The sequence below is a fragment of the Triturus cristatus genome, chromosome 1_2 (assembly GCF_964204655.1).
Source record: "Triturus cristatus chromosome 1_2, aTriCri1.1, whole genome shotgun sequence".
NCBI classification, from domain to species: Eukaryota; Metazoa; Chordata; class Amphibia; order Caudata; family Salamandridae; genus Triturus; species Triturus cristatus.
In genome coordinates this window covers 502,330,043-502,474,221 of record NC_140580.1, presented here as the reverse complement: position 1 = coordinate 502,474,221, position 144,179 = coordinate 502,330,043, and positions in this window count along the sequence as shown.

The window sequence follows — 144,179 nt, the reverse complement described above, 5'->3', positions numbered from 1 at the left end:
CGGTCATACATTCATGTGCAGTTTGTATGTTCTCCACTCAGGCTGCATTACAGCCTGGGTGGAGAACTTGCCTAGGCTCCCATTCCCCGTCTGAACGACGAACCACAACGCTCAGACCAATCAAAATGCTGCATTGCAGCATTGTGATTGGTTTAGGGGAGCCTGGGAGCCGGGGTGCTTCCTGCTGCCGGACTCCAGACAGCAAGAAGATGAGAAGAGGAGAGAGGAGAGGCTGCAGCTGGCCATAGCCAGGTAAGTATTTTTTTTTCTTTTTCATCCCCCCGCCTTACCACCGATGTCCGGTAAGAGCCGCTCCTGATATCTCATCTCCTCACAGTTTAATCATGACCAAAACACAACAATAATGGCACTGCAGAAACCCAACATCTTAGTAGGCACGGCCACCACGGTACAAGTTCATCTTACATTTATATTGCAGGATGATAATTTGAGGATATGTTGGCACCACTGTCTTTCACCTGAGGGTGCATTAAAAAGAGATGTATCTGCTGTAAAAAAATAACTTTGTCAAACTCCTATTTATGAGACGCGTTCAAATGTGCCTTTTTTTGTAAGAGGGTTTGAAACAGCTATCGAAAGAATTAAAGCAAGATTTGTGTCAAAGCCAATGCATTGCACTCATCATTACTCATTAACTATGTGCTGAGTAATTTTCGTGCCTTTTTATATAGCAGTGTGTTTCGAAATGAACGATTGTTCCATGGATTGACTTACACTGATCTTCTGAACCCTGTGCAGTTAAAACACACCAAAGTTCCCTGATGGGCCGTGATCTTTGGCAGAAAATATTTCAGACTAATGTTAAATGCTGAAAAAACATTATTTTAAAAACAGGATGCCAAGGAAATCATCTGCGTTGGCAGCAATAGTATGGAATGTGATGAATAACTCAATAAAAACTCGATTTGAGTAATAAATTAAGTGTTCTTGGAGACTAGGACGTTCGGAACATCAAAGGGAGAAACCTGATATAAACCCCCAAAGTATGAGGTAAAAGTACAGGTGGCTACGCTGCGAGCAAGCTTTCCCACATAGATTACATACTTGGCCTGGCTACTTTCTGATGAGGTATTTCATTCTTACAAGCCGTCCATTTTTTAAACTGACATAAGAGTTGCAGATTGTGGTAATTTTCTCATGAATACATTCATGTCTGGAATTAGCATTGGCAAGAGGAATTCATTGTGCTCTGAGAGTGATTTATTGAAGGGGAAATAAGTAGAGCAATCCACATTTGTTGTGGGAATGTCTGTATCATTCCAATATTTGCTGTTTGCGTGTGCGGGGCTGAGCGTTTGGGCTGCCTGACACGTAGGTGGTTGTACATGCTGTGTATTTTAAACAGTTCTATTGCTATGACTTGAACCTCTTGTGAATCATTAAGTTGTGTCTATCTCTGGATTGCCGTGGAACTTGTCTGTTTGGGTAAAAGTGTTTTTAGCATGTAGGGTAGAAGAGTTTTACAAATATCAAGAAAGTAAATATACAAATAAATAAATATGTAACTGCAGTGATAGAGATAACAAACATAAGCAGTATGTCTTCACTCCTGCTAAAAAAACAAGGGCTTTATGGGCTTTCCTGGAACTCAGGTTGCTCACATTTAAACCCAATGAGGAGAGTTCTTGTGAGAGTCAGGGAGCTAATTAAATCAACAAGAATGCATACGCTTTAAAGGATGCATGCAAACAGTGCCAATTAGTGCGAGTCAATAAGCACAAAGATTTCATGAAATAGACAAATGCAGTGTCACAGATAATCACGAAGCACTTACTATAATGTATCTTTAAAGGAAAGATGCTTGATATTTAATTGTTTTGCATAATGTATGCAACACTTTTAGCTTGAAAGGGTACTGTTTCTTCGTGTGTGTGTGTGTGTGTGTGTGTGTGTAGTTGCCACTGTGTATTTATTGTTAGGTCAGACTTTCTATAGGAAGAGCATTTCTGTTTTGCTAATAACTTTTGTGGCATTTGACGAATCTTCACAAAACTTTCCCCAAAAAGTTAATCCACCTCACTTCTTTCCTGGAAAGTTTCGGGATATGTCAAGTGGGAGCATGGGGGAAAAGGGCTGCGGCAGCAAACTAGCCATCCAGGTCTGGAGTGAGGAGCATGGGCCTGGACGAGGAACAATGGTGGACTGAGGGAAAGGGACAGAGGGAGGGACAACAAGCTACCTACACAGGGCAAACGGAAGGGGCAGTGGCAGCACATTGAACCATGTGTGCAGGAGCATAGATTCAGATGGCAGAGGGCACTGGGAAGGTAGGTAGAAGCAGCAAACAAAGCATTGAGGGCAAGCGGGAGGTACAGTGGCAGCACAAAACATCACACAAGGCAGGAGGGAGGTGGCAGGGCACAGGCTCAAACAGTGGAGCGCTGACAGTAGAGTAGCAGCAGTTCATTTGTAGAGGCTGATGGGCTATGCCCCCCATCATTTTCCTGGCAAGAAGAGTGTCTGTCAGGCTGAACAAGTGTCAGCCTGGCAGACAGGGACAGGGACTGGCAGAAAGGGACAGAGGGAGGGAAAACAAGCTACCTACACAGGGCAAACGGAAGGGGCAGTGGCAGCACATCGAACCATGTGTGCAGGAGCATAGATTCAGATCGCAGAGGGCACTGGGAAGGTAGGTAGAAGCAGCAAACAAAGCATTGAGGGCAAGCGGGAGGTACAGTGGCAGCACAAAACATCACACAAGGCAGGAGGGAGGCGGCATGGCACAGACTCAAACAGTAGAGGGCTGACAGTAGAGTAGCAGCAGTTTATTTGTAGAGGCTGAGGGACTATGCCCCCCATAATTTTCCTGACAAGAAGAGTGTCTGTCGGGCTGAACAAGTGTCAGCCTGGCAGACACTGTTCTTGTTCAGGTCAGGCAGCCAGGAACAAGAATTGTGCTTAATGCACATGCTCCAGACTGCCTGGGCTGAACTTTGCCATGCTTAGGATTTCACAGCCCTGTGGGCGTGACCACCTCAGCCTGGTAAAAGCGCCTTAAGGCACTCCCCTCATGACGAGAGGGAGCGTCACTGATTGCCTCGGACTTGGGCGCTTCTGTTTAAACCCTGAAGTGACACCTAGTTACAGACTGGGGTGGGGTCAGCGGTCTTTCTGACACCATCCCACTCTGTGACAAGTGAGGGACTGCTGCCTTCCCTCAGCCAACGAGAGAAGGCAGCAGTCTCAACTCTCCTGGGACCCCCAAGGCTTTTCTCTCTGGGAGCTACAGGGCAGGTAAGTTTTATGTTTTTGAATGTTTGGTGAGTGTGTGCGGATGTGTATGTATTAATGTATAAATTTGTCGTGAGTGAGTGTTGTGAATAGGTATGTGTGGGTGCGTGTGTGAATGCATGGGTGTGAGTGAGTGTGTACTTGTGCCCCCAGCTCTACTCCCTGTGAAAATTACTGGTAGCTCCTGTAGGAAGGGGAGGGGGACAGCAAGCTGACCACAGACTGCCCTAAAGTAACTATAACTGGTGACGGCACCATTCACAGTGATGTTATCAATGATGTCATTTTAGATGCCATTAGGAATTATATCAATGCAGTCGTTGAACATGTCATGAGTGATGTACTATGTGAGTATAGAAGCAGAGGATGGCAAGAGCACGAGTTATGGTTACTTTAGGGCCTGAGTTATATTTACTTGAGATAACTATAACTGGTAAATTTCTGTTGGCTTATCAATTTAAAAGAGTATGTTTGAACTGACATTTTCACCTAATTAGACACCCTTTTAACCTTGTTTTTTTATTGTATATTTAGGGCCTTTTAATATTATAAAGTAAAATAATATTACAAATTCTAACTATAACGTCACTTTAGCCTTTGTTTTTTTTTCAGTGAATGCCATGTATCCAACCCACTGCAGGCACCCAACACCCCACAGATGCACAACCACATTTTTCTTTTTTGCGGGGGTTCTGTTGATCCGCAGATCCACCCTCACACCTAATGTGATGCGTCTGGGGAATCCCCAGAGTTTCTACTTTGGGCATCGCAGTGCATGTGCGGATCCACAGCAGGCCCCCCCCCCCCAATTAATATTTTTACGTTTAACTGCTGTGGGCCCTGTGGGACTAGCCTCCCACAAGACCCAGGGGGTCAGAGTGCCCTTAACCTACACCTTATATCTTATTTTGTTTATTCTTTTAGGACTCTGTGACGCAGTCTGGTAGATACTGTGAAACTTAAAGGCTTTTATCTACTGCTGTGATGTCAGAGCAGCACAATTAAAGGTGCAGCAGTCAAAAATGACTTTCTTGTCCTGCACTCTGAATTGGGTCTGAAGTCAGTGTTCAGACTAGAGCTGCCAAATGTATTCCTACTTGAAACTTGTTCTTGGTTAGATGTACTGGTTGCTTCCACATGAGCAATTTGTCTACCCTGTTAATTTTATAAAGTAGCAAGTTGTATAGATTAGTATCACAGTCTAAGAAACACATGTTCAGCAAGTTTCAGAGAATGCACAGTATGTTATGACCAGGTACATTTGTTTATTCCAAATGTGAATTTCCAGCATTGAAGATTTTTTTTAAAATATAAGAGCGACTGACACATTTCACTATAGCACAAAGCACCATAGATTTCTCTACGCTGTATCATTGTAGTTGGCCCTGTAGTTAGGCAGGAAATGAAAGTAAAACTCTAAGAGCCCTCTTCACAAAGGTAAACATAGATGGTTGGTCTAAACATAGACCAGGGGTGTAGTGAACACCCCGCTACAGTAGGGGTGGGGCTTTTTATGGGTCTCTTCTGTCTGCAACTCGGCAGCCCAAATCTTGTAAATAACTATATGAAGGAATACAGCTGTCAACAGAAGAGCAAGCAGGCGCAAGGAAACAAAAAAACACGGGTAAATAGAAAAGGGAAGGAAGTAATATTGAATGAAAATGAAGGGTGAAAAGAATGTGGGATGAGTAGGGGGATGGTAGGGTGATTGGATGAATGAGTGCGTAGATGGATGAATGGGTGAAAGAATGATGAGTGAATGGATAGGTGGATAGACAGGTGAAAGGATGGTCCAGTAGATGGATGGATGGATGAATGAATGGATAGGTGAATGGACATGTGAAAGGATGGTAAAGGGATGGATGGATGAGTGGGGTAAAAGGATGAGCAAATGGGTGTTAGAGTGGACGAATGAGTGACAGGATGCATGTCAGATGGAAGGATTGTGGCTGTGTGGCAGGGTGAATGAATGGATGGATGCATGGATAGATGGCAGAGTGGATGGATGGCAGATTGAATGTATTGATGGAATGGGAAACAATTGAATGATGTATGAAAAAATAAATAGATGTAAGAACGTACAGGTGAAATAGTGGATATCAGCAGCTGGATGGAAGGATGAAAGGATGAATAGGTAGATGTGTGGAAAGAAGAGACAGGAGTGCTCTTCTAGGGAACAATCAGCTCACTTGCTTCCCTTGCTTTGTGCCATCAGAGCTTTCATTTAAAAGTGGGGAGTACTTTTAATTTTCTGACTACACCCTTGACTTAGACCAAACGTCGAACAGAATCTTGATGTCCATACTCGGAGCGGGGATCCAGCCTGAGTGTGGACATCAAGATACTACTTGCAAATTACCTTTGTGAATTCCCAAAGTCCTAAACTTAGATGTTTGGTATAAGTTTAGACCAAACATCTAAGTTTACCTTTGTGAATCAGGCCTTAAGTGTATATTAGTTCATAATCAGGTTGCTTGTTTTTGTCAGTCCCTGCGTGAAATCAGAATTGTTCATTTGTTCTCCTTCCAACCTTTCTGCAACGTCAGTGTTAAAACATAAATGATGATTGACCTTGAGAATGGTATTTATGGCACCTTGCTGGTGACCCCAATGTCAGAATTAACAACAGTCACAAATATTCTGAGTTACCTCATCTATTTCTAAAGCATTTCTACTCCCATACTCATATACCAGCCTCTTTGCTTTCTTTTGCTTTTTCACAAAGAGTCTACTCTTTGGGAAAGGTTAAACACTTTGATGAATTGAAGTAGACTATTTCTTTAAATGCCTCTTGAAGCGCAGTGCAAAATAAACAGTTTCAGGGAACTGCCGAATTAGGAAAATAATACCAAACCAACCAAATTTTCTTAAGTCAATTATACTTTTTTTTACCTCTCCAGTCAGTTTTCTCTTTTGGCCCAGTGATAAGAATAACAGTTTAGAAGCTGGATTAGCAAGGACACACCTGACACATCAAAAGTGAAGAATAGCTTGAATGGCTACATATGCATTCCTCTAAGGCGTAAAAATGGCATAAACAAGACTGCCTACTTGCCGCAGCCTTCCACAATTTTAAGACCAACGCAATCTCTCAGACAATGGTTGCAGCAACTGAGGCTGTCACAAGAATTAAAAAAAAAAAAATTATATACTATTGTATGCAGGGGACTGAGTGCTTTTGACCAGCAACCCAGAAACTGTGAAGGTAGCAGATCGATACTGTTCAAGGAATACTTTTATCACCAACAAAACCCAATATAATGATGGTAATGACATATAAATAGAGTCCTTGTGGAATATGTTTTTATTCACATAAGAAAACACTGGAAAGTGTATTTTCTTCTCTTTATAATACCTTGAAAATAATCAGCACCAGTCGTTGGAGCAGACATTTAAATAAAATTCTCCCAAAAACAAAGGATACTGTGAGAAGAATAAAGACTTTAGCAAATTAGTTTGGCCACAGCATAGTAAATCAGCTGAACAAGGTTATGAGTGCCAAAGTAGGAAGTATAGCCTTCTACGGAATAGAGATTGGTAAACCAACATGGTGAAAGAATGACTAGAGAAAGCGGAAAGAAGAATCTAGAAGACTTTGAACCTGCAAGTGGCCCCTTTACTTGCTGCCCTGCTTCAACATATGTTATGCATGTGCTTAGCTCCCAAAAATAACTCCATAAAAAGAGTATTGAGCCTTACCCAAATTCCAATTGAGGAGTGTTGGAAGAAAGGATCTCTGGACAATGCCTTGACAATTGTGATGAAAGACTCTCACAAAAAAGCTGAAAAATGTGGTATTCGAGGAGACTGCCTGCACATCATTGAGGTGTCATTTCGTATTACTAAATTGTGCCAAATCAAATTTTGTAGGTTGATCATAACAAGCATGCAGAAATAATTGGCAATGTTGATGAGGATCCCATATAAATAATAATGTTATTATAATGATCGCACCAGACCTTAAATGGCAGGCAGGTCTTGGAAAGATGGGGGTCTGCTCATGGCGGCAACACACAGCATATTACAAACATCACAGGATAAAAGTGGGATTTTAGCTAGGGGGGTGTGTCTGCCTCCTGTAAGGCAAGAACTCTCTGGAGCATATAAAGCTCTTATGAGGCAAAAAGTAATGCCAACCAAAACACACTCAGGCATTGTGAGGCAAGATGAAATGATGTTCTTTAACTCTTTGAACAGAACACTTTCATCACAGAAACAGTCAGTGCCTAGCTGACACATTGCTCCAAAATAAACTCATCACTAATTAACCATTCAGTGTATAACAAGAAGACTCAGTTATAGCATAAGGGGCTTGGAGGAAAAAAGAGAGCACCTCTTCATCAGTGGGGCCTTGGGTGGGTCAGAATAGAACTCTGTCTTTCAAGGACTGTATGGAACAAGCTGGGTCATGAGGTAATGACACCAACTTTGGACAATCCGACTTAATAGCGCATATATGCAATCAAAATGTTTCAATGCACAACTCACTTTATAATCCAGAGAAGGTTTAGAAGACTATGACACTGTCGATTATCAGGACACCCATAACTGATGAACTTGGTATAGCATGAATCCCACAAATGGGAAGTTTTTTTGTGGAAAGGCAATATTGTTTTCGCATCCAGTTCATTGACAGGTGAATGCCAGAGGGTTTGATCACAATAAATGGGTAGCTCTGGGATGGCTTGACGAACTATAGGTCGGAATAGCAAAAGACACTGGTTAAATTAATTATGAAGGTACATGACAACACAAATACATTGGGGTTGCTCCCAGTAGTGATGGGCGGATGATATTATCTACAGAAGCAAACAATGCTTTTATGTGGGTGTTAACAAGGCCTGCTAATGGAGTGAGATAGGCAATGCTTGGTGATGTCCAGCTTAGAGTTATTTTCTTCATTTTGCCAAATGAGAAATCCAAGGTAGGCAGATCAATATGTTTAGTTTTCATCTTTCCATTCTAATAAATGTTACTAGTAATATGGATGCAGTGACATTTGAGAAAGTTGTTTCGAGTATGTGGCTACCAGACATGCATATATGTTGTACTTGTATAGTGCAAAGCTCGGCAAAAGGCTATGCAGCATGTGGGTTTTGTCCTCAAGAATAGATGAGGCAATGTGTCCCTAAAGATAAGATTCAAACAGTATTTCAAAATACAGTCAGCAATAAAGAACGTACTCGAAAAGTACACCTTGGAAAGCAATAGAAAATGCAATGTGCAAGCAAAAGTATCAACATGACAACAAATCACTTTTCAGAATTATAAAACGTCGGGTAACCCCACTATCCTAGCACTATCCCACTACATGAATGTTGATTCACCCCTTCGGACCTAATGTCATACAAGGTGCTAGAAAAAACTAGTTACATAAACAATGACCAAACTACTTACATTACATGAACAATGAAAAGACTCCTGAATAAATGCAATGCAGTGTGCAAGCAGGAAGAGCCTTGAAAGGATCTAAAGGCTTCTTCTTGAGTTCTTTGAGAAAAACGTGTCATTACAAAATAAACAGTGCGTTGTCAATGAGAAATATAAAGAGAAAATGAATATTATAAAACTACAATCATTAAATTTCAAGATGGAATCGAGGCCTAGTAATCCTAAGCCCAGAAAACAACATTCTAAACATCAATGCTTTTTAATTTTAATTACAAATGACTCACATTATTATGCACATCCAATTCTCATCAGATAATAACTTCTACAAAATCTATAAAGAGCAAAACAGAAAGATAGACACAAAGTGATTGGAGTGGTAAAGGAGTTTTAATAGATTGTGTAGACTATTACTGCATCATGATTTAGTGTTCTTTAAGAAGTGTGCCTGTTGCTTTTTCTTAAATTGCAGCAGGGTTGAGGGGGTTCATATGAATACAGGGGTGCCATTCAAAATCCTCGTTGCATAGATGGATGTTTTGCACTTCTTCATTTCTAGTCTTGTATTATCCTGACTGCAGATGGCCAAGCCACCAGAGAAAGTGAACTTGTCAGACAAACAGGATGTAGTCCTGGCTTTGAAATGATGCTGCTGGCATTGAAGATGATGCAGTACGTTGAGGAGAGACAGTGGAGTTCTATCAAGTAGGAGGTTATTAGGTCAGGAGGTTATTTAGACCCTAGATGAGGTGAACTACAGCATGTAGCGTGCCCCTAAGGTGGCTCAGTATGTAGTTTGGGTGTGTCCGAAGCAGGGTGATGCCACCATCCAGATGGGAGGGCACAAGGGTTTTAAAGGCAATTCTGAAGTTGCTTTCTGAGAGGAATAGTTTCGCTTTCATTACCAGGGATATCTGTACCCAGGCCATCTTGATTTTCTTGGCCGTATCTTGAGGTTGAGGGCAGTAGCTAGAGTGAACCAGTGTGTCTAAGTGTTGGAGGAAAATTGGCATTCAAATCAATCTATGTTCATGTTTGTTGGATTTGGCCCTTCTGGCAAGTTCCCCCCTAGAACTTTTTGCATTATCCTAGCCTTTTCCCTATGGTGTATTAGTGGATTTAGGCCTCTAGGCGCTTTCACACTGTGTCCCAGTGGAAAGTGCGTGCACTCTGGGTTACATTGAATGAGACTGACCTGCCCTCCCATAGGAATGCATGGGGAATGTGTGTGTCCATGGTAGTTCCTGATGCGTGGGGAGTGCAGGGTCGAGTTTGGTATGTGCAAACTCGTGAGATTAAATGCTGCGCGATGATGTGTGCGGCGTTACTGTGGCTAGTGTAGAAGTGCCACTTCTAGACGCTGGCATAAATGTGCAGTGACTGTCTGGCTTGTGATTGGCTGGTGTGTCTGTCTCCAGGAGTCAAGATGGGTCTGCACCGGTGGTGGGTGGGGAGATCTGCATGTTGATGGCAGGGAGGAGTACACCTGGGACCTGAATAGGGCTGGGCTTTCCCCACACAATGCTGGCTCCACCCCCTCTGGTGCGTCTAATGTCCCTGGCCTGTCCTGTGAATAGGGAGAGGGGCTGAGCAAAACAAAGTGCTCAGGAACCAGTTGCATCTGGTCTGCCCCTTCCCTGCACCTTTGGAAACAAAGGATTTGGTGTATAAAAGAGGGGCTGTGACCCCATGAAAATGTTCTTGTGCTTGACTTGAAACAACCAGGGGCGTGCTGCTGCTGGGGCCCAGGGGAAGGCTTGCCTCCCTGGGCCCTGCCCAGCCCCTGGATGCCTGATGGACTTTTGGGACCTTTTTGCTGTTTCCTTGATCTACCAAGGACTTTGTGCTGGTCCTGAACATAGCGCCTGGGGAGCACTTTATTCTAATTCCCCCAGAGAGAGGAGCTGGGGCTGTGCAGCGTCGCGCCCACCCCGCATACTGGCGCCTTTATTTTGCTTACGGGTGCCCACCACGCTTGTTTCTTTATTTTAAAGGCGGGTGCTTTGCCGGTGCATTGCTGGCAAGATTTCACCGCCGCGGCCCGAGCCGCATTCAAAAATCGCCGCCGAGTCCGCGGCCTGCCTGGTAAATAAATTAGTCAGGGGGTTGGAAGGGGAGTGTTAGTGAAACTAAGCCACACCAGTGGCTTGACTTATCCAGATCTAACCCCAAAGGAGAGTCTTTCGCCTTGTTGGATTTTGAGAGATTAGTGTTTTCTGGGACAAGAATATGCAACACTTTGGAGGAAGTGGCCATATGCCTGGGTGGCACCCTGCATCCCATTGGTCAGGGGTGCCCAACTGCTTGACTCCCAGAAACTGTGAATAAATATGGGAGAGCTGCTTAGCTCCTCAGATCTACTGCTTGATGTGACAAGGGGAAGAAGGACTGCCCTGCTTGAATCTGGATCTGCAGAGTACTTCACTCTGGAGGATTGCACCTGTTGCACAATCCGGTACTACTGCCCTATTGACTTTGCCTTGCTTCAACAAGGATTGAGAAGGGGATACCCTGCAAGCTACAGGTTAACAGAGCCCACCTGCATCATCTCCACCAAGAGTCCCCATCCTGGAGTGTGACCAGTGGACTTTTAAAGATTTGGCAAGGTACACTGAGGGAATTGTAGTCCAGACAGCTGAAAGACCATCAAGGAGATTCCAGACCCAAAGATTTGTATTTAAAACACTTTAAACCCTCAAGGAGACCTTCTGGAAGAAGATCCAGAATTTTGATGAAGTTTGGGAACTTGTTGTCAAATTTCTCCATGAGGTGACTAACTCGATGTTGAGAGTGAGGCCGGCTACCTTCAACCGAGACCCGGCTTGGATTTCACACTCCTCCCATTGAAAGATCTGGAGCTTCAGACTTCCAGGACCTGACCGAGGCCTCAACTAGAAGAAATCATTTGAGATTGTATAGAAATCGGGCTGCTGGAAGGGACCGCTCTACGTAGAGAAAAGAATCATCAAGAAAAGTTTCTAAGACCTAAGGTAACATTTTGACAGTGGCCTCCCGCTTAGTGTATACAACCACAGCTTCATCACGGTTGGCCTCAAACTTTGACTTTGTCCCGGTCTAGCGCGACCAGGTGTGCCAAAGTGGTGCTATAGCTTTTTACGCACTAGAAAGTGTTTATTCTTTAAAAACGTATATCTCCGGTTCCCTACATTAGATTGTTGTCATTTTGGTGTCTATTTGTTCATACAAATATTATTTATTGTTATAAATTGGAGTTGGATTTTTATTGTGTGTTTTGTCTTACTAATTTAATGTATTGGTGTTTTTAAATGCATTACACAACTGTCTCTGAAGTTAAGCCTGCCTACTCGTTGCCAGCTACCAAGGGTTGAACAAAGGGATAATTTATTGAGATCCTAACTGAACCTTTAATTGTGTTTGTGGCCTTACTACTAGTGGTAAGTCACTACTTATCACTACCAATAATCCACGTTCCAACAGAGACAAGGGGGCCGATTACAATCCCGTAGTAAACAGTTCCTATGGCATTATAATCAGCTGTTCGGATTAATTTCTGACCGACCCATTTGAATGGAGTCAGTCGGAAAGGAATCCAAATTGGATTTCCGAATGGCTTCCGAAGGGCTCGGAAACCCCGTCTGCCATTTGTAAAGCCTCCAGTAATCCCAAGGGCGGCTCTTTCCGCCGACGGATTACAATTTCAGATTCTGACAGCCTTTCTGTGCCGGCCTTCCTGACACAGAAAGGCTGTCGGAAGTCAACATTGGGGGCCCCAGCTGGGCCCCCATGGATGCACAGCTTCCGGTTGGAGGCCGAGGGGGCACCAATGGTGCCCCCTGTTGATCCTTGCACCCCGTGGCAGGCACCTTGAGGTGCCTGCCACGGGATGCATGGATGAACTTCAACTCTTCTCTTTACAATGAGAGCATGCATTTCGTTTGGAATGCATGCTCCCATAGTAAAGGATAGGAGTGCGACCGAACAGTGTTTGGTCGCATCCTAATCGCTGGGTTGGGACTGCCAACAGGAGGTCGGTCGGTCCCAGTACTGAATCAGTGTTGGACGGTCTAAGGTCCATCCGACATCGAAATCGGGCCCAAGATGAAAACTTTGGGGAATCCACAGATGACAGGGAGCTTCTGGGCCTTCAGGAGGCCAAGTGAACAAATTGGTGGCCACTGGATAGGTAGGAAAAAAAAATGAGGGATGTGGCAAGTAAGTCTCAAATAAATCTTCATGGTGTGAATGAGCGTGGGATGGTCAAGGGTGTTGAAAAGAGGTGAAATGTCTAGCATGTCAATTTCACAAGTTGATATTGGTAAAGTAAGATAGACAAATGTGAGCATCCTTTTCTGATCATTGCTATCTGTGCAAATGCAGCCTTTTATAGGATGAAATAATTTGCCTACCATTATATGCCTATATGAACCAAGAAACAGAATCAAACTCTTTTGCCATGGTTTAATGACTCATTTAAATGATAGTTTATTTTCTTTAAAGAGATATCTTATTGATTTGAGTGGGGTCATTGTGAAAGGGGGATAGAAAGAGATGTATGGACTGCATTACCAGAGATATAGCGTGCCACAATGTGTTAAAAGGCATCAGACAGTAACCATGAATTTAAACAAGTTGTGAATGTATGTGAGGAAGTATTATAAATCTAATTGCTGTTTAAAATATCAGGGATCTTGGTTGACTCCTGGCCTACTCAGGGACTACCAGTCATTAATTTTGATTAATATTATTAACCATTATAGAGAGTGCTAAATGAAATGCCCTTTTTTATTTGTGTCTGACAGTCAGCAGAGCAGTATCAAAAGGGTAGTTGCCACTTGCAATATCAGTCACACAGAAAGGTTGTGAGTTATGATATGGAACAGAACACTGTTCCTGAATCTCAAACATATCTAACATCACTGGCACCAAACATAATGGTAGATTGTGCCTTGGTTCTCAATTCCAGGCTTATGATTATAAACATACAGCTTCAGTGTTAGTTGTGATTGGGCTGTTCACATCTGTTCAGCTGCTGCCATATTATTTTATAAGACAAAAGGGCTGGACACTCTTAAAGCAATGGGGTTAAAGAAGATGTCACTGCCTACTGCACAGTGAATCTTTAATTTCCTGGCTCATATCAAAATGAGACTACAGGGGAAATAGTCTTCATGACAATTTAGCACCCTCATTCAGATCTACCTGATCTTCTCCGCTTGGATTACAGATCAGGAGATTCACTTCTATGTCGCTCAACTGTACCTGGTGCATCACTAGTTGGCTGCTGTAACAAGAATTTTGGAACTAGGATGTGATGACTTACCAGAAACTGTCGGATGCTGGGAGTGCTGTGCCCTTATGGTCAAAGTGAAGAGACTCCTTAAGTTCCATATTTGACAAGTGGAAAGCACGATCCCACATGCTCTTCACTGCTCACAGATGGGAAAATATAATGGATTGAATTATTATTATTATTATTATTATTATATATGAATTTGTTAAGCGCGCAGCTACCCATGGGTTTCCCGGCGCTAGAGACACAGAAGTAGGGAGAAGGAGGTCAAACAGGAGTGAATGATCCCACATAACATAATAGAACGCTACCGTGTAGACTTCACTCCAATGAACATATTTTTATGGGCTCAATAGCGAAAGCAGTAGATTCATAAAGTAGAGGATGAGAGAACAGAATTTGGAAGAAACAATTGTGACTTGAAGCTTCACAAGTAAAGCAATTTTGATCAGGCTGGCCATCTGCAAATTTGCTGACAAATCAAGAAAGCATAATCAGCTTTATTCATAGCTGGAGTAACTACATATCCAGGATGAGTAGGGCAACATATGGTGGGGGTTAGGCTTTCCCCGCAGCCAGAAATATTTCCCTTTGTATTTGCACAGTGGGCTCCATTTCCACGATGCTGAAATAGATGTTATGGAGATTTCCACACAGGAGGAATAGTAACCCACAGGAATGCTTGTGAATTGAAAAATAGGAAAAACTGAGAAAGTGCATTCAGCCAGAGTGTAAATCTCCACCCGTACTTATCCCTTAATGTGTATCTGGCCCATTATTAATTGCATTGAAATTATCTTAAATCTCCTGTTCAACCCTTGAATAACGAGGATAGAAAAACCCATAGGTCTGTCATTTTTTAGGAACTTGTTCTTTGTCCTATTTTGTTGTGACAAATGCATGTTATGTGATACGTTTAGATGCACAAACAGATAGCACACGATCAGGCACCTATTACACATAGACAATAAACACAGGGCCAAAAGCACACAACAGGAACACAACAAGAATACATGAATAAAGACACATGGAGATTGCCTTGATGTGTGGATGGACTAATGGCTATGTGGGTGTCTACATGGTTCCATGGACTGCTGGATGGCTGTAGTGTGCATGTGATGGTGGATGGGGAGGTAGATGGCTGTGTGTGGGTACATACCTGCCTAGTTGAATATGGGTATGGGTGTTTTTGTGAATGAGAAGCGAAATGCATGTATAATGCTGAGTGGGATAGATGAATATGAGAATGGGTGGCACTATTACATTAGCAAGGGAGGATTGCTCCATAGTTGTAGGAACATAGTTACATAGGTGTGGGTATCTATATGGGTAGATGGATTGGTGTCTGTGAGTGGACAGATAACTAGTTGAATACAAGGGTGATTAATTGTAAGTAGATGGTGATGGATGGATAAGTGTGACTTGGTCAACATATACATACATGCTTGTGGTTGGAAGGGTGCATAGATGTGACTATCTAGAATTGTCACAATTGAGATAATGCAGAAGGATTCACTCAAGGTGAAAACCTTTGAAAGAATGCAAACACTGCTGACAAATGGCACTGATAGACATTGGTATTGAAAGTTATAGCTACATGTATTCATTGGCACCTGTATGAGCTTTTGCTGAGGCATGTTGAGTTATGAACGGATGCTGAATGGCTCGTTGCTATGGTGTCTTCCACTATGGGCCCTTCCCTGGATAATCAATTTTGCTTACATATTAATACCCCACAGAAAAAAATCATTAAAGACATCCCATACCACATTAACCTTTTCAGAATTTAAATTTCCTTCAGATAATTCTCTGGTCTGTTACTTAGAGCTTATTGATTTGGTTAGGAAAACAATGAGAGGTCAGCCCATCATTCGTCCTTCTGCAAATTTCAAAATCTCTTACATTAAATATAAAATCACAGAGATGAAATCAGATAGGAATTCTAGGAGGATTTCTCCCACATCACTGACCAGTGTTTTTGAACAAAGAACAGAATGCAGTTTTGATTGACTTTGGTGTTTCCCACTGAAATTAGTGCTTCTCCTGTCCCCGAGGAAGCCATAGTGTTTCATACGAGTACCTGAGAGGAGGGGTGTTTCGCTGAAATTGTTATTCTTCTGAGTCACTTTAAATCTCCCAACCATAATTCAAATAAAGCTAAAAAGCTGGCAGCAGCAAGTTTGGGGATCATTGAGAATTGAGTGTAATAGCTACTGTCTGTAAACATCTATTGTTATTTAGAAAGAGTCAGTATTAGCTACCGGCCGGTCATACCTCTTTGCTCTCTTACTATAGTTCTCCTAATTAAATTTGTGAAACCCCAAAAAAACAGCCGAATCACAAAACTGTCCAACATCCTGCAGCTATTCGGATTTGGAAAGGAGTTTCTTGTTGCTGATCCAGTGAGACTTTTCTTGTTATTAGGCAAGACAATTTTCAAAAAGAGGCTGTGTGATAAATGGAAGATAGAAATGGAAATGCAGCATCTGCTGTTGCCAATAAAGCGTGGTGGGCAGCACAGGGGGAAATAATAATAATGATAAAAAAAGCATTTACCTGCCGCTGACGGCTACCACACAGCTCCTTCACAGCTTCTTGGTTTCTGCACAGGCTCCAAACCCAATCCACACACGGCTCTCATGCTATACCAAGCATGTGAGAAGTTCCAGGATTGGCCTAGGTCGGCTGGTCTGATGCACACACAGGCATAGGGAGACTGTGCCTTTTCTCCACCCGGCTGTGCAACACAGCTGGGTTGTAGAAATCTAAGTGCGCATGTCAGTTTGGCACCCTAAGATGGCCGGCCAAACCAACATGCGCACTTACAGTGCCCACCTCTCCTCCTCCCTTCTGCTCTCCATTGAGGATGGCCATGCCCCACCCTAACCTTGCGTGACTCAGGGGACTAAGCTCACAGTGAAAAATAAAATGATAATAAAATTGTTTTATTATCATTTTATTTTTGCATTTGCTGGCTCTGACCAGTTGTGTGATGCTCTGCCGCCATTACGGAGGACCCAACGCTGCGGAAATAAAAAATCAGGACTAGTTATGGAAACAAGAATGTTTTAAAATTATTTCAATGAATTGATAACAAGAACAATTTGGAGCAATTTTTTCTGTGCGTGCTACCCAAACTCCCATGGGCACTTAAAATGTAAAAAACGGAATAAGACAAAAACAATAGAAAAACGTATAAGAAACGTAATAACTTTTATTGGTGATGCCTCTTCCAGAAATATTCTATTTTTGAGGGCATTCAGTACATTATCAGTGCCAACTATCAAGTACTCAAATGCGAATATCCAGAATGTATTATTGAATTTACATAAGGCACTGGTGTGATTTCATGGATGAATGTTTCTTTTTCCCACTAGTGCTTGGTTTGATAACATTTTTAAATCATAGGCTGTTCTAATTAAAAATGATGATTTCACATATTCAACAGAAATGAAATGATGACGCCAGGCAGAGAGCTGCAAAGAAAAAGTCATAACATGCAAGAGTCTAGCAAGAAATGATGTGCCCTCATTCACCAGCAACATTAAGTAAGAGTCATTTGATAATAATTGTGCAAGGAAAGGGAAATATTAGGTGAATAAAAGTCATGCTACAAAAATGGCACAATTTATTAATTAGCACTAACAGATGCTAAATTAAGACGAAGTACATTTTATTAAAGGGCAAAATGACTATGTTTTAAGCAGTTGTCCACTTAATAAATCTCTAATTAGGTCATGAAAGCAAGTGACCAGGACTGTGCACTAAAAATGACAAATTATAATTACTTAAATGCTGCACATATATTAGCGAATTAGCTAAAATGATAAAACAGTTACACTGTATTCTTCAAGCAGATATAACAGTCAAATATTTGTCCTCATTCTCTGAGGCTCTGATTGACCACATATTATTGCCCAAGTTTCTTAATTGTTCTGGAGTCCTCTACTGCATCCGGCACTGCAGACTGAGGAAAAAGTCACCAGCTGTGTGGGTGCACATTGTAGAATATTTCATTTGCTGCTCTCCATCCATGGGTTAGGGTGTACATCCTGTAGCACTTTTTTCTTCTTCTGGTGTGCTGCAGCTGTGTCACTGTTAGTTTGCTGCCTTTCCTGTGACCTTGAATTCAGGTATAGGTAGTCTTGGGGCTTCTGTGTAGATAGGGTACTTCACTTTGGCCAATGCCAATATCCGCTGAGGCGGCTTCACTTTGGATTGAAATGAGGATCTGTATGGGTAGGTCCTAATCATCTTTGTGATTGTAGGGCTTTATTCTATTACGTCTGATACTTGATGCTGAGGCTTATTGTTAGTGTATTTTCTTGTCCAATATCCTGGGGTGCAGTAAAGCATTCCAGTAAGCCAAAGAAGTCAAAGTCCTCCTGGCACTGGTCCTGCTCGCTGGTTCATTCTTGCAACTACCTTCCTCAGCTCGTGCTATCTCCTGGCCTGCTGTCAGGAATGCAAGATTTTTGGCGACTTGATACCATACAAAGATATTTCCTGCTTCAAAGATATTCCATGCGACTTGGCATTCTCCATGTTTCCTGTTTCTTCAAAGATTTATACACAAGAAAAGTGAGTGGCAATTGCGGGAGAAATGTTCAGCAACTTTCAAGGAAGTCGCTGAGGTGAATAAACTTTTTTTTTGCAATGTTTTATGAAGATTTGTCAAACAGTATCAAAGTTATTAGTAATGTTATTAGTAAAGCAAATAATGCTCTTTCTATAGTAACTGTGACCTAATGTATAACTACACATAAACACAGACCCACAGACACACACACACGTTAACTAGTGGCGGTTGCAACTAGGTAGTTATAATTATGTCTGCTTCTCCATAGAAAGATGGTTTTTTGGTCTGCTAATAACTTTGGCCCCATTTGACGAATCCTCACAAAACGTTGCCATAAAATTATTTAGCCACCTCAGCTCCTTCCTGGAAAGTTTCAGGGTGATCCATCAGGCAGAGGCGAGAAAAAACAGAGGAGACCCAAAACGCAAAATCCCCATGCATTTTCAATAGACTTCTTTAGACAAGACTGAAGCACAACCTGCTGAATGGAATTACACCAAATCTGGCAGGAAGCTAGATTTTGGTCTGCAGATTGTGCTTTTTTTGATTTGGTGTAGATCCGTTCAGTAGTTTTTGAGAAATTAAGGGGGAAAATAATTGTGTATTTGGATGGGTCCAGTGAGACTCTCGTGCGAGCACCAATTTAAAAACAGAGTGTTCTGATTGGCCCAGAGACCTTTACTTCCCTTGGGCCACAGGAGTCACACTCACTCGGGAGTGAGCGTTTTGTTTGGCTTCCAGCAACATGAGAAAAATGTTGCTGCCAGCCATTACTGAGCTCGGAGGCTTAGTTCCCTGTCCTGAAGTAAAAACAATATATATATAAGGGAGCGGTGTAGGGATACCCTGACCCCTAAGCAAAAAATGCTGCGATCAAAAAGACCCTCACAAGATCAAAAAGCAAAAGAAAAACAATTTAGTATTTAGTAACCTTATGCTCTGACCAGGGGAAGAGAGCCACATGTACCTGCCTCCCCATTATTTAAAAGAATGGCCCTGGAAGATGGGTCCCCAGGGCCTAACAAGGCTTCGGGATGAAGCACATGGCCGACCTTCTATTTTTTAAAATAAGTGGCCAGTGGATAGGGTTTATGGGGTGCATAACAGCTTGGGAGGGGGATCATGCACCCCCCCTCCTTTAACAAAATACACAGCCCTAGGGGATGGGGACCCCAGGGCTTAAAGAGGCTCAGTGAGTGGTGCTATATGGTCCCCTCCCCTTTTCTATATATATATGTACATCCCCGGGGGGTGGGGTCCCCCATACTAAAAAAGTGTGGGCTGGGAGCTGCATGCCCCCTCCCCTTTATTTAAATGAGTGGATCCAAATCATGGGGTCACTTGGGTTGATAATGGCTTTATTTTTAGAAATGGCCCTGGGGCCTGATCTTCAGGGCCTACCAAACTTTGGGGAGGGGAGCTGCACAACGCCACCCCTTTAACTTTGGGGAGGGGGGCACGTGGCCACCTCATCTTTTAACTGATATTGATGGTCCTGGAGGATGGGATCCCCAGGGCGTAAATAAGCTTAGGTAGGAGGGCCTTGCAGTCCCGCTCTCCTTTAATTAAAAAAAGGGCCCTGGGTGATGGTGTCCATAGGGACAGGCCTTATGACCAACCACAAATGACTTAAGGCTGTATGCAGTGTGGGGCTGGCTACCTTTGGGTGAGTGGGCCACTGGCCAAGGCCAGGCCATGTGGACAACCCCTGATGCACATAGCTAAAGGATGGGGTTAGCTGCATGTGAAGGTTTGGTTGCAGGGCATTTTTACATTAAAAAAACTTAGAAACTCAACAAAAAAAGTGGTTAAAGTAACATTATTGTTAAGTGTGATATAAAGATCTGTTTTGTTTAAAAAAAATCCTTAGAGATGCACTAAAAAAACCAACAGTTAAAGTAACATTCTAGAAGGTTAATTTGTCAGTGACAACATTAACGTTTTGAACAAAAAAAACTCAGAAATTCATCAGTAATTGTTAGTAGAGCTTATTATAGCTTACGCCCCAACCATGCACTGCTTATGACCTCAAATATGACATCACTCATTACATGTTCTATGAAATTATTTATGACTTCACTGATGATATCTCAAATGACATCATTGATGATATCACTGATGACTTCACTGATGACATCATGCAAGCTTCTTTTGTCCACATTACTTGGTAAATGTGGCAAATGGAGTTTTGCAGCGTTTCCTCAAGTGGGTGCAAGGAAAAAAGGGGGTCCCAAAACAGGCGTAAATTCAGTGCATTTTCCATAGACTTTGTATTTCACATAGCTCTAAAACCGTTGTCGATATTTCACAAAATTAGGAAAGATTATATATTATGGTGCACAGATGATTCTGTGGGAGTATAGCAGGTAAGTATTTCATATGTTTAACTGTTTTCAATTTACTTATAACTGTGGCCACTGTAGTACCGTGGTACTAACAAGGTATATAGAGATGACAAGTCATTAGCTGATTGGCTCATGACTACCTTTAGAAAAGTTAAAGGCAAACATCTTGTTTTCACCTGGAGTTTCCCTGTGTTCTTCATTAGGCTATTCAATGTAGGTAAGTAAAGTGGTAATAAGTATGGACAAATATTAAAAAGGTTATGTATATGTTGAATAAAAAAGAGTTTTGTGGGAGTACAGTGGTACTACGGTACCCAAAACAAAAAATTGAAAATACATTGTAAGACACTATGGGGCATATGTATCAAAACCCGAATTTGCGAATCTCAAATAGCGATTTTTTGAGAATCGCTATTTGAGAATCGCAAAATGGGATGTATTTAAAATATCGCTAATATTTAGCGATTTCTTAAAATTCCTTAATTGCGATTAGCAAATTGCGAAATCGCAATTAAGGAATACCTGCCCATTCATTTCTATGGGCCAGGAGACCCATAGGAATGAATGGGAAGTAATTCTCAAATTGCGATTCGCAATTTGCTAATCGCAATTTGAGAATAATTTCAAAGGTGCAAGGGTGTCAAGATGACACCCTGATGCACCCCTGAAATCAGCATGTGTGGACATATGGCGCACATACATGCCCTAAGGGCATGTATGTGCGCCACGTGGCACTTATTAAAATTTAAAATAGTGCATTTTTAAAAGAATTCGCAAATTACCACCAACTAGAAGTTGGTGGTAATTTGCGATTTCTTACGGATTTTTCGCAAAACTTTGTTGCCTGTTACATTTCATTTAAGAAATCGCAATTTGCGATTTCTTAAATGCTTGCGAAAAGTTAGGAAATCGCAAAATTAGCAATTCCTTAAATTTGCGCTGAAAAATGGCTCATACATACTGTTTAGCGATTTTTTATTCGCAAACGCTGTTTTTTGCGAATCGCAGCGTTTGCGAGTAAAAAATCGCTTGATACATATGCCCCTTAATTTTATTAATAATGTGTGTTAAAGTGGTTTTTCATTTATTTAATTTTAAATATGCACATATAAGTGTATGCATTAGCGTGGTAATTACAAAATTACTGCTCTACTTAAAAAAAACACACTTCACCTTACAGTGGCATAAAAATGTAGAAAAAATGATAGTCAAGAATGTGAACCTTTGAAAATGTTACTACATTCTGCGCCACTTCGGTGTATGTTACTGGGTTCTATTCTTCTATAATTAACTCTATTTAATTCTGCAACACTCTACTGTATGCTACTCCACTAAATGCCACTGAGATCTATGTCTCAAGACTTAACACTGGCAAACTCTACGGGCCCAATTCACAAAGGCAAAGTTAGACGAAAGTCTAACTTTATGACTTTTGGTATTAACAAAGGGCATTTACTACTCACAAATGCCCTTTGTAAATACCTAAAGTAAAACTCTATGACTTTCTGTATTGACAAACGGCATTTACGAGTAGTAAATTCCTTTTGTGAATACCAAAAGTCGTAAAGTTAGACTTTCATTTTACTTTACCTTTTTGAATGGGGTCCCACGTTATTACAGTAAAAACTTCTTAAATGTATGCTTCTCAACTGTACAGCACTACACTTTATGGTACTCCACTATACAGCATTGCACTGAACTCTATTACACTGTACCCCACTGTAGTGTACGCTATTCCACTCTGCACTACTGCACATTACGACACTGCAATATATGCCACCGCACTTTACACAATTTTAATTTACAATACAATACTATACCACACGCAAGCCCACTGTATGACACTCCACCACCTGGCACTCCACTGTACCCCACTCCAGTGTACACTATTCCAGTTTCTGGCACTCCACTCTATCACACTCCACTGTAGGCCAATCAACTGTATGCTATCTTACTACATGATATTCCAATAAATGCCCCTACATTTTATAACAATCCACTCTATACCACTCCACTGTACTTCTCGATAATGTACGCTAATACACTTTACAATATTTACAAAACGTAATTCCACTTCACAACACTCAATTTTATGCTATCCCACTGTATACCACTACACGATACAGTACTAAGCTTCCTGCCACTGCAATATATGGCACTCTACTGTATCCAACTTCAGTATAGGCCACTGCACTGTATGCAACTCCACTCTACGTTACTTGGCTGTATACCATTCCAGTGTACGCCTCTCCAATCAACCTCATTCCATTCAAATCCAGTCCAGTATACCAAAATATACTGCACCACAGTAGACGTTACAACACTGTTCACCAATATTTTGTGCCACACTACACTTTATAACACTCTACTCCAAAACAGTAAACTGTACTGTTGGACTTGGCCCTTTTTGCAGGGTCATCCCTGAACCTTTTGCCTTCCTCCTGTATTTTTTCTGACCTGATGTTGGTGGTTTTATGACTCTGGGTACTTTTTCACTGCTGATCAGTGCTAAAGTGCATATGCTCTTTATTTTAAATTGTTGTAAAGGATTAGTGACTACATGATTGCTTATTTGATTTACTTGTCAGACCCTAGTACAGTGCACCGTGTGTGCCAAGGGCCTGTAGATCAGCTGCTGCTGGTGGGATTTCAGCACTGGTTGTGCCACCCACAGAAGCAGCTTGTAAAATATGGCTCAGGCCTGCCATTGCAGAGCCTGTGTGCAGTCTGGGACTGCCATGTCGACTTGGCAAGTGCACTCACTTGCCAGTCCCTAATCCTCCCCTTTTCTACATGTAAGTCACCCCTAAGGAAGGCCCAAGGTACCCCCATGGGCAGGGTACATTGTATGTGAAAGGTAGGACATGCCCTGATGTGTGTGGCATGTCCTGATAGTGAATTACAGCCACATTTGTTTTTCACTATTCCAAGGCTACCTGTTCCCATAGGCCAGAATGGGCAGTTTGATTATAACATCTTATAATCCTAACTGACCCAGGGAACAAGATAGAAATTCAAGTTTAGTATGCCTGAACTCAGAATGTTAAAATACATCTATAGCGAGGGTGATTTTGACATTCTGTGTTTGAAAATACCACTTTTAGAAAGTAGGTATTTTCTTGCCTAACCATCCAGTTGTCTCTACTGGGTTTGTGTATTCCATGTCTGGTTTGTGAGTGACAGGGTGCTGGAGGGGGCCTTGGCTCCAGCAGTCTGATGGGTCAGGGCTGGGCTGAATAGGACCTGCATTGAAAAGAGAGTAGGGGGAGGAGATTTCCTTTCACTGACCTGAGCCCTCATAGAATAGAGAGTAGGGGGAGGAGTTTTCCTTTCAGCTACCTGGGCCATATCTGCTCTCAAACAATGATGTCCCCACCTCCTGCCCAGAAGCTGCACCCAGGAGGACAGAACTGGTTTTGACTAGGTGCAGACACTCTCGGCCTTCCGAGAACAAAGGATTTTGTAGTATAAATATTGGGGCCCAGACCCCAGAACTTTAGATCACTTCTGGGAATCAAGACAAACCTTTGCCAAGGAGAAGAACCAAGGAAACTGAAGGAGGAGACTGCCCCTGCTAAAGGTCCTTCTTAGCGGTTGGCCTGCATTGGTTACTTTATTGCCAAGGAAAGGAGAAAAGGAACTTTGTGTGTACTTTTACTATCTTGAGGAAGATCTCCAAGGGCTTGAAGCTGAGCTTGCCTCCTGTTCTGAAGTCTCAGGGACACAAAGACTTCACCACCAGCTCCCCCTGAATCCCCTGGCTGGGAATTCTACCTGCAGTGAGGTACCTGCTGTTGTTTGAGCCCTCTGAGAGACTGCGTGTCGCTGGGAGCTGGAAGCGGGACGCTACGAGGAGAAGCGTGTCCCTGCCACAGCAGTTGCAGTCGCATACCTGAAAAAGCATGCCACCGCCGCTGTTCGCCATCGCATCGCAGACGAAGCGTGTCGCATCACTGGAGAAGCGTGCCGCTGCTGCAGAGGTCTCTGTTGCATCACCGGGGAAGCGTGTAGCAGGGCCTGTCACAGCTCCAAAGTACATCAATTTTGCCGCACGGCCGTCGGGCATGCATGCATCACATCCACATTGTCGCATAGCATCCATGATGCCATTTTATCGCACCGGATCATCACATCGCAGCGAGGCGCAACCTTGTTGCATCGCACCGGATCACAGTAAGAAACTGACGCATCACCTCCTCTCTGGTAAGGAACCAACGCATCACCTCCCCTGCGCTGCAGTAAGGAACCAACGCATCACCTCCCCTGAAACAAGGAACCGACACATCACCTTCCCTGCAACACTTTTGTTTGTTTTGAATGACGCATCCAAGGTACTTTGAGAGTAAAGTGTTGCATTTACCATCTACATTGAACTAAGCTATATCTACCATTTTAAAGACTTATTTTTGATTATAGTATTGTGGATTTTTGTCGTTTGGTCTTGTGTTAAGTCTAGTAAAGATTACTTATTTTTCTAAACTGGTGTGGTGTCCATTTGTAGTGTTTTCACTGTATTACTATATTTGTTCACAAATGCTTTACACACTGCCTCTGAGATAAGCCATCTGCTCGTGTCAAGCTACCAAGGGGGTGAGCAGGGGTTATCTAGGAGTGTATCCCCCTTATCCTGACTAGAAGCAAGGGTCCCTATTTTGGAAAAAGGTGCAAGCCATTGCCAACTAGAGACCCTCATTTCTAACATGTACCAATATTACACATTTGTTACTAACATTACAAAAACCATTGAAATTCACATACAAAACAATGATTAAACATAAGTTATAGTTAGGTAAGATTTATTTCTGTTTACTACACAAGCCCAACTTAAATTACACACACATTAGAAATTGCACTTTTATAGCTATATATTAAATTTATCATTTAAACACTACTTTCACCCTAATGTAAGCGATACTTATAACTCACATTTCAATTAACATGCACCTTAAAATTCACATAACTTGCGCAACTCTGTACACAGTCTTCCCACCTGACTCGCCACACTACATTAACTATAATTCCCCACTGTACCATGCAGTGTGTTCAGGCAAATTATGTCATTTGACATGTTGTAAGTGTTGTTATTAATGCAGTGATTTCACATGCTCTAAGTTCTATAATATGCAAGGGTATCGGTACTGCATGGAGAACAGGCGAGATATACTATGGCTATTGCATAGGGAAAAGAATTTTTGGACCCCCATATTTTCTTGGACCTTCGCCTGACAGATCACCTCAAAACTTTCCGGGAAACAGCTGAGGTGGATGACATTTTTTGGGTGAATGTTTTGGGAAGACTTGCCAAATCGTGACAAAATTCACATGACTCGCGCACCTCTGTACACAGTCTTCCCACCTGACTCGCCACACTACATTAACTATGATTCGCCAGTGTGCCATGCAATGTATTCATGCAGATCATGTAAATTGACATGTCATAAGTGTTGTTATTAATGCAGTGATTTCACAAGCTCTAACTTTTGTAATATGCATAGGTATAAGTACTGCATGGAGACGGGGCGAGTTATAGTATGGCAATTGCATAGGGAAAAGAGTTTTTAGACCCCCACATTTTCTTGGCTCCCGCCTGACAGATCACCTCAAAACTTTCCAAGAAACAGCTGAGGTGGATGACATTTTTGTGGGGAAAGTTTTGTGAAGACTCGTCAAACCATGCCAAAATTATTGGCAAAACAAAAATGCTTTTACTATAGAGAGCCTGACCTAACTATGGGCCTCATTATGATGCCTGTCGGACTGGCTTCTGTGCTCCTGATGGAGGTGGTTGGACTGCCGTTGTCTTGTCAGAATCGGTTGGTCTGACTGCTGGATTATGATTCATGCATCGTGTACTCCATCCGATCTCTGACAGACCGCAGTTTTTTTCTCAGTTTAGGAGTAGTAAAGTTAGGACTCCTAACTTTAGGACTCCTAAGTGCCTTCTGTGAATACCGAAAGCCTTAAAGTTAGGATTTTTCTCAGTTTAGGAGTAGTAATGTTAGAACTCCTAACGTTACTACTCCTAAACTGAGAAAAATCCTAACTTTAAGACTTTCGGTATTCACAGAAGGCATTTAGGAGTCCTAAAGTTAGGACTACTAACTTTTGTGAATACCGAAATGAGTAAGTGCCTTCTGCGAATACCAAAATGAGTAAGTGCCTTCTGTGAATACCAAAATGGCAGTAAGTTTAGGATTTTGTCTTAAGTTAGTTCTATGAATCGGGCCCCATATCCTTAGGCTTCTAGATGCAAAATGTAGTAATTCTCTTTCAATATAATTAAGACACCTCTGGATTTATCATTGCCTTCAGAAATCTGATGATTTATACTTTTCACCCAGTTCTAAATCACACCATTTTCTTTCTTATCACTGTTTACCCAACTGATTCATTGCTGCATCTGTCCTACAGTACATCATTTCACTATTCACCATTGTTCAAGGTAGGTTGTACATTTTACATGTTCGGTTACTTAATGCACATGCTGGGTTCCTTGGAATCAACCTATTCCATCTCTGAACAATTTTGAATTTGTAGCAGGTTTTGGATGTTCGATGTTTTTCTGATTCTTCTACATCTGGGCCACCTAGGTCCCGAAGAGAGCCACAGACCCATAAAGGTGGCAATCAAGAGCTGGGTCATGTAGACTAAACTATGCCATGAAGCTTTATGGGGTCCCAATAGCCTTCATCTTCACTCTTCATGTTTTTAATCTTGTGTCCAGGGTAGATCAATACAATAACAACTGGCTACCTTTGACCCCCCCCCCATCATTTCTCATATCGTAGGCAACGACTGCTCAAAGACGTCAATGTGAACCCATTTTCAAACACCTGTAGCAGGTGATTATAGATAGATGATGGTGAAACACGCCACCTAGTGTGATTGAGGGGCTTGTGTATTTTAAACAATACATATATGATACCTGACATTTAAAAATAGATTTGAGTAAAACCCTACCAGATAGTACGTCTAGCACATAAGAGGACTATATCCCAAAGTGAGTACTTTAAAATATTATATCAGGACAGTCCAAGAACAAATAGGTTAAGGGAAATAAAAGATGTCAGTAAGAACTAGAGACTATGTAGCTGCAGACGGCAACTCCAGCACTCCCCGATGTTCCATTCAGTATCTATAATATATGTTTTTAAAACCCAGGAATAGTGAAAGCTGACATTAGGGCAGGCCACAAGTAGGAATTAAATGATATCTATCAATAAACCTGACACTATAATGAGGTGGGAAGAAATATATAATGAAACAGAGCGAAACGATAATCGTTGGATAAACCTGGCATCTATAAATACATGCATAGTGCCTTCCCAACCATTTACTCAGTTTTCGGTTGTTTCGGAATCATAAATGCATAAACTAGATTTCCTATACAAATAATTTCACGAAAGTAACAAAAAGTTGTGCACTTTAAATCATTCTTTTAACACAAATATGTTTCCATCCTTGGAAGTAGCCACACGAATGTTATAAGGAAACAAAAACACCGCTTTAGTCTTTGATCAGAAGTTTCGAGTGTCTTCTGGGACACTTCGTTCACTCCAGCCATCTACAAGCATATTAAAGTATGACGGCAGAAGATGCATAATCGCATTGTTTGGTTAGTAAAAAAAACTCTGCAGTTTAGGCCCCTGAAGTCACAAGTTTCACATGAAATATTTTTTAGAGGAGTTGCTTGCCTTTAAATAATGAATAATGTGCCCAGTTTCACTCTGGCTGTGGCCATGAGCCTGCAGGAGATTTTGGAAGCAATTTGTAGTCTAACATACAGGTCTGTTCTCTTTAAAATGTTATCTACGAGCTTGTCAGTCCAAGCCCTAACCTTCTTTGTTGTTTCCATCCTCTCTCCTGTCAGATGGCTCCGCTCCTCCTCGTGGCCCCAGAAGACCAGCAACAGGATGTCGTACACCTGTTTTGCTTAAGGCTGGGACTCGGAGCCCAGTGCGATCTTGTGTAGGCATTGGCTCGCTTGCTGCTTTGCTCAACGTATATGTCAGAATGTCAGATGATAGTTGTTCTATCTGCAGCTGTTGCATAAGAAGAGTGCCAGGGGCACAAGTTTCCTGCAGTGAGCTTTAATTTTCTCTCCCCTCCCTGAAGAGCTACCTCGCTTCACCTTGCTGATGCTGAGGCAGCTGCAGACAAGCTTTGGTGCGCGTGCAACCGAAGCACGTGACAGAGAAGGGCACAGGAAGAGGACGTTTGTTTGCGACCAGGACAACGTGGTATTCAAATTAGACGAGCACGGGCTCGATGGAAATAAACAGTTGTGTTTAAACTCCGTGTACAGGAATAAAGGAGCTGTTTTGCTGTAAACTACCTTGTTTAGCTTTCTTTAAGATAGGCAATTAACATTTTTAGCTGTAATAGAACACCATTCCAAGAGGCGCACTTGTCATCTATGAATAAATAGGCTTTAACATGCCAACATGTCTATGAGTAATATGGATGGGGTTTTGACTGGTTTGCGAATTAGGTTGACAATCACAACAGATGCAGGTTGAGATTGCAACTGGATTGCCAAAGGCAAAGAACTGCTGCCACATTCTTCACTGGAGCGAGCTGAACAAAGCCCAGCAACAATACCTCAGATCAATGTATCCAGCTCTAAGAACCAGACAGACGACGAGTGTAAATGTGCTTGCAGAATGTATTATTGACAAAATTCGCTGCAAAATTAGAGAAACAACGCCTCTTATGAGGCCCACAGTACAATTTTGGATGTAATCTGGATTAACGGCACAACACTTGAATGCACCGTGAAGCAACATGGATTATTCTTCATTTCTCAAGTTTTCTTAGGGCGTTGTTCTAACCAGGACATGCTTCCGCCCTGCTCTAGGCCCTGCTCTGTCTATGAAAGCGGCCGCAGTTCATCAGTGTATGATGGAGTCATTGTTTCCCCTTCGTTCAAACTTTCCAAAGATCTTCTAGGATAACCAGAGGCATCCCTAAAACATCATTCCATTCCACAGTTAATTGGTCCCTATTTGTCATTGTACTTATTACATATCATCTATTTCTAATATGTTTTATGACTGAGTTACACTTTCATGTACAAAATGGGAGTTGGGTGACTTCATTATTCCATCTTTTGTTTGGTGAAAGCCGGGATGGCTCTATTTCTAGTTCTGTTGTACACTGGTCGTGCTCTAATGTGCTAAACTGTGCGGCACTATGTTAGGGTATTTTGTTGATGTAGCTCATATGGAATGGGTTTTCTTGGGCTGAGCTGAAGGTTTCTCTTTCCATGGATCCTCAACAAGATATATCAAATAACAATAATAGCAATGTTCGCTAATTATTGTGATCAAGAGACCTTATGGACCTAGAATCAGCAGAAGTCTCTTGTCTCATCCAAACCAGCACAGGAAATAAAGATATATGTTTGATTAAAAAAATACGAAGCATAAACAAGTGTTACATGGTAACATTTTGTTATGCACAGTTTTCTCATTAATAATTTTACAGCACATGTTGCAGAGATACTGTCAATGATGTCATAGAAGATGTTATGAGTGATGTAATATGAGGGGTAATTAGCAGTGCATGGCGAGGGCACGGGTTATAGTTACCTTAGGGCATAAGTTATAGTTACTTGAAATAACTCTAGCTAAAACTGCTGAATTTCTAAGGCTTTGTGTGTGTACAATCTGAACCTAAATATAACGTCCCTGTAATCCTTGGTTTTGTAGTGAATTTCCAAGGTTTTTTAAAATCTATTCCCTAATCATAACGTCCCTGTAACCTTTGTTTTTTTCAGTAAATTTCTAAATTTTTTAAATGCTATTTCCTAATTATAACGTCCCTGTAACCTTTGTTTTTTTCACTGAATTTGGGTCTGTTAACGTAAACGTAAGTAATATTTAATATTTAATTACCATAGGTTAATCCACCGGCCACCATGAATGGCCGGGGATTGGCTGCAGGGCCTGGCCTGTGGCCAGACCCTGTGGCCAACCCCCTACATGTAACCAACATGCCAGACCCACTATATGTGGCCAACCCCCATCCATGCATGGCCTTTTGCCATGCGAGCTGGGGTTTGGCCACAAGGCCTTACCTGTGACCAGGCTCTGTGGCCAACCCCCAAAGGCAGCCAACCCGAGTGGTGGACACATGGTCCCAGGGACCCTGTCCCAAAGGTCAGGTACGTTTTGTGAGGAGGCATGTGTCCTCCTCACTGGGCCAATTTTGGCCACTGGGGGCCAAATTTGAAATGGACCCGTAATTTTCTTTTAGGGGAGGGGGTATGTGCCCCCCCACCTGGGCCATTCTTTGCCCCAGCTAACACAGCCCTCAGGGCCTGGCCAACAAAGGGTGGATGCCCTCGTGCCCACCCTAGGCACCTACCTTATCTTGGTTGGGGGCCATGGAGGGGAGCCCCAAGGCTCCCACAGCCACAGCCGGCTTCCCGCATGCAGCAGGAATCTGCATTGCTCCTGCCTGCAGGGTGCAGCTAAAAATGCTGCTCCTTGTGGGCGGGAGCAATATTCAGATCTGTTTCCCTGCCCACTTCACTGCAGGCAGGGAAACAAACTTGAAGTCTGCACCCAGCTGGAGGGAGCATTTTAGAAGCTTGCACCAGCTGGGAGCGGACTTTGTGTTTGCTCTCACTTCGTGGGAGTTTTGTAATTTCTCCCGCCAAGCAAGAGCAAACACAGATTTCCCTGCCTGTGGGGGCAGGAAAACCACTATATCCTGGGCATGGGTGCCCCAGGACATAGCAGGAACAGACCTTGGTGGATCGGACCCCCAGGGCCATTAATCTCTCTGGGAGAGGGTTCCGCGCAGCCCCCTCTCCTTTGGTATTGTTGCTGGGCCCCAGGCATGGGGTCCCTGTGGCCCACATCAGCCCAAGGAGAGAGGCTGTGCAGCCCTCCTCCCCATTACTAATACTGTCAAGACCCGGTGGATGGGGTACCTAGGGCTGACATTGGCCCAGGAGGGGGGCTGCGTGTCCCCTCCCTGTTTTTACCTATGGCCTAGCCCTGGGGGATGGGCTCCCAGGGCCAAAATCCACTTAGGGAGGGGGCCTCAAGAGCCCTCTCCCCTAAATTAATATAAACAATTCCCCCCAGTACCTGGCCTACCTGAGGGCTAAGAAAACAAGAACACAAAATCTTGCTTGTTTTAAATAAAACTGTTGCTGCAGATCCTCTGCGAATTCACTGAAAAAAAACACGTTTTGGGCCCCTGTTGGGGTCCCTGTGACCCCCCCTCACCAAGCTTAGGGAGTCATGGTATTCCTACCCTGCTTGTGTTTATTTTTGCATTTTTCTTAGGACTCGGGCCAAGTGCCAAGTCCCAAGATGGCTGCCACCACTTCCTGGTTGAAGATCCGAGTACACTCCGTGTCTCTAAATTTGCATAAATCTTTCTTTTTGATTACTTAGAAACTACTGAACGGATTTACAACGCATTACCAAAAGAGATCTTTCTGGACCAATATCCAGCTTTCTGCCAAATTTGGTGTAATTCCGGTTAAGGCTGTGTTGGTGTCTAAAATCTCTATGAAAATTGCATGGGGAAAATGCATTTTGGGACCCCCCACTTTTTCTTGGCCCGAGCTTGACGAATCACCATGAAACTTTCCAGTAAGCAGCTGAAGTGACTATCACACTAGTTTTGAAAATTTTGTGAAGATTCATCAAACTGCCCCAACATTATAAACAGCAAAAAAAGGCTTTTGCTATGGACCGCCACATATATATATCTCTGGTCCATATGACAAGTTTCCATAGTAAAAGCATTTTTTTGCAACATACATATATATATATATATCTAAAATACAGTTCGCTGGTCTCCCTGCCGCTTTTGCGGTGGCGGGCTCGAGCGAGGTAGCGATCCTCCTACAAAATTATCAACAAGCCGGTCATATTCCGTGACCAAGGTGCGGCTGCACCGAAGCGCGTCGGGCGTTTGTTTGCTATTTTCTAAATAAAAAATCACGCTTATGGAGCTGGGCTCGAGATTGCTTTTTGAATACGAAAAGAATTGTTGATAATATATATAGGCCCTAAGACAACTGAATGATGGTAAGACATATATTAGTGCAACACGGGTGGAATATAACAACAGTATCTCTAATGGGTGGGAACTACTCAATGAATGGAAGGATAAAGGTCTGCTGGAGTGGGAGGAGTTTTGTTTCTTGAAAATGGATTATCCCATTTTACCAGTAATGTACTTGCTCCCTAAGATCCATAAAAACAAGGAAAATCCCCCAGGCAGACCGATTATTTCATCAAGAGGTAGTGCCCTAGAAAATATTTCACGATATGCAGACCATTTTTTAAGAGAATTTGTATTTACTCTTCCCTCCTACGTAAGAGACACAAAAGATTTCCTGAACAAAATTGCGAATCTAGTATGGCAAGAGGATTACATCCTTATAACTTTGGATGTTAATTCACTTTACACTATAATAGATCATGAACAAGGGATTCAAGCTTGTGCAAAATTTCTAAAACACAGAAACATTGGCCTGTTAGAGCATACAGACATGATCTTGGAGATGATTAGGTTTTGTCTTATGAACAACTATTTTATGTTTAATGGCCTAATATACAAACAAGAACACGGTACCGCCCAGTTTTGCGAATTTGTTTATGGGGGCGTGGGAGGAGGACATCCAAGCGAAGACTGATTTACAGGAATCATTTACCAAGGTCAAATTATGGCTTAGGTATATCGATGATATTTTTGTAGTATGGCAAGGAGAAGAAAGAGAGGCAGTACACTTCATTGACAAACTAAACCATAACAACAAGAATCTCACGTTAACAAGTACAATTAGTAAAAATCAGGTAGAATACCTAGACACGTGTGTCCAGGTAAAAAACAACATTGTACATACGATTCTCTACCGTAAATGCACTGCTGGCAATACTCTGCTTCATGCCCTAAGTAGTCACCCAGATAATTTGAAATGGAGTATTCCATTTGGGGAACTACTTAGGGCAAAAAGAAACTGCAGTTCAACACCTGACTATCAGAAAGAAGAAATAACCATGATAGAAAGATTCAGGGCAAGAGGATATCCATCATGGGTCCTCAGGAAAGCAGTTGAAAGAGTTAAGTCGGTTGACAGATCTATTACTTTAATGACTCCAGATACGATGACTACAAAAAGTGATGAGGAAAACACAACTAGGATGATCATGACATATAGTGGACACTCTGCCCAGATACGCAAAATTGTACATCGTCACTGGGAAATTTTAAGAAATGACGCCACAATAGGAAAGACCTTACCAGCACAACCGAATATAACATATCGAAAAGGACGAAGTTTCAGGGACACCCTGGTACACAGTGATTTAACCTCTAACATAGAAACAAGAGGTATAAATTTACAAGGCTTCTTTCCATGTGGCCATTGTAAAGCCTGTGGAAGTAGCAAAATGGTTAAAGAATATTGGAATACCAGCAGGAATACCATGATTAACATCTCTCAATTCCTGACATGCACTAGCTCATTTGTCATCTATGTGTTAGAGTGCCCATGCAAACTACGGTATGTGGGCAGTACCACACATATGGCAAAGAAACGCGTGTTAGAGCATATGAGGGCAATCACAAATAATGACAAACAGTATCCGATAGCCCGTCACCACTTTTCAGATTACACGAAACTTACGTATTTTGCCATTGAACAGATCTTACCTAGAGCCAGAGGTGGGAATAGAGTTTTGAGACTCAGACAGAGAGAATCAAGGCACATAATAGGCATGTGCACACTCTTCCCCAATGGCCATAATCTTGATGAAGAAATGGCGATACACCTACAAAATGAATGATAATGTTCTATTTCTGGAATTGTGTCAGAAGTGCTAATGTAAATATGTATCATTATTTTTCCAACAGGAAGAAAAGGAAGGGAATATGTCGCTGACCCAAACGAGATCCCAACCCTTTTCTTCAGATCATCCGACGTCTTTGTGTGAGATAAGATTTAATTGATATTTGTTCATTATAATTATGCATACACATTGAGGTGAGGTATGGGGGCAAAAAGAGACACCATATTGTGTGAACTTTATGATATTATGAGATGAGTTTGACTTTCTAAGGTTGTCATCACCCACTAACAAGGGTAATATTTACGATACGAACACCGTTATCTAATACATAGACCAGTAGTCTCTGACTATCGTATCCGATAGACAATGCCTAAATAATCCCTCAAACATGTATAACAAGTATTAATTTGTGCTACAATGGCAACGAAGGGGTGACTACTAGGCAACACTGTAAAACCGCTACGGTGTATATAACAAGTGGAATACACGGCATGTGAGCTATTGTTTTATTATATTTAACGATTAACTTTCGTTTGAGCCAAATTGTGATATTATCAACTTGCGAAAGAGACATATAAGAGAAATATGTATGTAAGTTTGAAAACGAACAAGGCTGAGGTGTTGCAAGTATCAACCTTTGCATATGCTAAGATGGCGCTTGATGTTTACCAACCGTATTCACTATCCATGTACGATGAAATGAAAGTCCTTTCTCTGTGATTATGACATGCAACAATATGTAATGGTGTCTCATGTTTTACAAACGCTGTGTGAACAAGCCACCACGGTGGCGAAACGCGTCACGGCGGGTTCATGACTAAAATAAACCCCCAGATTTATTTGGAATAAAGTCCGGTGTTCCTGTGTCAATTACTTTCTGAGAGCGCGAGTGGTATTTTGTTTTTGGGACATGTTGACTACCGGTTATGCTCCGCCGGTCTCGCGCCACCCCTAAATAGATTGAGGACACGGAAGGAGGACCTTGGATATATATATATATATATATATATATATATATATATATATATATATATATATATATATATATATATATATATATTATCTACTGGCGGTCGCCAGTAGATAGTTATAGTTAGGAAATCTGAAAATTCTATTTTGAATAACTTTGGCGCCGGTTGACGAATCCTTGCGAAATTTTCAAAACTAATGGGGCGCTCCGCTCAGCTCCTACCCTGAAAGTCTCGTGGTGATTTGTCAAGCGGGGGCCGAGAAAAAGGGGGGGTCCCAAAACGCGTTTTCCCCATGCATTTTTACATAGGACCTTTAGTCGCAGCTACAGCCCGAACGGCTGAACAGAATTACGTGAAATTTGGCAGAGAGGTAGCCATAAGGTCAAGGAAGTGCCTTTTGCAAGTCTGGTGTAAATCTGTTCAGTATTTCCTGAGAAAATAGCAATTAAAACCATATCAATATCTATACGCGCGCACCGTGCGCGCAGTGTGCGCGCACCCTGCCGTGCGCTAGCGCAATTCTGATTGGTTGTTAGATGTCGGTAAACATTCGAATCGGTCGAAACCAGGAAGTGTCAGCCGCCATTTTGTCTCTCGCAGTCTGAGGGGGTGAAAAACAAAGGTGGAAAATGTGAAAAGGGGGCAGGGTGGACAGTTCCTGACCCCCTAACCTTTGTCAGGGAGTCACAGAAGGACCCCCTAGGGTGAAAAAACATTTTTATATTTTTTTAAAATTTCGCGGGGTGCGCGCACGGTGCGCGCACGCCGGACAGTGGGTGCTCGGTGCGTGAAGCGCACCGAGTGCCCACAGAGCGCGCACGGTGCTCGAAGCGCACCGTGAGCGCACCGTGCGCGCACGGTGTAAACCCTAAAAAAAAAAAATTATTATAAATACATAACTTAGCATTTAAAAAAACGTACAAATTCACTTAAAAAACCATAGGTTTCACACACGTTATAGTTAGGAATTAGCATTTAAAAAACCTTGCAAATTCACTTAAAAAACCATAGGTTTCACACATGTTATAGTTAGCTGGACATTTCACTCGTAAAAAACCAATGAAATTCCCCCGTTATAGTTAGTGCAGGCAACTATAACTAACGCGACCGCAATCCTCTGCTGATGACGTCAGATATTACATCACTGATGACATATGTGTCTTTCTGAAAAATAAATATTTGTAATATATGTATAGCTAAAGAATAATGGAAGAAGACATGGGTAAATAAGTGTCTAAATACAGTGATGTAATATCTGACGTCATCAGCAGAGGACTGCGGTCGCGTGAGTTATAGTTGCCTGCACTAACTATAACGGGGGAATTTCATTGGTTTTTTACGAGTGAAATGTCCAGCTAACTATAACATGTGTGAAACCTATGGTTTTTTAAGTGAAAATATATATATATATATATATATATATATATATATATATATATTCAGTAGAAAACCTAATTTATCATTATTACTTGTGGGGTTCCCTTTTAAGTCCTTGACTACATTTTATATTATGGCAGGATGTTGCAGTGTCAGTGGTTGGACATGTGTGGTGCTGGACTTACTACTGCTCCATTGCTCCATTTTATCTTTAGTTATTTACACTTGTAAATTTGGCTCCACCCTCTTTTCAAGGGTGTTGAAACCTGAAAGTCTACACTATTGAGTAACTTGGCACCTGTAAATTGTGGGTATCCAAAAGCATTAAAGTAGGGTAAACTTATATGTGTAACTTACGTACAACAGTAAGTTATCTTTGTGAGTCTATGACTTGAACTGCTGTGCCTTGCAAGTGCTCTGTAAATTATTTAATTCAGCTGTTTCACTGCAACAGGAATGAGTTTAAAAACTACTTTCAAAAGAAGTAGTTCCCACTAAAATAATATGTTGATCAGGCTGACATTCGCCTCCAAAAAATTGTTGCCATTGACGGTCCAAGTAGTATGGTGATAAGGCTTGTAGACTCCTTTACTTCCTTGATGGTAGTTGTTAGAACTGGGGGTCTCAAGTTGGCAGAGGTAGGTACCTTTGACCAAATAGGAACCCTTGCTTCTAGTCAGGGTAAGGGGGTACACTCCTAAAATAACCCCTGCTCACCCCCTTGGTAGCTTGGCACGAGCAGACAGACTTATCTCAGAGGCAGTGTGTAAAGCATTTATGAACACATACAGTAACCCAGTGACAACACTAGATGGACACCACACAAGTTGTAGTATAAAAATAAGTATTTTTATATAGACTTAACACAAGACCACAAACGATAAAAATCCACAATACTGTACTTTAAAAAAATGGTAGAATTATCTTAGTTCTCTTAAGATGTAAAATGCGCCACTTTGAGTTCAATGTACCTTAGGATACGTAACGCTATAAAACGAAAGTGTTGCAGGGAAGGTGATGCGTTGGTTCCTTACACGCAAAAACGGTGATGTGTTGGGTCCCTACTGATGCGTAGGGATACATCGGTTCTTCTCTGTGTGGGGAGGTGATGCGTCGGTTTCTTACTGCGCTTCCGTGGCGATGCGGCCCGCAACGCCGTGATGCGATGAAGATCCGGTGCAATGAAACAAAAATGGCATCTTCTCCTTGATGCTACACAATGCGTGCGTGCCTGAAGGCTGTGCGGCGACTCAACGATTCTTCTGAGCCGCGACAGGCCCTGCGACACGCTTCCCGGTGATGCGGTGGCATCTGATGGGATGTCAATCCTCTTCTCCGGCGATGCGAGGCGCTTCGGCAACGATGTGACAACTGCAGTGGCGACACGCTTTCCCAGCGATGCGACGACAGCGGCTGCGGCTGCGATACGCTTCTCCGATGATGCGGCGGCATCTGATGCGACGTCGATCCTCTTCTCCGGTGATGCGGGGTGCTTTCGCGCTGTGAAGCGACAGCGGCAGTTTGGTGACACGCTTCTTCTTCGTGCGTTGTGCTTTCAGCTCCTTGCGACACGCAGTCCCTCAGAAAGCCACAACTGCAGGCACTTCCAAAGAACTCTTGGGGAGCTGGTGGGTGAAGTCTGTTGTCCCTAAGACTTCAGCAAGAGGCAAGCTCTTTCTCAAGCCCTTGGAGATCCTTCACAAGTTGAATGAAGTACACACACATTTCCTTTCTCCTCTCTTTGGCAGTCAGGCAACCACTGCAGGCCAATCCCTCAAGCTTAGGGATAGTCTCTCCTCAGGCTCTCTGGTTCCTCTCCTCAGCAAAGGTTTCTTCTTGTTTTCCAAAAGTAATCTAAAGTTCTGGGGTCTGGGTTCCCCTTTTTATACACAGTTTCTCTTTGTTCTCTGAAGGCAGAGAGGCCTTTGCCTAGTCCAAACCAGTTCTGGTCAGTCCTGGAGCACTTTGTTGACAAGACTCCTTCTTTCCTTTCACAGTGGAGGCCAGGGACATCAGATGCAAACAGGAAGTGGACCCAGCATTGTGGAGGGAAGGCACAGCCCTATTCAGGTCCCAGGTGCAACTCCTCCCACCCATCTACATGCAGATCTTTCTATTCAGCCCTGTGTTGACTCACCTTGTCTCCTGGAATCCCCCTGCCCCTGTCACTCAAACTCCAGACAAGGAATACACAACCTAGCAGAGGCAGGCTTGGATGGTTAGACAAGAAAATACCTACTTTCTAAAAGTGGTATTTTCAAACACAGAATGTTAAAACCAACTTCACTAAAAGATGCATTTTATCATTTTGAGTTCAGGCATACTAAACTCGAATTTCTACCATGTTGCCTGGGTCAGTTAGGATTATAAGATGTAATAATCAAACTGCCCATTCTGGCCTATGGGGAACAGGTAGCCTTGCATTAGTGAAAAACGAAAATGGCTGTTATTCACTATTAGGACATGCCACACACACCAGGGCATGTCCTACATTATACTTACAACGCACCCTGCCCTTGAGCCTACCATAGGGGTGACTAATATGCAGAAAAGGGAAGGTTTAGGGATTGACAAGTGGGTGCACTTGCCCAGGCAACATGGCAGTACCAGACTGCCCACAGGCTCTGCAATGGCAAACCTGAGACACACTTTTACAGGCTGCTTCTGTGGGTGGCACAACCAGTGCTGCAAGCCCACCAGCAGCATTTGGTTTACAAGCCCTGGGCACACTCAGTTTACCATAGGGAGCACTTGCACTGTGGCACTGGACAGCAGTGGTACAGTCCCCAAAGCATCTATAACCAGCAAAAACACATGAGGCAACAGCAAAATATGGAAGGGAGACCCACGCCAAGGTGCCAGGTCTAACACTAGGGAACATGAGAGTAGAATAATCCCCTCAGTTTGTGACTCTATGGGGATCTTGAAAGTATCCTCTGTAAAGATCACAGAAACTTTTGCTGCATTTTATAAACAATTTTACTCCCATGTTGATCTTTCACATGCTTAAAAAGAAAACCCCATCATATGAGACCTCCTGGCGTGGACATTGTCTCTGGCAGACAATTCTACCCTTGATATTCGGATTACTGAGAAGGAGATCAAAACAGCTATAATGGTGATACCTTCTTTGAAAACCTTTAGACAGAATGGTCCTTGTTAGAAATGGGATTTCTGTTTGGGTAGGGCAAGCGTCTTAGCCAGGCAGAAACCATCACTCTAGTCAGGGCAAGGGAGTTACACCCTGAAGATAACCCTTGCTCACCAGTCAGGCTTATCCCAGGCAATGTGTAAAGCATTTGCGCAACACACTCATCCAGCAGGGACACACTAGGCACCCCACAAAAGAAACTCCACACAAGGATATATAAAAATAGCCCTTGTATTACTCATAACAACACATTAGAACACAATCACATGTATACACTGTGCTACCTGGCACTAGGTATGACTTTACAGGGGATTATATACATTACAGGGCCAATCGGGCCACTGTCATCATCATTAGAACATCCAAGTAGTAAAACAACCAGTAACTACTGGTAACAGTACACTCAGCATAAACCCATTATGTATAGACATATTATGTAACACATAATCACCAGTAGTGTAGTACATCACCACATCCCATCCTTGCCACCATCGTCAGCAGTACAAGTTATTCGCTTACTAGGTGCACACATTACCACCATGGCCTAAGCACATTATGCATACACATCACTAGTAGTGCAACATAGTAGCTACTAACAGTGGGCACACCATACAGTAGAATCACTGCTAGGAAAGGATCACCACATACCATTTCAATCAGGGTAAAAGCTGTAAACATTCTGTAAAAGTACTCATTACACCAGGATGGCAGTAACTCCCCATTCAACATAGAGTGCAGGAATCTCCTTTCTCCCTCTTTTGGAAAATGTGTTACAGCGCTTAGGGCCCTTGTCCTGGGCTTGCCCAGCACAGCCCCTTTTCAAAAGTGAGGGCTGGGGCCAAGGGGGGCCAGGCCTGCCCCTAGACCAGCAAGGCCGTATTTCCCTTGGTACAATTGCTCCTGAGGGCGGGTAGGACACACACTGTCCTCTCAGGCGGGTCGACCTCCTTCGGCCACCTTGCCGACACCAGAAATGCAATAAAAAGAGAGAAGAAAAGCCACAGGGCTCCCCAGCATGGTGTCCTCGATCTTGGGGCCGCTGGCAACTTCTCAACTGGCAACTTCTCTTGCTGTGAGGTTTGTGGCAGCCCCCCCTTTGGGGCCCTTCTCCCCATGGTTGCCCACAACCAGGGTGCAGCTACTCTGTTCGGCGACCGCAGTTCCCTACCAGGCGGAAGCAGGGTCCAAAGTGAAGCCTCTGGCAGTGTTGTTTCTCGGAGGGCCGCCACACCCACAACCAGGCTTCGCCTCTGCCTGGCTTCTGGGTAGGCAGCCTCTCTTCCGAAGTTAGGTTCCGGGTTCTGGGTGCGGGGACACCTGTGCCCTCTCTACAGCCCGGGAGGCGTGCTGGAACCACCGGTCAACCAGCCTTCACCACGGACGACTGCAAATAGCTGGGAGGAGCGTTGCACTCTCTCAGCTCTCTGTTTTCGTTTTCCTCTGCTGATCCACGGGGCTCTCTGGTACTTCGTGTTAGGTCCCGCCCACAACCAGGACCAAACCTGACTTCCTGTGGCTCCTTCGTCGGTCCGTGTTGCTCGTTTACGAGCAGAGTTGAAGCCCCCTCCTTAGGCTCTGGAAAACCAAGTGAAGGAATGCCCTCCACGCACTTCTCATCGGCGGACACTGCACTCTGCAGGGTTTGGTGGCCCGGGCCACGTAGCAGCGCTTCGGCTGCCACAAATTGAAAATGGAGCCTGAAACAATCAAGGGAGAGGGAGAGCTCCTCTGTTACTGTGTCTCTCCCCTCCTGGTGCTCAACTCTCGCGGGGAAATGTACCGCCCTGCACACGCTCCATCAGAGAACCACCAGGGGCAACAACCTAACAAGTCCCAGGGCTCCTCCAAAGTGGAGGGTCCCCTTGTAGTTAAAAACAAGCTCCCCAAGGAGAGTACAGTGCTTCACCATGCGCTGAGCCCCAAAGTCGCAAGGGGCATAGCTGGGCCTAGGTAGGCCAGCTCACAGGGTCCTCCAGCAGAGAGGGGGCCTTTGTGGCAGTTCCTCCTGTCGCCCAGCGGTCCTCTCCTCACAGCTCCTAGCAGGTCCACAAACATGGGGTCACATCTCCAATACTTATACTGCAAGGGTCTTTTTTCTCCCCCTGCACGGGGATCTGCGCCCGGTTCAAACCAGTTCTGGGTGCACCTACACATGTGCACAACACCCTCCTTTGTCAGTGTAGGTCCTGGCCCAGACACACCAGAGGGGTGTGGAGCCAGCATTGTGTGAGGTAGGCTCTGTCCTATTCAGGCCCAGGTGATCCTCCTCCCACTCCTCCAAATCCAGATCAGGCCCATTCAGCCTAGCGCTGACTCACCCAACCCCTCTGAAGCCACTGCACCTCACCAGACCCTGTCACTCCAGAGCCAGACATGCAATACACATCAGGTAGACACAAAGACACATAGCACACAGAAATGCCCACTTCTAAAAGTGGCATTTCTAAAATAGTGATAATAAATCTGCGAACACCATTTTGCAGCATTTATTGCCACTATTCCAAACTTTACCAAAGTTGACCACTCTACTCCTCTCAAGTCAGGAATTACCACTGAAGCACATATCAGGGAATCCGCAATGCATTCCTATGAGAGGGCAGCCTCACAGCAGTGCGAAAACAAAATGGCTGTTTGTCACTACCAGGACATGCCACACAGTTAAGGCACATATCCTACCTTTTACCTACAGCGCACCTTGCCCATAGGGCTAGCTAGGGCCTAACTTAGGGGTGCCTGATATGCAGTAAAAGGGGAGTCGCAGACGTGGCACCCACTTTATGTGCCACGTCACAGCAGCTGTAAACTGCGCACATAGGCCCTGCAATGGCAGAGCCTGAGACAGGTTTGAAAGGCTACTTTGGTGGGTGGCGCAATCAGCGCTGCAAGCCCACCAGTAGCATTTTAATTTACTGGCCCCAGGTATATGAGGTACCACTTTACTGGGGACTGATAGGTACATTAAATACGCCAAACCAGTGTAGATCAATTTTGCCATGTTTACCATAGAGAGCACATGCACTTTACTCTGGACAGCAGTGATAAAGTGCTAAGAGTCCTAAAACCAACAACACCAGGTCAGAAAAAATACCGGGAGGAAGGCAAAAAGTTCCGGGATGACCCTGCAAAAAGGGCAAAGTCAGACAGTACTCCAGCAGAATTTTAAAAGAAATTTACCTTGAGACACTGTGTAAGAATATACACGACCTCCCCTTTGCTTTATCATGTGAGAGGCCCTACAATCCCAGTAATCCTAATTCTTATAAACCATCATGTTCTTGCACCTTTTACCAGCCAACTGCTGTAATTAATCTCAAATTCAAAACCCAGGCAAAGATTTGAGCTACAGGATTACTTTCCGTGATATATACACTATTACATAAGGATCAAATTGGGGTTATGCCTAATTGAAGTAAACAACATTGCCTAAGACATCTCCACATTATACCCTCCAGAGTCTAAGAACTCCATAAGGACACAGCCTCACTAATATAGGACATAGAGAAGGCCTTTGACTTTGTGCTCCAGGTGTTATCCAAAATGAACTTTGGACTCTGATTTCTCCTTTTCGTTGACATCCTCTCTGATGCCCAATGGGCTCCTATTCAGGTCAATGGTGTCCCCTCAACCCCATTCCTGATTGAAAGAGACAAACACCAGGGTTGTCTTCTTTTATCTCTCTTATTTGTCTTCATAGTAGAACCCCTGGGTGAGGGGGAAATGTGTAGGTGTCAAGCTTTAAATGGTAAAATGATCCTAGAACAGATTTTCACTACATGCACATGACATGCTGTTTTATATCCAGACCCTAACACCTCAATTCCCAGGCTGACTGATATCCTTAGGTTCTTCGGTTATGTTAGATCTATGGGTAAACTGGACCAAATCTACTTATGTTCATCTTAGTGGGGAAACACATTGCTGCTTGGCAGTCACCAATATACATATTGCAGGTGATAATTTTAGATATTTAGAAATAGAGATTGCACAAAATAGGGCCTGAAAGTGAGATCTAACAATCGCTCCTCTCTTGACAAAGCTGAAACTAGATCTTAAGACTTGGTCTATCAGCATTGCACAATGATGAGTTGGGTAGCTCTTTATGTCCTTCAGAATTATCTCTACCCACTCCTATATAGATTCTTTGTGGATTTTGAATCTACAATCTCACGCTTCTTATGGACAGGCATCTCGTGTCTCTTGCTAAATGCTTACGGTTCTCCGAGTATGATGCAGGGCTGGGCATACGTTACGCTTTATTATTGGGTGTTCTGATTAATGACTGGCTGTTCTTGAATAGGAAATTTTGAATTGAAATTAAGATTATAATGATGTAGAATTTTGTGCAATTTTGAACTACTTTTTAAAGAATATATATAAATTCATAAAAATATTTAAGATTAAAATATTTTTACTAATTTACACTTGTAAAATAGTCTCTGTCTCCTGAGTTCGGGCGATGGATACATGTAAGTCTACCTTTTTGTGTAACTTTAGACTCATGGATGGGGAATCGCCAAAAGTAACAAAGTTACTCAAAAGAGTACACTTACATGTGTGGCTATGCTTACATGTAAGTGACGAGCCACCCAAGGTTTTTCTGTCAGTCCACAAATGTCATCCCTCCCAACTCAGCCTCATTCAGAGACTGTCACCATCCTTAGCCTCATCTTCACATTATAAATGAAAATATTTCTTCCTTTCGACTTGAAAGGGGTCACTTGCATAGAAAAACTTTGTCAAGCACAATGATATTTTTCATTTCCACTAATGCCAATAGGATAATAGTCAAAGCCCACTAAGGGCCTGATTTCACCTTTGGCGGTCTGGGCCGCCACGCCAGTGCCCGGCTCCCAGACTGCCAAAGTTGACCACCTCCAGTCCGGCAGATTACGGGTTTCCTCGTTGCCTGGCAGGTGCCCAGCACTCTGCCCCATTGCTGTGCCTAATGAGAGTGCACCGCAATGGGAGCACCTTCGCCCGTTCCTGCTTGGCATGCACTGTGCAGTCCATGCCATGTAGGAAAGGGGGTGCCTGCAGACAAGGGGGCACGTCATGTGCATCGCTGCATGCATCCTCATGCACAGGGCAACAAGGGGACTTGTATGGCTCCCTTTCTTTCCCCACCCATGAGCACGCCATGAAAAGGCGGGGGTAGGGAAACTTGTAATATGCTTGTCGGTGCCACAGCAGCACCGCTAAGAATATGGCTTCCCCAGATTGCTGTAAGACCTCCAGGGATTGTGGATCCCTGGCTGTTGAGGCAGTCCCAAAATGGTCCAATTGCCGTTACTTGTAATATGGTGGTTGGATCACTGGTAATGTGGTGGTCCACGACCACCACCACACCTCTACCACGGGTTCAGCGGTCCATCTCGTAAGCAAGCCCTAAGTTCACCCATTTTGGAGGCTCAAAGGGCTTAGAGGTATTAAATGTTTCCACCTTTAATTCTGGGCTCAGTGTTTGCATTGATATATTTAAAACATGGAAATAAATCGAAATTAATGATTGCTATAGGAACAATTGTCTAAAGAGGAGCTGGACATCTGGCATCTGATTAGATGTTCACAGTTGTGATCATTCATTTCTGCCATTAACTAGCACTGGGGGGCAGCATTTATTTACATGTAATAATACAGGTTTTCTTGCTTATCATTTCAATCCCCAAAATGTATCCCCTTGTAGACTTTCTGAATTCTAGTCAGTGGAATTTTGTCTCCAAGAAGGACAAAATCTTCTCCAACATTGCTGAGCTCCCTCTTAAAAATGTATATGTATGTAAGGACCACCCTACACAGACAAAAATAATATGATGGTAGCTGAAAGATGAATTCTTACATGAGACATATTAATTTGCTCACAGTCTGCTATATAGTGTGTCCATAGTTTGATATTGAAATTAAAACAGTAGATTGCCTACTAATATATGTATTATTCATAGATCTGGTGGTTATGTTATTAATTCGATATTTTGTTACTAAATGATATTAGTATTTATCTTCTGTTTAATTTAACCAATGAAAACAAATTTAATCCATTGTTTGGAACATTTAAATGGAAGGAGCGATCTTTTGAGCAAGTGTTGGAGAAATCTGGTCAATACTTAATGATTGAACATTCTTCACTACCATCTAGGGCCTCAGTATGAATGCACTGTATTGGTCAGGTAACACCACTCCCTTGTGTTATAGATACAGGGGCATCAGCCCCGCCATACGGTGGAGTTACTGTGTACTACCTATCGGTCCCTGAGAGACTCCTCAGAAATGAAGAGAGAGTATTTTTCTGGGTTACTCCTCATATCCCATTTTACTTCAGCCTAATACTCCACTTGTTGAAAGCAGGTGGCGTCTCCAAATGGGAGACATCAGATCTGAGGAGTTACATTGAATCTTGGAGTTCCACGAAGGATAGTAACTCCGGTTTCTGGACTTTGCAATTCAATGCCTCTTTTATTGAGGGCCTATCAGCTGGTGGTCAAATAGTTTGCAGAATCTGACCGAGGTAGTGCTGTTTCCCCTCATTGTGCTATGGTCCAATACAAGTTAGATTTAAAACAATGTCACAATTTAGTAATCAAAATTGGAATTACGAATGTATCAATGAAAAATAGGGATTTTAATTAACATTTAGGTTGAACGCAAAATTAATATACAAGAAAGTGAGTGAGCAAAACGTGACAGGGCAGAGGGAAATCTGCCGATGTCCTTACCACAGGCAAGTGACTTAAAAAGTCACAATCTGAGTTACATCTCATACTCCACAATTAAATACAAATATTGGTATAAACTTGAAGATGTCTGTGTCGACAACGTTTCAATCCCAGTAAGGATATCGGGATCTCATCAGGACTAACTGATAAACCAAGTGCCTGGGAAGTTGCCAATAAATGAAAGCGCGATGCTTATTGCCAATTAATTATGGCCGGAAATAATCAGAAGGAGAGCTGGTAACGGTGCGGCGAGCAGCCGGGGAAGGATGAAAATGGAGGTGCCTTGGCCGAGATGGGGTCGGAGGCAGTTGAGGGTGGAGAGGTTCCTAGGTATGCGTGTACAATGGAGCCGGTGTGTGCGTTCAATGGCGCGGGTGAGAATCTGACGATGCAGATGTTAATACAGCATGCCGGTTGTTCGAAAAAATGCGGCCGCGACGATCAGGCAGTCTATTGAAGTGAGCTCTGCCAGACTCACCGGCATGCTGTATTAACATCTGCATCATCAGATTCTCACCGGCGCCATTGAACGCGCACACCGGCGCCATTGTACGTGCATACCTAGGAACTTCTCCACCCTCAACTGCCTCCGACCCCATCTCAGCCAAGGCACCTCCATTTTCATGCTTCCCCGGCTGCTCGCCGCACCGTTACCAGCTCTACTTCTGATTATTTCCGGCCGTAATTAATTGGCCATAAGCATTGCGCTTTCATTTATTGGCAACTTTCCAGGCTCTTGGTTTATCAGTTAGTCCTGCTGAGATCCCAATATCCTTACTGGGGTTGAAACGTCGTCAACACATACATCTTCAACTCTATACCAATATATGTATTTAATTGTGGAGTATGAGATGCAACTCAGATTGTGACTTTTTGTTTACCTATAATTTTTCGCATATTGAAAAGTCACCTATTAAGTCACTTGCCTGTGGTAAGGAAATCGGCTGATTTCCCTCTGCCCTGACACGTTTTGCTCATCTCACTTTCTTGTATATTAATTTTGCGTTCAACCTAAATGTCAATTAAAATCCCAATTTCTCATTGATACATTCGTAATTCCAATTTTGATGACTAAATTGTGATATTGTTTTAAATCTAACTTGTATGGGACCATTGTTCTCTTTAGCATACATTCACCCTTGGTCCCCTCAGCCTCCAGGGTCTCCTTGTTTCTATTTTGCTCTTTGTGCAATGGGCACAGGAATAGAAGGACTAAAACAATTTGCACCATGTTTTGCCGCTACGCCCAGCCATGCGTGCTCTGCTACTGTATCAAGGCTGTGAATGATAAGCATACAAGAAAATAATACAAGTTCAAATGAGACAGCACAAAACTGAAAGATAATTAAAATAACCAAGAAAAACAAATCATTATTGTCGAAATGAATGTTGCCATCTAATATATTTTAAGTGTCAACGCAAACAATGTCTATAAACTATTGTGCAGCAGATAATTGATCATTTACAAAAGTGTTATCTGTCAGCCATAAAAAAAGTTGTTATAGTTTACGCTATGCCACTCATCTTAAATTTATGGATGTATCTGTGTGTCTGGCAAATGTTGAGATTAACAACAAGGAAAATGGCTTTGTCAGTAATTACTTTTTCTAGCCTGCAGTCTTTTAGTACCATTGCTATGTGTGCGAAGAGCGGGAATTACTGCTTGTCAATACAACAGAATAACAGGAAATGCGCACAGCAGAGGAAGTTACCCGATGTTTGTGTTTGGGAACAGCACACTTCGGGAGCTGGTATTCAAAAATCAAAATATTACGCTTTTTGCTTACAATGTGCATATAGAAATATTGCCACAAAAACTACAAAGTTCTTGTCAGGTTCAATTTAGGGACACTTGTATGAAAATGTTTTAACTGAGCTCAGAAAGGTGCTCTGGTAACTAAGGACGGGGCATATTAACAAGGGCAGTATCGCCACTTTAGTGGCACTTTTTGCTGCTAAAATGGTGATATTTCCATCAACCTACTTACAAGGTGGTGCTAACATGCATTAGCACATGTTAGCACCGTTTTCCCGACGCTTCGCTAATGAGATGCAAAGTGGGCGTCACTGGGCGTACCCCTGACGGACTATCTTATAAAATATTCCTAGATGTACATCGCGATATTTACAAGGAGGCCCGCGCATTTTAGCAGATGTTAGTTTTTGGCAAAAAAAGGCGGTTTTCGCCAAAAACTAACGTCTGCTAAAATGCTGACTTACCTATACCTAACAATGGGGGTGGATTATGCTGATACGACCACAGGGTCGCATCAGTAAGGTTATCGCCGCTTTCGCTGAAACATCGCTGGAAAACCAGCGATATTCCATGGAAAGCACCGCTATCGCTGGAAAATTATCGCCATTGTGCTATGCGTTGTTGATACAGCGATACCATGGGGATAATTGCCAGCGATAGTCGGCGATAAATAAGTTCTCGCTAAGAGCGTCCAGCGATAATTATCGCTGCTGCTTGATAATATGCCCCGACCTCTTTAAAATGGGCGGTAACACATCCCAGTATTTGCCACTATCTCTTCAGCATCACTGATACCAGAGGCAGTGGTACTTCTGAGGGGGGGACACCATGGGATTCTGAGTTGTATTTTGAGGGTATGGGTATGAGAAATTACAATGGGAATCAGAATCAGAAATAATGCACCTTATTTCCCTGGGAATGCTTTATATCCCCCAGAGTTTTACTCGTTCCTTGTAATCCCAAATAGACGAGAAACTCCCATTTCGAGCCCTAGTGGGTTGCATAACAAGGTCCTAACAGGTCATTAAGGGTACTGTCGACTTATTGTCAACAGAGGCAAAGGCTGATGTCCTTTCTCATAAAAGGTGACGATAGGAGTTTGGTTACAACTACTGCTTAAGATTGTAAACTATAACAAGAGAATCTCTAACATGACCCCTTCAGTAAATTCGGTTTTAGATTAAAATACTGACACAGATTTGCACAGTCCATCGAATGAATGATGCTAGCTTGTATGCCATTTTGTGGCTGTGACATACTGGTAACCACGGACGCCGAAAAGTGACAGCACAGTGGTTAGAAAATGTCCACCATCAGTCTGACACTCCACTCCTCCAGCACTTAAACAGTTTATTATACTCTTGTACACATTTGCAACGGTCTTGATGTTGTGGACTGCGAAATGTGACGTATGCGTGTTCCAATAGCATTTACTTTCAAAATGAAAAAAACTCGTACATAAACGCAGTGGGCAATGTGAAAATGTGCGTAGTGGGCAATGATAAAATTGGCATAGAGTTGTAGAAAAGGTGGCACGACTTGAGAAACAAATTAAAGGTGAAAGACTTAGGTCTCAGTAAATTAGGTGGGTGCTGAGAAAACCACCAAACATCAATTTATTCAAGTAAAGACTGCCCATTACAAGTATGGATTTAGTTTTGTTCTTTTTATGCACGTAATCGCATCACCAGCAGGCAGAGTGAGGAAACAGCCCTACAACCTGAAGCAGTGTCCAGTGCCAGCCCTGAAGGTTCTTAAAAAGACTGAGCTTCATCCCTGCCTCCCAGACTCTCCGTTCCAGGGGCTCCAAACGTTCTGCCCAATCCTCCTCATCATATTCCACCTGCAGGTGAGCCTGCCAGGTTGTCCTGAGGTTAGCCAATTGTGGCTGGGAGTAGAGGTGGTGGTTCAGGAGGTTGTAGAATCAGGACATCACACTTTTAAACTGAACCCAAGTATTAAGGTAAGAGAGCACCGGGTAACAAGGGATGATCCAGGGCTGGGAATCCAGTTTGCTCAGCATGCAATGACATAGTTGTGTATAGCGCCACTGTTGAGTATGCAACAGGCCAAATTCATCTTGTAGCATCTCAAAGGACTAGAGCTTAACTCCAGACATCAGGTGTGTAAGAGTCAGGATTCCAGCTCTGCACCAGGGGCCCCAATCAATCATGACCCTCCCCTATGCGGATAGTAGTATTGTTCCGGAGAGGAGCTTTGTAATAGAGAAGTGTAACCACCGAAAGGGACTTGTGAGCCCACATCCAGGAAGCATGAACATGGCATCCCAATGAGGCCTCCTGGAGTCTGCATTTAATCGCAACCCATAACGGGGGTCATGGACCCAAGGGTGTATGTGCCCCATTTGTGCCAAATGTAGGGCTAGACAGTAATCCTCCACAGAAGGCAGGTCCAGTTCCCTGCTGATCATTGAGCGATAAGCTTCCGATTACAAGGCAAGGTCTTACTGAACCCCAGAAAAAGGCCTTAATGGTCTTGTCTCATTGACGGAGAAGTATGCCCAACACGTAAATGAATCAGGGGAGGGTTACCATTTTCACCACTTGAGTCCATCCCCAGAGTGAGGTAGGATCGCTTTGCGAAATCCTATTACATTTGCTCCATAAGTGCCTCCAGGTTGTCCGCCTCCATATGCTCCAGGCCCCTGTTAACTAGAATGCCCGGATACTTGAGGCAGGAATTCTTCCACTGGAATGGGTAACTGACTATAGGGGCATATGTGGTGATCTGTGACAGCGGCAAGGCCTTGCTTTTTCCCCAGTTCACTTTGTAGTCGGATATTGCCACAAAAGCATCAATGGTCTCCAACACAATGGGAATGGAGGAGGGTAAAGCCGTTAAGGTGAGTAAGATGTCATTTACATGTAGATACAGTGTTGGGGTACCTCCAGGCATAGGAATATCTATGATCCGATCACATTGCTCCATTGCAAGGAGAAATAGAAGGGGGGAGAGTAGGCAACCCTGACAGGTACCCCTATGGACCGGCAAGGGGTCAGAAGGCAAGCCCCCACAATTGATCTGCAATAAGGGAGGGGGTCATAAAGCCATCTCGCTTTGGAGATTACATTTCAGTAGTGCGACAATGAATGAATGAATGACAGATCTACAGTGTGTGCGGCTACTCCAACGAATGTCCTCACACTAACTGGTGAGCCCAAGTGCACAACCCCATACCAAAAGATCTACTTCTCTACCAGAAAGAAACTGGTTTTACGTTTTTTACGGACAATGGACTCAGAAGCAGTCAGTCACAGCTCACAGGGGAACTCATGCCATGCCTTGGCAGCCAAAAAAGAAAAGCCTTACCACTCCTTTGAACCCGCTTAAAGCATGGAATAACTAAAAGGGAAGCAGAAATGGAGTGCAGCGGGCTGGTAAACAGGTAGCCCCTGTCAAAGGCCTTCTCGGCATCCAAAGACAGCACCAAGGCCTCACCATGAAGGTCCACTCCTAGCCAGACTGCATTAGCTAACGTGCGAAGATGGTTGCGTGACGAGCAGCCTGGGACAAATCCCACTTGCGAATGGTGACAAAGAAAAGGGAGGATTCTCTTGAGGCAGGTAGCAAGGCTGCTGGGCAATATGTTGACATCCCCATTAAGCAGGGCTATAGGGCGATAACTGCCATGAAGGAGTGGGTCTTTTCCTGGTTTGGGGAAAGCCAAAATCAGTGCCTTGTTGGACAGTAAACCCAAGGAGCCAAAGCAATCAGCATCAGCAAAGGCCTCATGGAGAAGATCCACCATCTCGGATTTGATCCACTTGTAGTACACTGTCAGGAAGCCATCCTCACTTGGGGCTTTGTGATAGGGTAGATCTGAGTTGGCCTGCTCTATCTTCTCCTTGGTGATTGTGCCCAGAAGCAGCTGGCTTGTTTCTCAGAGGGGGACTGTTAGGGAATACCATCCAAGAAGGCATTCACCTATCTTGGTCCCTGGACAATTTCCAGGGAGTAGAGGACCCTGTAGCAAGATGTGAGTTTATCTGCGATTTCCTGCAGGTTGGTGACCAGTACCCTTGAGTAAGTGAAAATAGCTGAAATGACCATTCCCGCCTCCCTCTGCCTGAGCTGCACCACCAGAAGCCGTCCTTCCTTCTCTCCTCGTTCATAGTACATGTACCTCAAACTCTGAAGTGCATACTCAGCGTTGGAGGTTAAAAGGGTATTGAGGTCCATGCACGCCTTCTCAAGTCTGCATTTGGTAATAGTAGAATGGTGGGCAATGTAGGCGTATATGAGGCGGGCTATATTCACCTCTAGAGCCTTCTGATGCTCTTCCCTCTGCTTGTTGGACAGGGCAGCATACCTCATCGGCTGCCCTCTGATAGTCGCCATCGCTGCCTCCCACAATGTCAGGGCAGAGTCACCCAAGCCGCCATTGTGCTCCCAGCAGGTATGCATGTGGGTTTTAAGCTTGGTCTACCAAGTGGTTGTAGCGGGACAAGTTGAGATACAAGGGTTTTCGAATTGGCAGTGACAGACCCTGATTAGCTTCCAGGGCAATAAGGGAGTGGTTCGAAGGTGCTCCCTCTAAAATTAAAGTCTTGCAGAGAACGGGGAGAAAGGAGTGGGCCATCAGACAAAGATCAACTTGTGACTGCGTGCCATAAACTGGGCATAAGTATTTGTTTTCCTGGTCCATCTGATGCAAGAGATGCCATACATCACGAAAGCCATGATCAGTCCAAAGATCTCCTAAGAGGTCTCTCTCTACATTATTGCATACGTCAATTTGAACCAGCGCCAGTCTAAGGCCTCATCCCGGGCCTGGTTCCAATCCCCGCCTATCAGGATGTTAGCGGTATCCCTCTCTGTCAATATACAGGTACGTTGAAGAAGGAAGGTGCTCTTCCGACCTGTGGGTGCATACAATGGAACTATGCATAGTACCTTCTGTTAATATTTAGCTTGGCAGACTCATAGTGACCCTCCGGATAAACCCCGGTCTTAAGCACTACATGAGGCAATTTCTTTAAAATCAATATGGCTACACCACGTTTCCATGGTGCCCACAGTCATCTGCTGCTCGCAGACGACAACAATTGTGTATCTCTTTGCCCACTCGATTCTATCAGATCTTCTCAGCTTCTATCTCAGTGAGGTGCATCTGGAGAAGAGCTATGTCAGGTTGTTTGGAAATGAGATAGCACTTTTCTATGCTTGATGAAATTTGTAAGACAATTGACGTTCTAGGAAAGCAAGGGCGTTTGCATGGATATGAAGTTTGCGATACAAAAGGGGGGAGTCAGAGGGTCATGAATGAAGTTGGGCTGGAGGGAAGGTTCGCCCAGTCTCTCTGGCAGTCTGTGGGATGTTCAAAGGATGGACCAGGACTGACAGGCGGAGGGGGAGGGCAAATAAGCTATAGAGAGAATGCACAAAAGAGAGAGGGAGCCTAACTGAATACTCTAGAGAGATGAAACAGAAAAGTGAAAATATAAAAGATGGAGAAGAAGAAGGGAAAAGGAACAAGTATTAGGGGGAATAATAAATGAACAATGCACAAATAGTCACAATGCAATGTGAACCAATACCCAATCATGCAATTAAGTACACTGCACCGCATGCCCTATCAACTGTATTTGGCGGGTCTACACCTGAAGGGCTGCCACATTCGGAATGCCACGGGGCCATATGGATTTTGTTTTGAGAATTCCAGCATAGGACAGTTGTTTTTACTTCATAAAATTACAGTTCTACTTTAGGGTGTGTGCAGTTGTTCAATTATTTGATTTGATTATACAAGCTTTTGGGAAACCTAGGTGAAATTATGTGTAATTCTGAAAAACTACAAATCCGTCATTTAGCACGATATTTTACGAAGAGGTCAATTTTTGACTTGAGGACGTATTTTGTGGTAATAAAGAAATGTGCAAAAAACAAACGTAACAGGAGTACCAGCTCCTCTTGAACTGATCATTCACGTTATTCCTGAGCGTTCAATGTAAACATTTACAGCTAACTGCATGTAATTTCATTATCGCGTAATTTTGGGAAACGGGAAATTAGGAAAATTGCACTGCATTATTTAAATCATGTCTGGGCCTAGTTCTACCAAACTTAAGTAGTACAGCTCTTGGTGCAGAGATAAATAAAGGACTACTGCTTGAGACTACTCATACAGTGCACAGGAGTGAACATGGTTGTAGATAAAAATATGGTACCTGGGAATCGAAACCTGAAAATGTACTAATGAAATAGACAAAATAGGATAAAACAGAATTAATCCTTTTTCTTCTAAAATATATCTAGATTAAAAAACGTGTTTCTCTGTTTGCTATTTTTAATAAACTCTGACAGCACCCCAATAAGGGCCCTTCTTTTGAATTAAGGGCCTCATGTACAAACTGTTTTAACAGTTTCAAATCCTCAGTGTCTGTAAATCTGAAAGTTTGCAACTGTTCAAAAACTTTTTTCGAATCTACTAAACTCATTTAACAATTCAGAAAAGGTTTCCCCAATCCTTAAGTAGCTTCAGGAGGCATTAAAGAATTGCTATTTGGAAAGATGCATTGTAAGGCTATTTCTTCTAAATACCGATTTTTTAAGGTATGCATTAATACTTTGCACCCAAAATCCAATTGCAAAACAATAATATTTTATCATTAACTCTAAGGAGGTGGTAACTCATTGGCCAGTTTGTGAATGGAGCACAAACATTTTGGGAACATTTTAATTTTCTTGTTTTAAATACATCCTGTTTTCGTTTTAGGAAAACGGGCTGCATTTAAAAAAAAAAATGCTTTACTTGAGAGCAATCTCAGACCTGAAACCAGCAGGCTACCAGGGCTGTGATTGCAGCCAATCATAGTGGGTCGCAATTTGTGACCTACCGCTTCAATATTTATGAGGTAGGTCGAATTGCAACCCACTACAATTTTGTTTGTGGTGAACCAGCCTCCTAATACATAGATAAGTTGGCAAAATAGGAACACGATGGATAAAAGTTGGTGCACAAGTTGTGACCTTTTTTACCTAATGCATTCTTCATAGATGAGACCCATAATGTTATCCAACTCTGTTCTCATGCTGCATGCATTCTGATTTCACCAGTCTTTTCTGTGGCTTCTGTGGCTTCTGTAGATTAAAAGAAATCATCCTTCCAGCAAAAGAATGTATTCCACCCACCAATTCAACGTAAACCACTGTCAGTCAGTGCACACTAATGACAAATTAAACAATCATGTCCACATACCTTTTATTATTCAGGCACACTATCTCTGCTGTGCACACTCATCTTGTACCAATCATTAATAAACTGTTATTTCCATTCATCTGCTTTTTTAACATATCAGTCTAATGCAGTGGTTCTTAACCTGTACTCTGAGGACCCGCAGAGACTTCTCAGGGGGTCCACAACTGTTTTACAAAATTTAATATTATTACAATGAATACATTGAAATTATTAAAGTATATACAAAGGAAGACTAAAATATTTGATTGTGAAACAAACAAAATATTTCAATGTTTGAACCCGGCAATGCGATTTCCTTGAAAAAGATGATACGTTGGCAGCGAAGGAGATGCGTTGGTTCCGACTGGTCCAACAACACCGAGGAGTGGATTTGGTTAGTTGCAGCACTGAAACACCACTTCCAAGGGCTCAGGATGGGATGGGCACCACTTGGCAGGACAAGACTCACAGTTGGCAGAGTTCAGGTGCTGTAGCTGGGTTGTTGGAAGTCTTTGATGTCTCTGAAAGTTCAGAACAGGATGCAAGCCAGCAAGCCCTTGGAGTTACTTTGGTTCTGGGGCAGAGAGATGCAGGCCCTGTCCATCGCACTCCCAGACAAGGAGGGCAGCAGACATCCGGGCAGGCACAGCAGAGCAGAGGACGAATCCAGCAAGATCCAGCACAGTCCAGCAGAGGGACAGTCCTTTCAGCAGCATAGCAATCCTTCTCACTGGAAGAGTATCCAGTAGCCACAGGTCCAGAAGAGAACTGAGTGGTGGTGTCAGAGATTTAGTACTGATACCCAATTGTGCCTTTGAAGTAGGGGATACTTCAAAGAGAGGCCTTTGAAGTACGCAGAGTCTCTGCCCTTCCTACCTTGGCTCCAGACTCACTACAGGGGGTCAAGCACTCCTTTATGTGGGGACAGGACACAACCCTTTCAGGTGTAAGTGTCAGCTCTTCCCTCCCATCCTGCCCAGGATGGATGATAGGATGTGGATGGCACCTCAGTCACGCCTAAGCTCCTTTTGCGTGTGGCTGTCTGGAGGGAATGCACAAAGCCCAGCTATCACCGACCCAATACATGTATTCAGAGACAGGCAGAAGGCACCAAATGGCTAAAGTAAGAAATGCCTACTTTTTTTAAAGTTCCATTTTCAGAATTGCAATTTACAATCTAACTTCACCATAAGTAAGGATTTTAAATTGTGATTCCTGAGACACCAAACTTGGGGGTCCCATCTATTCTCAATTCAAAATAACACTTATAAGATGTAATAAGGTGATCCTGATGCTAACCTACGAGACAGATAGGCCTTGCAGTTAGGCCTGGGTGGAGTTCGCAGAGTCCCGCTAGGTGGAACTCCACAAAGTGACCAAAAAACTCTGTTGCACTACTCAGAGTTCCTCAAGTGGTGGAGTGCATTAGGTCACGCCATTCATGTTGATTTTTGCAACAGGTGTTTGTCCCGTGCTGGTAAATCAGTGCGAATGGCACCATGCGCAGCTCAAGAGGGCGTTGCTTCTTTCTGCTGCTTGAGTAGATGTTCTGCTCAAGCGACAACTTCCTCAATGCAAACGGGTTTCTCAAAACGAGTGGTAGAGGTCACCTGCAACCCCCTACGTTGATAAATCTCACCGGAAGGTGGGCTGGAGCAAGAGTATCCTTGCTCAACAACTTAACATTGACAAGCGCAAGCGAGGATAAAGCTCTGCTACGTGGAGTTTTTCAGAAATCCACATCCAACGCGAAGCTCGGAGTTGGAAGAACTCGGCAAACTCTGACAGTGTAGCAGAATTTCACACCCAGGCCCACTTGCAGTAGTGAAAAATTAATTTAGGAGTTTTTCACTACCTGGACATGTACAACTTAAAGGTAAATGTCCAACTTTTTAAATATACTGCACCCTGCCTTTGGGGCTAGCCAGGGCCAACCTTAGTGGTGACGTATATGTATTGAAAAGGAAGCTCGGGGCCTGGCAAGAGGGTTAACTTGCCAGGTTAAATGGCAGTTTAAAACTGCCCACATAGGCTTTGCAGTGACAGGCCTGAGCCATGTTTAAAAAGCTTCCTAAGTGGGTATCACAATCATTGCTGAAGGCCCACTGGGCAAATGTAGTGCAGTTTACTAGGGATTAAGAAGCAAATTAAATATCTCAATTGTGCAATTGTGGATAGGCCAATGTTACCAGGTTTAAAACAAATAGAGATCGCATGTACTTTAGCACTGGTAAGCAGTAGTAAAGTGACCAGAGTCATAGGGCCAGCAGAAATGAATTCACCAAAAAGGGGAGCAGGAAGATGGGGCTGATCCTTCATGAAAGGTCCATTTCCAACACCTATGCTTAACCTTGGGTATCTTGGCATCAGACGTTGTCAGGCTTATCTTAGAGGCAATGTGTAAAGCATGTATGCAGTACACCAACAGTAATGAAGTGAAAATACAATGAACATCCCACACCTATTTAGATAAATCGTGTAAATAATAAGAAATTATTTGACACCAAAATGACCAAAAATGCAACCAGTAGAACCGGAGTTATGATTTTTAAAAGTTTTTTGTAAAAACGAGCACCTAAAAGATCAAAGCGGCAACCACAGACATCTAGATGCGACAGAGTCAAAGTCAAGATATGGCCGATTGTGGTGGAGTGCCGTTCAGATGCAAGAGGTGAATTGGGCCCAGTCAGTGCTTACCTTCAGACTTTGAAGACATTTTGAAAAAAATGTTCTGAAAACGTAAAGTTCAGCAGGGCAAGGCCGCAGGAGGTGTCCAAGGATGTAGCTTCATCATTGGGTGGCCTTGGGGCAAAGCCACTGTGATGATTTCTAGGTTTAGATTTAGTCTTTGAAATGGAAGTCAGAAATCTCTAGTGAGATGAGGCAGGGGGCTGTGGCTGAAAATAGTTTCACAAGGCTTGATACCCGTTTGGCAGATGACAGCTGAACAGGATTTGCTGCTGAGGAGAAGAACGTAGCAGTAGAAGCTTCAAAGTTGATTCAACCAGCGATGCACCGTGGGGCGGATATGCAAGCAGGTTGGTCCTGGTCTACTCCTGGTTCACAGGGCAGTTAATAGCCAAATATTCCTCACTTTTGGAGTTTAGTTATCTCATCACCTTCAGTATCACTTTTAAGTGTCCAGGACTGGTGCACCACCACTTGGAAGTTCAGGACACATTCAGGTTGGGTTCAAGTATGGGTTCAAAGTGAAGGGATCCTTTTGTGTCCCTGAGGCTCAGATCAGGAGGCCAGCAAGCTAGCTGCTCAGAATCAATCTGGTGTTCCTGGGTTCAACTTGCAAGTCCATTCATTCTTCCCCAGGCAAGAGGGCAGCAGGGCAGTTCTTCTTCTTGACAGAGTATCCACAGATCAAGAAGTATACTGGAGTGTTGGTCTCTGAGAACCTATTTTTATACCCTGGTGGCCTCGTTCTAGAAGGTGGGAAGTGTTTCTAGATAGTGCCTTTGAAGTACATGGAATTCCAGGAGTTCCATGCCCCGGCTGTAGTGACAATGTGGAGGTGATAGGTCATTTGTGTGAAGACAGAGAACAACCGATTTATTTACAAGTGGCGAGGTGTTTCGCTCTGTACCCCCCTTCCTGCCAGAAGATGGCCCATTCAGGCACACCTAATCCATCTATCGCGTGACTGTCTGGAAAGACTTAACAAAGTTTAACTGTCAGTTACACCTAGTCATATGACCCATGAAAGGCTACAAGACAAAAGGGCCAAGGGCAGGAAAATGCCATCTTTCCAAAAGTGACATTCTCAAAATTGTAATAAAAAATCTGACTTCAGTATTAAATAGGGGTTTTCATTACAATTCCAAAGACACCAAACATGATAAAGCCACCTGCTCCCAATTGTAAATTACAGCTTATTTAGTATAATAAGGAATCTCCAATGTTATCCTATGAGAGAGGCTAGCCTCACAGTAGTGAAAAATGAATGTAGATGTTTTTCACTACCAGGAAATGTAAAGAAAAGTACATGTCCAACCTTTCAATTACAAGGCACCCTGCCCATGAGCTACCTAGGGCCTACCTTAGGGGTGACTTATATGTGATAAAAGTGGAGGTGTAGAGCTTGGTAAGGGTTTTTTTTATTGCCAAGTCAACATGGCAGTTTAAAACTGCATTCAGGCTGAGATGGCAGGCCTGGGACATGTTTTAAAGTGTACTTAAGTGGCGGGCACAATAAGTGCTGCAGGCCCACTAGCACTTTATACACACAGGGGTTAGCCCTAAGTCACACAGCTAGAAGGGGTCCGTAATATACATGAAACAAATATGATCTAGCAGTTAGTTCTGAATGCCATTTCTCATTAGCATTATTAGACCAAACTACTGAATGTCTTGATCCACATACTTTATTATGTAATTTGTTTGAAGGATTTTGTGGAACGTTCAGACACTTAATTCAAAGACAGATCCAGATAGCATCTCGTGCTTACATGAGTACATATAGCAAAATCAAACACAAAAATTGGTCATAATTAACAACAAAGTTACACATGACAAAAACAGATCAACAACAAAAACAGTTTTTCAAATTCAATCAGTCAATTTTCAAAACGCAAGCCAACTTCAAGTCAATATATCAAATGCCGATAACATTCAAGGGTTGCTGGCCAAAGGGAGTGAAATTCTGGCCCTCAGGTTTACTTATTCAGAATAAATTTTACTGTATCAAAAGACAAACCAGGATTACAGATGCAAGAACTCAAGAGCACCAAAGCAAGTCTAAAGTATGCAAATTCTCAAAATAAGAATGAGGTGATGCATGTGCAAAGTGTAAATTCTGGCAAGCCGGCATGAAGACAGGGTGGTCCAGTTTCTTGTCCACTGAATGTAGACATAACCAGTAACATAAAGGCACAAAGATGCAAAAATGTTTCCTTTCAAGCGGAGGAACATGCCAATTTCCCATTGATAGCACCATATCATCCCTCATCATACATCTAAAAGATGAACACGAACATGTGTGATTCTCATTGTAACATTTTGTCTTTTACCATTGAAGGAAACTGAGTTACTGGTGGGGGTGTGGAAATGTGGATTTTCCTGATCAGTTATGTCCCCTATCTTGGACCCCAACGGTTCTATATGCATGTTACAAGTACATGTATGTTCCCTCTAGTTCCAGTTTCTAAGACGCAAACATATGTGTGTCTACCGTCGACATGTTCTCTGTCAGATCCGCCATCGATGGGCTGGATATTCGATTCCTAAGTATGAAAGGCCACCGACTTTATATGGCTAAGTTACTCCATTTTTACAGTTCAGGCAAGTAGGCCCGATTCTGTCCTCAAAGCCTTTCCCTGCTCTCTGTCTTTGACAGCTTCAGCTTGAGCTCGCATCTGTATCCATGAACTTTGCCCTACTCCCTGTGCAGCTAACGGTGCCTGCCTCGGCCAGTTTTCGCCTGCCTGCCAAGAAGCTGTATTTCACCTTCGAATTATCTATTTTGCTCTTCAGCCGATGCATTCCTGTCTAGTGATTTAGGTAAACATTTCCTTTAGCTCACAAGCAAAGGACTCGGCCTTTCCGTCCTCCTGCAAGTGATTCATAGCCCTGCTGCCATGGAAAGTTTTCTGCCCCTCGCATCTCATATAGACACTTAGGCGTTTGTGCACGCACACAGTCAGTATAGACTAGATTCTGTCCGAGAGTCCTTCCTTGTGGATAACATAGTTCTTTAAACATAGGATGTTAGATATGATTTGGGATTAGGTTGACTTGACCCCCCAGACTTCTCGTCTCCACATGTAGAGCTAAATGTCAAGTCCCCTTCACCCCCTAGTTGCACGTCAATCACACGTCATGCTGCTGCGCGCGCATCTATGCCAAGTATTATCTTATAGATCCACCTATGTCTGATAATCCTAACCAATCATGTTTCTTTTATTCCTTATTACGCCTAGTTTCGATTACGTACCTGTTTTGTCACTTTTCTTATCAAATGTTACGCCTTCTACATTCGTTTCATTGTAATGTACTTATTATAAAAATGCATGTCTGTCAATAAATTATTGTACTTCACTTCCTGAACCCTCGTGGTGACGGAACCTGAAGGCCGCGACTCGAGTCGGCCATTTTTTGATGGAATAAAGCCCATTTAGAAACTCTTATACCACGGATTCTGCCTCTTGTTATTCTGAGCTATTTTATTTTATTTCAAGATCCCGTATGAAATTCAGTCCGGTAAAGAAGATTTTTGTTTACCACATAATGGCGCCCGAACAGGGACACTTTCTCATCTCACGCGCCGGCGGTGCGTTGCAGGCCCGGTCTCCTGCCACAGCTGGACGGACCATAAACGCGTACCAGCAGGATTTCCTGTAAGCTCCCTCCGGTCAAGCGGGGGCGACTGAGGCTGCGATCAACCCAGACGAGGCGGTGAGAAGTGCGAAGTATCCCGACCAGAGCCTAGCTGAGAGAGCAAGATCCGAGGTATACAGAGGCCCACCAGGTTTTCGAAGTCCCGATGTCCAGAGGGTCCGCTGTCCGCAGTCATTGAGTCCCGTCCATTCTCTGAGGCCTTCCGTTTCAAGGAGCTACTCGGTGAGTACCATCGCCGGGGAGGCGTGTTGACGCGCACATAGGTTGTGCCGGTCAAGACGGATTTGGGTACACAAATCCGGTCTGCACTGTTTAGCAGTGTATATGTACTGTTTAGCAGTATATCAAGTATTCCGAAGTATGCAGTTATTGTCAAGAATTCAGCGTGGTGATTAGTTAGGCAGACTGTCATCATTGTCGGTCGTTGTTAAAATGTTTAATGTATAATGTTTAAAGTGTTCAAATATTGTGGTATGAATGAGTGTTCATTGTTCACTGTTCATTATTGTGTTTTTCGTATTAAGTGAGTTCAAGAGTAAGTATCAGATCAGTTGTCAATATGCCGCTCTTCTCGAAGTTAAGACAGATTACTACCAGAAAAGGGGTGCTTGAAGAAGCAGTTCCTATTCCTCCTAGGGACACTCCAGGGCATTTCATGTACCATAAGCATGGCTTAGATGCCATATTGTTTCTTGATCTATGGGTAGACTATACCAAGGGATTGCCGGAAAGTCAAAGGTGGCCCGTAGCGGGAACCTGGGATGCAGAGTGCATCATGAAAGTGGAGGAAGAGTTATGGAAAAGAAAGGTCAGACAGTCACAGAAAGACGCTGTTGAGTTATGGCGTAAAGAATCTCATAGACGAACAGAAAAAGCACGTAGACAAGAAGAGAGGAGTAAAGAAAGTTCAAATAAAGCTCAAGAAAGTCTATTAATTGAGGAAGGTATCCGAGTGAAATCAGAACAAGTAAATAGACAAAGAAATGCTCTTATGAATGGTATGTATCCCCTTCTAGCCGAAGGACTACCTAAGGCTGCTCCAGAAATGCCAAAAGACTTGCCACCCCCATTATTTCCAATTAAGGTACATCCACAAGGGCATCCCAGAACCGCAGAAGATGTTTTTCTTTCCTCATATCTAGACGACGCAGCTCCCGAATATGCTAACGCCGCACCACATAGACCGTCTGGTGTAGGGGTTCAACGTCAGGATCAGGTATCTGTCCCCGTGCAACAGCAAGTCCCGACGCAAGCGTCAGCAAGCACATCTGTTTCCGCATCTGTTTCCGCAGTCGATTCTACAGGGGTATCGACACCCATAGTTGCTGTGTCACGTTCAACGAACCCATTCACACCCGACGCCCCAGATGGGGCCACGGGAGGTGCTAGCATTACCTTTACACCACCCAGAATAAATAAACTTGTTTTTCAAGAGTCAGCACATTCACGTACACCTAAATTCGTAAGTGAACGTACGCTTAAGGAACTCCTTGTAAACTGTAGATATGACCCAGTGGTTGGTAAAGAGGACGAAATGGTCCTGGCATCATTACGTATCAGGCGAGCCGCAGAGTATTTAGCAAGGTTACCAGGAATGACTACGCATCTAGATAACATATATCATTTTGTTCAAACAGGACGAGATCCAGGATGTATTAACAGAGCTATGGAATTCCAGAAAGTAGAAATACAGGGGGAACTGTTACGTTTCCTCATAAACTGTGTGATCAGAAATCAAGACCGCCCGGGGGTAGACCCGAATGCAATGCTTATTCTTACAAAATGGAGTCAGAATATATCAGAAGGGAGACACGATAAGCAAAATTGTATAATAGCCATGTGCCGAAAAATCCGTAAAGAAATAGAGCGTATTCATGAAGAGAGATTGGGAACAGACGAGTTTGAGCAAGATGAAATGTCCGAATCAGGGAATTCCGCAAGACAGTCAGAGACCATAGCTTATGTAGGCAGAGGAAGATCCTGTGAAAATACTAGATGTTTTTCTGATCCCATACACTCAGTATGCCCAAATAATAGCAGAACGTATCCGACGCCTATAATAAATCTGAAGTCTCCTGAACATTCGTTTCAAGCCGCAGATAAAATATTACGAGAACGAAGGGGTTACCACTTCCTCGATTCCATGGATGAGCAAGAGTTAGCCAGATCAGCCGTTCACTGGATTGACAGTCCTGAAAAATACGGTGATGAGACCGTAGCACACACGTTTTTTAATCTCAGTACAGATGAACAACGTTTAGCTGGAATATATATGATTCAGCAACTCCTCATATTATATAAGAGCCAACATGCTGACCCTGGTCCTTTACCTGATATATTAACGGAACTACTCACAAACAGATGGAGAGGTTCTAGTAACAAGCTAATTAAAGAGATATTAGTGTCACGTAAGCAGTATGTCCTTTTTGTAAGTCCGGATTCTCTCTCGCTGCCTCGCAGAGAAAGAGCGCCGTACTATATGGATAGACAAAATCCCCTACGAGAAGTACACCCAATAAAAGGCGAGGACAATGAGTTTCACCGTGTATTTGTTTACACACCCATATCAAAAATGGAATTATTGGAAATGAAGAAAGTAGTACCTAGTCATGACAAAGACCCAGCAGGTTTCCACCGAGAAATTAAAGACATGTTACTGATGGGAGAGTACACCTTTCCTGATATTATGACGATATTAAAGGTGCTTTTGCCTGCTGGCATTTATGAAAAACTGAAAGAAAAAGAGTGGGAAGTGGGTGACCAAAAGATAGACTGGACAGCATTAGCAGAGGAAGAAAGGGGCCGAACTGCAGGTTCAGGGCTCGGGGATAAAGTTAAACTGTTACCAGGTTTACTAGTACAGGTACTGCCACGTTTATTAACTACAAAAAAGGAAGATTGGGGTGCAATCACAGCCTGCAAACAAAAGCAAGATGAAGACACAAGCGATTATTATGCTCGATTTGAAAAATGTTTTGGTATAAATAGTGGTATAAAAGCAAGTAGTGACTCATATCCACATTTATTTGTGACAAAATTAGTGGAAAATGCATTGCCTCCAGTAAAGAATAGAATATTGAAATTCGAGAGTACCTGGCAAAGTAACACTCCGTCACAAATGCTACAAATGTTACAGTATCATCACAATAGAATTAGGGATGAACAAGAACACGAGCATAGACGCATGAAGGATACAAAAATGAAAATGCTAGTTTCTCAGACAGTACCAGCAGATGGTCACAGAAAGGGTGTGACACATTCTGGTGATTCTGCAGTTCCTGTAAAAGGAAGCTGCAATTACTGTAAACAACTGGGCCATTATGTACACGATTGTCCAGTCCTGAAACGTAATATAGCTACAGGTATTGCAAAGGAGAGACCACGATTAGTTAGACAAGATCAGAATGAACAAGGAGCTATGCAGCATGGACAGTCCATGCCAGTTCAACAACAGTCCATGCCAGCCTCACAGCAACCCATACAGTTTGTGCCAGCTGCACCGCCGTTGCCTGCTACTGCCACACAAACCACAACACGACAAATGTATCAGACTGCACAGTATGAATACCCTGAGTATCAGCGTTACGCATGAACAAGCCTAGAGAGGGAAGTTGACTTACCGCTTATCGAGATTCCTGTAGATCAAGAAGGACCTTATGTACATAGTGAATTATTAGGTCAAGATAGAAAATTCTTACTCGATACAGGGGCAAGTCGAACAACCATAAAACGTAGTGAAGTTCCAGGGGCACCCCTCTCAGGCTCTCAAAATATTTCCCTTGGTTTTTCAGGAAAACCTATTGTTAATGAAGTATCACAGCCTCTACCACTTACGATAGGACCTTTGACACGAACTACAGATTTATTGCTTACTAAATCATGCCCAGAAAATCTGTTAGGAATTAAAACTCTGAAAGCACTAGGAGCCATAATATGTTGTTCTCCGGAAGGAGTAAGGTTGTTTTTACGTGATTTTAAAGGTCACTATGTGTCTAGAGACATGGATCCCCGACTACAGACTTTACCAGTACATCTATGGGCACAAGGCCCTACGGATGTTGGCTGCATGAACATTACACCCTATCGAGTCACCCTGAAAGCAGGAGTGGTACTACCACGAATGCGACAATACAAGTTACCGCATGATGCTGTAGTGGCTTTGCTGAAAATCATTGATGAGCTGATTGTCCAGGGAGTAGTTGTAGAAACAGACTCCAATGTATGTAATTCACCGATAATTCCGATTCTTAAACGAACTGATCCTACTGCCCCACCAGTGTACCGATTGGTTATTGATTTGCGTGAACTAAACAAGTGCATTGTACCACAATTCCCTGTGGTCCCTGATATATCATCATTGTTGACAGCAATTGATTCCGAAGCAACATTCTTTACTGTAATCGATCTCAAGAATGCCTTTTTCAGCGTCCCAATAGATCCGGAAAGCCAATATTTGTTCGGATTCAGTTTAAATGGGCGCAGCTTTAAATTCTCACGCGCTCCCCAAGGATTCACAGAAAGCCCCAGCATCTACAGCCAAGCACTGAAGAGAGAACTTGACAGTATCCACATGCCAGTCAATACTGCACTGCTTCAATATGTCGATGATCTGCTGATCACAGCGAGAAGCGAGCCAGAATGTGAAAAAGCTTCCCTGACAGTTTTACATTTCCTAGCCGACAAGGGGCACAAGGTGTCTCCTTCTAAGCTGCAATTCTGTGTCCAGCGAGTTATTTATCTTGGTCACTCGCTGTCCAAGGAGGGGAGGCAGCTTACACCAGATCGCATCCAGTTAATTGCTAACATGTCAATACCCCAGACACAAAAGGAGGTGCGAGCTTTCATAGGCCTCACTTCATATTGTAGGCAGTGGATCCCTCAGTACGCTTTTCTAGCAAAACCACTCATTCAGTTAACCACACAGGAGGCAGCCACATCGACTGTTCTCCCTTGGACTCAGGAACATACACAAGCTTTTGAAAGCTTAAAGAAAGCTTTATGTCAAGCACCTGTTTTAGCAACACCATGTTATAGCAAACATTTTACACTCTTTGTTACAGAACGCGAAGGTACTGCCTTGTCAGTACTCACTCAGGATCAAGCAGGATCACGCAAGCCATGTGCTTATTTTTCCAGTACATTAGATCCCGTAGCTCAGGCTTTGCCTGCATGTCTGAAATCAGTGGCAGCGACAGCTTTAGCAATCAGACAAAGCGATGCCATAGTATTAGGACATCCATTGACAGTACAAGTACCACATGCAGTAGAGGTTCTTGTGAACCGAACACAAACACAACACTTGACCATAGCAAGACTTACCGGTTATGAATTGACATTGTTTCAACCACACATAGAGATCCGACGGTGTAATACATTGAATCCTGCTACACTATTACCTGTAATTGGAACAGACCCACTAGCTCATGATTGTGTTGAAATCATTGAAATAAAGACGAAACCTAGACAAGACTTGACAGACGTTCCGTTGTTAGATCCAGACCTGACGTTGTATGTAGACGGATCGTGCATGAGAACTAGTACAGGAGATTTAGTGGCCGCGTATGCAGTCACAACAGACACTGAAGTTATTGAGACAAATTGTATAGATATTTTGTCCGCCCAAGCAGCAGAACTTATTGCTCTAACACAAGCCTGTATTCAAGCCACAAATAAGAAAGTTAATGTATACACTGACTCACGTTATGCATTCGGAGTTGTACACGACTTCGGCGTGTTGTGGCGAGAGAGAGGTTATTTAACTTCCCATGGTGCCCACATTCAGCACGGACCCCTCATTCATGCTTTGTTAAACGCAATACATCTACCTACTGCTATATCGATTATGAAATGTAAAGCACACACGAAGGTTACTGATATCATTTCTCAAGGCAATGATTTAGCTGACAGAACAGCTAAACAGACTGCTCAGAATCGCACATTAGACATGACAAAGCCAATAGTTCAGACACCAACACAGTGTATGACAATTAAGGATCCTACACTTGACGTAATTGATATACAGACACATGCCACAGCAGAAGAAATAAAGAAGTGGACTGAACTAGGAGGGATCCAGACAGATCAAGGATGGATGACGAAGGAGAAATCTGTATGGTTTCTCCCTGATTCCATGGTTCAAGCCATTATAGCTACAGTTCACAGTCCAGCACATTTAGGAGAGAAGGCTATGCTAGACAGCATTCAGCACATTTGGTTCAACAAACATTTACGAGCAGCAGCTAAACAAAAGGTTCGTACCTGTATGATATGTTGTCAGTTTAATCCAGGAAAGAGTGTTCCCGTAGAGCAGGGTGGATTTCAGCCTCCTGACCATCCTTTTGAAGTCCTCCAGATGGATTATATTCAGATGGAACGTTGTCGAGGATTCAAATATGTTCTCGTAGTTGTCTGCGCTCTCTCCCGTTGGACAGAGGCGTATCCCGTATCAGATTACACTGCCCCGACTATTGCCAAGCAGCTAGTTCGAGAATTCTTCCCACGGTACGGTTTACCACGTGTTGTATATTCAGATAACGGCCAGCCTTTCTCATCCGAATTAATGAAACATGTCTCACTTTTGTTGGGATATCAGTGGAAATTCCACTGTGTCCGACACCCCGAGGCAGCAGGTCTCGTGGAACGACATAATCAACTTTTAAAAATCAGACTGTCTAAGATATGTCAGGAGAAAGGTGTGGACTGGATAGTAGCTTTACCAGTTGCGCTATTTTACATAAGGATGGTAGCACACTCTCGAACAGGGCTATCCCCTTATGAGGTGATCTTTGGTAGACCACCGAATATGTGGGGGACGCCTATACCCCGTAAAATAACTGATGTTGATTGTAATATGCTGACAGATTACCTGGCTTCCTTGATGTCTGCACTACAATCTTGTCGTTCACAGGTAGTCGCAGCTTTCCCCGACAACACCGAGGTGAAACCTCATGATGTAATTCCCGGCGATTATGTTCTCGTCAGGAATTTTGATCGGAAAACCCAACTGGAGCCAAGGTGGAGGCGTCCTAAGTTGGTCCTGCTGACGACCAGAACAGCTGTGAAGATCGAAGGGAGAAAAGGCTGGGTGCATTCCAGCCATATAAAGAAATTTCATGGACTTCCTCCTGACACAAACAGTACTCCCCGTGTGTCTTCCCCCATTGACTCAAAGCTACCTTTGGCTGAGGCCAGTAGCACCGAACTTTACAAGCAGAAACTCAGGTCCAGATCTAAACTGTCGGACGATTTGATTGTTTAAGTCCTCTCCAAGGTGAAGCGGTTGAATCTGTCCCGACATGTATCCCTTAGGTCTGAATCATGTAGAGTCCAGAATCATAATGAAACGACATGCTTATTGTAAATTACTGCGTAACCACTGTATTGTGACTTTATTAATTTTGTTTTTCTTGAGTTTTTTAGTTACTGCAAGTATATTGTTGCATATGTATTATCCTGTTTCTAAACGTGCTTTCAATATAACTGATGAACATTCTTTTAGTGAATTCCCCCCACATGAGTTGTCCTATAGACTTGCGCTGCGCAATAACACATTCATTAGTATGTTACATCATTCCCATCAGACTAGTAATGCCACCAATTGTTGGGTGTGTGGCCGACTCCCTCCCTATCAGAATAACAAAGGAGTTCTGCCTTTCTTTCCACATCCGTTCACACACAATGGCTCCTGTGGAGCATGGTTTAGTTTATTAAATTCCATAGACCCAGACACAGCAGTTTATCAACAACATTGGATATGGGGAAATCTGAATCTAGTTTTATTCGAAGTCTGTCACCCTAATAAGGAGGGTCACCCCAGTAGAACAGGAACTGATTTAGAAAATGAAGTGTATAAATTAGGTAATTTTACGCCTAATCTTATGATTTTGAATGTCAAATCCGAAGTTGAACTAATTCTGCCCACTATGTCAGTATTTCCAGTTAAGGGTGAATTATGTGTGAGAAAAGTTGGTTCCATACACATGGGCCATAGCCAATGCGTTACTACAGTAGAATATAGTGATCAAGGTAAATCTTCATTTAGAGCTTCTCGCCATTCTTACTTTATATGTGGTCAGACTGCATATATGCGTTTGCCTCTAGATTGGGATGGTACCTGTTACATAGCATTCCTTCTGCCACCTGTTTTTCTAGCTCCCCCTGATTATTATCGAAATGTTCATTTAGTACACAATAGAGAGCGAAGAGATCTCCCAGTTGTCGATTATACTGAGACGGCATGGGACAAGTATGCAGATTTCAATAAAGGTATCTTTCCCTATATAGGTACAATATCAAATAGTAAGCTGATACGTAGACTCACCAAGACTCTTGAAGCTGTAGTAAATGAGACTATAGCCGCCCTAGGCAATCTGACAGAGGAACAATCAGTGATGAGAATTGTTGTTCTCCAGAATCGTCTTGTCCTTGACGTCATCCTGGCCGATAGGGGCGGAGCTTGCAGGGTCATCGGATCCAGCTGCTGCATATTCATACCAGAAAATTCGCCATCTGTATATCAAGCTATAACACGCCTTCATAAGATTGTAAGCCAGATACACGAAAATCCAGGCACTTGGACGTGGTCCGGGTGGTTTTGGAGTGTGATATCAGCCTGGGGATGGAGAGTTCTATCCTTCCTAGGTATTGGCCTTCTTATGCTCTTCAGTTGTTGTTTATGCCTACAATGTGGACCAGCGATTTGTGGTCTGTGTGCCACATCATGCATTCCATATCACAGTTCTCGTTCAAAATGCCGGAAGAAGAAGGAAGAAGAAATGATGCTCCATGAGCAAATCGATGGAATGATGAAGATTGATATCTCTTGAAGGGCAAGTAGGGGACAAGGAGGGAATGTGGAAATGTGGATTTTCCTGATCAGTTATGTCCCCTATCTTGGACCCCAACGGTTCTATATGCATGTTACAAGTACATGTATGTTCCCTCTAGTTCCAGTTTCTAAGACGCAAACATATGTGTGTCTACCGTCGACATGTTCTCTGTCAGATCCGCCATCGATGGGCTGGATATTCGATTCCTAAGTATGAAAGGCCACCGACTTTATATGGCTAAGTTACTCCATTTTTACAGTTCAGGCAAGTAGGCCCGATTCTGTCCTCAAAGCCTTTCCCTGCTCTCTGTCTTTGACAGCTTCAGCTTGAGCTCGCATCTGTATCCATGAACTTTGCCCTACTCCCTGTGCAGCTAACGGTGCCTGCCTCGGCCAGTTTTCGCCTGCCTGCCAAGAAGCTGTATTTCACCTTCGAATTATCTATTTTGCTCTTCAGCCGATGCATTCCTGTCTAGTGATTTAGGTAAACATTTCCTTTAGCTCACAAGCAAAGGACTCGGCCTTTCCGTCCTCCTGCAAGTGATTCATAGCCCTGCTGCCATGGAAAGTTTTCTGCCCCTCGCATCTCATATAGACACTTAGGCGTTTGTGCACGCACACAGTCAGTATAGACTAGATTCTGTCCGAGAGTCCTTCCTTGTGGATAACATAGTTCTTTAAACATAGGATGTTAGATATGATTTGGGATTAGGTTGACTTGACCCCCCAGACTTCTCGTCTCCACATGTAGAGCTAAATGTCAAGTCCCCTTCACCCCCTAGTTGCACGTCAATCACACGTCATGCTGCTGCGCGCGCATCTATGCCAAGTATTATCTTATAGATCCACCTATGTCTGATAATCCTAACCAATCATGTTTCTTTTATTCCTTATTACGCCTAGTTTCGATTACGTACCTGTTTTGTCACTTTTCTTATCAAATGTTACGCCTTCTACATTCGTTTCATTGTAATGTACTTATTATAAAAATGCATGTCTGTCAATAAATTATTGTACTTCACTTCCTGAACCCTCGTGGTGACGGAACCTGAAGGCCGCGACTCGAGTCGGCCATTTTTTGATGGAATAAAGCCCATTTAGAAACTCTTATACCACGGATTCTGCCTCTTGTTATTCTGAGCTATTTTATTTTATTTCAAGATCCCGTATGAAATTCAGTCCGGTAAAGAAGATTTTTGTTTACCACAGGGGGGTCAAACCCTTCTCAAGAAGCAACCATAATTCTTGTCAGGGTGAAGTCACAAGAAAACCCTCAAATTAAACAGTGCTTAACCCTCTGGTAGCTTGGCACACAAGCAGTTATGCTTAACGTTGATAAAATGTGTATTTATGCAGAACTTCAAGCAGTAATAATGTGAAAATAAAACAATAGAACACCTCCACACCAAGTTTAGGAAAGTAGTGTAATAATAAAATGCATTTTTTGAGACCAAAGTGCCAAAAATCCAATCAGTAGAACTGGATAGAGGCAATTTGAAACATTTAGGTGAAAATAGTGCCTCAAAGCATAAAGCGCTAACTGTGACTATCTTGCCGCCCCATCCCCAGACAAAGTCATAAGATCAAGCTGACCGCGATGGAGTGTGGGCCAGATATAAGAATGCAGTTAAGCCTGATGAATAAATCCTGGCTGCCAAGCATTGTGAGATCTTGTGTCAAGGATGCGTCGTGCAGCGGCGGTTCTGATATGAGACTGCAGGGATATGATTTGTGCTGCATCAGTTCTGCGCACAGGAAAGCAGCTGGGCTGGAAGAACAACTTTAAGCCCACTTCCAAGGGTCCAAGACTCAGGTGGCACCACTTGAGGGTTAAGACTCATAGAACACAGAGTACAGGTACTAGATTCAAGGTAGTTGGAGCCTTTTCAGTTCCTGAGGCACTGATCAGGAGGCCAACCAACTAGCCCTTGGTGTCACTTTGATGGTCCTGGGTGCAAGATGCATGTCCGTTCCTTTTTACTCAGGCACCTGGGAAGCATTCTTTCTTGCAGAACAAGACTGCAGTCCTGGGTCTTCCACAGGTCCAGAGGTGTGCTAAAGAGTTGGGTCTGAGGGTCAACCATTTATCTTTGGTTCCACGTTTGAAGTAAGAGAAGTTTCTAAAGGGTAAAGACAGATAAGAGAGGCACGTAAATGGAGATATTTAAACAATGTCCTTGGGGTAATCCACAAATAAGCTAAATCACGATGACAAAGGCATTTGTTCTTTTTGTGTTCTTAATTTCTTTTATTCATTTCTTGGCACTACAAATGTATTTTTATCCAATACAGCAAATGCGTTTCGCCCACACTTAGGGCTTCTTCGGGGCTGTGGACATAACAAAACAAGACTGTCACCACATTTGACATAGTACATTGATAAAAGGACAACATGTCCACATACACACAAGATACAAATACACAAAAACACATAAAAACATTTATATATTTATAACATGGTCTCTAATCCTAGGTCGTTTTTATATTAAAACAGATTCATTCCACTCAACAGTTTGACACGAGAAACAAACATGTCTCTACATGTAATTGACATGACAGAGGATAAACATCTCCAGTGTATAAAGGGATACAAATCAATGTAGTTCTTCTAGGTCTATTGTGGGTAATAAATTCCTAGGCAATCGGGTAAAGATGAGCAGCACAATGTAGTTACATTTTTCAAAACAAGCAGACAGTAAATCAAATCAAATTATGGAACACAGTGTACCAACTCACAATTATATAAAAACGTTTTTCTTTATTGTAAAAGATCTAATCTAATCTTTTTTTTAAAACATGAGGTCTTTAACATCCATATATAAGATTAAGAAGACCAATACATCAAATGTTAAAATCTAATATCACTAGCCATATCCTTAGTTTGTAAACCAATGCAACATCTAAGTGTAATGTAGTGACAAAAGAATGTACAATTATAACACAAATCAACAATTCACTAAAATACAATAAGGAAGTCAAAAGGTTTGTGACATAGGATCATCTTCGATGTGCGTTTCGGCGCACTCACGCCTTCGTCAGGAAAGCCACACGATTTCCTGGAAACAATTGAGAGGTACACTGGGTTTATATTTATTTATGTTTTCATAATTTCATAAAGTACAATGTGATTCGATTAGCTCTTCTGAGAATAAAAACTATGATTTTTTGTGTGCTCAAATACACCAAAGTGAAAAGTGAAAGGTGATGATAGAGTGTGTGGTGAACATTATATTACAGATAAGCATGGGGCATATAATAAGGAATTAATAGAAGAAACACTATCAACAGATAGAAGATTAAGAATAGTTAGTAGAGTACCGAAATGCCCAAATAGTCTTCTGCTAATGATTGAAAAAGAAAAAAGAATGAGAAAAAAATGGAATGGAGAATAAAATTGCTTACTTAAGACTGAAGGATAAATGTTTTTATATATGTTGGATTCTGTTGAGGTTATATATGATTACTGAAATAGACATCCAGGATGAATTAGCTAATCATTTGTAGACTTGTAAATCTATAACATTAAGATAGCTAGAGCCTCAATTTATAAAAGGGAAATACCTAGGAATTTATTACCCACTATAGTTGATCTATAATAATTGTTATATATACCTTACAGGGGGGCCTTGCTATTCTCAAAGTTCTTATAGGTCTATACTTCTATTAGAAGGCAAACACATTAACATGCACATTCCACATGTCAAATATCATGTCTGATGCAACCGTTGATGCCTTATTAAGACATCAGTGTTGTCCAACATCAGGAGTTTGGGTGTATTTCTAATGATTATTACATTCTATCTTAAGTTTGATTATCAAATTGAATGGAAGACTTTGTCCAGGGCCATCCTACAACTTTCAGTGTGTACCAGTTATGGTCGAAAAAGCCAGAGAGAGAGGAAACCCTTATTCTCATAAAGGATGAGCAGTAGAAACATCACCCTGAACAACTGGAAGTAACGTGGCATAGATGGATCATGCTATTTAAATTCTTCTATCCACTTAAGACATAAGAGCCCTAACGGTATGCCCCCGTGAGCACGGGGAGTACAGTATGCATAGAGAGAGATGAGTTCTAAATTCACATCGTGTGCTACTTAAATTAGTACCCATGTGGTATGACTGGATAAACCCCCTTTGGGGGTATCCTGGTGTTAACGTAAATGACCACTTCAGATTTTGGTCCAAATCTAAAGATAACACAAATGCCTATATTAAAAACAGTGAGTTACAGCACGTAGTAAATTTTAACACACTTAATAGTGCGTAGAACCCACCTATAATCATGTGCCATATAGACTTTGTGCATACCTGATAACAAACGTGTCTAGTGTCACACCCATAAAATGCCTATTTTAAAAACAACGTGTAAAAAAGACTATGCATGCCTCCTACAACCGTTGTCTTCCCAAACAATGTAATTTCATAAAAACATAGTGCACGAACATGTCCTGAAAGATCCATATTACTCCGGATAGTTGAGAGATAGAGATAAATAAAAACGTATCTGGGAAGGCCTGTACGATGCACACCATAAAGACAGACCATCACCAATATATTGTGAACAATCTTCACTGCACCCGTGAAGGTGTATGCCATCACCAAAACATCTTCATACCCTACAACATCTTGTAGGTCGCTATGACTAACTGGAAATCCTGGTAATGTGCAAGAGGAGAACTCCTTCTTGCTGGTGGGAGCACTATTTCATAAACACAATAGTGTTTACAACCAGTTTCATAAATTTTCTTCAAAGAACTAACGTGGATATTAAAAAGTGTGCACATTGACATCATTGACCTATCACTATGACTAACTGCCAGCTACACTTAGTTAAGTGGATACAGGATACAGGCTAGAGGCACCAAATGGTTCAGACAAGAAAATGCCAACATTCTAATAGTTTCTCATGCGTTGGCTGAAAGCAGGCAACGTCCCTCTGGGCACACCTCTGTGAAGCAAAAGCTTATGGCATATTTACACCGTCTAGATGTGACGTTGAATGAAGAGGTAGTAAATACTTGAAGTCGAAATATTTATTGATCGCTGATTAATCCAAAAATGCTTCATGCACTTTTAATGCAGTGATAATGATATTGTATGTATTCCATATCATCTGGTAGCCATGTTCCCAATGCATTTCGGGCCCATTTGGCCCTTCATCAGGGGAATCTAAACAAAAAGATACATGTGTATAACTCAACAGTTTCAATGAGTGATTGCGCCATAAAACAAAAGTCAATGGAGGTCCCTGCCAAAATGTTAACAAACGGTACCTTGATGCTGTTATTACCACATTGTCATGCGCTGCAACACTTAATTAAACACATTCAAAAACGAAAGAAAACATGCCGTGTGAAGCTAGAATCACAGTGATGGGGAAACAGAGAACCTATATTACCAACAATGGTCGAAGAGGTAAACCCAGAAAAAGCCACTTTCAGTGCTCGAAAAAATACGGGGAGACGGACAAAAAATAGGTATTTACAGCTACTTGGCGTCATGAGAAAATCAATCAAAAGCACACTCCAAGCGGAAAAGTGAAACGCGTAACATTACTGAGTTAATAAAGTGTGAGCTGGCGTGTAAAAAATTAAACACGCAAGTGCTCCTATTAGAATCAAGCATTTACCTTGAGGTGAAAAATCAGCGGTTCGGGCTGTGAAACAGCAGTGCCGGTCTACGGTCACAGGATACGTGTGGAGCCGCTCAACATGCAGCGCGTATAAAAAGCAAAAGGAAGCCGGTGCAGACCGGAAATGAGCGCTTGTTAGACCGCATCACCATTTGAGATTAGTGAGGAAAAAACGACGCCATGTTGGATGTGTTAATGCGGAGACGGTGTGAATGAAATCTATAGATTGGGTGAAACATAATCCCGTCGTGCTTTACAAATGAAAAGGAAACAGAATGTGATAAAAACAAACTGCAAAAGATGTGTGAAAAAATAATAATAGATGGTTAAAAATAAATCGAAAGAAAGGTTGCAAGCATGCACATGCAAGTGTTTATAAATAGCAAGCGAATTCCAAGCGGTCATTGAGACCCTTCGGTTTCAGAGAGTCCAGTTTGTAAATCCAGTGGTTTTCACGTTGCAGTAGAAAGGTGTCATTGTCTCTGCCCTCCGTTTTCATCACATTTTCCAGAACCATAAATTTCAGTTGCGAGATGTTATGATGTTTCTCTAAAAAATGAGTGGCCACAGTTGATTTCAAATTGCCTGTGCGTATATTGCTTTTGTGCTCAAGTATGCGTGTCTTGATCTTCCTTATGGTTTTTCCAACATATACCAGGCCACAAGGGCATTTTAGTAGATAAATGACATTGTTGGTGTCGCAAGTGGCAGTGACATGCAATTTGATGGGAGTACCTCTCATTGGGTGTGCAACTGAATTGCCCTTGATGATACTGTTGCAGTTACTGCAGTTTAGACAGGGGACTGTTCCTCGAAAAGGTGTGATGGGTGCAACAATCCTGGGACGGATTAGTTCCTGGATGTTCTTACTCCTCGTGTATGCAAACATCGGTGGATTGCTGAAAATGCCATTAAAATCAGTCTCAAAAGTCAACATTGGCCAATGTTTTCTGATTGTTTGTTTGAACTTATGACTCATGGTGGAAAACCGGGAAACCATTACCATACGATGCTGTTCTTTGCGTGTAGTGGGTTGTAACAACCTTTCACGTGGTGTATTAACCACTTTAGTGATGGCGTTGGAAATCACCTCCTGGGGATAACCACGGGTGGTAAAACGATGTGCCATGGCCTGGATTTGATTATGTGATTCTGTGTGGTCTGATACAATTCTTTTCACCCGCAGTAACTGTGAAAATGGTAAATGATTCTTCAATGCCGGTTGATGGAAACTGGTGTAATGTAGCAAGTTGTTCCGATCTGTGTCTTTCCTAAACAAAGTGGTGGTGAGTTGATTGTCACATATTGTCAGTTGAACGTCCAAATATGTTATGGATGCCTCATGGAAATTGAAGGTGAATTGAATGCGATCATTGATCTGGTTAAGGTTTGTCAAGGCTGTCTTGAGGGAATCTAGTGAGCCAAACCATAAAACAAAAATGTCATCTATGTAACGCAGGAATAGGCGTGCATGTGTCTTCCAAGTGTCCAAACTCAAAATGAATTTATTTTCAAATGCATGCATGAACAAATTCGCGTAGGTGGGCGCGGCACAATTGCCCATCGATGTACCTGTGAGCTGTAGATAAAAATTGTTGTTCCATCTGAAATAGCTTTGATACAGTGTAAAGGTGAGAAGTTCCATCAAGAACACTTGCAGGTCATGATCCAAATCAGACTGTAGTAATACCTCTTCAATTGCTTCAATCCCTAGGTCATGAGGGATGGTGGTGTAAAGTGACTTGACGTCAATGGTGCACAGCCACACTTCTTTGTCATTAGGCAGAGTAACCTGATTGATCTTCAGTAAAAAATCGGTGGTGTCCTTAACATATGTGTTCATGCGTGTAACGAACTGTTGCAGATGAACATCCAAAAACTTGCCAATTGTTTCGTGTATGCTACCCCTTGTGGATACTATTGGACGTAGTGGAGGCTTCATAAGATCCTTGTGGATCTTGGGTAGCATGTGAAGGGTTGGTGTTCTGGAGTGTTTGGAAATTAAAAACCTCTTGGTTTTCTCATCAATGGTTCCATTTTCCACAGCCTTGTCAACAATGGTTAGTAATAGATTGGCAAAACTGACTGTAGGGTCTTGAGGCAAAATCAAGTACGTGTTGCTGTCATTCACGTGTAGATCTACCTGAGTCTGGTAGAAGGAAGTGTCCATTATGACAAGGGCGCCGCCCTTATCTGCCTTTTGACAAGTGATGCTCTGATTGTTAGCCAAATTATCCAAAATTGCTCGCTCTTTGTTGGTGAGATTTTGGAGTTTGGAACGTTTCCTGAAGTTGAAAGAAAGAATGTCATTTTTTACCAAATTCTCAAAAAGGTCCAAAGTCTTATGAGAAATTGGAGCTTGAAAGGTACTCTTCGGGCGAAGATGTTTAAGCAAGTGTGATTCAGACTCGTGCTCGGATTGTATTACGTTTTCAAAAAAATGTCGCAATCGCAGGTTGCGCATGAATTTAAACAGGCATATATCCAATTCCAGTTTGTTGGTATGATAAGTTGGTACGAATGATGTTCCTTTTTGTAATGTTCTGATGTCCATTTCTGTTAGTTGATACTTAGAAATGTTGATTACTAGTTGTTCAGGATTCATAATTTCTTCCCTTTGTTCCGTCGGCCTGGTGCTGGTTGCGACTTCGGGCTGGGCATGGTTGGTAGGACGTCTTTTGCCCCTCCTGGGTCTATTTGATCTTTTTGGCCTAACTCTAAAAAAGGAACATTGGTATCGGGTTGAATCGGAGCTATGCCTCCTGTATGTACGGTTGCTGAGGGTTGGCTCATCGTGCGTCTTTCACTGTCCGAGGATGACGTGTCTGTCTCAGTATTGGGGTTGGAGGGTTTATTCTGTCGTCGTCTTGCGTATACCTCTGCCCAAGAGTACACCTCCCCTAGCTTGTAGTCTAGGGTGTCTCGTTTGTACTTGCGGATCTTCCGCTCACTGATTTCTTCGGTGTATCTGTTAAGTTGTGTGTTGATATCCTCCAAGGTTTTGTCCCAATCTTCTAGAGCAATTAACTCGTGGAGTTCTGTTTTGGTCTGAGCAATGTCTTTGTTGAGTTCTTCCAGGACCCTAGATAACTCTTCAATAATAAGTAGGATCAAATCTAATGAACATTTGTTCAAAATGGCGTACCAGCGTTCCACGAACTTTGGACTATTTCTGCAAAGCAAAGGTTTTAATGGCACTCTAAGGCCTCTCGGAATCCGCTGAGCACGGTGGTATCTGATCAAGGTGCTTGCATGAAGTCTCTGATTGATCTCACGTTTGCTGAGATAAAGGAGTTGGCGTAAGCTATCTTCTTTGTTTCTTTTATTAGTAAATGGCGTGCTCTCCTCATTGATGAGTGCATAGATCTTGGAGGCGTCATCATCTGCAAAGGCAAATGTGTCGGCCCGTAAGTCTGTCAGGCGCGTGATGTCATCATAGGCCATTTTTAATCAGTTCTGATGTGGTCGTGCTACGAACCGGTGGGTTAGACGCAATATTGAAGATCCAGAAAATGGTCGGGTCGTGCACAGACCGAGCGAAGTGAACAAATTGACAAATTTGTAGGGTGCCTCTGAGGTATCACTCTCATAACCCAGGGAGATCTTCAACATTCTAATAGTAACATTTCCAGAATTATGACTTAAAATCCAACATTACCATTAAAGAGGGTTTTAAATTACAATTCTTTAGACACCAAACCCGTCATTCCAATTGAAGATTATGACTTATTAAATGTAATGAAGTAATCAAAGTTATCCTTTGGGAGAGATAGGCCTGGCAGTAGTGAAAACAAATATAAGAGGTTTTCACCACCAGGACATCTAAAAGTAAAAGTACATGTCCAACATTTTAAATACACTGCACCCTGCCCTATGGGCTGTTTATGGCCTGCCTAAGGGGTGATTTATATGCATTAAAAAGGAAGGTTTAACACTGGCAAAAGATTTTTTTTTCAGGATCACAATGTCAGTTTGAAATTGCACACACAGGCTGCAATGGCAGGCCTGAGTCATGTTTAGGCATGTTTACTTAAGTGAGTGGAACAATCAGTCCTGCAGGCCCACTAATATCATTTCATTTACAGGCCTTACGTACTTGTAGTATCATTTTACTAGGGACTAACTAGTAAATTAAATGTGTCAATTGGGTATACACTAATTTTCTACCATGTTTAAAGGAGAGAGCACAAGACCTTTAGCACTGGTTATCAGTGGTAAAGTGCACAGAGTCCAAAAAAGACAAAATGGGTTCAGAAAATTGGAGGTTGAAGGATGACGTTTGGGGAAGGCCCTGCAGAGAGTGCCAATTCCAAAACACATTATAATGGCTATGGCAACAGCTACCTACAAACCACATCCTTTCCTTGACTCAACAACGGGTTAATCTCTCCGAATGAACAGTGGGACAATGAAAATATTAGGAACAAATCCTTTCTTTTTTTAAACAGATTGAACAATGTTATAAAAAAAAGAGAACATGGGACAGGTATGCAATGCCCAGCCATCACAGAGTAGATGCAGGAGCCTCCAGCACTTGTTGCCACACTTCAAACACAATGATAATGCTTTGCCTCCAAGATTCTAACGTACAATGCCTACTTTGGAAAAAAAATATAAAAAATCCATGTAGCTTTCAGAAAGTGAACACAAGAGCAGTACAGAAGCAGGGGATCCTGGAGTCATATCCTAAACAAAGTAAAAACGTTTTTTCAAAAATGAAAGAAAATGAACCTAGCTTTAACAGACATGTCTTTCAAGTTAAAAGCTAGACATTTATTTCCTCAAGTCAAGGGGAGGCCCAAAACGTACTGTTGAGCATAAATGGCTACCTCACAATAAGGATTGGAAAAGGAATTCCACCATAATGTTCATGTTTCTGTGGTCTCCAATCTAATAAACACTAAATTATGTGTTAAGACTGTCTTTTATTCTGCTAACCGTTAGATTTTTTACATTTCTATTAAAATATTTACTAGTCAATGCTTTAATGATTGGGAATCAATCCATCTTTGATTTCTATTAGGCCAGAGAAATTCACTGTGCTAATGGAGTTTGTGGAATTCTGGAACTCTGCTTTCCATCTGCAACGCAGAGAGCCCGATAGTAGATTTTTTCTTCTGTTAGTGGTCACAAGACTTGTTTTGTTTTGGCTGGTTACCGTGGCAAGACACAATGTCTGCTCATGATACTGGCGAATGACCACCGCTGTACCTCGAGCAGATTTTCTAGTCGAAAAGCAGATAAATCCACTTGAAAATGTATTTTTGATTTACTATTCTACTCCAACGAATCCTTCAGGTTGTTTTTTAGTGCCATTTTTTAATGTAACTTTTTTTCCTACATGAAGTAAGTGCCCCAGAGACTCCAACTTCCTGTTCTTGTCCAGTAGACTCCTCCCAGTGCTTCGTCCAACTTCTGGTCACTTTTCATTTGGATTTGGAGCTGAAAGAATCCCTCTCTTTGTCTGCTGCATATGTACCATTGAATGTAAGGACTTTGTTTTTGAGATTTCACAAATAAGTTCAACAACTCTTCTATAAGTGTGTTGTTTGTTTGATAGAGGGCTTGACCAGTATTTATTCACACTTTTATTTGATTTTTTTTAAATTTATTGTGGTGGGTGGCCAGCAGTTTCAGTAGGGGCCTAGCTGTATTTTTGCATTGCATTTGTCTTCTTTTGTAAAGGAACAATGTTGCACAGTTCAGTACATTTTCTCCATGTTTGTTAAATTTGCAATATTCACTTATTTTACTATGTGACCTAGTATGCTAATCAGCCATACAATCAGAAGGCACAGGTGAATACTAGTCATGGGTGACTGAAACAACTGTTTCTGTGGTATATGTTGTTTTAAAAAACTAATTTAGGGGTGGGACGTCATTGGATTAATTTAAAAATGTAGGGTTTATTTGTATTTCACATTCTGTGCACAAAAAGTGTATATGTGGGATAATAATTGATGTCTTGGGAGGATGTGTAGTGACTTGCAACATTTTTATAGCTCAGTTAATTTTCATTTTTGGCATTGCTGAATTAATGGTAGTGTTTTCTTCACTGTTACCCATGCCTCCTTTGTCTGGCCAGTGTGTGTGTGTGTGTGTTTCCTACAGGCCACCATTTGTCTTTGTTCTCTATGCCATGTGGCCAGGGGCCATTTTGTGGAGTCACTGTTCATAGGCCTGCATGTGTTCTTTGTTTTCCATGGCTCTTTGCATGTTGTTGTTTTACCATGTTGCCCGAGACCATTTTGTGTAACAAGCCACAGTGCTTTTGCCATCGGCCTGCATGTGTTCTTTGTTGCAGCCATACCTCCTTGCATGCTGCTTGACCCTGTGGTTGGTGGGCATTATGTCTAGCCAGCCAGTGTGCGTTTGTCATAGGCCTGCATGTGTTCTTTGTTGTGGCCATGCACCATTGCTTGCTGTTTGACCATGTGGTCAGTGGCCATTTTGTGTAGTCCTTAAGTGTGCTTTTTCCATAGGCCTGCATGTGTTCATTGTAATTGGCAGGCTTCCTTGCTTGACGTTTCTGCTTAAACTTGTGACCTCTGACGATTTTGTGTGGCCAGCCAGTTTGCTTTTGCCATAGGCCTGTATGTTTTCTTCATTGAGGCCATGCCTCCTTTGTTTGTTGTTGCTTGACCATGTGGCCGGCGGCCATTTTGTGTAGCTGCCAGTGTGTTTTTGCCATAGGCCTGCATGTGTTCTTTGTTGTGGCCATGCCTTCTTGCTTACTATTGTTGGTTGACCATGTGGCCAGTGGCCATTTTGCGCAGCTACCCGTTTTTTTCCAGTATTCAAAGGGAGATTGATAAGAGAGGGCTATGCCTTTTTGTATTTGTTAATATGTTTACTTTTCCCTGAAACCAATTTAATATTATTATGCTTGAGGATCATTGTAGGATTTGTATTAATTATTAACAGTGCTTTATATTAAAGGCATTTGTTGCATTTTTCACTGGCACTTCCTTGCCTCCCAATGGGTTTTTCATTGTTCCCATAGTATCCCCTAGTACACCAGCAACTATTTTTTTGTTAATTATTATTTATTTTTTTATTTTATTTTTGTTTTTTTTCAGTTCTTTCTTTTCTTTTTTTATTTCATTTGTTTCTTTTGCTTTTTGAAGTAATTGTTTTACAATTCTTTTAATTAATCTATTTTGTTAACATTTTTCTACCATCCATCAACCACCTTCCTGCCACTGTCCATGAACTACCTGCGTGTCATAGGCATACAGGCGCACAACAGCATTCGTTTTTTAAGTATTATTATTCCATTTTCCCCTGGTCCCCCGGCCTGCCATAGGTGCACACACACCAGCATTAATTTTTTTAGGATTATTCCATTTTCCTCTGGACCCCCTTGCCTGTCATAGGCGTACCACCAGCATTCATTTTTAATGCATTATTCAATTTTCCCCTGCACCTCCTTGACTGCTACAGGTGTCTCGATTATATACACACAGAGCAAACAGTTACATCTTCTATGTTGTTATCTTGAATGGTAATTACATTTATACTCTGGTAGTGTGGTTTGACTTTGGAATGCACTGTTGTTTTTAATTATTTAGGATAATAATGATAACTCAAGTAACCACACTAAATCATATTGTCTGTACCAATTCAAACTGCAACAATGCCACTTTTCACGAAAACGTTTTCTTGCTTGTTTGCTTTTAGGTGCTCAAGAGTCATCATCCACTGTACTGCCAGACAGTCACATGAGTCCTTCAATCTCTTTTGCTTGTGTAGCTAAGTTCCACTGCCAACCGACAGCTTCAAGATAGCCTCAAAGAAAGGGGCTGCCAAGTGGCCAGTGGGGAGGAGAAAAAGAAGCAGCTTTCCACCATTGGTGTGTTGGCCCAAACCTTTTTCAGGAATTGTGTGCCTGCTGCATTGGCCTCCAGGGAGCAAGCTGGGAGCAGCACTCCCGCATCAGTGGCACCACTCCAACCTCAGCCCAAGGCCATGTCTCTCAGCCAGGTATCCACTGCAATCATGTCTAAACCGACAAGCAGTGACATTGAATTGGATGTGTCTCTTTTGCAAATTTTTACACAATCATTGCAGGAAAGTTGACGACAGCCACAACCAGCAATAGATCTTCCTAAAGTAGGAGCAGAACTGCTGAACAAGAACCTCCTCTTTTACAAGCATTGGCTTCCAGATCTCTAGCAAGAAAAAGGAAGGGTACTCCACCATGTTCTCCAAGCCACCCATCTGATGATCTGGACATGGACTGGACCCCGGCTGAGTCCGCAACATGTCACGAGAGGCTCAGAAAAAGGAATGTTCCTGAATGCCTTACTATTAATGGAGGGGAAGAGGCTGATGAGCCACTCATTGTGGAAGCTGGCACAGAGGAGACTGACATTACCCCTATTCAACCTGCTCTGAAGATGTGACAACACCATCACCACCAGCGGCAGCTCCCATATTTTCAATGCCCCCGCTGAGACCTGCATCCACCACTAGCTCAGTAGAAGTACGCACTGCAGAGAGCCAATCTCCAAAAACACCTGCCTACCTCCAGTTCTTCTGGCATTTGCAGTGGCACCAGTGTCCCACTAAAAATGTACACCTCCCCAGTTTGGGACTTCTTTACAGTTAGCAAGTAGTAGGATAACATTGCAATATGCTCCATTTGCAGTTCTAGATTTACAAGACTGCCCAATGTGTGTTGTGTGCATCTAGGAGGCTCAACAATTGTGTACCACAGTGGTTGGAATGGAACAGGTAAATATATTACACCAATGAGTGATATTTCATTGAGTGAATGTGAGTGATGATTCATGTGGTGGCAGACAGTGAGGGAGGATATTCAACTATAATTTGTAAGCTTGATTGTGATGATTTGCAATGTTTATGGCCTGATGGGTGATCATTTTTACTAAAGGTGATTGGCCCTTCTTCTTTGACAGTTAGCAAGATTTGCTTGCCAGGTCAATTCCTTTTTTTTCTGGTTCACAATCTTCAAAGACCAGACCAGTCAGTTTTCTTAATAAACACAAATCTACACAAAAAAACTACTCAATGTTTCTCTTCTTGTTCATCATCAACAACAGTGCACTGAAGGTCGATTTCCATCATTTGCGTCAGGAGTTGGGATTGAGTTGGACAGATTAATTACTTGGAGTCAGGAGTATAATGGAAGGACTCAGGGCAGGACTACCTCAACAACAGCCAGAAGAAGGAAGTTATCAACTTCAGGGAAACCAACATGATGATGACTCTAAGAGGCCTACATACGTCAGGGACAAGTGAGAGGTGTGTTCATTTGAAAATTTGCTGCTTTGTGTGTTTGCTGGCTCAAATTTGAAACTCCTCTATTTTGTGGTTGTGTGGTTGAGTGGGGGGCCTGTTGATGTAAGTAACATAAGATAGACACATGATGTCACATCATCACATTATGCACGCGCTTGGCTATATGTTATGATGACAGTTGTGAGATTGCCAAGCGTTATTTTAACCCTCAAGTTGTTAAAGCGACTTGCTGTAGAGGGTGCACTGTTGGACTGGTGTTTCTACTATTCCAAGTCTAGCATTCCCTAAATAAAGTTGTTCTAACAAATTGTGTGGTAAAGTAACATGTGATAATATCAAACTCGGGGTAGTGACTGTGTTGTGTATGCATACGTGTTAAATCCATGCAGGGTTCTGTCACACAACCTTCCCCAAACCCCCTTTCCCATCCATTCATCAAACACTAAACCTCTTCCTCAGGCTGTGTCATTTATTAAGGTGTGACTTAACTTACACCATAAATGAATCATAAACTTGGTTGGGAGGAGGTGGTGAATGTGACACCAACTCACTGCAGGACCTTCTATTACCTGAAGCAATCGCCCACACTGGCCCTATTTAAACACCCACGCATAAAAGTGATCCATATTTTCGATACCGAAGAACATCATTTGTGAACATCATCATTGAGGCCTTGTGTTGTGTTGCATAAACGCTAACGTTGTCCACTCCTGACTCTGACTCCACTTCTCCTGACATGAGAATTTCATAAGTTTAATTTTAACTAAATACTAGCTCCCCTTTATTCAGAAGAAATTACCGTTGCTAGTTTTTGTTATCAAATCGGATTTTCTTTGTTGTGTCATGGTGGTAGTCAGGTCTCAGTTTTTCTAAAGTTATGATATTCATATTATAATCTAGTTGCCTATGATGGATAATGCTTTGATGAATCCTATGGCTGGAGTAGAGTGGGACCTTGGTTGTGATTCCTTTCCTGTTATCATGATAGCCTGCTACTAATACCACCACAATAAGATGGCACCCTTATAAACCTTGAAGTATGAAGACTAAAAGAGGTAGCAACCCTCGCATCCTCTATTTATGTAAGAGAACTATGGAGCAATGTTATGGCACAATAGGAAATGGCAATCCCCCTAGTGGTGTATATAGTTACAAGGGATAGTAGGATATGGGTACCATATAACTAACTGGCATACAGTTTTTTGGGGAGATTTAAAGAACAGGCTGCTCTGAAAGGCAGCAATCCAAAGTAAAACACCCCAAAAAAATGTGAGGCATAAATTAAGTAAAATAATTATTGATTACCCTTTCATTTTTTGTACAATAAACCCACCCTCTCCCCATAAAAATCTCCTCTTCCCCAATCAATGTCCAAATTTACAAACATTTCCACAGAAAAAGTCCCAGTCTCACCCCATCCCAATTTACACCCTCTTCACCCACAAGTCCTTCCCCCAAAACAAATATAAAAAAAGGGCTAAAGAGCATACGGGTCTGAGTTGCCACTCAATGTGTGCTGTGCGACTTTCTGGATGTGTCAGCCTTTGCATGATGTGGCACTGTAAAAGGTGCTCTGAGTATGAGGGGGGCAGCAATGGTGGTATGACGAGTGGCCACCAGCTGCTGGTGTTGTTCTTACTGAGAGTCTGGAGGTGATGGGGGCTTGCTGATGCCCTGGGCAGCAGCAGCTTCCTCTTCCTCCTCCTGCAGGATCGTGAGTTGTTGAAATTCAGCCCGTATGGCCTCGACCCTCTGCTGCTGCAGCCAGGCTGCTATCTCCAGCTTAGCAAGTGGTCAACCAGCAGGAGTAGCTATATCAAGAAAAAAGTCAAATTGTAAATAATGCTCTGTGCAAAGCACTTGTTTAAAATTATAGAGTGGCAAAGCAACAGTACATTGCTGGTCTCTTAGGGCCATTCACATTTAATATAATAATAATATAATAATATTGATCCACATTTGTAAATCGCTAACAATCACCCGTAAGGGTCTCTAGGCGCTGGGGGCTGTCAGGAAGATTAAGCAAGCTATTGCCCAGAGTCACATGGTGCTGGGCTAATCTGCCGCCGGTGCCGGGGATCGAACCGTGATCCCCAGATTCCGGAGTCAGTCGCCCTGGCGCTACACCTCTTTAATGTGATTAGAGTCACAGCCATTTTTTACACACACGTCTCACATAAAAGGCAAATGCACTAACTGACTGAAAGAAATGAAGGTGGAATAAACAGAACATCATTTCTTTTAAACGATTTCCTAATAAAAACTAAATAGACACTTCAGGAAAATAAAAATACATTTCCTCTCATTAATGAGTAAGGCATTTTACACAATAGAGTACAAGTATTCTTATTGTGCTAAATTAATGGAGGCCTGCTAGCTAGCACGTTGGTATTAGATGGTACTTCATACTGATCTGCAGTCTGCAGCTGGTGCAGCTGTAATGGACAATTATCTTACTTTAATTCCAATGGCCCTGATTTTCTCCAAAATGTCTTTCAATTTTATCCTGACTCAAAAGAGGCAGATGAATAATAATGATACAACGTCGCACATGTCACATATAAAATGCGCATATCTTGTCTGCCATAAGTAGACAGTGGGAAAAGCAATGCACCACAGTACAGGAAATGATTAAGGAACAGGATATATAGACTGTATTTGGCATGCTCATTACAAACTATCCAATCCAAAAAATTCAAGGTACTTAGTCCTGCCTCACCCTGCACCACAATTTATAACCATTTCCAACAAATACATTTGCTTGGCAGTGAAGAAAGGAAACTTAATATACTCTACTGCAGGGTACGGTAAAGGGATTAGGAGGGGCAAGCAGAGGTTTTATTACAGAATAAAGGAGTGTCACTGATCATCATCATATAGTTGATGAATGCTGAAAGGGAAACATTTGAACAGGCATACATCAATTATGGAAGCAATGAAATATATTAATCACTTGTACAGAAAAATGTGGCACATGCCAAGAATGGAGGTTTTCTTTTGTTTGTAGACTGGGACAGAAGTTAGGAAAGAATAAAGGAGTGAAGTACTAGGAGATGACTGGGCAGCCACTGAGAGGAAAGGGAAACACACTTTGTTTTCTCTTTGCCATGTATTGAAAACATTGCAAATGCCACTGCTAGAAATGGGGTTTCTGTTGGCTAGGGCATGCACCTAAGCCAGGCACAACCCACCACTCTAGTCAGGGTAAGTGAGTTACACACACAAGATAACCCCTGCTCACCCCCTTGGTATCTTGGCAGAGCAGTCAGGCTTATCCCAGAGGCAATGCATAAAGCGTTTGCTCAAAAGATACACACACACACACCAGTGATACACTAGGCACACCACAAAAAGAGACTCCATGCTGTGGTATATAAAAATCTCAGTTGTATTATATATAAAACACAGACCACAGTTACATGAATCACTTTGCCAACTAGGCAGTTGTCTTAATATCACATATAGTGCAATGCAGGGAAATATTCATTATTTGCGCATGTCAGGAAAATATTTTGTAGTGTGTAAATTACATTAGTCCACAGACTCTTTGCGTACTATGCAAAGCATATGTTATAGAACATCAGAAAACATCATACTGCCACTGAACATAAACCTGGTTACTCTGGCCAGTATAAGGCATACATCATAATATCAGGGCATGAAAATGGGGCCGTTAGGTCATACCTACCTTCACTGAATATCATCATGAACAGTTTCTGATATCAGTACTTGTCTAAACATGAAGGACAACACATTAGGGCATATAATGTAATAGTTAGGATACATCAAAAAAAAATTACATCAGGGCAGAAAAATGCCCTAGAACCAGACTTGAGTCAGGAATGCACATGTAGGAGCCAAAGCTCCTAAATCCTCAACCCGCCACTGTGAAGAAAAGAAAAAAACACTCCTGACCAACCGGCCTCTCTTGCCATTGGCGGACTAACAACCCGAAGCTCACAGAGGCCTTGGAACCCCTGCACTCCTCTTACATGGGGTATAGTATTTTCGGCCTCTGTCTTGGGGAAGCGGGGGCCTCCATCAAGGTTTACCTTGTACAGAGAGAGCCACGGTAATGCGCCCCATCAGGCTGCCACGGGGACTGTGGTGGTTGGAGCTTGGGCTGGCTCCACTGTGAGCGCCCGACCCCCAGCTCGCACTACCTGACTCCTCACTGCCACGATGTACGAAGTTCATGGGATCCACTCTGTGATAGCATGACTTCCTTGTTAAACCCCTTCCAGCTCTCTGCCCCCCCAGTGGGGTGGAACAGGTCAAAAGAACTGTGCAGTAGCTCTTCTAATCCCAGCAGCGATTCTCTTTCATCACCACAGCACTTTGGCGCTCTCCTACCGATGGGGGCCATGCTGGGATTGGCTCTTCTTTGTGGGCCCCACCCTCCAGAGATGGTAGTGTTGCCCATCAATATAGGGGCTCTGGCCCAGAGCTTCCTTGGTGTTTGGTTTTATTGGCCACCTGCAGTGAAGGAGGAGAAGAGCACTTCCTTATCAGCCAGCTCTCTCCTCCCACTGCCCACAACACAGGGAGACTTGCAGCACCCAGAACATGCTGGGAACCAATTAGTACAGTGCACTGGCCCCAGTTTGGAGTGCTCCTTGGAGAAAGGGATGCACTCGCCACACGCTGGTGCCACAGAAGATGCACTCCACACTCACTTGGATTTAAATAAAATGGTGATCCACACAAGTCACACTTCCCTGGGCTCTCCCAGATGTGTAGACCTCAGAAATGTCGGGTTTGGTATGTTTCCCTAAATAGCCGCCGAGCCTGGGACCAAAACCTCAGATGACTCCCTTGCAAAACCAGGTCTTTTTGTGACAGATAATTTTTCATGTCTCCACAATATGTTTCAGCCCCTTTCCTGTTGCGGGCACTGGGCCTACCCACACAAGTGAGGTAACATTTTTATCAGGTCGGCTGGGGGAACACTGGGTGGTAGGAAATATGTGGTTGTTTCTGATTCTGGAAGAATATGGCACAGTAATGAAAGGAACATCTGTGATTTAAATCAAATTTTGAGGGTTGCAGGGCATTGTGTGTAAGAAAAATTGTTGGGATATATGAGAGGCACACTACACTGTACTTCCCTGGGTGTCTAGCTTACGGAAATTTCTAGAGTTGGTAGATTTTCTCTAGAGACAATGTACCCCTTGCTAGAGAAAGATAGAAAATACATATATTACCGCACAAGCATCTATTTCTCAAAGTACACACATACTGGTTGAATTTGGCAGGAGGGTGAGAGAAAGGTTCATAATGTATATCTTATAATTAAGAGATTGCACAGAAATTAAATGCACTAATAATAAGTGAAAGGTTAAAAATCTGAACCAATGACAGCTCGTGACCTTAACGCCTCGACAAGGCACCAACCGCTTTACAGGCCATTCACACACCTTTCATACGTGAGACACACAAGACCATTCATACAGTACATTACAACACTCACATCAACAGACAGCAACATTCAAGAGCCCATCATTTTCACACACCAACACGACTGGCTCAGCAATCACACCAGCTGGCGGCTGGCAGCTGACGGAGTGTGTGCACTGCGATTTGGCTAGCAGTGTGTGTAGTGACCAGCAGCAAGTCACTACTCACACACCACCAGCAAAATGCCATCTCACACATATTGACAGCCAAGTGCCAGCTCACACATATCACCAGCCAAGCGCTAGCCCATACCCACTTACAGCCAAATGCAAGTCCACACACACCACCAGCCAAATGCCAGTTTACACACACGCCACCCAAGCGCCAGTCCATGCAGAAGGCCAGCCAAGTGCTAGTCCATCACATTTTTTTAACAAAAAAGAAAAGACAAACCAATTTGAAGTAGATACAAAACTATAATTACAAATACAATAGCCCTAACAAAATACATCACACTAGTGCCAACCATGAAATTTGAACAAAAAATATAAAATGATAGACCAGTCAGTTTACTTTTACGCTAACTGTTGCTCCCAAAATCTCTGTTGCATGTGATACAATCTAAAACATGAGGGCATACACAGCCCAGGTTTAAAAGGAAAATCGGGGCAGTATATGCAACTCTCCTTCCACACACCTCTATGGGTACAGAGTCCACATCTCCTACTGGGAAAATATTTTTGGGCCATTTGAGAAATGTGTTCAGGAAAATGGTGATTTTTCAGTCTAGCCACATCCTCCACCAATGCAACTCTAGGAACTCTTGCATGTTCTGCTACAACAAGGCGGCCTATCACAGTCTGCTGAAACTGAACAAATGTCATCTTTGACTCTGAAGAACAACCCTAGAATGCAACCAAGGCATTGAAGGTTGCTAAATGGAATAAATGGATAGCCAACTTATTATACCAAATGTAAGCCTTACAAACAGCAGTGTAGGGTTCCAACCTCTGATATACTGTATCTACACCACCCATGTGTTTATTGTAGTCTAAAATGCATACAGGTTTGCGCATTTTAGCAACCTGAACCAAAACAGTCACAGGTGAAGTACTTTCATCATGGATGGTAGTCAGCATATAGACTTGTCTACTGTCAGAAAATTTCACAGTGAAGTTCCTCACTACGCAAGGCACTGCACTGTTCCTGCTCAAGTCTCTTACAAGCAAGCTATTTTGGTAACCGTTCTGGTTAGAGCGGATTGTGCCACAAGCAACAGTGTCCACTTTGAACAATTCCCTGAACAAATGCACACCAGTGTAGAAGTTATCTACGTAGCAATGGCCCTCTACCAAGTTGCCACACAATTTTCTCACTAACTCCAAAAGTGGACAAACAACCAGGAGGGTCAATCCTGGAATCCCTACCAGTGTACACCCTGAAATTACACACATATCCAGGAATACTCTCAGAAAACATGTACATCTTAATTCCATAATATGCCCTCTTGCTAGGAATATACTGCCTAAAAACCAAACGAACCTTGAGGAGGACCTGAGACTCATACACAGCTATTTTTTTTCCCTGGAACATAGATCTCTGAAGATTGATCTACAAAGTGATCAAGGACAGGCTGAATCTTAAAAAGATGGTCTAATCAGGGTGATATCTTGGCAAGGCTGAAGCATTCAATAAAATGCAGTATCCTAAGAAGAAACAAATACCGATCATGACTCATGGCTGCAAGAAATATAGCCATTGCCATCAAGGGACTAGTAGACCAATATGAAGACAGCGGCAGCTTCTTTATCAAGCCCATCAAAAAAGTTAGACCCAAAAACTTCTTCAACTCATCCAGATTAGTGGGAGTCCACTGGGTAGCTCTAGAATGGGGCTTAAGTCTGGCACTGTTGTCCCTATAATACTGTTCAGCATACAAATTAGTCAACAATCTCATCCAAAAATACATCGTCCATAAACAACTGAAAGAATATGTATTGGCGAAAAGTTTTCAGTATTCACTCTCCACCCTGCAACACCACGAAAGGCAAGCAACGCTGGCTCCACCATGTTTGGGGCAACCTAGATTTCATCTCTTCCAGTGGGAAGCCTTTCAGCCCCAGGCTGCAATCCAGATGCCTCATGCAGCACTATTGGCACATCAGTGTCCTCCTCTAAAAGAGGTACTTCCTCTGCACTTAGAGTGGCTTCATCATCAGATGATTCCTCTCGGACTGAAAGTTCACTGTCAGAATGCTGGACTTTCTCCTCTGCCTCAGATGCAGTCAGTTTCATAATCATGGTCAGAGGAAGTCTCAAAAAGCATATCAATAATCTACAGAGCGGTAATCTTGCAGCTAGCCATAATCCTTACTAAAAAAAGTAATTTGACAAATAAGTCAAAAATACCTGTATAAAATAAGTAATAAATAAAGTGTGGCTTTATCAAACGGAAAGTAAAACTACTGGTAATCTGAAAGGAAAAGTCAATGACACAAGCCACACAACGACCTATATATTGAAAAACAATAGCACTTAAACAAAAGAAAATTGCACACAAGACAACACAATACACATCATACACAAATCCAAAGAACATTTCCCAAACAATAAAACAGACGCTAAATATGCTACTATTATTACAACATTTACTAAAATCACATTCATGCAGGGAAATGCTACTCATTTACAGTAAACAGTACAAAAACATTTTCTTACCAAACACATGGAACTACGCAAACTGCAGATCTACCAGTTCTGAAACCGCCAGCAGGAGTTGCAGCACAGTAAATCAAAAGCTTTGCACTAGATTAAAAATGAAAAAAAAACCATTACAATCAAAAATGAAAAAGATAAGAAATATAACACTTAAAATTATAAAACCCTATGTCTGCCTATCACCACCCCAATGCCAGCTACACACATCACCAGCCAGAATCCATTCGCCACACACAGCCAGCAAAATCCCCAGTTCAAATACACCATCAACTAAACTTCAGTGCACAGACACCGCCAGACTAGCCCTAGTGCTCATATACCGCAGGCCACATGCACCACCAGCCAAACACCAGTTCATGCACACCACCAGCCAAGAGCCAGTTCATGCACACAATCAGGCAAGCACCAGTCCACACACACTGCCAGACACGCTCTAATCCACACACTGCCAGCCACACACAACACCAGCCAAATGCCAATCCACGTCCACCACCAGCCAAGCAAGCATCAATCTACCCCCACCACAAGAGCCAGTCCACACACATGCCGGCCAAGCGCCAGTCTACACACACTGACGGCTAAATGCCAGTACACACACACACGGCCAGCCAAACGTCAGTACACATAGACTGTCAGCCGAACTCCAGTTCACTCACACACTGAAACTTTCTCTGGTGTCTATTGGGCCTAAAAATATGGTCTATCTGCCCCAGGGGGAGGCAGAAAATGGCAACAATATTGACCCCTTAATGGGTTGTGACCCTTGAAATAGGGTCTGCTCCCTGACATATAAATCTAAAACTCCCTGATGTCTAGTTTTTTTCTGCACCCCTTTGTGGTAGATGGGCCTAAAAATATGCTGAACTCCCCCAGGGAGCAGAAAACAGCCCAAAAAGTGCCCCAATAAAGGGATGCGACCTATGCCCACGGGTGCTGCTCCCCATCATATAAATCTAAAACTCCTTGCTATGTAGTCGCTTTCTACCCCCTGTGGGGGTAGACGGACCTTTAGTATGGCTAATCTGCCCCCGACGGGCAGAAAACAGCAATAATATTACCCAATGAAGGAGAGTGACCCTTGCCTCAGGGGCCACTCCCCAACATATAAAAAATAAACTTCCCTGGTGTCTAGTGGGCTTCGCCCCCCCAGATTGGCATAAAAACAGTTGAGTTGCCCTTTGGGGGGGAGGATTTACCAAAAGAATTTCCTCAAGCGAGAGCGACCCATGCCTCAAACACAGATAAATTTAGCCCCCAGGGGAGCAATCCTTACTTAAGGGATCAATTCAGCAACAACAGCAGGAAAAATCCCTTGTGGCCCAGGGTTTATTTATTTATTTCATTTATTTAAGAAGTTTTATATAGCGCTGGCCTGACCCTAGGGTGCTGGAGTGCTTTACAGCAGGAAACATTGCATAGATTCACAACAACACAAAACAGAAGAGTGACACAATAACAGTGCAGGACAGACTTAGTCTTTGGAGTCCTTCGGAGCCTTGGCGTTGGAGCAGTGCGCGGTGTCAGCTAGCTGCTCCGATTAATCCTATCCACCACCTAGCGAACGGTTGAGGAACAAGATTTTGAGTTGGCTTTTTGGGTTTAGGGTTCCTGCTCCAAAATCGCAGACCCACCTGCGATAATGGAGCAGGAATCAACTTCAAATAGGGCACGGGGGAAAGGAAAAACTCTTTCCTTTCCCCCTGCTTCTGCAATCAAAAAAAAAAAAAAACAGGGGAAGGACATACCTGAAAACACGTCCACTCCTTGAACAAGTTGGAAGCAAATGGCTTCCAGCGCATCCCTGGCTGCATCTAATGATTTCGGCGCCCAGTGAACACGCTCATGTCATCAGATCACCAATGAGGGAAGTTGGGCATGGCAGCGAAAGGTTTTCTACTGTCATGCCTGGAGGGGGTGTGTGAAAATGGGCTGCACACTGGGGGAACACCAGCGCTTTTCCTGTGGGTTTGTGTGAGGATGGAACAGTTCTGTCCTCAGCACATGCCCACTATGGCAGAGGATGGAACCATTTCATCCTCAGCACACAAGGGGTTAACTGAAGCAGACACACATTTCACAGCCAATGCTGAAGTACCAATTCGAACCATGCAGCAGTTAGGTCATGGGTGTCACTGGAAAAATGCCATGGGCAGAGAGGTGATGAATGATGATGGGTGGGATACATATCTGCCTCGTTTAACAAATACAGTGAGCCAAGGGAGTAGACAGAAATACCCCCTTCATTTTGAACCAAAGCTTTGATAAAACAATTCCAAGCATGCAAAGTAGGTGAGCACGCCCCCTTCAGAAGAGCTCCCTTGTTTCTTCATCCAAGCAATTATCCATTTATCATTTCATTGTTCTAGTATTGTGCATCCTTGGATACCCACCATTTAAACTTTACATTCTCTCATCCAGTCTTTCACCATTGAAAACCATCCATCCATATATATATCTATCCATCTATTCATTCACATATCCATGGCACACAACCATCCTATCCCCAATCCATCCATTAGCCAACCCATGCAGCCTTTCACCCATTCACTCTTCCTGCTTTAACCCACCCGAGCATTTCTTTCATCCATCAACCCTTTCACCCACCCAGGCAGGCATCCTTTAATCCATATACACTTTCATCCATCCTTCACCCACCCATGCATCCTCTCACTCACCCATGCATCCTTTCAACCACGCATCCTTTTACTCATATAACATTTCACCCATCCTTTCTAATTTCGACTTTCATGCTTTTTTCGCTTTTTCATCAACCCATTATTTTTAGCGTTCATTATGACCTTTTTTCCTGCTGAGTTGCAGATTGAGGAGGCCATTAAGAACAGTGGTATAACGAAAGATTAAGGGCCCCCCCCTGCAATGTACACGGAGGGGCCCCCGCTCCGGATTTTATCCTGAGCGCTCAGACTTGAGCACTGTGCTGAGGGGGCCACCTGCAGCAGTGGGCCCCCCGCCCCGCGGGGGATGCAGGGGCCTGTGTTACGCCCCTGATTAAGAGCTCAACCCCTGCTGTAAGCTGCTAAAGCCGGGGGCTTACGATGCCCTTGCAATGAGTATACTAGTAACTGCCAATAAACAAGCAAAGTGACTTATCACCTCCAGTCCCTGCCATTCCTAGGACTCTCCCTGCAACCGCTCCTGCGTCTGCTCCAATGGTGCTGGCCCTGGCAATGGTGGTCAATGCGGCTAGAAAAAAGATTACATACTTTAGATGGCAGATACACCTTATTATTTTTTTAACAAAATACAACCACAATACATACCTACAGTTTGGTTGCGGTATCTTCTATCAAAAATATAATATTGGGCATTTTGCTGGTTGGCAATGTTTGAAAAGCCAGTTAGACAAGCCAACCAAAAGCATTTTGTAATGGAGAGTCAGAGCTGTGAGGACTCTGAGCCATTCAAGCGCAAAGAAGGGGTGGAATAATTGGTCAGTGAAGGACGTATAGTCTTGGGGGCTTATTTACAAGCCCATTGCACCACAAGTGCATCACTTTTATTGATGCACTGGCAGCGCAATAGGCTTCCCCATTTACAAGGCCATGTAAAGTCACCCTGTGTGACTTTTCATGGCCTTGTAAATATATTTTCCTTTCACACATAACTCTGCATGAAAGGGGCTTTCCATAGGTGTTGCTGTGGGTGTTCCCACGCAACATCTCTGTTACTTGATGCATTCCCAGATTTATAAAATGTTGCAAACTTGGGAAGGTATAAGGAGGCGCAACAAGGAGAAATACTTTTATTTCTCCTCATTTTTATCTCTTTCTATGTGTGCTGTATTCTGCAGCGCTCATTGAAAGAGGAAAATGCCTTTAATTGTTTTTGTGCAGGAAGGTGTACCTTCTTGCACATAAAAAATCACCCCTTCAGGATAGGAACCCTTGAAAAATGAGGCAAGGGTGTCTGTGCTGGCACATGGCTGCTGTTTGTGCACCGGCGCAAGAGAGGACAGGAATGCGCCGTATCATATAGATACGCAGCATTCTTGCCCCATTTATTTTGATGCACAGCAGTGCAACAGAAAGACTTCCTGCATTGCTGTGTGTCAAACTATTGTAAATGAGGCCATTGGTTGGCTAATGCAACTTGACTGTTCTCTTACTAGTTTCCAGCCATGCAGCACTGTCATTGAAACTGCTCATATACTACTGTGTAAATGAATGATAATAAATACACAACATTGGGGGGGATCAACCATGACCAAGGCCACTCTCTAGTTTTACTTTTTGAGCATGCACAAGAAAAAAAGCCTACAAATATACACAGAATAGCTTACTTGAGCATTCAGTCTTTACAGTAGAGTACCTGTCCTAAAATCGGTTCTCTTAGTCTTACAAGGTATATAAGGGGGGAGGGAAAGCTTGCTAACAAAGCAGAAGAAAGGAAGCTACAGACAGACTAATACAGACAGGAGGAAGTCAACTACAGAAACTTGAAATATAGAAAATAACTAAGATAATGCAGGGATAAAAAGGATTCAACAAACATTAGATAGAAGGAAGAGGAGTTTGAATAAATCAAGTGACATGCACAGTAAAATAATAGAAATGAAAAATTATTCTAAATGTGGAGCGGTAAAAGTTAGGGAAATAATAACAATATTAACAGGTGGACTTACTGGAGCCAGCAGATCCGTTGGTGTCGGCCGCAGCGCTGGTGGTAGTGGTGGTGGTGGAACTTCCACCCACTGCAGCACTGGTGTTATCACCACTGACTCCCAGACTCACCTCCGTGCTACTAGCCCTCTTCTTGCCTCTGGATGCTGATGTAAGAAATAAAGAAGACAAAATAAAAAAGATTACTGGTACAGGTAATAATCTCCCCAATATTATTTCGATAGACAAAAGCAAACGTAGTAACATTGTGCTTTTCTAAATCAGATCACCCATAGAACTAGGATCGAGTTGATCTATTCCCAGTTTCCTAAACCTAAGCCCTTTTCCTAAATTCCCAAACTGCATTTTTGAACAACCAATGCATTGCACGGATGACCTTTGCTTCTCATCTCATTCTCACATTCCACCCCCTTTTACGGGCAAACTTGGTCTCCCTTTGTTCGGTGCATAGATGCACAGAAAAACACATCACTGGGAGATTGCTTGCAACTGTACGAGCTACATAAAGAAAGGCATAGAGAATGCTAACTCACCAATATTACTACTACTGCCACTACCTTAGTGATAGGACAGAGGAGTCTGCATGACTTCTTAAATAATCAGCCCAAGCGAGGGCCAATGAGTACAATTGGGCAGTGCCAAGCACCTGGTTGGATCACATAATATTTGTAACATAAACGTAACTTACCTCTGAGTGTAAGCAGCATGCTATTTGGAAAAGAATATAATAGCATAGAAAGAACACAAAAAACAATAATTACTCACTGCGCCCCGCAACCTCAATGCCCAGCAGGTCAAGCAGGTCCTGCTCCCTGTCCAGGATATTTGTCCAAGCGGTGTGTCAATTGCTTTTGGGTGCGCTGGATCTAAGAACTCCGGTGCACACACCAGGACACTTTCCTCCAGAGCAGCTGACGCTCCCGTAGGCTGTCTCGCTGAGAGGACTGCTGCCAGCATGGAGGAGAGGTAGTACCGAATGTAAAAAAGAAGTACAGCCCCCTCCACCGCCGAGAAAATGGTGTGGGCTGCAACCCTTGGCGGAACCGACAACCGTAAGGTGTGTGGCTAGCAGCTGCATTGGCACCGTTGCTCCCTCTCTTGCCCTCACCTTGCTCCGCCAAAGAGCTGGGTGGTAAAAAAAAATAAAACAAGAGAAGAAATAGGAAAAGGAAGAAAGGAAAAGCTAAAGACTTAAATGGAAAACCAAATAAAGCACAAAAAGTCACAAAAAACACAAAAAAATGACAAAAATACACAGTAACACACGTATAAACTAAAAGAAAATGAGGGGTGGATGAGTCGGATCGGAGGAAGATTGAAAAGATTACGGGTGGGTTAAACAACATTCACAGACTAAAAAAAACAAAATGGCCGCGCCAATGTGACCCTTGTGGTGTTGTTCGCATACAGTGTCCAGTGCGATAACGTGCATCACGATACTGAATGTCAAAAATGTTGCACAAATGGGCACGTTGAGCAGCTCTGCCCATCAGTGGAATTCTGCGAAATCTCGCTGAGTTTGTAGCCCGCTCCACGGAATTCCACATAGCAGAACTCTGCAAGTTCCGCCCAGGCCTAATTTCTATACATCAGGATTTTCATTTTACACCTGAAGAAGCATCACAGGTCCACACATTAAAGAAAGAATATCAGTTACAATTTTTTAAAGCATGGCTGTGTGCTAGCCCTGACATTACACAGTCAATGTTTTGCTAACCCTCACTATGTTCTGCAACAGACTAGGCGCTGTATTTCATTTTATTGTTAAAATCTTGGTTATGGCCAGCTCTGTGCATGCCATACTTGGAGACTTCCAGAACAGAATGGGACTATGTGCTGTATTTCAAAACATGAGCTCTCAACTTCACTGGTGACAAAACAGCTTGAAAAGAGCAGTGGTTACAAACTGTAGGCGCTTCTTTCACTGCCAGACAACTGTTCTAATTTTAATGATGAAGTATGAACTTCCCACAGATTAACACGATTTGTGGCTGCACCTGCCTGTAGAGGGATTCTTTGGTTATGCACAGCATACTGTGCACTATTCTAACAGGCTCTTTGCAGGGGCGCCCTGACTGTGTGTCACCTCCCTGCTGGCTTGCACTTCATGTGCTTTCAAACCCCCTTTTTGCGCATGTGCTCGCAGCAGTAATATGACATTGGTGCAGTTTGCAAGGGCTAAGAAACACCCCCATGCAAATGAGGAATTGCCTAGGGATCGCACATGCACAAAAGATGCAGTTTTACAGAAGGTGCCATGTACACCCCTGCAGCCTCTTGTATAATATGGCAGTGCCCTCAGGTTGTAACCTCAGGCCATCCGCAAACGCCTCATGTAACATGGACCTAAGAGTTTTCTTCCAAGGCCGGAATTAATGAGATGGCTCCTGCCAGCATATGCTGATGAATTGGCCTTTAGGTACCTCGTCCCTGTTCGGCTGCAAAGATTTCATATGGAATTAGGAGAATGCAATTTGGGAATCACCTTCAAATTATCTGTGCCACAAAAAATAGTAACGTTTGAAAGCGCTGATTGCTAAAATCCGCTGGTGCTTTGAAGGTAGTCGAACTAAATTTATGAAAAATGACAGCAACATGGGGCTACATTTAATGACGAATTTAAACTGCCCAGGTTGTCTGAGGGCTTTGAGGTGCAAACGCAAAGCTATTGAAATTAATCAATTATGTTATATTTATAAATATATGCGAGGATACACCTCAGGCATGGGTGCAAACAAATAAGGGCGCTTCTGCTCTTTCAATGAAAATCCACAGGCAAGAAAGAAACGCTGGAGGTTTATTATGGTCCCATGGGAATCTGCGTAATGATCACAGAGACTCCGCGTAGTATTTTTCATGAACGACATCTTCAGTGCGCTTTTCTGGAGTAATGGGAAGGCTTCGGCTTCCCTAACGAACAAACTTATGCGAGTTGCGATTGGAAGTTTAAGCTTCACTGATGATCTACCTGATCTGAAAACCTTTATAGAGGTTCACGTCCTTGGTAAGACGCAGCACTGTTTGTACTCTTCACTCATCCTCAACATTTGCGATGGATGTATGGGATTCGGTTCGACATACCTACTACCATAATACAATTGACCCATGGCAGAAAATCCTATAGCTTGCAGTCTCTAAGGGGCATATTTACAAGGCGGCGCTATAAAATTATCGCTGCTTTTGCGGCCGTTTTCGGCCGAAAAGCGGCGATAATTTTATCGCCTTATCAGCAAAGACACGCTATCGCGTGGTTTACTGACTTAGCGTCCGTTTCCAGCACACCTAACTTTGCATCGCTAATGAGATGCAAAGTAGGCGTGGCTGTGAAACCAACCAGGGAAAATATCGCGAAGACAGCTTCGCGATATTGACAAGGAAGGGTCGCTATTTTTTAAATCGTGTTAAGTATGCCTTAACGCAGGAATTTAACATCTGTTAAATTCCTGACTAAGGCATACTTAACATGGGGGTGGATTCTGTGGCTAAGACCACAGGTCCTATCATCTAGGATATCACCGTTTTCCACCATGGAAAACGGCGATATCCACACTATCTCTGGAATTTTTATCGGCTCGGTGATGTGTGTTGTTGATAACGCGCTATCCAGGCGAAAAATTCCAGAGATAGCCGCAAAAAATATGCAAGCGCTAAGCGCGCTTTGCGATATTTATCACCATCTCTGGTTGATATGCCCCCAAGTTCGTGAAACATCCCCTCATATAATAAGTCTTTGCTCCGGTTAATATGATTTAAAGTGTCGAAATGTGGGAATCTTTTTAGTAGCCAATGGCACCCAGTCACTGAACAGACATTCAAATGTGTCTATGTTTAGAAACTTCTATTGAGCGCGAAAGAAAAATAATTAGTACTGCCAGAACCAGTATCATGGTCTTGGAAATACGATGAACAATATCACTAAAACCTTGTTCTCTGTCAACTACTAACTTAAATTAATCTTCTCTAAAACACGGCCCAACATATGATAAAAAAGAATATATTTGTATCCTCCAATAATTAACTTGATTACGGTCCTGCATTTTAAGTGCCATTAAAAACTTAGGAAAATTATTGTAATATAAGAGCAACAGTCTCTCATGATTTTACTGTTGACATTTCTCAGAATTCAATAAAAACGTTATTCAAAATAATGCTGATTTTCTTTTTTCACATATGTTATGCATTGTAATTTTCTGATATTTTTGTAGCTGTGACTAGATAGGAGACTAAAAGCGTTCACAATTACCTGCACTACGCCATGACACTGTCTGAAGTCCCCCTGTTGCTTTCTCAATAATAAGGAAGCGTAATCACTTAGATATCAAAAAGAACAAAACCCAGACATATTTGATCTTTTCATGAGCCATGCGCAAGACTAGTGTCTGTGGTGCATTCACCCACACATAAAACATTACACTAAAGAAGATCAGTTTTTACAGCAGCGTTGACTTTTCATTCTAGCATGGTCCCAGGTAATAGCAGCTTGGTTCTGGTATATTATTCCTACAATATTTCCTTATTACATTATAGAAAGGCAAACACATTAAACCCCACTGCACATCTGTATTTTTGCTTATATAAAGCATTACTGTGCATTTTTTTTTTTGTCATTGTGGGAAGCCTATAAGGGACAACCTAGATTTAGAACTTCCGATTGCCTCCAAACAAACTTAGAACAATGATATCATACCAGTGAGAAAATACATTGCAATAGGTAGATGCGACATTTATAGCACGAAAAGTAGGTCTTTCAGTCATAAAAATTAACCACATGTTTTTAATGATCAGGCATTGCATCTTTTCCTGACTTAGAGGGTCCCAAATGCCTCGATGCGATCTGGCAAAGTTCCACCGGACTGGCCTCTGGACATACATTTTTTGTTTTTTTTGTTTTAAACAATCTTTTAGTTTTAGTGAACAGTCACACCATACAGTACATGGACATAATATATGGACTCTGGCATCTTGGAGACGCATCCACATCCGGAGCCCGTCACCCTCCCCACCCAAGATCCTGTAATATAACATACTAGAGCGGACCACAATTCATTCATGGTCTGGCATCCTTTTTTTACACAGTCTATAGGGAGCACATTCCACCTGACCCTTTTCAGTCCTCCAAGTCTCATTCCCCTTTCCACACACCTCAGATGTTGTTGACTTTCCTCAGACATCCCCATGCTTGGAATATTGTTCACTCCGCATGCATGCACCAATATATATTATGGTCCCATTAAGCAGTGTGTGGTAGTGTGCCACTGCCCCATACTGTATGATATCCCTCCTGGCCACCATCAAAGCTACATTTCAGAAAATAAGGGGATAATGGGCTATTGTCTGCTTCCCCTATATACCCAGGCACACCACTTGCATAGTAAGCTTGATCCGTTGTCCCGTAACCTGTTCAGTATGTCCCCATACGTCTTGCTAGCAGGCCTGCAATTTGGGGCATTCTCACAGGGTACGGACCAGTGTGTCTGGGTGATTGCAACTACAGAGGCATCTATCTGTAAGGATCCTGCCCATCTTGTGCAATCTAGTTCACATGTAACATGTCATGTGCGGTATCTTAAGCTGAAGGAGACTCAATCTCGCTTGAATTACAACCTTCCTTGGGTATCTAGATGCTTTCTCCAAATCCGTGTCCTCAATGATCCCTTAGTTGTGCTCCCACATATCCTTTAACTCGTCTATGGACTGGATACTGTTCCAGGTAAATGTTGCATAGATCTGAGATATTGTGTGTCAATGCTGGGCAATGTTAGTACCCTATATTCTAATGTGGTGTCATTGGGTAGTTCTCCCAGGTTCCACGTGCATTTGGTCAAAGCATGTTTCACCTGGAGATACCCAAATCTCCGGGAGTCCACAGGCTGAACTACTCACTGAGCTCTTCAAATGATAGTATACCCCTCAGGCCCTACAAGTTTCCCACCTTAGATCTGCCTATCAAGTCCCATTGACGGAAATCTGATAGATATTGCAAATCCGCCAGCATATCAGAGTCCTGTAGGGGCATCTCCAGGGTAATCTTCACTTTCCAACTGATTGCCCTTGTTGCATCTTTCCATATCTGGACCACTACGGCTGTGGGGTTCTGCTGACCCTGTATGGTGCCCCATTCATAAAGTGCCCTAGGATATCCTCTCTGTGCCAGAATTTGCCTGTCCTCCATTAAAGCACGGTCTCCCTGTTCGGCAAGGCTCCGTCAACAATGCCAGCCAGTAGTACATTTTGAGGTTTGATAGCGCAAGCCCCCCTTCAAAGTGAACCCTCATTAGACTGGAAAGGGCAAATTGTAGGTGTGCCTCCATCCCACAGTAGTATCCTGGTTGTCTCTATCACCACCCGGAAAAAGGGCTCGGGATGTTATCTGAAGTGTTTTGAAACACAGAGGAATTTTGGCAAGTATATCATTTTATAGAGGTAGCCCTCCTCAACATGGACAATGACAACTTTCTCCATCGGGCCACATCTGTCTTAGATGGAGTAAAGTGTCTCCCAAGTTTCTACCTCTAAAGTCTGTTGAGCCATAGTGCTAAATATTCCCAAGTACTGGAAACCTGACATGGACCAACTCAATGGGCAATCCCAGGCCATGGGTAGATCCGACCCCGTGGGTGAGTAAGCCACTGACTTGTGCCAATTAATTCCGATGCCAGAGTAATACACACATTTATTAAGTATCTCCAGCACTCATGGTATTGAGTGTAAGGGTCTGCCAAATAGAGGAGTATTATCAGTATAGAGTGAGAATGTATACCTCCATCCTTGATCCCACCTCAGTCCCTGCAATAGGGCATCTTTCCTCACCCATTCTGATAAAGGTTTGATGGCCAGGGGAAATAAATAGCAAAGGGGAAAGCAGGCATACCGGCCGAGCATTCCTGCCCATTCAAATTCTCAAGACAGTGACCCATTTACAAGTACTCTAGCCAGAGGCCCATTATAAAAATACTCTAGACAGGGGCGTCATGTGTAACAGCCGGATCCATTCAGTAAAAACTGGGCCGAAGCCCATCTTATAAAGCACGGCCAGTAGATAGGGCTATTGGAGTGAATCAGATGCCATTTCGGCATCTGGGAAAACATCATTGTTGGCTCCTGGAGCGATTTACTGCATGCCAGAACTCCGTATAGTCATCCAAGATTATATTTCATTGCCCTGTGCAGCATAAACCCTGATTGGTCTGGGTCGCGGAGCCACTGGCCTGCGTGTTGCAAGAATATCACAGCCATAGAGGAATCCGATTTCCTGGGTATAATCTCATAATTTCATCATATGCAGATGATACTCTTCTATATGTTCGCGACCCGGTCCAAAATGTGTCACCAGTGCTGCGCGAGGTAGTGACATTTGGAGAGTATTCAGAATTGAAAATCAACTTGGCAAAATCTGTTATATTCCCCCTCACCTCAGTGACGCTTCCTGAAGATTTGGTTTTTACCTTGATGTGGTCTACTGACCCGGTACGCTACCTGGGAATCCAAATACACACAGATTCTGACCTTGTGTTCAAGTAAAATTATGTCCAAGCCATTACTAAATCAGAAGAAGACATCGCAAGATGGATTAGTCTCCCCCTTTCCCTCTTAGGCAGAATCTCCATCATGAAAATAGTAGTCCTCCCCAGATTTCTCTTTCTGTTTACCAACATCCCAATGGTTCTACCAGCACATTTCTTCAAGCATCTTAGAATGCTGCAAATTAAATTGGCCTGGGCCGACAAACAACCATGTGCGTGTTGGGAACTCCTCATACTCCCATACTCCATGGGGGGGCTAGGGGCCCCAGCCCCCGATCTCCACTACCGGGCCGCCCAAGCCTCTCACACATACTACTGTATACATCAACAGACCCCCCTCCTCATGTACACATAAAGCACCTTGCACTGGCCCCTGCTCATTTAGCAACTGCATTGTTCCATACGCCACATTGCGTCACTGGGACCCTTGATTCGAGTAATGCCACCACCCCTGCCTGGCACAAACACCTCAATCGGCAAGCACGCTCTATATTATAGTCCCACCTTACCCCCACTGCATGGAGTGCGTGGCTCCCGCTCCTCACAACACCACAAATTATTGCAACCCTACACTCCCTGGGAATTGACACTATAGGCTCTTTCTTTAGTGACGGGGAAGGTAAAGATTGGAATGACCTTTTGCTGACCTAACCACCACCGTCCCCCCAAATAACATTCCACTATTTTAGAGCTAGAAGCACACTGCGGGATTTACTTGGGGACGAGTTACTGGAACCCCCAGAGGTACTTTCCTTCTCCGCCATACTTTGCGCAGATTCCCCGAGGAGACTAGTCTCGCACCTGTACTCGAGGACGCAAGAGCTACATCGTAAACACTATGTTAAAGCCAGACTTGAGTGATAGGCTGACCTGGAGCTCAATATAGATGATAGCATGTGGAAATATTGCTGTGAGGCTACTAATTGTATATTACTTAACGGTCGACAACGCCTTATATAGTTTAAATTCCTTAACCAAATTTATCATATGCCTGACCGGTTGCACAGATTTGGGTTGCGTGACACAGCCGACTGCGAGAGATGTGGGGTGAGTGAGGCAGACTTCATATACCTAGCATGGCTTTGTCCCACTATCGCAAGATTTTGGCTACAAGTGTTTGCTGAATTAAGTGATATTGCACAAGAAATGATTAGCCCTGACCCACTGCTGGCCCTGCTCGGCTACTCAAAAAAATTGAAGAAACCCATCAGACGCTTAGTAGATATGGGTCTCCTGATTGCTAAGCGTGTAATAGCAATGCTATGGTCACGAGGCCCCTCCCCCTCTTTATCCCAATGGTCTAGGGATATGGTATATTGCAACACACAAACGGAAGCGTATAGCGAACCACTCCCACCCAAGAGCCGCCCGAAGAGCTTCTGGAGCTTTTATAATAACTACACTGAAGCTCGGACTCAGGAACTTTCCACATCACCTGACACCACATAGGTCCCAGTAGTCATGACAGACCTTACCTGTTTCGGGTTACGCTCTACTGCCCCATATATTAGTTGCTGGGTAGTGCTACCTCTAAATTACTGTGATTGTTGCTTGTCTCTCTGCTGAACGTAATTTGACATTAGCATACGTGTCTGCCTTTGGATTCCTGATATTTGGACAATTTCATGAAGGAAATTTCATGTTTACATTCTTCTTTACGGTTTATCATTTCTAATTTTATGTAATTTGATTTCAGATTTCTGTTTGTTCTGTATTGACAAAATGAAAAATAAAATAATAAAAAAACAAAACCCTGATTGGTCTGCACTAATCAGTTTCTCTGCCATGTCATAAAAATGGTTTGCCAAATGTTTGACAGTGTCTTCGCCTCCAAATTCAGCAGTGAAATGGGTCTATTGATGGCAAGTCAGCAGTAAAATGGGCCTATACAAAGCTGAGATCTCTGATGGCTGCCATTCAGATATCCCAGGGCAGGCTTCCCCTCAAAAGGGCATCCTTATACATCCTCAGCAAGGCCTCACTAATCACACCGCCAGACAATCCTTAAGAGCTATGCGGGGAAGCTGTTTAGTCTCGGGGCCCTACCATTCTGCAGCTGCCCTATGGCCACCCAGATCTCAGCCATGCTATTTTGCGATCTTTCTTTCTTTTCTAGCATCTAAGTAGGAATATCCCTTATGAAGCACTGCAGATATGATCCTGCTTCCTGCTGGGAGGGGCGGTAAAACGCTTCCAGAAAGTTTGCGAAGGCGGTTGCTATATCAGGGGCAGAATCAACCATCCCCCTAGTTTCATCCCTGATCTTCTGCACCATCTTTAAACCTGCTTTGTGTGGCCCAGCCAGGCAAGAAGTTTCCCAGCCTTGTTCTCCACCTCATAGAGTCAGTGCTTTGACGCCCTGAGTAAGTTCTGTGCCTTCTCCTCCGTCAATTGCTTATATTCTTCCTCTATCAGCACTATTCAGTGTGCCAGTTCCATTTTAAGGGTGTTCTGATAATCCCCCTCCCATTGCATTAGATATGTCTCTAGCTCATCCAGGTTGTTGCGTTCCTCCTCACACTTCCCTGATATCTTATATATTAGGTGGCCTCTTAACACCTATCACAGGGTTGTGTCAGAATATACCAATCCTGCATTTTGTTTGAAATAGTCCAGTGTGGCCTGCTTTAAAATATTTTTTCCCATGTCCAAGGGCGCTTAGGTGGCCTTGCAATTTGTGTGGATGTGGTAGATCTAGTAGACAGAGGTGAGTGATCCGAGATCCCCCTTGATAGGAAAGTTGTATGTCTATACCCCTCCCCCTGCGTCAGTGGTGCTAGGAAGTAGTCTAATCATGAACCCGCCTACATAGAGGAGGACTCGTCTGAAAAATGTTTTGTATCTGAGTGATCCACACCCCACAAAATCGCTTAGTCTGTATTCTACCCTTCCTGCAGCACCTGTCAGAGCTTGTATGTCCAATTCGAGCGCATTGTTAGATTACCAGTATTGCTTCTGGGACCTGCGTCAGAAACTTTCCCATATGATGTAGGGCTAATGTTTGTAGTCTCAGTGGGACATGCCAGGAGACAATCAGGACCTGTTCCCCATTCCAGACCCCCAGGTTGGCTGCATAGCTCCCCTCTGTATCCGTCCACAGCTGTGTGAGTATCAAGGGGAAAGATTTTGTCATCAATATTCTGTCCCCTCTATAGTCAGTTATATACCCCGAGTACACAGCTGTTTTATCTGCCTTGGCCTTGAAATGCACAATTATTACCCTTCAAATGGGTTCCCTGTAAAAGGAGTATATCTGGGTTGTGTCTATGCACAAATTCCTGAACTATCCCCCTCTTCACCATGTTTCCCAACCTGTTAACATTCCAGTAGAGGGTTCAAAGACTCAGAGGCCCAAACCCTGCGTGTGTGTCTCACACATGACTATGCCATTGTCAGTGTCTCAAGTGTGTGTCCTCAGTTGAGGTTGGCCCCTCATCCATGCATTTTTGATCTCCATCCCTCCCCAGCGCGAACTCCCTCCTGCCTCACACAGTGGGTTCAGAACTACTTACCTCCCAATGCCTGAGGTGTTTTTCGCCATCGCTGAATTAACGTTTGAACTACTATATAACTTCTAGCCAAGCTTAATGCAAACAGTAGTCCCTCTTGTGGGTGTGTGTTGTGTGGGATATACCTGGCACCATATAATGGCCCTCCTCCTCCAGCCACCTCCTCATCTGTCTAGTCTGGGTAAGGAGACGCATGGCTCTGCTGCCAAGGCTCTGGTCAACTCTCCAAATAGTGGTGACGTCCGCATCTGTTCCAAGTTTGGGTCATTTAAGCATGGCAGACATTCCATGGCGCCAAAACCCCTATCACGCCCTCTTGTCATTGGCCTCCAACCCTCCGGTCTTTCCCAGACCTCACTCAGTGAGGTGAAAAACTACAACTTGCCTTCCAACAGGACTTTAAGTTTTGCAGGTATTAACATCATATAGTGCAGATTCCTCCTCCATAATTCTGCTTCTGCTTTGTCAGACGATCTTCGCTGGGCTTGAACTTCCTGTGTGTAGTCTGGGAAGATCAGGATAAGCTAGTTTTCAACCCTGATAGGCCCATGTTGTCTCACAACTTTCAGTATTCAATTATTCAATTCAATTATAAACTTTATTCGATATGTCAAAACAATATCATAAAAAGTACATATGTTTATATTTAAAAAAGACGGTAAAGTTAATGATAAAATATCACAAAAAGTCATAAAAGCGTTAAAAAGAGTACACAAGGCATAATTACAATAATATAGCAGCCATCATGAAATCATTTGAGTAAGAGATACACAGCAAGCGTAAGATCTTGTATCATCTAGGGCTGCATTGAGGCCCTTGTTCTCACAATCACTTTTAAGTAAGAAGAAACCACAGCAATGGCTAAGGGATTGTCCAGTGTTTTCAATTTATAATAGGCCGCTCTACAGGATCGTAGTCCCCATGATTTAAGCAGTGGTTTCAAAAATGTAACCCTCAGCAGTTGATAAAACCTACAGAACAAGATGCAGTGAATATTAGATTGTAATGACAGGCCATCACAGGGGCATTTCTCCAAATTTCTGGACCAACAATTTTGATTGGGAAATGTTAGTTGTCTGAAAAAGGTGTCAGTACGGAAACGAGTCACGAGCATGCGAATGAAAGAGGATGGTATTAAAAATAAATATTGCTGAATCCCTTTAATTGTAGTAGAATGTTGGTGATCAACTACCGTGCTCTTAAATTTTTCAAGTGACCAACGTCGATTAGTCAAGTGGCTTAAAACTAATCGTTTTAATGTGACTCTCGGTATTTTATTCAGAGTTGAGGGGTCAGAGAAAAATTCTGGATGACAGGTTTCTTACGTATTTCAGCCACTTAATATTATCAACCTCATTCAAGCTGAGGCAATCTGTGATGATTTCCCTGTTAAAATATGTCTCTTGGTTGGTCCAGACTTTGTGCCATAAAATAATGGGGGAAGAATTTATAATGTTCGTAATATGCGTGAGGCCAAGTTCATTGTGCATCACATATGTTGATGTACTACGTGGGACAGCCAGGAGATAGCGCAGAAATAGGTTCCCAGAACGTTGGATATGGTCAGCGTGCTCAATTCCCCAGATCCCAGATCCGTAGGTGCCGGTCGAAACACACTTGGACCTATAAATCTGTAATAAGGGGTTGATCGGACGTCCCCCCAGCTTTTTTGAGAAATTAATCAGTGCGCCTATAGCTTTAGAAAACGCAGTACCCCTAGCTTGAGCGGCAGCCCGCCAGGTGCCCCTCTTATCAAAAGTAATACCCAAGTATGGGAACCTGTCAGTGCTTTCCAGTTTACTACCATTTAAAAAGATGGAGCATTGTTTCTTTCCAATTCCTAGGCCGCAGGACATGGTGAAGGTTTTGGAGACATTAACTTTTAAACCTCTCTGTGACATGAAATCGGTAAATTCACCTACTGCCCTTTGAAGCCCCATACGAGTCTGTGACATTATTGCTGCGTCGTCCGCGTAAAGGAGTATGGGTATGGGTTTCCCATTTATAGTAGGGTAGTCATAGTAAGTTCTGTTAAGATGGTGACCGACAGAATTTATATAGAGGGTAAAAAGTAAAGGGGCTAATATGCATCCCTGTCTTACACCTCTCCTAATATAAAACCTATCAGAACATTCTCCACGTCTACCATATCTGACACGGGCTGATGCTCCCATATAGAGCTCTTTGATAAATGCAAGAATAGGGGTCTCTAGTCCAATCTCGACAAGAGATTCCCAGAGGAGCTCATGATCAACGCAGTCAAATGCGGAGCTGAGATCTACGAAAGTCACAAAAAGGTTTCCCTTTTTTGCCTGAGTATATTTGGCGATTATGAGGGTCAGATTCAAACCTTGCTCAATGGTGCCCCTACCCTGTCTAAAGTCATATTGGAAATTGGAAATTATGTCTTGCTCACCTATCCAATCGTGAATTCTATTTAAAATGATTCGCCCTGCGACTTTCATTAAAGAGTCGAGCAGTGAGATTGGGCAATAGTTGGAAGGGTTGTTCCTATCGCCTTTTTCAAAAATCGGCACTACAACCGCCTCAGGCCATGTGGCAATAAAGCCTGTGGCATTCAGAGAATTTAGAACATTGGTGAGCAAGGGGGCCCACAAATACGGCTGTGATTTAAAAACATCAATTGGTACACAATCCGGACCAGGAGCCTTTCCAGAAGGGCTTTCTTTCAGTGCCACAAGTACCTCACCACAGTCGAAAAAGACATCCAGAGGAAAAGGGCTGGAAATGTCTGGCTCTGTCTGAGGGTTAGGGTGGCTTTCCAAGGCGCCCACCTGTTCTTTAGGGTCTGGTATATTATATAAAGTGCCAAAGTGACTAACTCAGGCTTCAGCGGTTATAGCTAAATTAATTTTTGTTGGCTGGGTGCACTGCAAGAAAGGTGCATTTACTGCCTTCCAAAAGGCAGTATTATCCCTATTACTGGAAGCTTCCTGTAAAGCTAACCAGGCCTCTGATTTCAGCTGTTTTTTTCTGGCCAGTCGAACTGCACGATAATTTTGTCTGGCCTTCCGTAATTCTGGCTGATTTCTTGGATTAGATTTTAGGACAGTTTTTAAAAGTTTCAGAGCTTTAGAGCAAGTCCTATTAAACCAGCCTTGGCTGCATAGTGGGGTTTTCCTTGGGGCTCGTGTAAGTAATCTTTTAATCTCCATCGTAATTATAGAAAAAGAATGGCTGATTGCCTGGGGACTTTCTGTTGTTGACAAGCATATCTGTATGTGGTCGTAGGTATTTTTGACCAATGAGTTAAGAAAAGCAGGGGGGACTACTTTATCCCATTTTAAATAAAGCCCAGTAGTGGTTCCCAACTTATGTGGCGGGGTATGGGACGGATTCTTCCTTACGTCAAAATTAACATGTAAAGTTAATTTTAAAGTCACCACAATAGGGTAATGATCACTAATGGCAGTATCAAGGGTCCCCCAATTAAATATAATCTCTGAGTACCTGGAGGATAATAAAGTGTAATCAATTGTAGAGTGACAACCTCTCCCATTATAAGTTGGTTTGAAGCACTTTGGTGGAGAACACAACTCATTCGCACATGATAAGTTGAAGTGAGATGTTAGGCCGTTTAAAAGGTCTCCTAATTTAGTGTGCGAAAAATGGGTAGAGGAATCACTGCTGATAGTATCCAGACCACAGGTGCCTTTCTTACTCTGTGTGCACAGGGGACAATTAAAGTCCCCCACCCAAATAAGCAACATATCAGTTTTGAGGTGGTTCTCAATTTTTATTAAGTCGGCCTTTAAACCATTGAGAATCGATTCATAACGGGAACTTGAGATGTTATTATAAAAATTAACCAAAATAATATTTTTAGAAGGTCCACTTGTTAAGGAAAAAATCTGGTAATTTTCAGTCCCAGTAAAGTTTGTTTGTAATAATCCACTTTCCACAGATATGTATGTCGAGAGCCCACCCTTATTTCTGCCATATGAGCTAGGAGAAGCTGGGGTGTGTAAAGTCTTAAACCCTAAGAGATGAAGTTCATTAATGGTCCAGGTTTCCTGCAAGCAAATGATACTATGATGAGATACAATTTGGACCCATAAGGGGTTGGTCAATTTGTCAAGGAGACCTGCCACGTTCCAAGACAATAGACTGTCCCCCAGTGGGGATTTTTTATTACAGATGTTACCATTCATAGTGTCCTTCGGAATCTCAATAGTTTCCTGAGAAAGAGAGGGAATTAATAAAAGTGAAATATCACTCGTTGGATGGTGGGTCAAAAGAGAGTTAGATGTTAAACTGCCAATTAAGCTATCAGATTCAGGATTTAAAGGGTGACAATCAGTGGCATGATTTGACTTTGTCCCGGACTTACCAACGTTCATAGGGTTAATCTTCTGGTTAGGATGATCAGAGTCTGAAATGTTTTGCCGAGGACTCGTAATGAAAAAATTGCCAACCTCACTCTCAGGGTTTGAGAGTCAGTCTAAATCATCTAGACCGGAGAGAGTGGCGTATCGGTTTGAAGTAGGAAAAGTAAAATGGTGGGCCTCTGTCTTAACCGTGGGTAATAAATGTGTTTTTGGAGGGTTTAACAAAAGGGAGCGGGGATAAAAATAACTTAGATCATGCGTCGAGATGCCTGCACCCCTACTCACGGTATACCAGTCCACTATGTGGGGCAATGCCCTGCGATCTCTAAAGTTAATGATGATGACGTCTCCCTGAATATCCTTTGGTCTGGGTCCCACCCATCTCAGTCTTCTCACATGGAGTATTTCACCATTAATATCAGGGGGAAGTGGCCTATTTTGACTCAGCCAATGTACTACCTTGTTTTTGAGTTCTTGGTGTCTCTCTGTTTTACCCGGGGCCAGCTCCGGGACACCTGTGAGTATCACTACATAAGGAGCTGCTTCTGGAGGCAGGTCGATATGGTGAATCGTTCCCTTCCTGTTATTCGGGGGTGGCTGCATGTTGACATTATTGCGATGGGGCTAAACAGAATTGTGTACTTGATCACCTCTGCTATCTCTTTCGCCGATAGTTCTTTCCTCTGATGTAAACGTGACAGCATGTGTATTCTCCGTTCCGGCCGGTGGAATTGCCTGGCTGACTTTTTGGTTAAATGAGGGGGGCCCAGCATCGGGGATAGGGATGGAGTTTTTTAACAAACAAGTGTTCAATTCCCCATTTGGTGCAATAATTAAAGCAATTGATGCTTCCAGGGACGATAACTGTGCTGCAATATTTTTGACCCTTTCCACCCAGGGTAGAAGTAATGATTTTACTAGGTGCTCTATGTCGCCCAGTAAGTTAGAGGGAAGCGACATAGGTAACTGTGTACAGTCTTGTGAGGGCTTTAAAAGGTATTAAAATCAACAGGGATTGAGAAATAACTTTGGAAAACTCAGGGTGGGCATCTTTCCTTCCTTTTTTCTTGTGCAGCGTTTTCTTTACTAAAGACTTAGGGGTGGTGGATTTGTTTCTGACAACCTTTCTCTTATTATTTTTAACAATTTTAATTGGAATCAAGTCCTCAGAAGAAATGTCCATTGTAGATTGTGTGTTTGAAATATGTGTGATGATAGCCTTTGATGTAACCGGTATGTCTGTTAAGTCATATAGCTGCGGAGAGGAACCAGCGTCATGTGCAAAATCAGTGCCAATATTAGGGGTCGGAGGTGAAAGTGCGTGCTGAATGTGACCTCAGGACGAGCGCTTGTGGTACGTAGGGTCCAAAGACAGACGGCGCTCTGTAATGGCTATCTCTTGCTCTAAGACAGTAGCAGCCCTAGTAATGAAGTGGTCTAATGTCCCCTTAACAGAACCCCCCACCAAGGATTTCCTGGTTTTAATAGGGCGAGTAGGCATAATGTGACAGAACGGGTAATGCACTATCACCTCCAATACAATACGGGAAATTTAAACAACTGTTAATGTATGGTAAATAAAGAACAAAGCAAATTACTTGAGGTAAGTCCGACCACATATACACAAAAGTAATTCGAATGACGCTCTCACAGATAAGTCTTGTAGAGGCCTCAGCAACCAGCGTAAAAGGGGGCTGGCCCAGCCCAGCCTCTGTCGACCTTGGACAGCCGTAGACGGCCCGCCCTTTGCCCGGGCTTCACCCGGCACGTCCCGCGAAGCGGTAGGCGCGAGGTCGTTTAAATCCGCTACGGGAGGGAGGGAGGGGCTACTGCTGCTTGTCACTCTGCCCCCAGGCCTGCTGGAACCAGTAGTTTTCTTCACTCGCTCAAAGATTCCTCAGCACTCCTTGCGCTGCGCGTCCCACGAAGCGGGAGGCGCGAGGTCGTTTAAATCTGCTACGGGAGGAAGGGAGGGGCTACTGCTGCTTGTCACTCTGCCCCCAGGCCTGCTGGAACCAGTAGTTTTCTTCACTTGCTCAGAGATTCCTCAGCACTCCTTGCGCTGCGCGTCCCGCGAAGCGGGAGGCGCGAGGTCATTTAAATCCGCTACGGGAGGGAGGGGCTACTGCTGCTTGTCACTCTGTCCCCAGGCCTGCTGGAACCAGTAGTTTTCTTCACTCGCTCAGAGATTCCTCAGCACTCCTGGCGCTGCGCGTCCCGCGAAGCGGGAGGCGCGAGGTCGTTTAAATCCACTACGGGAGGGAGGGAGGGGCTACTGCTGCTTGTCACTCTGCCCCCAGGCCTGCTGGAACCAGTAATTTTGTTCACTCGCTCAGAGATTCCTCAGCACTCCTTGCGCTGCGCGTCCCACAACTTTCAGTACCACATCACTGTCTCTATAGTTCAGTAGCCTCGCAATCATTGGTCTGGGTCTTGTCCCTGGTCTGGGCAGTACTCCTGGGACTTGGTGTGCACTCTTCACTACAATGTGTGCTGCAAGATTGGGGTGAGCACATTCTCCACATGTTGGTCAGCATTTTTGCACACCAATTTCCCTGGGATCCAACCAGGCCAACCTTGTTTCTCTGGGATCTCCCTTCAGGGTCTTTTGCCCATGCATGTAGGTGGGTTGTTGCCTCTCTGAGATGGATGGCCTCGAATTGCAATTGTCTAATACCTGCCTTGTGTTCTTCCAGTGTGGATTCTGCCGTGCCTATTCTGGCCAAGACCTTTTGCAGATCAATGCATTGGAGGTTAATGTCAAGGGCAACAGTGTCTATTTTATGTTCCAGTATCATTTTTGTTTCTCCCCTGCTTGCAGTATCTCTTTCAAGGAAGGCCCTTATTCTGTCCCCGGAGCCAACAGGTCCTGGATCCTGGTTTGTTTCTCTGCGCCTGAGCACAAAAGGCATATTTTTCAAGTCTGTGGGCTGAAGGTGACTTAGACCTTTTGTCCCGGATCATGGAGGGCGTTCCAGGTCTGACTGTCGGATGTATCCTTGGAATAGAGTGCCCAGGCATTGGTGTATCGCTCTACAAACCTGTGATGTATACCTCTCACTGGGCTTCCCCAGAGGCCTCCAGTCACTCAATCATCCTTCCACTGCTCGGATGTGGCCCAAGGTCCGTCCTGGGCCTCCACATAAACCCACCATAGCCCACCACTTCCTTGTCTCGGCCGTGTGCAGTATCAAGTATGCTATAAAATGTCTCAGCAGGGGCACTCCATGCTGTTACAGTGGTCCTCAGACACGCGATCACTGCTTCCCAGCCTGCAGCAGCAAGACCTGGGCCACGCCTCCTTGTGCCTTGCCTCCACCTTGGGTCTCACTCACTTCACGGCTGAGCTCCAAACCCCAACTGCAGCTCGCATTTCGGTAGCTCAGAGGCTTTCACAGGCCATCACTGTTGTGCTTCCCACTTGCTTGTCACCTTCTGCCAGGGTCCAAGCCAGATATACTTTCTGCTCTGCAGCTGTCGCCGGGCTCCAGCCTCTGACCGGAACGCATGTCTTAGGCCACTCCACGGCCTCATTGGACGGTATGTCCGACCTCTGTCTTGGCTGCCTGCAGCACTTTCTTGGTCAATTTTCACTTCCTAGCGGCACAGCGAAGATTTCTGAGCCCTAGACCACTACTGCTCCTACACCCCCAGGTGCATTTTGGCAGGACCTATGAGGTTTTGGCCTTCCCTTGTGGGAGCTATACATTAGTGTGCCATCTTAGCTTGGCGCCTGGCCCTGGATATAAAATCTTTAGCTGCCAAATGGGTAAATTGCTGGAATAGAAGACAGTACGAGGCAGAGATTGAAATATCAGGCAAAATCAAAAGAAGCAAGGGACAATGTGATTGATGGATTTATTTTCAAGAAAAAATAACCTTATATGCCCCAGTTGAACATTCATTCTATGTGCTCAGTGGTGGCTACTGACCTTAAAGTGTCTAGGTGCCATACTTCAATATGTTTTTTTTAATTCTCTGCTACCACTCTGGAAATGTGCATAATATTACGCCTGCCGCACTAGAGTCTGTGATACGGCTGTGGTACTTAAAAAATTGGAGGAAATACCAAAAAAGAGCTATCAGTGGGTACACTGCTGAATCGTAAGCAGAGTTCATGGATTCTCATCATGTTGTGGCCCTTTGATCATTTTAGGAGGAAGTGGTTTTTGTGAATCATACATCTTCTGAACGCCTCTCATCACTGGTGCTGTCATGTCTGTCCATAGTAACTGCTGCAAATCTACCAATTTGACTTAACACTTCTGGTATAGTTAATCGGGTGCACTTTAACCTGTTTCATCTAAATGACTTATTTAGAGTCTGGTGGCTGAAATACTCCATCAAAATGTAGCAGATAATTTGTCTGCCCTATTACAAGTACCACAGGATATGATGGGACATACACAAGGTTTTTAGCAGAGTATCCCTTGGGTCAAACTCAAAACAAGGCTCTAAGGGGGATATTCACAAGGACTTATCTTGTTTTGTGGTTTGTGTTTTTTTCTCTGTCGGGGTGGTTGTATCGCTGACATTGCCCACGTTTTCGGCGGACTTTCGCATGCTACCACCGTGTTGTGAATTCCATGTTAACAAAGGGTTATGTGTTAACGCGATGAGCTGCGATGTGTAAAGTTGCGTTAGCAATTTTTAGTGATGTTTATCACACGTTCTTGTGAATATACCCCTAAGTTCTCTAACAGTTGTGGATGTGCTATACTAGGCCTGCCGAGGGCTACAAATGTGTCACCCATAATATTTCCTCCTTTTTACTTGCATACCACTTCGCATATATTAAAAAGGCACTTGTAGACCTTAGTTTGAGAATGTCAACATGTTTTGCTGCCTAGGAGATAGAGCAGATTCTTCAGGGCCAGAGGACAAAGCTATCAAATGGTGTCTCTTGGGTCATTTTTCTTGATATTGTCAAAAAGAATTAGGACTTACCATGGAAATAATGACAGACATCTTTAAAGGTGGTTTTAAAAATGTTGAATATTCCTGGGGACCTCTGGTGTCCTCACACCGCCTGTTCCCTGAGCATAAGAGCACTACATCTATTCAGATCCTAGTATGGCAGCCTTCCCCTTGCTAGCAAGACCTATTCGAAGACAATCATCTCTAGTCTATAGCTCCCGTAAAGAAAGTAGATGTATACAGGGCACCACTGTTAACTGCAAGCTTATCTGAGTTCATTCTGTTTCTCAGTTTTATTTAATGGATTGGGAGGGGGTAGATAGCGTTTAATTGCAGGGTAAAGATGTTCTGTTTCTCCTTTGGAGGAAAAATGTCTTGCTAACAATATATTGCTAAAGATGTGAATGACCTTATTGGTTTATATGGCACCATACTGTACAATGGGGTATCATTGTAAAATGAACGTTTTTTGCTTAGCGACTGACATATCAGTTTTTGTTGTTTCACTCTTGTAAAATTCCAATAAAAAATAAATATATGAAAAAAAGAATTAGGTATTTCCTAAGTAACTATCATTGTGAAATCACCACTATGAAAATAAGATTCTATCAAAAATTTTAAGAGAATTATGTACCTATGCCAGTTAAGGTAATAGCACACCGGTGTAAACATTTGTGCGCTACTGAAGAAAGTTTGTACTTTTGTGCCTAGTCAAGAGTTTTGTATCTGAAATAGTTAGAAGAGATAGGAACTTTATGCAAATATCACACATTCAGTGCCAGTGAAGAAAGAAAAAAGTTCACATCCACTAGACTGGGCTCATTCTCTAAACCTACTTTCACAATGCTTGTAGTTTAGGAAGAGGTGCCCATATGTGACTGTAAAATTTAAGGTGAAATTAAAATAGCGTATGTTCTTTATTGGTGGGCAGTGTTGAACACTGTTCTTTCATGGAGACCCTCTCATGTGATTATGCTTGCTCCATTGAAATTCAGTGTTACATGAAGTAAAATAGGATAGCCTGTTACACCCTCATAATTCTTATTAGAATACAGCCTATGTGCACATAACATAAGGAATAAAGCCTAGCCTGTTAATCCTCAGCAGGGACACAATCACGCGGGAGTCCCCGGATGTAGCTGGTGACTTAATGTTATGTTATGTTATCAAGATTTCTAAAGCGCACTGTTAACCTGAGGTGTCCTGGCGCTATGCGCTATCTGCCCAAGCGAGGCTGAATAAAAACATTAAGAAAGAATCTTCAAGAAAAGAGCCAAGTCTTCAGACCCTTTCTGAAAGGAAGAAGTCCAGGGGAGTTTCTGAGGTGAAAAGGGAGGCCATTCCAGGCCTTGGCGGCACAGTGGCAGAAGCTTCTACCACCCCACAGTGTGCTTGTGTGACCTATTAGATTATTTAAATGCATTCAAATGGAAGGAAAGAGGCTAGAGATGTGGAGACATATTTTTCACCGTGCCTGACACACATCCAAATCTGGTCACCATATTGGATGAATATGAAGTCAAAAAAGATATGGAGGTGAGAAGAATATGTTATCAATATCTATCATATCTGTATTTTAATCACGTTGTGTTAATACCCTGCCATTGAAACGGCACATGCTATCAATTTTGGATAGGGAGAACAAGCAATCACCACCACTCCTAATAATAATACTTGAGAGGAAAAGTGGGATAACAATTAAATTTCTACCATTTTGAAATAGTGTGTGAACTATTTGATGAACAGGTAATCATGATGTATCATAACTATTTCCTATATTCATGTTGGTCTGTCCTAGGTAATAAGTCTTTTTTCAGTAACATCACCATGTCCACCAATGCGACATCACCATCACTGGGCTACAACACAAGAGGCCTGATTCACCAAGGTAAACTGAAACCTGAAGTCTAAGTTTAGACCTGAAAACTAAACTTAGAACTCAGCTCTAAAGTTAGATTTAAGGTCTAAAGTTAGACTTGTGGAGTAAACTTAGACTTTAGGTGTTAAGTTAGACTTTATGTCTAAACGTTAGTTTTTAGGTCTAAAGTTAAGCTCCAAGACTAAAGTTAGACTTCAGGTCTAAAGGTAGACTTTAGGTCTAAACTTTGTCTTCAGGTCTAAACATAGACTGCAGGTCTAAGTTTAGCTTTCTGATTCAGGACTACCATCCAAAGCTATCATGTTTGACAGGAAAGAGGGAGAATAAACTGCTATCATGATTGAGTTGTCTTACAACTGTCTGATAGGCAGATAAGTGTTATTTATCATAATTATCACCAAAATCCAGGTTAATGTTCCCTAGAATATTAGACGATGGCATGTAATCATATGTGGTGATGAGTGCCTAGAGGTTCGTATTACTTACCTACAGATACCAGCTGTATGTCCAGACTCTGTAGTTGAGTAGCTGCAGATTCATTATTAGCGTATTAATCCTATGCGAACACTGTACAGGTTAAAAGTGTATATAGATACTTTCTATCATGAGGGTGGCATCTTTCTCAGAAATACAACATTTAATTAGAATAATATCTGGATAAAGGAAAAGAACTCACAGTTCAAGTTCAATTGTCATGTTTCACAATAGCATTCAAGAGTGCCTTAAACACTAATGTATTGATTGCTTTGTGCAAGTTGAGACAGTACATTATCCAGAAACATATTAGCAAACAAACCTCCTAAATAAAACGTTGACGAGGTATAATAATAGTACATATATTCTGCCATCGAGTCATACAATAGGGGGTATCAGCATAATTACCAGAGTGCTCAGCCTGCACCTGGCATACTAATCCCATAGAAAAAGTCTTGATGCCAATTGGTTGTCTCATTTGGCTAGCTTGTTGGTAGCTTCAGATAAAATCCATTCGGCTTTACTGTGGTATAGTAAATTGTAACTTCCAAATGCTGTGTGCTCCACCCGTTTAAGAGTGGTCCATTTGAAATCCATTGCTGAATGGTTCCTGTCAATGAAATGTGACACCAACTCTGTAGTTCATCATTGATTCCTTATGTTGCTGATGTGTTCTTGGATGTGTGTCTTGATTTTTCATGTATTTAATACAATATGTTGTAGTTTACATCTATATTCACGTTGGTTGTTACAATTAGTAAAGGTTTTTGGATCCATGCAGTGGCTTCCATTGCAAGCGTGACATAAGTAATTGTCTATTGCCTGTAGTAGATCCTAAAGAATTGTCTTGATTCTTGATCTGGGCCCAATGTGTACAAGCAAATGATTTAAACTGGTGATGTGTCTGAAGGCAAATCAAGGAGGTGGTAGCCTGCTGGCTGTTGCATTCAAAACATGCTAATGATTTCTAATTATTCTGTAAATCTGCGTTGATAGTTTGTAATATGTCATGACAACTGTAATATTGTCTTGTTTTGGTCTGCAAAAGCGCAGATGTAGGAGTCTCTGTTATAGGCTTGGAGCACTACCTTCTTGAGGAAAGATCTTTTTATTAGTCACAATTTACAATCAGCAGATCTTTTTATTAGTCACAATTTACAATCACCAGCTAGCCTGATGAAAGTGGTGATTGAGATTGCATCTTAAAGATCGTAAGGATCTTGGGTGATTGGACCTGAATTGCAGGCGCAAGTTCCTGTCCACTAGTTTTAAGTGGACAGTAGGTACAAAACAAGTACATTCACAATGATTTCCAAGTTAAAGTATGAAATGGTAGAGATGCTTGTCATCCTAGGGAAATGAAGGTGGCGATCCAACTTTGCTGAGCCAATTTATGAACAGTTGTAATTGTTGAGGTGTGCCGTTCCATATACATTGCACATGGTCAATATGTTTATTTAAATTTTCAAGCTGTTGCATGTAGGTTGATGCTATCTCATTAGAAAATTTAATGTAAAGTGTTTACATCGGATCGGAGATGATGCTAACCTCAAGAGCATTTGAGGCACGATGCTAACCTCAAGAGGCAATGAGTCCCAAAAGATAACAGTTTGACAGCAAATAAATCTGCATTGACAATTACATAAGCCTAAAGTGAAATAGGCTCAAGTCTGGGAAAGTTTAAAAACCATGAAGGTTTATTAAAGATAAAGGCAATACAGAAGGCAGAAATAATAGTTAAGATGCATATCAAAGAAATATCAGGAATTAGCTTAAGGATCAGTTGGATGCAGCAAAGAGTCTGATGTGAAGTCAAGTCTTATAACAAAAACATTCTAAGTCCTAAGCAATAGACAGGCTGACAAGGGTCCTCTCTCTAACTTGGGACAAACTAGACTCCGGCTCACCTCCACATTATAGGTCTCATTGTCAGCATAATGTAATTTGAGTAGCAACACAAAATGACCAATCAGAATGCAAAATGTAACCCAGTTTCCTTTAAAACTACTCCAACACATCCCCTAACTGAATATTAATATAACACCTTTTTAGCCAAATGTAATCAGATGGGTCGGTGTAAAGCTAGTTATACTTAAAAACAATGACGGTCCCATATATTATTAATAGGCATACAGTAACACAGACAGGAAGAGCCTTGAATTGTTGTGAAAAGGCTTCAAACAAAGTGGGTGGACCCACTAGCAATAGAGACTCACTCGTATTTTAATTAGATGAGTGCCAAGGAACCATTAGGTTTATTAAAAGACACCTCACTCATCAACCTAGTTGGTGGCATGCTTCATCATTGGGTCCCAACTGGGTAGCTGAATGCCACCCAGTTGTGCTACGACACCTGATTACAGCGGAGCTGGTTTTATGTATTTGTGAAGGAAGTGGTGCAAATTAAAATTATCTCTGAGAATCCTTAATAAATAGACTTTATTCTTAGCGACCCAGGATAAGGTTAAAAAAGAGGAGAGGACAACTTTGGAGATGTGAAAAGGCTTCCGACAGAGTTGTGAGAACACCTTGTCAACACAGACCATTTCATCGTGCACATTTTATCACATGCGATGAGAGGTGAATTGACAACACACTTCATGGATGCATTAGAATTCAAGATGTAGGTCAGGCCTATTTCAGTCCTACTTTAGTCAAGCACAGGAAAATACAGTTTTGCAAAGTATAGAGTTTGTTTTTTAAGTGCAAACATATTCCTAATGTTAAGCATACATTTTTAGTAAATCAGAATCATATTTCATAGGGTTTAGATGCATGATCCAAGTAGTTTTCTTCAAACATCCCGCAAATATACATGTCTGGAGCATAGTTAGCACCCATAGAAGTCATCACGATTTATACGTAAAAACTGTCTTCAAATTGCAAATTATATCTCATGAGTGCTAGCTCTGTACATTGTTGTACATATGCTGGTGGTGTTTTATAGAACCATTTTTGTGCCCCAATTGCTTTTGTTACTGCAACTAAAGTGGCCTCCAGTGGGATGTTAGATTAAAGGTACTCAAAATGCAGAGTGCCAAGGATTTGATTATGTTGGTCAAACTGTACTTCTTGTAATATGTGAAGAATACATTTGGTATCTTTAACATATAATGTCTGTTGGACAACACATTTTCCAGCAGGAAAAAATCAGCAAATATTGACAACGGTTCTAGTAAATAATCAATCCTTGAAACTATTGATGTCTTGGAGGGGACATATTGGTTTGTGTATTTTGGGAACTATGTAAATTTGTGGGATTTGAGGATAGAGGTTTATTTTCCAAAAGTCACAATTTAAGTGTCTAATGCAGCCATGAAATAGTGAATGTTCCATCATGAAGTAGGCCAGTGGTAAAAATTATGCAGGATCCCTAGGTTTTTCTTGGAAATATTTATACAGTTTAATCTTCCTCATGATCCCATTGGCTTCCATGAAATGGATCATGGCATGGAATCAGCACAATGCCCATTTCTTTGTTGGAGACGTTATTTTAGACGTTCAAGTTCGGACAGATTGATTTTGATTGATGCAATTGCTGTTCATTCCTCCCTTTGCCCCTGGTTATATATTGAGTTTCTCAGTTCTATTTGGGTTCTTCTCTTCCGTTTTCCATTTGTTAATGTCATTTTCTGTTTCCTCCTTGAGTTGTCTCCAAAAAGAGTAATGTTTCGAAGTCTTTTATCGGTCATCGTATTGAGGGTGCAAATAAGAGATGTCGTCCTGTAGATGTGAAGGCTTGACCCTCTGGAGCCATAGTATGAAAAGTGCCCGAGGTGCAACTGAGAAGTGCACCCGCTTTGCACACCCCTGGGACAATGTGGTATTACAGAAAAAGCAGCAGACAATTGTGCAGCCCTTTCTGCAGATAGCGTTGGTTCACATATAGCCCCAGAGCTATCATTAAAAGGTGTTTCCTCATTTGCATTGGGGTGTGACCCCATGCAAATGAGGGTATCCATATGTCTCTGCACCCATGGCGTATTATAGACACAGACACAGAGACAAAGAAGCTGTCAGGTGGCGCACTGACACTGCCAGTGCGCCCCCTGATGGCAGCCCTCTGGAAGGAGGAAGTTAGGTCCTATGGGCCCCCATACATCCCTTTTCAGGCAGGTATAGTCACTCTTTGCAGCCACCTGCAAGGGAATCTCTCTCCCTTCTTAAAAGAGCAGACGGGTTGCCGCCTGCACAGTAATACACAGAGTGGCTGATTCCAAGCTGGTCCATTTTTCACTTCAATGCACTACCCCTAGAGCAGCATGACTTCATGGCTACCTAGGGGCAGTTTATTCAATGTAGTAGGGTGCATTTCCCTGTTTGCACCCAGTGCACCTGTTTTAAGGTGCACCATGACACAAACAAGGAAAGCATCCCCTATGTGTTATAGGGCCCCAGGTGTGTTTTGCTTACTGTTAGCAGTTTCTAGGGACCAATTAGAAAAAGTTCTCTGTTAAATACCTTTTTTGGGTTTATAGTGGTTGTAAGAATGTCCTCACTCTGATAGCAAGGGCTGTATCACATAAAGTGAGCACTGGCAGTAGCCCCAGTTTTGGACTGACTGACATCTTAAGTGGAGCAGCACTATTTTACCACCTACTTGTCACAGAAACTTTCGAGGCCTATGCTGCTTTAGGCTGGAATCATAGCAGAATTTGTTGACATATCTAAAATAAACACCTAAAGAGAATACAATCATATACTCAAAGCAACATGACACTACAATTTAAACTGTTATCTGGAATGCTGAAACTCCTCTTCCCTCACATCTTCTCACATCTTCACATCATTCTGTTGTTGGATTCACTGGACTTGATGTCTGCTGCGGCTTTGCTCTCTTCTTTTTTGTTTTATGAGGCTAGACCTATGAACACTGAGGAGCTGGTTCTTATCACAGATCTATCACAGCTCAATTATGGTCCTGCAGCCTGAGAGCTTCTAGATGTGATTTTATTTCATTGGATAGCTTTTGAGCTGCTTGAATTGGTTTCTGGGATGTGACCCCTCTGCTGTATTGACTCCTGCTACCTCTTGCTGTCCTTTTGTGGTGGTTTGCCCGTAGGGACCATGAGGCTGTTCTTCTGCTTTCTGAACCACCTTGTGTTTGGAAGTTGGGATCTTGGAGATCCTAGCGCTGGTCAGTGGTATGGCAGGTTGGGCCCCTGACTCCAGTAACCTGTGGACCATCTCTATGGCTTTGTGGTGGATTTAGATTGTGGCAGTAAGGCACCAACAATTCTGGATGTTCTTTGGGAAGTTGGAGACTCAAGCAGTAAATAATTTGATTCAAAGCTCTACTTGAATTGGCAACCAGCAGAAGCAGGTGGTGAGGAGGTGATACGGCGCCACAACTGGTACTTCATTTATCTTGTTTTTTTGCTTAAACGACTATGGTAAACTCATTTGTGGGGCACTGCCTGGTTAATTGGAAAAAATGGATTTCACATTCTTATGTCTTAAACCTATTTAACCAGTTAGTTAGCCACACAAGATGTAAAAGTATTATCTGAATAATGATTACTCGTGCCAAGAAAACTAATTATGCACATGAACGAACTTTTGATCTGTTTGAAGAAGAAGTGTGAGAAATTGGATTATTGGTTGAGTAGGGTGCTAACCCTGCTCAAGCAACAGCCACAATCCCTGACAGGGTGAACCACCAAAGTAACTAAATTAACCGGGCATAAACCTCTTGTAGCTAGGCACAAAACAGTCATGCTTAAGTTAGGGGCAATGTGTAAAGTGTTTAGGCAATACATAAACAGTAATAAAGTGTGAAAATAACTCAAGTAAATCCCACACCAATTTAGAAAAATATAGTGAATTATAATATATAATTTGAGATCAAATATGGCAGTCCTCAAGATATGGAATTTTAAAGAGTTCAGCTACGCATAGCGCCTAAAAGCAGAAAGCTCCACTTGTGGTTATCTGGTTGGGCGAGACTGGGTGAAAGTAACAAGATCAGGCTGACTGTGATTAAGCATGGACCTGATACAGGGAGTCCCATTGAAAGAATTATCTTCCACAGTCTGGCAGGAAGAGCTCCGTTCATGGTGGATCGGGCCACGAGGAGCAGGGAGAGCCTTGTGGATGGTAGCTGCTGTAGTGTGAAGAGCAGGGATAGCGTTGCAGACGATTGTCGCTGTCGTGCAAAGATCGTGTTGGGCATTGCAGAGGGTTGTGCTACGGATTCCCGAAGGCTGTGATTCTGTAGAGCTAAGTATAGATCTCACGTTGATGGATGTTGCTGGCAGTTGTGGTGCAAAGAGTAGGGTTCACCGGAGTTTTGCGTTGGAAGGTGTTGCAGGAAGATCTTTGCGCAATCAGCCCCATTTGTAATTGCAAGAGAGTGCTCAACTGATGTCACTCCAAGTGTCCAGGATTTGAGAGGCACCTTTTGGGGATCAGGAACTCACTTCAGCAGAGGCCAGCAGGGCTCAGGCAGGTTGCCTTAAAGGTCCATGCAGCAGGTCAGGTGGGCAGATACAAGAACACTTCTGGTGCTTGTTACGTCCCTGTAGCACAGAATAGGAGGTCAGTCAGCTGACCCTTAAAGACACTTCAGCCTCAAATGAAGGGTGCTGTGCCACTCTTCCTTCTCAGCAAGCAGGTCTGAAGGTGCCTTCTTTGAAATATGTGAAGTTAAAAGAGAATTGCCTTTGAATTGTTTGAAGTATTCTGCCTTCACTGCCCTGGCTCCAAGCTGGCTGGATGAACAATGCAGTGGTGACAAGCTGTTTGTGTGAAGCAGTGCACAGCTGATTGATTTACAAGTATTGCTGTATCAAGCCCTGCCCCCTATCCTGCCAGTGATGGCCCATCCAGGCACACCTAATTCCTGTATTCTGTGGCTACCTGGAAGGAATAAACAAATTTCAACTGCCAACTACATCCAGTCATATGAACCAGGAACAGACTGCAGGCTCCAAATAGTTAGGGCAGGAAAATGCCAACTTTCTAGAAGTGGAATTTTCAAAATTGTAACAATCCAGCTACACCATTAAAGTGGGCTTTAAATTACAAATTCTCAGACACCAAACATGAACTGTCTACCTGTCTCCAATCAAATGGTCGCACTTATTAAAAGTAATAAGGCAACCCAATGTTATAATACATGAGAGGTAGGCCTCACAGTACTGTAAAATGAATATAGGAGTTTTTGACTACCAGGACAAATAAAACTGAAAAGGACATTGCCAGTCTTTTAATTACACTGCACCCCACTGTTTGGGCTACTGAGGGCTTACCTTAGGGGGGACATATGTAATAAATGGGGAGGTTAACGCTTGGCAAGGGGTTCATTTTGCCAAGTCGATTTGGCAGTATAAAACTGCATTCAGGCTGCAAGTGCAGACCTGGGACTTGTTTTAAAGGGCTACTTAAGTGAGTGGCACAATCAGTGCTGCAGGCCAACCAGTAGCAATTAAGTTACAGGCTCTTGGTTTATCAAAACACACTTTACTAAAGACTTACAAGTAAATTAGTTAAGCCAATTGTAACATCTTTTAGGGAGTGAGCACAAGCGCTTTAGGACTGGTTAGCAGTGGTAAATTGGAGTCATAAGTAAAAATAAAACGAATTCAGCAAAAATAAGAGATGTGAAGGCAAAATGTTTGGACGTGACGCCATTGAGAGGGCCAAGTCCACCAAGGAGGTAATGAAGGGAATGGAACTTCCTCTGAAGTGAATCAAACTAATTCTCAAGTGCATACTTCTATTTGCGAGCAACAAACAATTAAATGTTGCTTTTCCAAAATAGCCAATGGGAATACAAAATCCTCTAACTTTGATGTGGATGTTCAACAAAAGTTTAATTCGCCAAAGAAGCAGAACAGAATTGTTGCAATTGTAGTATTCAATTCCACAAATTTTAGTACCATTCTCTCCATACAAAAACACCAATTATCTCAATCAGAGTTCATGTATGATCAGGACGATCATCAGGGCATCGGATGTGATCATAATATATCAACTGACATTCATAACCCTTAGCTCAAAGTGCATCATCATATCTTCTTTTTAGGATCATAATAATACTCAACCATCATACCCTATTTTGTCCTCACTTGGGGCAATCTCCAACACTGAAAATGAGTGACACCTCATAACATCAGACATTATTTTTAAATGGCCAGGTGAACTTGCTGAAGTGTATTGCATTAAGCCCAGAAAAACACATACACTGATTTACAAAAGGTCACACTGTTAAATAAACATGTTTATAAGTTTATCCTATATTATGGTACTGCTATCCTATGTTATGGTACTACTTTAAGCATTGATAACTTAATTGATTGACCAAATACTGTTGCTTCTTCTAAAATTAGTTGTGTCTCAAAAAACTTGGTGATGCTTACAACTACAGTCAGTAATATATTTTCTCATTCCACTTTAATCAATTAAGCTTCTAACACCTCAAAATATATGGAAGCTGAGTTGTACCTGACAAAACAAACTCGAGCAATGGTATTGAATGTCCATCTCAGCCTAATGTTTAATTGGAGGAACTGTGAAGTCAATGAAAATACTGCTGTAAACTCTAATTAGCATGATGACATTTCTGGTAAAGATACACAATAGACTGCAGTTTTGGATGTGCAGAATTTTCTTACTGTTAAACTAGAAGATTCTGGTGTTTATAGCCATATATCAGAAAACGAAGATTAACAAAATATAAGAAATTGAACCAAAAACCTTACAAAAAAGTGAGGCAAAATTAGATTTGAATGCAAATTCTGCTACTTCTCTGTATCTAGTAGACTCTTTCTAATATTTACTATGTCTGGGACAAGGGATGTTCACACAACTGTTTCCACTGGGTCTGAGACATAAACTACTACAAGGGGCACTTAAAACAAAAAGCATTTTTTAGACACTATCACAACTGATAAGAATCTCTTTTGACCAAAAGGGAAACAAATAGTTTGCAACAAATCTGGCATACATAGTTTAAAATGTAGTAATATAAGAGAGTGTTGAAAAAAGGTGTTTTAAGTGGAGAATAACAGAGTGACTCCGTTACCCAAGATAGATTGTATCACCTTGATTAATAGTTGATTCTTCCATTAGAAAAGTATGTTTTTTCAGTGGGTCAAGTTATAGTATATATTCATTAGGACTTCCCCGGGAGTTAGTCCAGGGCTTTAATATTACATCAATGGAAAATTGGGAGAACAGTGCCTATACATTACTGTCTGTTAGGTTTTTAGAGAACAAAAAATATCTCTATATGTTTTATCAATACAATGTGGTTACGAGAGTTTAAACACCGAAGCAGTCAATGTAGCAAGTTCTTTTATGTAAAGCTACCTATATGTACCTGTTTTTTAGGTTTTTAAAGAAACAAAATATTTCACTATGTGTTATTAATACAATATGAACACGAGAATTTAAATATAGAAGTAGTCAATGTAGAAAATCATTTTATTTAACAGCCACTGTGAAAACAAAGTTAAAAGATTGTTTTTTGTTTATTTTATAGTGATCATATTAGAATAAATCAAAATTGTTCTGAAGAAGGTGAAGATTATTAGATTGTTTCACCAAAATGCCACGTTGACAGATATATTCAGTTGAGCTTATTCGGGTCAATGGAATACAATTTTTATTGATCTTTTTAAACTTAATGAATTTATAAAATGTGTTTTTAAGATTGTTGAACTTTTGTTGTATAAAATTTGAAAAATTAATCCGTGTAGATATTGCGCAGGAGTTTATTTTATATATACTTAATTGTTTTTTATCTTGTGGAAAAAGGAATAAGAATAATAAAATAATTTCAAAATAAATAATGTTTCAAATCGATGACAGATTTATATGTATTCGCTTCTTTTTGGCTAAAGGACTCTTAGTTTTCTAGTTTGATACAAAATAATCTGTATGTTTTTTCGTAATTGATTATAATGATTAGTTTTGTAATGTTTTATAGATTTTCAGGCACATGCATCAAGCAAAATACCGGTCGCAAACGGGCAGATTCTCAGAATCTGACCCTTTGCTCCCGGTATTTTTGCATTTGGGATGCATCATCCCAAATGCAAAAATCGCTATTTAAGGAATCTCAAAATTGGGATTCCTTAAATAGCGATTGCATTTAAGGAATCCCTAATTGAGATTCCTTAAATGCAATGCATTACAGTTTAAAAAATAGCGATTTCGCTATTAGCGTGAGCAAATTACCATGAGGCTGGACCTCATGGTAATTTGCGAAAACTTAGAAAAATGCACTTATTTGCATTTTTCTAAGTTTCATGTTGCCCACACACATGCCCTTAGAGCATGTGTGTATGCAACATTTGTGCAGAGTGAACATACATGGGTGCAATAGGGTGTCATTTTGACACCCTTGCACCATCGAAATTGCGGGAGCAATTTGCGAGTACCTACTGGTACTCGCAAATTGCTCCCGCAATCTCTAATTCATTCCTATGGGCCTGGAGGCCCATAGGAATGAATGGGAAGACATTCCTTAATTGCGACTCGCAATTTGCTAGTCGCAATTAAGGAATTTGTGGGAATCGCTATTTCTTTAGCGATTCCTACATGCATAGGGTTTTGCTATTCCTTAATTGCGATTCCTTAATAATCGCTATTAAGGAATCGCAAAACCCTATGATGATGCATGTGCCTTTTTGATCATTCATTGGGTTGTACTTCTACCGATTTTGAAAGTGAAAATCTAGGTTTTAATTGAAAAGGAATCCCTTGTTGTTATTAGTACAAATACATTCGGACTTTTGATCTTTATCCAGTCTGACTCCTTTTGTTTTTTTGGTAGTAATATAAGAGGGAACATGTTTGAATCCTACGGCTATTCCAGTTCCGAGATTTGCCAGTGTGACAATCTATCATCTAAAATGCCTAAAGGAATAGACAGTCTTCAGGTTAAACAATTACAGCTTAACAAGTAACGTCATGAACAGACACTATATTTTGACCCATATTCTGGTATATCATTACTTGGTCCTGTCAAGCAAATGCTACACTGCTGTCCTAGTGACTAATCTTGAGTCTAAAATATAATGAACTATAATACTAATCTGTATCTTCATGTGAGCTGTGGCAATTACTGCAGGAAATTTAAGGGGCCAGCAGGCTCTTCTTCCAACAAAGTTGACAACTTGATGGTTATTGTACCCAGAGATGGTTGGATTAAAGGATCTTTGCATTTAAAATGTATCATTAAGAACAATTTTGTGTTTTCCAGCTCCTTTCTTTAAAGATTCACTAAATATACCTATAGTAATTAAAATACTTTTTGATTCCATTAAACTCTCTCCTAAAAGTTCCTACTGAAACATCATTGATAAACTAAAGCAAAACTAGGGAGTGACATTTAGGTGTGTGTGTTTTTTAACTCATTTTCAAGAATCATGGAAGCTGACAGTAGGAGCTGTATTTTCTGCATGGTCGCCTGGATATTTCATATTTTGCTGACCTTAGTGTATGCTAGTATTAGAACTCTGTGCACTTTACCCCTGCTAACCAATAGTAAATTACCTGTACTTCCCCTTAAAACATGGTTGAATTGTCAAACTCATACTCGAAATTGACAAACGAAGCATTCCGCATGGCGGTATTGTTTGTTTGCTGCTAATTAATGTTATGCAGAGTACTGATTTGCTTTTTAATTCAGGAAATCGCCTTTTAAAAAAAAAAAAACTTTGTTGTGCATCACTGTATTTTATCTGTGGGGAAAAGTGAAAAAGTTAATTTAATTTTGGAGGTGCACTCGAGACTGGAGGGGGAATCGAACCTTCATTGTGGCACAGCTTCCTGACCGTCACCTTCTTTTTCTTGACGGCGCGGTCTAGTTGTTTTCTCACGCTGGCCGTATTTAAACAGGACGCTGCGCGAGCCCGCTAGGCCCGAAATTGACAAACGAAGCATTCCACATCGCTGTATTGTTTGTTTGCTGCTAATTAATGTTATGCAGAGTACTGATTTGCCTTTTAATTCAGGAAATCGCTTTTTAAAAAAAAATAACTTTGTTGTGCATCACTGTATGTTATCTGTGGCGAAAAGTGAAAAAGTTATTTTAATTTTGGAGGTGCACTCGAGACTGGAGGGGGAATCGAACCTTCATTTTGGCAGAGCTTCCTGAACGTCACCACCTTTTTCTTGATGGCGCGGTCTAGTTGTTCTCTCACGCTGGCCTTATTTAAACGGGACGCTGTGCGAGCGCGCAGCGGACGCGCCGAAGGCACGCCTAAGGCAAGCCCGTCTGCGCCCGTCAGCGTCCCGGAGGTGGCCGGGGCTGGACATGCTACAGGACCACTTCCAGAACAGCGACCTATGAATAAGTACAGCATGCAGTGCCTCCTCGGCATTGGCAGGTATACTTCGTGTTGCCCTCATTATTATGTCCCTGATAGTAGGTCTAATTCTGGGTGTAGAGACTGCAGTTGGGTGGTCCCACTCAATCAAGGGCCATCTGTTGTTACTTCTTCTCTTAGCTTACATAGGTCTGCGCAGGAATATAGGGGCAAATATTTAAAGGCTTTCCTATTAAATACGCGCTCCATGAGGACACATGAGCTTCAACTTTATGATGTGCTAGTTGACCTCAATCCGGATGTGATTTTCCTGACAGAAACACGGCTCACTGAAGCCTCCAATCCCACTATTGCTAACTCTATCCCGCCAGGGTACCTGATTTTGAGGAAAGATCATGCTTCGGGCAGGGGTGGGGGCCTAGCTATAATTTCCAGGAGCTCTTTTAGCTGCATCCCCTTATTATTGCCAGTTTTAGAAGACGCGGAGAGCTTGGGATTCCTTTTGACTGTCTCGGCTCATCAGTCGATCGCCGGGGCTCTGATTTATCGGCCTCCCGGCCCAGCTGGAAAGATTCTTGAGTCTATAGGTCAGGCGTCTGCTCTTATTGCTGCCAATCATAGACAGTGTTTGGTTCTGGGCGATTTCCATATCCACATGGATAATGCACAGGATCCTGACACTATAAAATTGTATGAATCCCTGGATATTTTTAACTTTATTCCGTACCTTAAACAACCTACACATGATAAAGGGCACACTTTATATCAGGTTTTTTCCTCTGTGGAGATTGAAATTGAGGCTCCAATGGCCTTAACGTGGTAGGACCATTATTTAATAAATTTTAGCATCAGAAAGGAACCTGATAAATCGGGTCCCACGGACAAATCTCTTCCCCGCAGTAGTTTTAGACCTTTCCATTTGATTTCACCGGAGGCAATACAGAGTGCCCTGTGCCAATGTCCTCTCCTTCCTAGTGGTCAGCCCGAACAGGATGTGCTTTCCCTGGAGAACTGGCTAAATCAGCAGGCGCAGAATTTGTCCCCCCTCTACTATGAAAGAAGCGAAACTCACTAGAGTCTCAGCCCCCTGGTTTACAACTGCTTTAAAAGCCAGTAAAAGTGCTTGTAAACACTTGGAATGGATATGGCGAAGGCAGTATAGTCCCTCAGATAAAGCCGCTTATAGCCAAGCTCTAAAAGAACATTATAAGAAAGTCAGAGAGGAGAAAAAATTGTTCCTTGATATTAAAATCGAACGGGCGGCTAATAGGAGTCGGGAACTTTTCACTATTGTGAAGGGTTTCTCGTCCCCTTCTTTTATTAGTCGCCCGTTCACTCCCACTAGTGACTGGACTAATCGGGTTGCCAGCTTCTTCCACGACAAAATCTTGGGTATCCAGAATCCTTTTAAGGCTAAATCCCATGAGGAGGTGGTAGTTGACCACAACCGGGATGCATGTCTCCTGCAATTTCCTAACATTAGTCTCAGCCATTCGCTCTCTCTCATGAAAAATCTCAAGTCTGGCTCACCCTCTGATCCTTGTCCAGCAAAATTTCTGTAATCCATAGCAGAAATAATTAATCCTATTGTAAACACTATTTTAAATTCTCTTCTGCTTTATGCCTCAAGTTTGGAAAAGCGCTAAAATTCTACCTCTCTTAAAAAAAAACACGGCTGACCCAGACGATGTAAGTAATAATAGGCCCATCTCCCTTCTGCCCTTTTTTCCAAAGTTTTGGAGAAATTTGTGAATGAAGTTATCACAAATTTTGTTGAGGCCAATACCCTTCTCCACCCCAGTCAGTCAGGTTTCAGAGCCAACTTCAGCACTGAAACTGCCCTGCTGGAGGTGGCTGAGATGGTTAAAGCCATGCTGGATAAGGGTGGGAGTGCAGTTCTGGTGCTTCTCGACCTCTCCGCGGCCTTCGATGCCGTCCCTCACAAGCATCTATTGCAAAGACTGGAGGAGGGCGGGCTTGGAGGCTCGGTATTGAAATGGATGAGATCTTTTCTCAGTAACCGTTCTCAAACAGTCTGGACACCTCCTTTTTCAGCAGAAATTCCCTCCTTGAATGTGGGGGTCCGCAAGGATCTATTCTTAGTCCCACGCTGTTTAATCTGTACATAGCCCCTCTTGCCCTTCTCAACGAGAAGTATGGTGCCAAAATAGTGTCATACGCGGACAACACTCAACTGTTGTTCACGTGCGAGAAGGGCTTGGAGTTTGATGGAGACTACATAAAAAACTGCCTCAGGGAGATTTTTGCATGGTTTAATGACAACCAATTAAGGTGTAACTCTGATAAATCGGAGATCATCTTTTTTGGTTCTCACCCTAATGAAGCTTGGCATTCCTGGTGGCCACAGGGCATGTCTCCCCCACTATCGGAAGTCACAACTGTGAAAAATCTGGGGATTAAATTGGACTCTACATTCTCTATGAAGATGCAAGTCCAATCTGTGGCAGGCACCTGCTTTGGGATTTTGAAAATGTTGACAAATTTTCTCCCACTTCTGCCAGTATCGCATCGTAAAACAGTGGTCCAGGCCTTGGTGTTATCGAGACTGGATTATGTCAACTCGTTGTATCTGGGACTCCCCGAGTATTTACTGAGTCGTCTGCAGATCATCCAGAATATGGCTGCCAGGGCTATTTTTCTAACGAAGCCTAGAACACATACTTCACATCTCTTGTCTTCACTCCATTGGCTTCCAGTACCAAAAAGATTTCATTTTAAAGCCCTAGTCCTGGTTTTTAAGGCTTTCCATGGGATCGGGGCACCGTACCAAAGGGAAAGATTTCAGCCGTACTTGCCTCAGCGCTCCTTAAGATCCTCCTCCCAGTCCCTTACCCTGATACCAAGGTTCAGGCTCTCACAGGTAGGAGGAAGATCGTTTCAGGTTATTGCTTCCCGACTCTGGAATAACCTTCCTCTCTCACTGCGTCGGAGTCTGGATCTTTTGACTTTTAGATGAAACCTGAAGACGTGGCTTTTCCAGCTTTAGGTTTTTTTCCTGTTACGTGACCAGGGGTATTTTGTTTGTTAGTTGTTGTGGTCTTTTCGCAGCTCCCTGGAGTAGCCTCGCGCTCTACAAATCACAGATAACATAACATAACATATTTAGCATATTTAACTTTCCTATAAGTCACTAGTATAAGGTACAAAGTGTATCCAGGGCATGGAAGGTAAATGACACTATTAGAATGTAGCACCTATTATGCCATCTCATACAGTGGCAAGGGAAACATGGCATTAGTCCTACCATTATAGCCTGAGAGTAGCAGTGTAAAAACTGCAATTTGACATATCAAAAAAACCATTCGACAGGCCAACAACAGGGAAATTCAATAGAATTATTGTTTTACTAAATGACTGACACTTTAATATGCTTGAGATTTCAACAAAACATATTTTTTTAACTTGACAGCTCTCAAACTTCTGAACAGTGTGCCTGACAAATTTGGAAGACTTTTGTTTAGACTTTGCAAGTGGAGGGCCATTTAAAAACAGGCTTGAGAAGCTTATTATTGGTGCAAAACGGCAGCATACGAAGATAGTTTGATGTCTTTTACAGTCCCTAATTTGCTTAATCTGGGATTTAACTATAAAATAATTAAACTTGTTCATAGACAACACGTACTCTGTATTATGAGACGTGTGAATATATCTGGACACAATTATTTCACAGCATTAAAAATAGAGACATGGGTTGCTATTGGCATTTAATAAGTTCTGGGCTAAGCTACTTATAATATCACCATTGAGGTTCAGGCACACTTTATATTAAATGTGTCCCCTGTTAACCTGGCAACTAATTTTGCTTGCTTCTCCTTGGGTAATCAGTAACATCATCATTTGTGAAAGTGAGGTAATTTTTTAAAAAAAACATAGTCATTCATCAAGATCTCCTGGTCCTAACAGCATTCCCATTGCTGTATCTAAAGACAATTCCACACATTGGTATAACATACTGAGTATTTTCTCTGCAAGCATATACAATCTTGTGATCTGTTTTGCAATCACTGTACAAGGCTGCATCACATTTAGTCCCTAACAATTAGTCTTTGGTTTGCACAATTGGACTTTGATTGCAAACGTTTTGCTAAATTTGTATTATCACAATTAACGGAATGGATTTATGAAAAGGTTTCGTTGAAATTTACCCAAACCGGATTTCAAACTAGTTGTTCTACCACTGATAACATCATGGCATTAAACATTCTGGTAACTTGTACTAATTAAACAGCACAATCTTTGTCTGCTTTATCTATTACTCTTTGTCTTTTTGACATGTAGAGAAGAATTGCCCATGATTTACATTACAGTCCTGGGACATCCTACTTTGTTTCATTTTTTGGTAGAATTTCAAACATATACTTGTGTGCAAATAAAGTACCTGGTAGCTTGGGACTTTCCCGTAAGATTAGTACAGCTAATGGTGTGAAAAAGGGGTGTACACTGATGCCTCTATTATTTTTATTTCATATCATAGATCTTTCTGCATTTCTAGATCATGAAGATGACTTAGCACAGAAATTGGTTAGCGTAAAAGTGAACAACATGGCCTATGCAGATGATTTGGTAATTTTATTGATGACCCAGTTAGTACTTCAATGACAATTGTGTATTCTTGAGCAATTTAACAATCTAGTAATTAATGTTTTGAAAATCAATGTAATGTTCTTTGGTTACAAAAAGTGAGGCTTTTTATAGAGGATTGACTCTACAATTTTAAACCTTGTTATCAATTATTATTTTCTGAGTGTAATTGTAGATACAAAGCTACACTTTAAGATTGAAATTTACAACTAGCCAATCTTAAGAATAGAAGCAGAATTCTGTGATCAAGAGATTCTGAAACAAATACAGTGTCATTGCTGCTAAAACCTCAATTGATGTACTTACATCAGCTTGCTATAGTGTAACTTTATCAGTCAATAGCTCTTCATAAGGCTTATAACCCAGATTTGTATTTTTGCATTCAGTTTATGCGTTATGCTATTTATAATAAGATCTTCAACTCCCCACTGTAGTTTCTGGTTGAAACTAGGGTTAACTTTGCTATTGTCCTTTCATAATCTTCAGTTACTTAATTACTTTGTAACTGTGCAGGAGGTGAGCAAGATACATTAACATCATTAATTTAGTATAGGGTTCTTCAAAGTCGGTCCTGGAGGGCTGGAATATATGACGTTACAACGCAAACAATTACAACGCATGCCTTTACAACGAGGTTTTTACATCGCAACTACCATTACAACGCATGATTTTACAATACATGCCATTACTACGCATTTTTTAAAACTGCCATCACAGCGCATACCATTACAACGCATAATACTTTTGGGGAACAGTGGGGTAAGTGTTGGATAGTGTAGTGGTAAAAGTTACTATTCCCACTCCAGTGAGTGCAACAGTAGGGTAAGTGTTGGATAGTGTAGGGGTAAAAATTACTATTCCCACTCCAGTGAGTGCAATAGTAGGGTAAGTGTTGGATAGTATAGGGGTAAAATACTATCCCCATGTCCCTCAAAACCCATACACACCCTAAAACTAAAAAGTCCCCATTACTTACCATATAATGTGTTGTAATGGCATGCGCTGTAATGGTATGCATTGTTATGGCATGCATGTAGTGACATGCGTTGCAATGGCATGCATTGTAATGGCATGCGATGTAAAGGCAGTTGCGTTGTAACAGCTACATTGTAAAGGTAGTGCTTTGTTATTAGTGCATTGTAATGGTTGTTTCCCGGAGGTCTGGATCCAAGACTGATTTTTAGGATAACTACATTTATTGAAATGAAGATATGCTAAAAATCTGGCATGAATCCGGCCCTCCAGGACCGACTTTGGAGAACCTTGATTTAGAAAGAAGCCTTTCCATCAAACCATGATCTTTGTCTGTAAAAAGAACACTGTTAATTTAATTATTAGAGCATATCAACTACCATCTTTATAGGTTATTGCTTACATGCCACTTTCTCCATGTACAATTATTTTTAAAATTTACTATAAAAAAACAGGCATATCAATGTGAGTTAGAATCATCCTCAAGCCTTATTTTTGTTAAAAAAACAACTGTTAATTATATCTAAGATTTCTATATGCGTAAAAAGCAGTTTATCTTAATTCTTATTTTTCTTTCAATATAAAACATGGATGTTATAATGTAGGTCATTTAATATTTCAAAATGTCAGTTTGAAGGTTCCAGGTACGAAACGAAATCCAATTTAAATCATGTTATTTATTTAACGTTTCTATTGAATCTATTGAACATGTAATCTGTGTGTGCCTGGCTTTACTTGATTTGGGAAGAAAGTTTCTATTGCACCTGACATCCTTGGTGAGGTATTCCACAACACATTTTGTCTTCACCAAGATTTTGGCTGAGCTTGTTTTTGTTGGCCTTGGATTTTGAGCACCTTATCCCTGCTAACAAGTGCTAAAGTGCTTGTGCTCTCTACTTTAAACATGTGAAATTGGACTACACCTAATTAGCACATTTAATTTACAACTATGGCCCTAGTAGATGGTACTGCCTTTACCCAGGGCAAATGCTGCTAGTGTGCTGCACTCATTATGAAACCCACTAAAGTAACCTTTTAAAACATGTCTCTGGCCTGCCATTGCAGCTTGTAGTGCAGGTTTAAACTGCCATTTAGACCTGGCCAAATAAATCTTTTGCAAGGCTTAATCCTTCCTGTTTAATACTTGTAATTCACCCCTAAGGTAGCCCTAAAGGCTAAGAAAGCATAGTGCACTATATTATAAAAGTAGCATATATGTGCTTCAGTTTTACATGTCATGGAATTGAAAAAACTAGGCCTGGGCGGTAAATTCCGTTCCGTTCGCGGAATTTGCGGAATTTGGGTAATTTCGCGTTCTGCGGAGAACGCGAAATTGGCCAAAATTCCGCTTTCCGCGACTTCGCGAAATTTTTGCTTGTTCGCGTTCTCAAAATGCGTGTTCGCGAGATATTTCTCCCCGAGCACGCAAACAGCAATTGTGAACAGGAAAAAAGCACCGCGAACAAGCAATTCCGCGTGTTCGCGGAATTTCTGCGTGTTCGCGGAGATTTTTTACCGTTTCGCGGAGATTTGCGTAACGCGATTACGCAAATTCCGCCCACCCCTAGAAAAAACCCTAAAGCCGTTGTTTAGTGTTGTAAGGCCTATCTCTTCCATTGACTCACCCTGGGTTACCTCATCACGCTTATAAGTGATAACTTTAGATTCAGAGCAGGAAGAGATATGTTTTCTACACCCAAATGAATTGTAATTTAAAATCCTCCTTAATGATGAAGTCCGATTTTAAGTTAAAATTCTGAAAAGTCACTTTTGGAAAAGTGGCATTTTCTTGTTCCTACCATGTGTGCTTTCTGCCAGTGTCCTGAGTCACATGCCTGTGAATGGCTCTGCTTTTGGGGTTTTTGAATTTCTTCCAGGCAGTAACACAAATGAGGCTTAGGTGTGGACAGGATGGACCATCCTGTCAGGATGGCTGGGGAGGGCCTGTACCCAGCCCCACTTACCTTTTAAATGTCTGACTCCTGCACGCACAAAGGAACCTGACACGAGGCATGCCCTGGCTTTTGTCACCATCGGAGAGTTTGGACACAGGGGAAAGTGAACAGCTTTCCAAAACAAAATGTGGGAGTAGGACAGGGAGTTTCCACAACATAAAGAGTGGCATGAGGCATAACCATTGGACCTCTACAGCCACTCGTAAGAACACTCCTGACCCTGGGAAAGTTACAGAAGAAGGACTGCCCTGCTGACAGAGGACTGCCCTGCTGCTGGAAATATTGCCTTGCTGTCTAAGAAGGAAGAATGTACCTTTTTGCCTTCATACAAGACTAATTAGAGTGACTCTAAGGGTCAGTTGACACACCTCCTGTGGGAGATACAGTGGCGCAATAAGCTTCAGGGGCCTCCCTGCAACTGCCCAGCTGGAGTGAGCCCTGATCCCAAGAGATTCTTCCCCCAGGTCCTGGACTTTTGACTGGGATCAGTAAAAGCTCCTCCAAGAAGAAAAGGTGAAAATTCTGAAGCTTGGGCTCCTCATGACCACAAACGGTTTGGTTTGCTCTGAAAATCTGCTGCCCAAAATGACCGCCAACACAAAGCTCTGCTGAGATCTACTCTTTGTGCAACAGTGACTGTCCAGAATGACTGGCAACACAAGACATACACTTTGCTCTACAGCAGCGACAGCCCAAGATGACTGCCAACCCTAAGCTCCTACAACAATCCAATATGTGTACTCCGTATAGAAAACAATGGTCCTAGACTAATTGCCTTAGGAAGGTATTCATTAAGTCAAAATCTATGAACATGATACACATAGAACTCAAGTTACATCATAAGTGTACCCCAGGAGTTTCTCAATTCAATTAGGCATATCCTCAAAAAGACACACAAGCCCCATAAATAGCTTAAATAGTGACTGTTTAATCTCACAGTTATTATAACAGATCACTTTAGGTAACGTTTCAAAACAGAAAAGAAGGTTGATCCAGGGGGAGTGTGGAAAAAGGATTGTGCTCATGAGGATAGAACAGATGTATAGGGAGGGAAATCAGAGAATAGTTAAAACAATCAATTACACACAGTAATGTCCTTAGTAAACTGGTCACAGTTTTACAGTAGCACCAGTTTTACAATGGGGCCTGTCTCTCATGGATTCGAAATTACTTTTCTGGTTCTTGATGTTGTACAGAGTATAATCTTCTGTAAAGAGATAGGGATGGGGTGAAGTAGGGCACCGCCACAATTATGCGGACCACCACCTGACGGGCTGTAACCCTGACTTTGCCTTGATACAGGTTGTTCCCCCGATCCCGGTCCTGAGGAAGACCCGCCTGCAGAGGATACCACCCTCTATGCGCCAGGGTCGAAACGTCGAACCTTTCCCCTAGTGGGCCTGTACCCTACTTCACCCCATCTCTACCTCTTTACAGAAGATTATACTCTGAACACCATCAAGAACCAGAAAAGTACTTTTGAATCCATAAGAGACAGGCCCCATTGTAAAATTGGTGCTACTGTAAACCAGTTTACTAAGGACATTACTATGTGTAATTGATTGTTTTAACTACTCTCTGATTTCCCTCCCTATACATCTGTTCTATCCTCACAAGCACAATCCTTTTTCCACACTCCCCCTGGAGCAACCCTCTTTTCTGTTTTGAAACGTTTTCCTACAGGTATCTGTTATCATAACTGTGAGATTAAACAGTCACTATTGAAAATATTTATGGTGCTTGTGTGTCTTTTTGAGGATATATCTTATTGAATTGAGAAACTACCGGGGTACACTTATGATGTACCTTGAGTTCTATGTGTATCATGTTCATAGATTTTGACTTAATGAATACCTTCCTAAGGCAATTAGTCTAGGACCATTGTTTTCAATACAGAGCATTACCCAGGTCCATGTCCTAGTATGGGTCACCCCATTATTTTGTAACAATATTTGTACTCCAGGAAAAGCTGTCCACAGTTAACTACCTGCTATTTGCACCGAAAGCCTCCTCCTCTCAGCCTCTTTCAACATGAATGGAAATCTTCATGCTGGACTTGAGAAAGTAACGTTTCAGTGGGACTAACTTGATTTTTTAATCCAACCAGTTCTCCATTGCGGTCAGTCTGAATTTGTGACTTTCCCCTAGTCTAGTGTGACTAGATGACCATGAGTGTTGTTTTGTACTCTTAGGCCCTATTCTCACTAAAAACGTTACTTTTCAATATCTCCAGTTGTTTCGATTGTATATTTGTTGTTTTGGTATCATTTTATTTATTAAAAATTACGTCGATTTTTCTAATATTGGGGTGGAATTTTTCTTGTGTGGTGTGTTACTATTGGTTTACTGCATAAATAATTTACTCGTTGCCTCTAAGATAAGTCTGGCTACTTTTGTGCCAAGCTACAAGAAAGTTAAGCACATGTTAATTTATTGACAGTTGTGGTTCTCCCTGTTAAGGAATGTCGGTGTTGCTTGAGTGGGGCTTCTACCCCTCTTCATCAATAACCCAATTTCTTACAATTACTACTCCTGATATTTACTGAATGTGGCTGTGGAACAATCCCTTGAAGCTTTTACTCTGTTTTACAACTCCTAAATCAATAGATATATTAGTTGTTTTATGTCTTTTCTTGGACAAGCGATTGGTCTCTTATTGGTGGTTGAATAACGACTGGCTTAAAATGTGACTTGTGTGCACAACATATTTTTAACCTTGATTGTGGCTGTATTGTTTATGGATGTGTTTCATTGTGAATGATTTTATCTATCTAATAAAGATTATTACCTCCTTTTCTATCTCACAATTAAAACATAACATGGAACATCATAACAAAACAGTCAAAATAAAATGGAACTCAAAAACTGCAATAAAATAAAATAAAATCACATTGGAATAATGCAACACAAATATTCTGCAGCACAAAAAAAGAGAACACATCACCGGCACAACCAACTGTCACACTGCAAATGTGAACTAATGTTCTTGTCACAAATTATCACCACTAAAATCCTGTTCTCATAATATGGTCCTAAAAGATGTTTAGAGCAAGCACTACCTTGATAGCCAACCAGT